Source organism: Strongylocentrotus purpuratus, unplaced genomic scaffold (assembly GCF_000002235.5).
Source record: "Strongylocentrotus purpuratus isolate Spur 01 unplaced genomic scaffold, Spur_5.0 spur5_scaffold_3, whole genome shotgun sequence".
NCBI lineage: Eukaryota > Metazoa > Echinodermata > Echinoidea > Camarodonta > Strongylocentrotidae > Strongylocentrotus > Strongylocentrotus purpuratus.
This window is the reverse complement of record NW_022145609.1, coordinates 35564137-35708315: the sequence shown is the minus strand read 5'-3', so window position 1 is coordinate 35708315 and position 144179 is coordinate 35564137. Positions and strand designations below refer to the sequence as shown.

The 144179-nt window shown below is 38.2% G+C and overlaps 7 protein-coding genes, 1 long non-coding RNA gene and 1 other non-coding gene across 13 annotated transcripts; 3 read left to right on the top strand and 6 right to left on the bottom strand.

The window, feature by feature from the left end:
• Positions 1–96: 96 nt before the first annotated feature.
• LOC100891543 (alpha-N-acetylglucosaminidase) lies at positions 97–24888 on the bottom strand. Its single transcript, XM_030996956.1, has 6 exons — positions 24849–24888; positions 7838–7930; positions 6674–6837; positions 2271–2458; positions 1657–1875; positions 97–277 (listed from the first exon to the last, which is right to left on the bottom strand). Exons 2-6 carry the CDS (start codon positions 7908–7910, stop codon positions 112–114), a joined length of 810 nt encoding a protein of 269 aa, XP_030852816.1. The 5' UTR covers positions 7911–7930; positions 24849–24888; the 3' UTR covers positions 97–111.
• LOC105444570 lies at positions 15296–16596 on the top strand. Its single transcript, XR_973133.2, has 3 exons — positions 15296–15734; positions 16035–16328; positions 16455–16596. It is a non-coding gene; the product is annotated as an uncharacterized LOC105444570 (long non-coding RNA).
• Positions 24889–27418: 2530 nt separating the features above from the next.
• Positions 27419–38580, top strand: LOC100892648 (cancer-related regulator of actin dynamics homolog). The gene is made up of 2 exons (XM_003723950.3): positions 27419–27693; positions 35468–38580. Exon 2 carries the CDS (start codon positions 35512–35514, stop codon positions 36709–36711), a length of 1200 nt encoding a protein of 399 aa, XP_003723998.2. The 5' UTR covers positions 27419–27693; positions 35468–35511; the 3' UTR covers positions 36712–38580.
• A 6102-nt stretch (positions 38581–44682) lies between these two features.
• On the bottom strand, positions 44683–80772 carry LOC592512 (ubiquitin-protein ligase E3C). 4 transcript variants are annotated; one of them, XM_030995943.1, is made up of 22 exons: positions 80385–80772; positions 70655–70757; positions 69859–69912; positions 68729–68938; positions 67378–67490; positions 66704–66855; positions 65962–66112; positions 65219–65457; positions 64408–64556; positions 63531–63712; positions 62386–62472; positions 61432–61586; positions 60610–60833; positions 60033–60137; positions 59368–59541; positions 58552–58693; positions 57794–58038; positions 56890–57011; positions 55975–56065; positions 55524–55622; positions 49116–49403; positions 44683–48477 (listed from the first exon to the last, which is right to left on the bottom strand). In XM_030995943.1, the coding sequence occupies exons 2-22, from the start codon at positions 70718–70720 to the stop codon at positions 48307–48309; spliced, it is 3219 nt and encodes a 1072-aa protein (XP_030851803.1). In that variant the 5' UTR covers positions 70721–70757; positions 80385–80772; the 3' UTR covers positions 44683–48306. The 4 variants fall into 4 exon arrangements, with proteins under 4 accessions (XP_030851803.1, XP_030851804.1, XP_030851805.1 ...); XM_030995944.1 differs by having other exon boundaries at positions 80570–80772; XM_030995945.1 differs by having other exon boundaries at positions 80578–80772.
• Positions 54719–54791, bottom strand: TRNAV-CAC. The gene has a single exon. It is a non-coding gene; the product is annotated as a tRNA-Val (tRNA).
• Positions 80773–82349: 1577 nt separating the features above from the next.
• On the bottom strand, positions 82350–87942 carry LOC592477 (protein Asterix). The gene is made up of 4 exons (XM_791997.4): positions 87800–87942; positions 84667–84766; positions 83635–83732; positions 82350–83063 (listed from the first exon to the last, which is right to left on the bottom strand). Exons 1-4 carry the CDS (start codon positions 87862–87864, stop codon positions 82994–82996), a joined length of 333 nt encoding a protein of 110 aa, XP_797090.2. The 5' UTR covers positions 87865–87942; the 3' UTR covers positions 82350–82993.
• A 10245-nt stretch (positions 87943–98187) lies between these two features.
• On the bottom strand, positions 98188–105520 carry LOC592966 (NADH dehydrogenase [ubiquinone] 1 alpha subcomplex assembly factor 2). Its single transcript, XM_030996018.1, has 5 exons — positions 105295–105520; positions 103651–103737; positions 100536–100651; positions 99803–99863; positions 98188–98726 (listed from the first exon to the last, which is right to left on the bottom strand). The coding sequence occupies exons 1-5, from the start codon at positions 105407–105409 to the stop codon at positions 98623–98625; spliced, it is 483 nt and encodes a 160-aa protein (XP_030851878.1). The 5' UTR covers positions 105410–105520; the 3' UTR covers positions 98188–98622.
• A 348-nt stretch (positions 105521–105868) lies between these two features.
• On the top strand, positions 105869–119250 carry LOC577431 (DNA excision repair protein ERCC-8). The gene is made up of 9 exons (XM_030996017.1): positions 105869–106200; positions 109153–109254; positions 111272–111477; positions 113868–114003; positions 114422–114522; positions 115076–115200; positions 115826–116023; positions 117718–117810; positions 118201–119250. The coding sequence occupies exons 1-9, from the start codon at positions 106028–106030 to the stop codon at positions 118285–118287; spliced, it is 1221 nt and encodes a 406-aa protein (XP_030851877.1). The 5' UTR covers positions 105869–106027; the 3' UTR covers positions 118288–119250.
• A 10769-nt stretch (positions 119251–130019) lies between these two features.
• LOC115928608 lies at positions 130020–132163 on the bottom strand. Of its 2 annotated transcripts, XM_030996032.1 has the most exons (3): positions 132087–132163; positions 131943–131996; positions 130020–130767 (listed from the first exon to the last, which is right to left on the bottom strand). In XM_030996032.1, exons 1-3 carry the CDS (start codon positions 132141–132143, stop codon positions 130513–130515), a joined length of 366 nt encoding a protein of 121 aa, XP_030851892.1. In that variant the 5' UTR covers positions 132144–132163; the 3' UTR covers positions 130020–130512. The 2 variants fall into 2 exon arrangements, with proteins under 2 accessions (XP_030851892.1, XP_030851893.1); XM_030996033.1 differs by lacking the exon at positions 131943–131996.
• Between the last annotated feature and the right edge of the window lie 12016 nt (positions 132164–144179).

The window sequence follows — 144179 nt, the reverse complement described above, 5'->3', positions numbered from 1 at the left end:
TATTTCTGACTGAATTACTTAACAGCATAAGGCTGAATATCTATTTAATGACCCAGTGCTTACGTCACATAGAATGATAAGCAGGGGGAAAAAGGAAAGACAAGATTGAACTCACTTGCAGAAGGACTTTGGCACATGTCCTGCAAAGGCTGGTAATACAGGTATCATTCCCAACTCTCTCATCCTCTTCAAGATCTTATGTTGGAGAGCCAGCTGATTGGTGTGCCATGATTGGGGTATGGGTCCACCCCACCCATCAATGTTACCCATACGGGCCCTGATTTGAAAAAACAAAAAATGAACATTAACCTAGGGGAGAATGAGCAACTTTGGATTAAAACTATGATTGCATGTTAAAGCCCCACCGCACTAGTTTGGCCAGAAGGGATTAGACTTCCCAGCATTGTCACTGACAGGTGGTTATCTCATCAAATAAGCTCTCAACTATAACATAAGAAAAGGAGGATCATGGGATTTGATCTGTCTCAAAAATCTGTCTGATTTGTCTCAAAAAGGTTAATAACCATTTTTTTTGCAAGGGACTACAAGACAGAAGGCAGTAGTCAAAACTCAATGCAATCGCAATGGAGAAAACTAGATGACGTATCCATGTTTTCACAATCTTTCACTTTTTTTGTGGGATAATTTATTACAGTGGTCAAAACAATGTATGGGTCAGCCACAAACTGTATATCAGATGTATCTAATCTAAACTAACAAAAATAGCACAAAGGTGTGTTCTTTTTGCCTGCAAACTAGGCAGGTAAAAGAATAAACTAGCTTTTTGTTATTCCCCTTTGGCAAACATACAACTGAATTTAAAATTTCTCACCCTATAAATGCATTTCACATTAAATTTTCCTTGACTTGACCAGCTTATTTTTTATGGCCAAGATAATTTTGATAAACCCACGAGGGGTCAATGTCATCTACAGTGCTAAAATGTCTAAGCTGTCTAAATACCGCGCAAGGATTGCTTGAGCAGGTCCTCCTGTTCCATGCCCATTTCAGATAGACTTTCTGCCAGATTGATTACAGTCTTTTATCAGGAGGTCTTGAGGTCAAGATCAAGTCTGACTCATCAAAAACCCACAAGAACTAGGCTGGCCTACATGTAACTACACTATTAAAGATTCAAGATAACTTATTGTCTGATTTAATATAGAAATTAGTCCTCCACTAGTGGAGGACTAATTTCAGTACTAGTGAGTGACATACATATACAAGCAACATAAACAATATATACATTCGGGGATGAACAGAAAATACAACAATAATAATATTAACAATAATAGCAATAACAAAACTGGCATTAAAAATTGAATCTCGACAATTACAACAATGCACTGAATGCATGAAATATATATGTGCTCTGAACATTCACCCCTTCCCTCCCAGGAATGGAGCATGATGAAAAAAACAGAGACGAGAACAAATGAGAGAGAAAGAGAGAGAGAGAGAGAGAGAGAGAGAGAGGAGAGAGAGAGAGAGAGAGAGAGAGAGACTTGTCGCATGGAGTAGAAAAGTAAGAGGAAATGTGAGGGAGAGAATGAAGGTGACAGAAAACGTAGAGCTCTGGGAGGTAAGAGATGAGGTAGAGTACACGCTATCAAGAACAGTGACTCGAGTCCATTACTCTTGAAAAAACAAACATACCATGCCAGGAAGGCTGGTCCACCAAAGTGTTTGTCCAGATCCTTCTGTTCCAGGCCCATCTTGAGGTAGACCTTCTGCCAGATAGCCTCCTGACCATTGAAAGCCAGTGGAAGGTTGATACCACTCAGGGCCATCCAGTCAATGTGCCTCTCCCAACGCTCCCAGTCCCACCAAGCAAACGTGTAGCTCACAGTGCACACATTCTGGTAGTAACGGAATCTACAGTATGCAATATAAATATATAAAAGGGTATAGATCTATGATGAATTTAAGTTGATGACTTGGGTTTAGGGTCAGGGTTAGGGTTAAGTGAACATATTTCTATATCTTTTTTTTGTCCTTTCTTTTCGCACTTGCACGGATCAAAATCAAAGTTTGAAGGTGAGATTAATCTATATCAAGAATTCATTTCTACAAGTCATTTTTTCCTCTTTCCTATAGGAACATAAAGCGAAAGAATACCGTACTCAAACTGATTACTAATACATCAGGCAAGTGAGCAAGTTGACTGGAATAATGCACTAAGATAAGACTTGGTTGCTTCATTAGAGTTGATAATATACTCTACTTCTCAGTATCCCAGCTCAATAACAAAACCAAAGTCTCATATTCACCTGTTTGGACTGGTAACCCTTAACAGGGGTTGTATCACAGGCCACTGCCCATCTGGAGGCAGGTAAAGTTGGTCACCATCCCATGATATGTGACAGTTGCAGTAATGGACCAGGTAATGTTGGACACCCCATACTGTAGCTACTCCGGTAGTACCGGTTACCTGAACAGTGGTCCCATCTGCTGAAATCTGTTAAGATTAAAGGTAATACAATGTTTTGGTATGGTGTCATGAATTTGGTTCAAATGAACATATGGGAAGCATATGCGATCCTACAATATTTCGCTGTCAAAATCGAGTCTAAAGTGATGAAATTGTAAATAATAAACTCTTTAGATTGTATAGCTCCCTCACAAGACTGATATTACTTTAGCTTTAAAAGTATGATCGACCAATTTGCTATTCCCGTTTGGAAATTATATATCGGACCTGCATATACTGAGATTTTCATGGTCGCAGCTATCATGAAATTGGCCTTAGGTGCTATTTGAAATATTTGAAATTTACCGGGAGCATCGCTAAATTTTTCAATTTCAATTTCTCGAAAGCAAAAGTGATTAAGGGGCTAAATTTCTAACTTGCATATAATACATCCACAGGGGCATCCAAATATATCAACATTTTAAAGAATAACTATCCATCCAATTTTCAAAATTTCCCAAAACTTTGCATTACCTTTAAAATCAAAGCTATTGTGATGGCTGCTTGCAAGAAGGCCATCTCTGATACCGACAAAATATATAATGATAATAATAATAAAAACGTTACTTAATAATAATAATATTTAATGTTCATATAGTGCTTAATACAAATGTCTCTAAGCGCTTTACAAATATACTATTACCCCGGTCATAAAGCACTTACCACCCAAGTCTCTAAGCTCTCATGGCCTTCTTCTAAGCAGCAAACAGTGTATTGTTTTTTAACTCATTATCTGCAATGGTTGGTATATCCTGCCAAAGAAAAGTACTATCCCTGGTGCTATTATATGATGTGTTTTGAGTATTTGACAAAGAACGTCTACCGGGTATAATAGAACATTTTTGTAATGTAAACAAACTTAAAACATAAGTGTTTCCAAAGTGCCTCGTTACAAATGATTTCATTCACCTGTTACAAAGAATTGCATTTCAATAATCAGAATGCAAATTGCTAATAATATGTGTTGTTGTTGCTCTTCTTTGGTTTAAGTCTACCTCCTTCACAGTTGAAGATTCTTGCAGACTAATGAGAGTGTGTATGTGCTTACAAGAGCCAGGTGCATGGTGCATAGCTATTAAGATTGTGCAAGTAAGTAAAAAGTTCCAGGGCTTAGTTGCAGCCTCCCGTCAGGCATCGACGGATGTGGCACATACTGTTCCTGATGGCAGGTTGTTCCAACTCCTCACAGTCCTGAGAAAGAAGGACTGCATATGTTGCTCAGTTTTTGAATGGGGGACTTAGTAGCTATGTGCATGGGCAGTCCTGGTGTGTCATGTGACAGGGTTGATGTAGGGTGCTGTGTCAAGTGCTATAAGGTTGTTGTGGAGCTTGTACAGCATCACCAGTCTGTAATTATCTCTGCATTGCTCAAGTGTGGTCCAGTCAAGTTGTTGGAGCATGGAGGTCACGTTAGAGGTGTTGTGGTACCGATTTAGGGTGATTCTAGCGGCCCGTCTTTGTACCATTTCTATTTGATGGATGTGGTTTACAGAGGAGGGATCCCAAACTGTGGCACTGTACTCAATGAGTGGTCTTACTAGAGCTTTGTAGGCAGTACTCTTCAGGTCTGGTGAGTTGATCCAGAGATTTCATCGGAGGAAGGCCAAGGGTGTTGTTTCAGAGGAAGTCTATTAAGGTCCTCCTGTAGTTCAAGAGAGTCTTGTCTGCTCTTGATTGCTAGGTACATGATGGCATCGTCTGCGAAGAGACGTACTGGACAGGTGAGCTTGTCTGGCAGGTCGTTGATGAAGTACAGGAATAGAGAGGGTTCGAGGACAGGTCGTTGATGAAGTACAGGAATAGAGAGGGTTCGAGGACAGAGCCTTGAGGTACTCCTGAGTCGACGTCAACCTCGGGTGATGCATGGCCTTCTAGTACGATTTGCTGGGTTTGATGGTGAAGAAAGTTGGAGATCCACCTGTTGCTTTTGCCTCTAACTCCATAGTAGTCCAGTTTGTGCAGTAGTCTCTGGTGACCGACTTTGTCAAAGGCTTTGCTGAAGTCCATGACTATGACATCGGTTTGCAGTCCTAGCTCCATGTTCTTGTGGAGGTCACTGACGAATCCCAGTAATTGCTGCTCGCAGGATCACTTTGGTCGGAGGGGGTGGAGGATGTCCTTTTCATCGCCATGCCTCATGATGCTACTTGCAAGGATGTGCTCCATCATCTTGCAGTAAGGGAGATTGGGCGATAGCTGCTTGGATCGGTTCTGTCGCCTTTCTAGTAGACAGGCACCATGTTTGCTTTGTGCCAGTCATCTGGTATCTCGCTGGTGTCATACGACAGTCTGTAGATGCTGCATAAGATGGGAGCGATGATTCTGGATAGCTGCTTCAGGATACGTGTAGTGATCCCATCAGGTCCTGGCGCTTTATGTGGTTCGAGTTTCTCAAGCATCCTCTCAATACCCTTCACGGTAATCATTATGTCGGGCTTCGATTAGTGTTCAGAAGTATCTAGAAACAGATGAGGAGGGATTGGAAATTCCTGTGTGAACACCTTCTTCAACTGTCTATTCAGGGCATCAGCTTTCTCAGCAGGGTCACCAATTAGCAGGCCATCAGATTTGAGTTCCGCAATTCCAGCACTGTCTCTTCATGCAGTTGTACTTCCCTGGACCTTCGTCGTCATCATCTTCAACAGAAGTAAAGATGGACTCGACATAGTTCCAGTAAGCTTTCCTGAGTCCAGATTGGAGTGTTCTTTTGAGATTACGGAGCTGCTCTTCCATAGCATATGGAATGAGGCCCTCTCTCTTCCGGAGGAGTTTGCACTTGTTGCTCAGTCTGTCGCTTTTCTTGATGAGTCGTCTGATGCTATTTGCCACCCATGGTAAGTTGGCTTTGTGTGGAGTCAGCTTTTGAGGAATGAAGTCATCGATGCCCTTCTCGATGCCAGTCTTGAAGATGAGCCATAGTTCAATCACAGAGGCATATGGTAGCTTAGCTTCTATCTCATCTCTGACTGCTTCCATGCTCTCCGCAAACTTCTCCCACTGAGCTTTGCTGTAGAGTAATAATTCCCTCTGCATTCTTGTTAGGTAGGGCAAGCCATGTTTGTCTGACCTAGCAACAAATATGGTAAGCAATAAACATTCTTACTAGTGATATACAATTCATTACATCTGAACTAAATACAGGGGTGATAGTAAGCACTAAATTTATTTTTTTTCCTGAACCACCCCACCCCCCCCCCCCTCCCCCCCTTGAGTAAAAAAATAAAAAAAGAGGATTCTGGGGGGGGGAGGCATCTAACAACATTCCCCCTTTTGAGTATGAAAAATGGGAGAAAATTGCAAATAATTGGGATAATAAGGGAAATATCGGGAAACCAATTTAAATCGAGTAATTATCAAGCCTGACTCTCACATCAGTCTTATCCTACCTCTCACATATTCTACAACTGCGACTTTGCTTCCCCATCAAATGGAGGTGGTCTTAGTTTTTACTCTCACATCAGTCTTATCCTATATGTCACATATTCTACAACTGAGACCTTGCTTCCCCATCAAATGGAGGTGGTCTAAGTTTCTACTCTCACATCAGTCTTATCCTATATGTCACATATTCTACAACTGAGACCTTGCTTCCCCATCAAATGGAGGTGGTCTCAGTTTCTACTTTCCAGGGGTGATAGTGAGCACTAATAAAAAAAAGGGGGGGGAAGAAAGTAAAAAGGCAACTCACAACACCACCCCCCCCCCCCTTTGAGTAAGAAAACAGGGGTCAAATCTGGAAGAAAAAAGAAATTGGGGTAAAAAAAAAAATAGAAAAAAGATAAATCAGGAAACAGATTTAAATCGGGTAATTATCAGGTTTGTGAGTAATTTGTAACAAGGCACTTCATTCAAAATACAGGGTCTTTTTCTATGTCTGTTATTCTAAAAAATACAGAGATATCTTATTTGGAGTATTAAAATCAGGAAGTCTTTTTAAACTTGCTTATTCATAATCACATTTGTACCTGTGTTATCAAAAATATATAGCAGCATACCGTATTCAACTTCAAATTCTGCAGGTATAACTTCATATCACGTGATCTGGAAGAGAAAAATAAGGAGAAGCCTTTGATTGCAGTGTGTCCCTGACACTTTGTTTCAGCTTTGAGAGATGGTGCATCACAAATCATTGCTTGACAATATTTCCCAAAACGACAATTAACTATATCATATACCAATTGATCTACACCATCACTCAATTACCTCAAAAGAATCGAGATGATCATCACTACCAATAGCAGGGTTGACAGTGACTGTGAAATGTTGGTATCTTGTGGGGAGAAGTCTCTTGATAAGTTCCTGAGCTGCAGAGGTTTGTGTTGAAGCACTTGCTTGGGGTTTCAGGTGCTTCAGCTCTTCCTCAAACCCTATAAAAGAGAACAATGAAAACATCAGGCATGTCAACTCGAAGTCTTGCCTCAGTGTTGAGAGTTAGAAAAGTGATGAGTCATTGCTCTTCAGGGCAGGTATTCAATCCGATACTTAGCATAAGTAAGAAATTTACCAAGCAAATAGCTAAGCTAAGAAATTTACCTATCTCGTATTCAAATCGTATTTTAGACTTATACTTACGTAAGACAAAATCTAAGTAAAATACTTACTGATAAGCACTGTGACATCACACGGTCACTCAAAAGTAATGCGCAACTAATGCGTTGTAATAAATGCGCACTGATATAATTGTGCGCAGGTTATAATACTGCGTAAGAAAACCATATGCCTGCCAATCAAGGCCTCCAAATAATTGGCTTAAGTCTGGTAGGGAGCTGTCTTAAATTTAGAGTAAAATACTCCAAAAGTTTGAATTGAATACCAAAATTGGCTAAGTATTTTATCTAAGCCAAATACTAAGTAAAAAGCTTAAATTTTGTACTTAAGTATTGAATTGAATACGGGCCCTGGCTCTCAGCAGAAGTATCTTAATCTACAGAGGTTGTACTCAATTTTGATCACTAGGACATTAATTGGAGTATTTGTAGTTTTTAGAGCTCATGGGAAATTATAATGCTAATTATGTGAATAAACTTCTAAAATTAGAGTTTTAGACCACATGCATGTAAGTGCAGAAAAAAAAAAAATTGCACTTTCAAAATGAATGATCATGCATTACACTGTATTTCATAGTGATACATGCAGAGCAATAGGTACACCTGGTAATGTAGTTCGTAAGTTGATCAGATACGGTTGTACTTCCTTTCGTAACTTTCAAAGTCAATCATCTTCATAAATATATTTTGAAACTCACAATTAGCCTGATAATGAACTTGACAAGTCTTGCTCATTATCTGATTGTGACTTAACCTGCATGTGGTGCATATTTACTATTTGCACTTGTAATATTTACATGAATTACTTTTATCATCATACCTGTTGTAGCATCAGCAACATGTCCATGTATAACTGCAGTGATGAAAAAAGTGAAGCACCAATGCTGAAGCATCTTGGAAAGTTCTACAGGTCCTGCAGTTGGCAAAGTCATATAATTATTATCTTTCTTTTCCTCTCTTAAGTTATGGGCAGAATGCAATTTTTTTTACACTAAAGTGCTTAAAAACATAGGATACAGGTAAGTATTATGTGTTATATACCTCACTTAAGAAATCCAGCCATCTGATTGGTCGAAATTGCATTCATAAACTTTAACTATTCCTGTTAAATTCCCAGTAAAATTCCAAACCCATAGTAATAGTTTTTTTAAATAGTTCTAAAATCCCAGTTACCATGGTTACCGGAAAAATGTTCAGTCTTGGTGAAATGGTTTGGGCGATCGATCGAGGATACCATACGTGTGCGAAGAATTGGTCGGTATTTTCATACAAGACAAGACAAAAATGGCTAAAGAAACTCTCCCAAGATTTCAACTTACCGGTATCAAATGCAAGACTCGCTGACAGCAAGAACAACAAAAAGAGTATGTAAAATTATCCATAAACATGTTCGTTTAGTTGCTGAAAATGCTTAGATCTACATGTAGTAGTAGTCAGGGTGTCTGATCGCGCACCCGATGTTGTGTGCTAATTCTTCCCATAGAGATTGCACGCAATGTAGTCTCTATGCAGTCTACGTGCACTGCACGACCATGCAAAAAAAAGTCCAAGTTTTTTTCTTTCAATTCAAGATTCAAACCTTTATCTGTTGTGATCCTCAAGGTGATACTCAATAAGTGAGGTGTCATATGAAAGTGCAGGTTTTTCTCCATATTCCCCACAGGGCCAGCCCACCCCCAAAATTGTAAAAATATCTTGCTTAGACTAGAATCTAGATCTAGTCTATAGACTACTACTCTCAAAGATACACTCATAAAAAACCGTGCAAATAAACTAGAGAAAGGCCAAGGTGGTGTCATAAGTTGACTTTTTTTTTGGCATATAAAAGTATTAATGACTGCTTTATTATTCGAGAAATAGTATAGTATTAATGACTGCTTCGTAACCTTCCCGAGAGCGTATAAAAACAACTATTTCTCGAATATTAAAGCAGTCATTAATACTTTTATATGCCGAAAACAAAAGAGTCAACTAATGACACCATCTTGGCCTTTCTCTAGTTTATCTGCACGGTTGTTTTTTATGAGTGTATCTTTGAGAGTAGACTAGATCTAGATTCTAGTCTAAGCAAGATATTTTTACAATTTTGGGGGTGGGCCGGCCCTGTGGGGAATAGATACTCTTTTCACACTGGTTTTGCTTAACCCCGTACTTTGCTTAGCCCCGTACTATCCTTAACCCCGGACTATTTTTTTGGCTTTTCACACTCGCTGTTTTTAGTCCCATACTAGCGCCTATTCCGGAATAAGAAAATTCCCGCTGTTCTCACTGCATTTCGTTAACCCCGGATATCGTGAATGTTATTATTGGACATACTTCGCATCTGGCCAGCTGCGATACGCTCCATTGCGTAGTACCGGACTATTTTTCGTTTCTGTTCTCATTCATTTGCTTAGCACCGCAATTGCGGGGTTAGCAGGAGTTAGCACCACAATTGCGGAGTTAGCCCTGCTATTTTGCAGGGTTAGTTAACCCCGTACTATAGGTGGGGTTAGCCAACTTTAGCCCACTTTGGTAAAAACCAGTCTGAACAGAAAGTGGAATAGGCTTAACCCCGTACTATAGGTGGGGCTAAGACCCCCCCTTAACCCCACCTATAGTACGGGGTTAAGCAAAATATTGCCAGTGTGAAAACAGTACTAGAGAAGAACCTGCGCTTTCATATGACACCTCACTTATTGAGTATCACCTTCAGGATCACAACAGATAAAGGTTTGAATCTCGAATTGAAAAAAAAACTTGACTTTTTTTACATGGTCGCGCAATGCACGTAGACTGCATAGAGACTGCATTGCGTGTAATCTCTTTAGCACACAACATCGGGTGCGCGATCAGACACCCTGACAACTAGATCTATTTTCGTCTACGTCTATGCTGGTACTCCATTTTCAGCAACTAAACGAACATGTTTATGGATAATTTCACGTACCTTTTTTGTTGTTCTTGCTCTCAGCGAGTCTTGCATTTGATAAGTTGAAATCTTGGGACAGTTTCTTTAGCCATTTTTGTCTTGTTTGGAATTGTCTTGTCTTGTATGAAAAAACCGCCCATTTCTTCGCACACGTACGGAATCCTTGATCGCTCAAACCATTTTTTAACATGTAAACCTATGGGGTAACAATGGAGACTGAACTATTTTCCCGGTAACCATGGTTACTGGGATTTTAGAACTTTTTTTAACCATGGTTACTGGGAATTTTACAGAAATAGTTAAAGTTTATGAATGCAATTTCGACCAATCAGATGGCTGGATTTCTTAAGTGAGGTATATATAATTGTTTTTATACGCTCTCGGGAAGGTTACAATTGGGCTATTGCCCTCGGCACGCCTCGGGTAATAGCACAATTGTAACCTTCCCTTGAGCGTATAAAAACAACTATTTCTCTCAAAGCAGTCATTAATACTATACTATACAAGTGTGACTATTACTATTAGTATTATGAAAGCTAAAAAGAACACATCGTATCAAAATTTCATACAGCGTAGCTCAATTTTCTTTTATCCTATACATGTTTTATACTTTAGATCACGGATGGCCAACCTGCTGCCCGCGAACTCTTCTGGTGCGGCACACGTAGCATTGAAAAAGTAATAGTAAAAATGCCTCATAAATGAAATGCGGCCCGCATAGCAGCGATGAAATAGGGTAAAACATTCACACACAGCTTCAGCTATTTCTATATCCATAATTTGTTTCATCAATCACAACATATTGACTCGTTACTTGTTGATACAAAATCCCTCAAATTCCCTCTCATTACATAACATTAACATCACTCGCCGTGTTAATTTCAGTTTGTAATTTCCGCATGCAGTAACATTTGTAAATATACAAATCGAGGAATATGAAACAATTACGACCCTTTTCTCCCGCCGTTGAATTTTCTCATGAATCTTAATCCTAAACTGCATGAATATTCCCCTTCCCTTTACACAGCGTTCAATGAGATGTACAGTGTACAACTAATAAAGTTAGTATATTCTTTCTGCTGTGTCCTTGATTTTGTTTGAAATAACAACCAACATGGCACCGACTTCGAGACCTGCGAAGAAAAGGAAAGTTTCTGATGAAGGCAGAACCCGCCCCCCCCCCCCCCCACTAAGTGTTATTTAGGGTACGCATTTGATGCATGTTCCCAGCAACCCCCCCCCCCCCCCTTTCAGCAAAAGTCTGGTGTGTAAAGTCAATACAGGTCGACCTTTTTCTTTCGTTACGAGTTGGAGATTTTGGGAACATGCATGGTATTTCTCCGTTCATGGAGTGGGGGGGGGGGGCGGCGGGAGGCAGAAACCAGAGTATCTAATGAAGGTTACATAGCAGAAAAGTGCAAACCCCAGAAATCACACTAAAAATGTAAGCCTGATTTTTTTTTCCACTGATTTTGTAGTTTGCTTGTTTGTTTTGGCAGGTGTGATTACCTACAGCCCGCCAAGTTATGCCAATCGTTAGCTGTGGCCCGCGAGCTTTTAAAGGTTGGCCACCTGTGCTTTAGATGTAAACAAATTGAATGCCCATCTGGCCAACAGCAGCTAAGAAACCCTATGTAATCTTAAAGTGACTCAGTAACATAGTTACATGTTGATGAAAAAAAAAGTAATTTTCGTATGAAATGTTAAAAGTCTGGAATGATATACTGTATATAGAGCCAATTCATTGCTTTGTGACAATTTACATTCACCTAAAATGTAATTAAATTGTGATAATGTAGTTGGGAGAATTACGCAATCGATCAGATCAATTTTTGTCATTAGTAAATAGTAACAGTCTGTTTTAACTCAAACTTTCGGATATCTCTAATTGTACATGTACATGTAGCATTGAAGTCACTACCTTAGCACCATTTTCTATCATCTGAACAATGTTACCAAGTCCCTTTAAAATGTGAATGCCATGATTATTGCATGTTTAGGATCAATTACCAGTATGCCGAAGGGTTAGTTCTGTATACCGTAATTAACGGTGTATTAAGCGCACTTTCTTGCCGCCAAAAAAAATTCAAAGTCGGGGGTGCGTCTTATACACGGTACACCTAAGTATATTAACACTATGCCTAACCTTAAAGCGAATATACTGGAATTTTGTTAAGTTAGCGACCGTATTGATGAATTGCTTAGATCACAGTCGCTAATTCAACACACACGCGCCCGCAACCCACCATCGATGCGGTATGCAATTGTATAGTGCACCAGTTTGCCGTGAATCCCATGAGAAAGTGTATATTAGGTCTTCATTTTAGGAAAAAATACTCCAAGAAAGATAAGAAAATGACTTGAAACTGGTAAGAAATATAACAACTTTTAATTCATGACCATTATTTGAACAATTGATCAAGATTTAGTTGATTTCCGGTATGTTTTTGTAGGGGTATAGAGTAGTGTCTCCGGTGTGAGACCGGTCCGCGGGAACTGCCAATTCTATTTTTATGCAAATACTCACAACTCACAGAATACTACAATACCCTAAATATAGAGTCCATATACATGTACTTAAATAGAAGGCTCAAATAATGTAACTGACCCACAGCGTGGTCAGCATTGTCTTCTTTTCGAAATGCTTCAAGTTCCCAAATGTGCGTTGCTGCATTACCCGGTGGGCGGCATGGCGTTACGTCATAAAGCTAATGTATATGCACAACGTCACAATCAAAGCATGTACTAAATTACTACGGGTAACCCAAATTGTTTATCTGTTGTTAAGGTTGTTAAGACTGGTGCTGTAGATTTCCGACAACGCTGACGGATACTTCGTACTGATAAGTACTTATGCTACGGACGTTTTCAGCAAAGCGGAACTTACCAGGGAATCCACGGTAGGTTTCAATCGCATATTATTGATTTCCATATACTTTTTTCTTCGACCTATACCCCTGGGCGCCCACCGAGGGTATGCCCATAGACGTAATACAAATGGACTATCGACGAAGCAGTTTCTTTGATCCTACGAGTTCCACCGGCAAGGTTTAAATTTCGCACCGATGCAAAAACCCAGCGGTGGTCCCACCGCAACCCGACAGCTGGATGCGATCACTTGCGCAATCTTGCATAATCGCTACAGCAAGCTCACGATTTGGGGTTGTTCGCTGCTCCTTCAAATCGTTGAGAACCTAGTGTTAAATTGTATGAGCGCTCTCCGCCATGCGGTCGTAGCGAACATGTTTTCGTCTTTGTGCCTGACGATATTATTGTTATTGTTTTCAGCGTTGTATTTATACTAACAATTATTATTTATTTCGATGTGTGTATTGTTCCATAATACATATTTTTTTCGTACTCATGAGTCATGTGTTGTTTATAAAGTAATTAGAAGGGCAGGATTATCATTAGATGACATAAATAAGGAAGAACTTTATGATTATGATGGGCAGTCCATATATCGACATAGTCTAGACGACGGAAATGTTGAATATTTTGCAATGGTCAATTCCAAATTTACGGACACAGATATTTATCCTAATTAGATTCTCAAAAAAAAAACGTACACATATATAGGCCTACATCAAGATAAAATAAGATAAAATCTGAGGGAAGAAAAAAAAAAGCAGTCACTCTCGGATTAACAAGTCCAAAATATAACTTGAAAAAAACATGCACCCGCCGATCTCTATCAATGGGACTACGTGTGCAATTTGGATTAGACAAAGGCACGGCAATTTAGTGGTCATGATGCGAAGAAATAACGCATTACCACAGATTTTCTGAGCACTCACGAAAACAACCCCATTCTTCCAATGCCTATAAAAAAAATGCACGCAAACGCAACAAATAACGAATGATTGTATTCGACAAACGAAGGATTTGTGATCACCACAACGTCGTTGGTTTCACAGAGAAATTAACGGAAACAGGAGAAAAAAACACTTTTTAAACTGTATTTTGTAAGCTCTTGTGGTGACTTTCCTTGCTTATATGATGAGTTTGCTACACACCAACACAAATTCGTAAAAAATCGAAGAAATCACTGATTTCAACAGCTTTTTTTACAGATTGGCGAGCATGAACAGGACGTAAACCTCATGTTTACATCCGGGGCACTATTGACGTAGTATTTAGCTGCGCATGGGCAGAAGGCTCTCCTGTCACGATTCATTCATGAAATGAGAAGCGCAAATCGTGGGAAGCATTGGTCAATGCGAAGCGACTTGGCCGATAGAGGTCGGCAAAATCCTGGTGGATCTCATAGGACCAAAGGACCCTTATCGGAGCTTATCGGAGCTTATCAAAACATGCCCGCAGCGTTGCGGTCAGACTTAATAGGTATGTTACAATGTGTGTGCTTTCGCCATGAAGGTTTCTGCCATGGGGCTGTTATGCACTATTGGAGACCAATTTGGATAGCCTAGGTAAATGTGATCTTTTGATGGGCTGATTAGATTTTTGTTTCATGATTTCTATTGGATGAGAAGAATGACATTGTTATCTTTCATTTCATACTAAACTTTTTATGATTTATGTTTTCGGCAGTTTGTTTTGCTGCACTGTTTCACAAGAGCCATGTTTAGGGCCATTCTGTACCCTGATCCCACCTACAGGATTTGAAAAAAAGTATCTAGGATGATTGGTTAACATGTGAATTTGCTTTTGGTGAAATTTCAGCAAAATCCATGAGGAGAACACTCCATTAGAAAATTTGCTCATCAAATTCACACTCTGCCTAGCACCTAATACCTTCCTAATCCCTGACAGAGGCAGCTTTTTTAATCCTCTTAGTGGTGTAGGGCCACTTAAGTTCACTATGGCTTCAGGGCAGGGTTGAGGGGATTAATTTTGTGTTCTTTAGAGCTTTTAATCCTCTTAGTGGTAATTTGACTATAACTGATCTTCATTCCCCTTTGTATGCATGCAGGTATAATTAACTAATCACATACTATCCACTATTTCATTAATATGAATGAAAAGGAATCCCTTCATGCATGCATCCCTGCCAACATTTAAATTCTGGAAATAGGTATAAATTTGGGCGGTGGGGTCCAAGCAGCTGCCTATAGGCCCCCGTCGCCCCATGAAGCTGACACAAACAAGCACTTTGACGGGCCATAAGGGAGATGATCCCCCATTTATTAAAAAAAACACTGTCAATTTTTTTTTTTTAATAATTCCATTTGATTTAGTAATATTTAGTTAAGCTAAATCCCCAGTTTAGGGTAAAAATTTGCACTAGAAGTACCTTAAATAGTTGATTAATAGCAATTAATTTGTGTGAATTACTGACATTCAGGTGCTTGAAAACTAAAATCTGTACTAAATATCTAAAATGGTGCAGTTTCTTTATTTTTCAATCTAGTTTGTAGAGTAGGATATCATTTTGAAGGGCACTTCCAGCTGCTCTACAAGAATCACTCAATGTGTAAGTTGTTTTCAGGTGAAGACCTGAACAATCTTGCATTCCTACCACATACATAGGTCATTGCATGCTGTCATTGTATCACAGTACATTCGTACACCAAAATGCCACGAACACCAGGGATTTGTCAAAAAGAGGAAAGGTTTCAATGGAACCAGGTGGGATGGTGTCAAAAGAGCCAAAGAAGATGATACTACAGTTCCTCTACAAGAGACAGCTTCAGAAAGGAAGCTAAAGCTCAACAATTCCCCTGCAGCCCCAAAACACAGCCCTGTCCCACCCATAAGGAAACGCGTCATGTTTTGGAGGGCTATTACTTGATCAGTGGGCCTCTCCTGACATCTGCCATAAAAGAAGCTCATGTATGCCCAGGAGGTAAGATAATGTTAAAACATGTATTTCATATGATGAGTGTAATGTTTGTTTAGTTTTTGCTTACTTTAAAAGGTTAATAATTATAACCCTGATTAGATATCAAGCTCGAGTGAAGCTCAAATTTAATCTGCCTGAAAGCTAATCGGGATCGTGCTATACAATAATTTAAACATTTCTTTTAAAGATCTATATATAATCACAAAAATAAATATGATATATAGTGTATATCTATTTGCACATATTGAGGGAAATGTAACTGCATCATTAACATGTTTCTATATTATATGATTGCACTTGCAGGACACCTAATTCCACTGGAGGATGCATCAAAACGGAATGGCTTACGATCATTCCTCATCCTACAGTGTTCTGTCTGTAAGGCAGAGCACTCATTCCTGACCTCTGAAAATATCTTCAAGGGAAAAAGGCCAGGGACCTGTTCCGATATTAACAGAAGGGCAGTAATGGCAGCATCAGAGGTTGGACTGGGCAGAGTGGGACTTGCTGATTTCACCAGTATACTTGGACTTTATGCCACCAGTTCAGCAGAGCTACCAGCGCCAGTTGAAAAACATAGCAAAGGCTACAAAAACGGTAAGATACATCATTCAAGTATTTGTCAAAAAGAAAATATCAGAATGAAGCTATCATTTTAGGGTATCTCCTGCTTTTGCATAAACATGTCACTAATAAGCCGTTTTATTTTTATTTTATTGACAGGCTGCCGAAGACCAAATGAAGGAGGCCGCACAGCGCCTGAGGGACAAGGCTAGGGAGAAGGACCCCTCCATCGGATCTGACGATATTGTTGATGTGGCAGTGTCATTCGATGGTACATGGCATAGGCGTGGGCACTCGTCGAATCATGGGGTGGGGGTGGTGATTTCAGTAGATACGGGGGAGGTTTTAGATCAGGAGGTTTTGTCAAAAATATGTGGGGAATGTAATGCTAAGAAGGGATGGGATAAGGAGGGGGAGAGGTATAAGAAGTGGGAGGCTGGGCATTCATGTGGTGGGGGTCACAAGGGTAGTAGTAGGGGGATGGAAGCAATAGCAGCTCAAACTATGTGGCATAGGGCAGTAACTCAATATAAGATGTAAATTCATGGTTAGTGATGGGGATAGCAGTTCTTTTAAGAAGATAGAAGAGATCTATGGGGAAGGGCATAAGGTATATAAGATGGAGTGTGTAGGGCATGTAGGGAAAAGGATGTATAAAGCTGTGGACAACTTTTGCAAGGATCATTCTGTTCAAAAATTAAGTGATGGTAAGAGGGTAGGGTATGGGAAGGGTAGGCTAAGGGGAACATCAGACACGCAATCGATAGGGAGATTATCTAGGTTATATAGGGGCGCGATACATAGGAATGCTAATAGGGACGTGTTAGATAATGTAGAAGATAAGGCTAAAGCTGTAGAAAAAATGCGCAGGGCGGTATTGGCTGTTCTTTATCACTCTGTAATGCTGAGTGATAATGACGTGCGTCACCAGTACTGTCCCGACAATGGCTGGTGTGAGTACAAAAAACAAAGGCAAACTGGATTACAACGAGAATCACTTAGATCCTGTGTTTCTCAAGTATCTGTTGCCTATATTCACGCGACTCAGTGCTCCAGATCTCCTTGAGAGATGCCTCCCAGGTATCACCCAGAAACCAGAATGAGAGCTTCAATGCTCTCATCTGGAAAAGGTGCCCTAAACACCTGTGGAGAGGTTCACGTGTTGTTCGAACTGCAGTCCACCTTGCAGCTCTTTCGTTCAACTGTGGCGCAGAGAATGGTCGCTACAGAACTTTCAAACACCTAAATCTCAGAGCTCATGCCATTCAAGCAGCGCGTAGAAGGGATTTCATTAGACCAAGTAATGCTAAATATAAAGCTAGTAAAGTAGTGTAGAAACTTAGGGAACTACGTAGGAGAGCTAAGAAAACTAGGGAAGAAGAAGAAGAAGAGAGGGATGGGGGGGGGGGGTCATATTCGATGGGTGCCCACTAATGTTATAGAGACGAGATCATTTTCAATATAACTACATTATATTGTGCGTCAATTGACCCATTTTGAAATTGGTCTTGGCGCTATAGCATTATGCATGTATATATTTGAATATTTTATCATGTTTGTAAATATCTACTCAATTCAATTTTCCTGCTGTATATACTCGTTCATAGTTTTATCCAATTTTCCTGATGTACTGTATATATTTGTTCATAGTTTTATCCAATTTTCCTGCTGTATATACTTGTTCACTCGTTTTACTTTGACAAGTACCCCTTCCCCTCCTGATAAGTGCTCTTTTCATCTCTTATAAATGCTCCTTTTATTTTGACACGTCCCCCTTTTCCTTCCCAACAAATGCTCTTTTTTTCCTTATAAGTGTCCCTTGTCCTTCTCATAATTACCCCTTTTCGTCCTTGATAAGTGCCCCGTTTATTTTAATATGTGCCTCTTTTTCAGACCAGTATTGGAAACGCCCCAATTTCAAAAAATGAAATGGAAGCTCTTATAACCAATCATGTGAAAGAATATTTTTTGAATATTACATGATGATAAAAAAATTTGACGGGAAACCGCCTACTAATTGATATATTTGGTAAATTAGGGTATCTCTCGCCTGTTGAGAGATATGAAATGCACGTGTCGCGCACGTGTGTGTAGTCCCAAATACATCTTTCTGTGTACAGTGCTTCTAACTTTATGAAGACTTGGCCAAATTTCTTATCATTCTGATGATTCCAGAACCTTGCAGTACATCAATGCTAGATGATCAACCTTTCCTGAGCGATTTCACAACGTTTCTTTCACAATGCAATCGCATGACCATAACTGGTCTTTAGCTTTAATAAGAGCCACTTCCCCTTCTCATTACCCTTTTATCAATGATATGTGCCCAATTTCTTTTCTAATAAAGACCCTATCCCTTTTTCATAAATAATTTTAAAATTGAATGTCCTTGTTGTAATTTAAAGGTTTTTTGGAGATGAGTTTCACTATATTTTTGTCTGCCCCTTTTTCAGGAAACTGATAGGCAGTTATACTTAGATCGACAGTTTGTAACCCTAGCACATTTCACATGGAAAATTGTTTAATAGATCTAGTGTTAAACAATTAAGAAAACTTGTAAAATTCATAACAGTAATAATACAATTCTTTTCGTTGGATCTCAAGGCTGAAAGGCATGGTCTTATTTTGTTAATAAGAGTGTAGTTACTCGTAGTGGTAGACAAACCAAACCACGTGATATTTTAGACTTATAGACGTATAGTGTATGCAGTCTTTAGCTCGTGTTTATTGTGTTTTAGAAATATCCAAATGGTATATATCATGTCTATGTATTTTATTATCATATCTTACTTTGTTTTATATATCTTTCTGTATTGAGAGACGGTACCTTTGCACAAGGCACAAAATAATGTCAATAATTTTGTTAAACCCGAGTGGCCAGTGTTTACTGACGCTATAGGATGTTGTTGTGACTGGCGAACCGACGAAACACTCTATTATTGTTTGTAGAGGCAGTACCTTTGCACACGGCACAAAATGATGTCAAAAATTTTGTTAAACCCGAGTGGAGGGCCAGGGATTTGACCGCTAGCTGTGCTAGCGAACGAAACACGCTGTTGTTGATGTTGTTGTTTGTAGATACGGTACGTTCGCAGACGGGCCAAAATGATGTCAATTACTTTGTTAAACCCGAGTGGAGGCCTAGGGGGATTACTCACGCTAAAGGATGTTTTTGTTGTTGTTGTTGTTGTTACTGGCAAACGAGCCTATTGACGAAACCCCGTAACTCATCAGAAAGTTTTTTAGTCCGATGGTATAGCGACGAATTAAGAAAAAACATTATATTTTCCAGTAAATCTACATGTATTACAATACAACCCGATACAGCTGTTACAATACATACTCAAACCTGTGTACTGAGTAGTGACCACATAGTACAGTGGCCAGGGGCGTCAATCCCATGGGGGGGGGGGGACGCGTCCCCCCCCCCCCCCCCACGATTTTTCAGGTGGTGAAATGTCCCCCCTAAGATTTGGGGATAAAAAAAAAAAATCTCTCTCTTTCTCTCTTTCTCTCTGTGTTGACAACGAATCGTCTTCTTTCTCTGATAATCAAATGAAACGTCACATGGTTCCGCGCTTCGCACGGGAGGGGAAACTTTATTCAAACAAGGATTTGTAGTCGAGAATGGTACTACGAAACGTCTTCTTTATCTAAAAAATTCATGAAACAGGGATTTAGAGTCGAAAACGGTACAACGAATCGCCTTCGTTCTCTAATAATAGGCCAGTTTCGTAATGTATTCAGAGACTTTTAAATCGCATTACGTAATCGGAGGGTCGGAGAAACAAAGAACTCGCGGTGCGTAGCAGCCTACACTTTGCGTGTATACAATACATGACCGCATGTGTTCGCTAGGTGTGATTGTATCGTTTGTTTTCGCTATTTTGAGAGAGAGAGAGAGAGAGAGAGAAGAAAAAGGAGGCAGTTTCAAACTTGAATAATTGATATTTTTGAGATGTGATTTTGTTCTTCATACATTTGATCTCGTTTAAAATCGCTGAGTCTTAGGCAGGAATAATAGGAAAGCATTGCTGTTACAGAACTAGCGATTCACATCTTGCAAGTTGCAGCCAAACCTGTTCGGCCAAGGCCCCGGTACAGGCAGCGCATGATACCCCCTCAAAGAAAAGAAGAAAAAACAAGGTCGATGATACATGCGACATAAGCTTGAATGCCAGTGATGAAACAGAAAGCGAATTAAGCACCAAAATATTAGTTAGCTAGCCGATATCGGTAATTTCCATTCAATTTTGCATTTACCTTAGCTTGAAACTGAGTACAAATTTGGACGTAGAAATAAAAGAAGTGATGAACTATTTTACTCTCGTTCGCACACACAGTCACTTATATTTGCATAAGAACGTGCGTGCGAGCGTACCACGTGTTCGTGTTCGTGTAGGCGCGATTCACATTTTCACAATGAAATCAAATTTACGGATTAAAAAATGTTTGTGAACGCCTCGATACGAACTATTTCAAGGCGGACGAGAAACGGCTAACCAGAAGCAAGCACAGTGACCGCAGAATCAATATTATTAACAAAAGTAACGAGAAATAATAAGATAATGATAATAAAGGTAACTAATAATGATTACACTATAAGGTCTTTGTATTAATAAAATAATATTTATAAAATAATGTCGTCCGATGACAGCTAGAATAAGAATGATGAATAATGATAAACAAATAATTTTGAACGGAAAAACTGAAGAAAAGTACTGAACAAGGAAAAAGAATGTGTGAACTATGTGAAGCAAAGATTGATGAATAATAGAGCAATGGAAAAATAATAATAAAAGTAATAATAAAAAAACACTTATGATGGCAAGGAAGAAGAATCAGGATGATAAAGAATTTTATTGTTTAAAATAAGATTAGGAATTAAGTTTGATTATCATATTAAAAATAGATGTTAATAGTATTATAATTATGCTGGACCTTCGTTATTCAAGAAGCAATTATTATTATTAAAAAAAACATTTAAAAATAAATTTGTTATAACATTTTCTATTAGACTTTTTGTTTGTTTAATATTTATGTATTTTTTCTTTTTGTTTCAAGTTGGTAATTGACCTGTACCAAAAACACAAGAGAAACTATATATCATGAGCTGCTGAGAGCTAGCTATATAGAAGGGGGGGGGGGGTTTGTATTCGAGCTTTGGCTGATCGAAGTCTGTGTGGAAAGTACAACTTGGCATTTTGTAATAATGAATAATTCATTTGCTGTGAATATTTAATACAGCGATATCATTATGTGGCAAAGAAAGAAAAAGAAACATGAATCAGAAAAATATATTGCCGGTGTTTCAAAACACTTAGATTTTGTCTTGTTAGTACAGATCGATAATCCAAGCAGAGGGGGTGCTGACGGGAGGGGGGGGGGGGCACAGTGCCCCCCTCCCACTTTTTCTGAGAGTGAAAAATGTGCCCCTTATCACTCTTGAAAATGCCCCCTTTCGCTTCCAATAGCGCCCCTTTCTCTATCAATAGTGCCCCTTTTTCTCTATCATAAATAAGTGCCCTCTATCACTTCCGAAAACGCCCAATTTATCTTTCGATAGTGCCCCTTCTCTTCCAATAGTGCCCCTTTCTCTTCCAATAGTGGCTCCTTTCACTTCCAAAAGCAGCCCATTTCTCTTTCAATACTGCCCCTTTTTCTTCAAATAGTACCCCCTTTTCTCTTCCATAAATAAGTGCCCCCTAGCTATCACTTCCAAAAAGCGCAGAATTTATCTTCCAATAGTTCACCTTTCTCTTCCAATAGTGCCCCTTTCTCTTCTAATAGTGCTCTTTCTCTTCTAACAGTGACCGAGCCCCTTTCTCTTCCAATAGTGCCCATTTCTCTTTTAATAGTGCCCCCTTTCTCTTCTAATGTTGCCCAGTTCTCTTCTTATAGTGCCTTCTTTCTCTTCTAATAGTGCCCCCTTTCTCTAATAGTGCCCCTTACTCTTCTAATAGTGCCACCTTTCTCTTCTAATAGTGCCCCTTTCTCTTCCAATTAATAGTGCCCCTTTCTCTTCTAATAATGCCCCTTTCTCTTCCAATTATTATTCATGTAGAGGACACACAAATAGGACAAAAAAAATGGTTCCATTATTGTGATATAATTTTTTTTCTTTTTGTGTTTTATTCTAACTTTAAAAGCAACATACATACAAAAACATCTTGCAATGTTTACCATGTTTATCAAGCCGATTATCCATTAAAAACAATCAATAATAGCTTTTATCACATTGACCATTTGTGTAAGTACATCACATGCACTCCTCGACAGCAACATGTTCACACACGATCAGGTAGCGAGAGCGAGGAAGAAAATTTAACAAACGCCAGCCGAGCGGGCTGCTCTTGGCAGACAGTACGGTGAGTACTGGCTAACCATGCATGGACCATAGGGTCCATGGGATGGGCTAACGAACGTGTACTGTAGAGGCAGTACCTTTGCACACGGCACAAAATGATGTCAAAAAATTTGTTAAACCCGAGTGGAGGGCCAGGGATTTGACCACTAGCTGTGCTAGCGAACGAAACACGCTGTTGTTAATGTTGTTGTTTGTAGATACGGTACGTTCGCAGACTGGCCAAAATGATGTCAATTACTTTGTTAAACCCGAGTGGAGGCCTAGGGGATTAGTCACCGTCACTAAAGGATGTTGTTATATAATGTGTGGCAAAGAAAAACAGGTACCGTAACTTAACTGTCCAAAAGACCCAGTCAGTGTTAATTGGCTTTACTGTGTGGTCGGATTAACAGAATCAACGACAATGGAGGGGGTCTAGGCTTGGTCTCTAAGCTGTTATAATCCCCTCAATTTACCTCTTACCAAGAGTGTGAATTTGATGAGCAACACCCTACTAAACTGTATTCTACTAGGGTAGAGCTCTAATGGGCTGTTCTCGTCATGCTATCGATTAGAAATATGTTTTTTTTTATGAGGAATGTGAAAATGTCATGCATAAATGACGGCCGAATTAGCATTTTTTGTGTATTTACATACATTTTGGGGCAATTTTATGTAATGAAATAGAATCTTTCGGTCACATTTGAGATCACAACTTTTGGTTTAAAAACAATGGAAAACAAAGCAATTAAATACATGATTTCTGGGCGTTTAAAATTGGCATAACTTTCTTATTACTGGGGCTATTACGATGAATGAGGCATCAAATAAAAGGTCTTATCAAGCTCTGTCTAATAGCATAAAGCAAGAGCTTGAATTCTGAGATTTAATTTTTTTGTAACGTCCCTAGACTCTAGACTTAAAACATAGATCTAGAGGAAAGTAAGACATAAGAACAGGTGGTAGCTTTACTATCATTACTTTTACTACTCTTGCCGTCGAAAGTCCATTTGTATTACGTCTATGGTATGCCGCTCACCAGAGACTCTACTCTATCTCCACGCCGGAGTTCCGGGTCGAAGTCTGGATAGACTTCTGAACTAGCGACCTACGGCTACAGTCTATTGGGGAAAAGGAGTCAGAGTAGGTCTAGATCTAGACCGAATTTTCCGTCTCTTTCGTTCGTTAGCCTCTTATTGGGGTAGGGTCGGCCGGCTCTCTCTTTAGAGACGGAAGCCGTTTATACACATGTCCTTGCTAACGCCACGGCCAGTCCTGGTCGTAGCGTTTTGCCCCCAAAATCCCCCAAAATGTCATTTTACCTCGAGCATGTTATATTGTAAATTAGGCCTAGGCTATAATAAATCAGTTCCACTTACCAACTTGACTGAAATAATCAGTTTAATAGTCCCTTTTTAGGAAATTATGGGTCAAAATCGAAATCCATTTTGAAAATCTTTTTCAACATGGATTCCGATTTTGACCCATAATTTCCTAAAAAGGGACTATTAAACTGATTATTTCAGTCAAGTTGGTAAGTGGAACTGATTTATTATAGCCTAGATCTAGGCCTAATTTACAATATAACATGCTCGAGGTAAAATGACATTTTGGGGGATTTTGGGGGCAAAACGCTACGACCAGGACTGGCCGTGGAGTTAGCAAGGACATGTGTATAAACGGCTTCCGTCTCTAAAGAGAGCCGACCCTACCCCAATAAGAAGAGGCTAACGAACGAAAGAGACGGAAAATTCGGTCTAGTCTAGATCTAGATCTAGACCCTATGGTAAAACTGGTCACTCAAAGATTTTTACTTTTTTGAGGCACTTCTTGATCATTTTGGAGCACAATTTGTTTAGGGCTTCAATATTATACCATATCACAGACACTGATAACACGGCCGTGTATCAAGTAAAACTAAAGCTTTCGCCTTTTCGGTCAAACAAGGGCTAGAGTCTACACTTTTTAGCTGTCAGCTTCGACCGGGTGCGGTTGGGTCGCAGAGCTGCAGAGGCACGGCATGCGGCAGGCACAATCTGTTCAAAGCCGAGGTGCGACCATCTAAAATTCTTAACCAAGTTCAATTCATCAAAATTAACACACATCAGGTCCTACTAGATCTAGAAATGAACAATCATAATTTCTTTATTAAATGTTTAATGAACTCAATAGCAAAATAGATAATCATAAACATAAGTTTACGGTACCTTGATTTATCTCGTGTTTTAACTCGCATAGCTCCTGGATCAATTGATTGTGTCACATTAAGTGTGCGAGCGCGCGCCCGCTTGTAGCGCGTATACCGTGCACTGAAATCGATGCGCTCATGATGTGCTCAGGTGATGACATCTCGTTGTCGGGATCGGAGTCAGCTTGTCAGATTTAGCAACTTTGCGAAAAAACGTACGATCTAGGCCTGGGTTTCTCAAACTTTTCGTTTAAAGGTCCAAATGGAATTTACTAATTTCTATGAAAAACAGACCCGAACAAACTAGGTGTTCGGGGGGGGGGAGGAGGCGGGGGTGTCGATTTAAAAAAAAGTGGTGTTCAAACCCCCCTCCCCCCCCCCCCCCCCCCGTTGAGCAAAACACAAAAAAATTGCTAACTAGCCCCCCCCCCCTCCCAACTTATTCGCCGCTAAATAAAGTGCTCATTACCCCCCCCCCCCCCCCCCCCCCCCCCCCCCCCCGCGCGCAAAGTCTCACTCTCACCTCTGGCTCAAAGTTGGCATCGCTAAGAAACCCCCTTGGCTTGTACGGGCTTAGAGGGCACTACTTTTTTTCGGGGAGGGGGGCCTCGAAAATGTGAAAAAATCACCCCCCCCCCCCTTGAGCGCCAGGGGGCCCATCTCCCCAAAAAGGTAAAATTAACGTGTTTTTATACCTTTTTTCCCCTCCCCCCCCCCCCCCCCCCCCCCATGGATCCGCCACTGGTATACTGATACAATGCATGAAGAAAAAAAAATTGGTTTGTATCAGTTTAGAAGCTATTTAAACAAAATGTATATCACAGGCTTTTGGTGGTCATTTTTTTTTTTTTTTTTTTTTTTTGGGGGGGGGGGGCCTTTTTCACTTTTTTTTCTCCTGAATATTAGAATTTTATTTTTGTTATTTGGCCTCAAATAGATATCAGAAAACGTTCCTATCATTGTATAAACCATGTCCACCATTATGGACCTGAAGCGGGTATAGGGGTGAGAAGATCACTTTCAATTGCAGAGGTTGGTACGCTCCAACGGGTAATTATGATAAGCGGTTATAAAAGCTCTATCATAGGTTTTCTCGCTCGATTTTGCAATCTGTTTATTCAGTCTAATACCAATACAAAGTTTTGGTATGGGGTCATGAATTTGGTTCAAATGAACATATTTGAAGCATATGCGACCCTACAATATTCAGTGATCGTTGTCGCGGTGGAAATCTATTCTAAAGTTATGAAATTAGAAATAATAAACTCTTTATGTTGTATAGCTCCCTCTCAAGGTCAATATATTAATTAAGCTATAAAACAATGTTTCTTGACTAAAATCGACCGATTAGCTATTCCCGTTTGGAAATCATTTTTCACAACTTTATGACATTTTCATGGTCGCAGCTACCATTATACGGCCGTATGGCGCTATTTGAAATTTATCAGAACTTACCGGGAGCACCGGTAAATTTTTATATTCAAATTTTCTCAAAATCAGAAGTGTTTTAGGGGCTAAATTTTCTAGAGCTTATATAACATCCACAGGGGCATCCAAATATATCAAAATTGAAAAGAATCACCACCATCCAATCATTTCAAAAATTCCCAAAACTTTGTATTACCTTTAAGAGCATTCAAATTCACGATAGTTCTGACGTTTGTTCATACATTCAAATTCATGCAACAAGTTTTTCAAATGAGTCGAGTATATGTAAATAAGGAGCATACGATTTAATGAATATAGGGTAATTTTGACTTTCCCCTCAACGTTTAATAAGCGATACTCAGCTCAGCCAACTGTCAGCTTCATTTTCGGACAGCCGTCACCTCTTTTTAGTTTTTTTTTTATAAAGTTACGTTTTCAGGCATGGATCAAAAGTCAAAAGTTTGAGATTGGGAACAGTGATGTTCAGGCATGCCATGCCCCCTGTTAATGTACCTGCCGCTTATCATAATTAATATGGTTGTACGGTACACGTAGTACACGACAAGACAATCATAACTTTATCCGCCAACTATACGGAGCCTATACGTGTCTCTAATCATAGACGTAATAGTCTTCCTAAACCGTTTTTACTTAAAGCTAATAATGTAGTCAGTATGCTGTACTTGATCTTGGCTAAGTATAAGAGGGTTTCGTGCAATGTGTAGCGGACACGTAGCATCATATGAAAGCGATGATTATTTTAGTCAAGGATGCTTCTAAAAAATGAAAAGCTCATGCAGCCAATATAGCCCCCCCCCCCCCCCCCCCCCCCCCCCCGTTTTGTATTATATTAAAATACAATGAACGGTATTATTTATTTGAACTTAAAAACAATACTAAATAGGCCTACTTGTCTATCAAATGTTTGATTTGAGAAATACCACCTGTCGCAATCGCTATACATACTACAACCAAGCAACCAACCAACCAACCAACCAACCAACCAACCAACCAACCAACCACCCTCTGATTTGCTGGTCAGCTATAGGGACTTCCCCGAAATACCGAAAACAAACTACGTCATTGTTTCCATACGTTTCCACTCCAGTACACGTACGTACACACGCCTCGTTCGTATACTGTATATGCATGGTGCATTGTGCCATGATCTATGATGCGATTAATTAGATGGGATCGGCGCCCGACGCACCATAACAATCGAACATCAATAACCAGGAAACTGTTCTTTTTAATTAAACCTCCTACAAAAACCTCCTATAAAAAGGGGTTTGGTAATCAGAACATTGGCTTTATAATAAGCATTGACATTGGAAGTGTGATTTTTGGACAACAAGCATTAGCTCCTGCTAACCTGCTAACAGAGCTACAGAATCAGAGTTGACGACATGCTTGATTTTGTGTAGTGCTATTATTCGGTGAGTACATGTACATGTAATGTACACCCGGGCCGCGTGTGTATCTATTTTTGTTTACCGCCACACACATGCGAGGACATTTTCTACTCTGACCCTCCTTTCATGTTATAGTGTCTATCGAATAGCCTTGTATATTGGAAACTGTTTAATAAAAACTCCTCCAACCAGACATAATTTCATGTAATCTAAACGGAATTTCTCGTGGTTGGCAGTACAATTAAAAGTCGGTAAGGGTGAAACCTGAAGGCCTAGAGAGTAGAGTAGGGAGGCCAATGCCCAAATCTAACATTTTAATTACTAATTTGTTTATAATAAAACAAACATTAAAAGAAAGGATTTTCTTTCACTAAGACAACTCACCCATCTGCCGACTCCAGAAGTACCATAAAATGGGAGATATCCAGCTATTTTCTAGGCCCTTCCTTCTCCGCCTGGCCGTACGTAAGACTAAGAGCCTTGAAACAATCAATTTCATGTCCCCGAAAATTACGTCGAGAATTAGACAGGCCCTAGGGAATAGGGCGTGTCATTGCCCATCCCATCCGTTGTACATGATCCGGCTAGCCTTGAATCGGTCACACACACCAACACAGTACTACAGGCCAGATACGGTAATTGCATGCAAGCCGCAATCCTGAAATCCTGAAATAGCCATGGCATGGAGGGTCAAAACATAATAGAGAGAAAGCTCGAAAGCCACTCATTGTAAACTAAGAAAGTGATCGAAATAAATAAATAGGCCTACCTTAGTTTTGAGATGTATTCCAATTACTATTTCCTCACGAGTAAATATCAATCTGACACTGCATTATCACAATCGATAAATCCAACTTGCAGCGAACACAATACGGAATCAAACATAGTCAATAGGACTGCACGGATCCAACATACGCAGACATATGATAGACATGTACTGACGGAGATATTTCTCTCTCTCTCTCTCACTTACCATATCATACACTAAAACACACACGTTCAAATCATGGCATTCATTACACTTCTCAATTGGAGTATAGACTGCTCGACACTGGTGTCTAGTGCTGAGAATAAGGTACTGTGTCTGAGACTACGAGAGATATGTCTGGCGCGTGACGTGGACCAGAGCTCATACATATTCATATTATGATGTCGCAATACCTCTATTTTGGGCTTGAACAATGGCATCACTGTTCACATTTTTTCTTCTCAATTTGAGATGGCTGTAGCTATCGGCCTCAAACCAACGCAAGATTGACAGAAACATCGTACTCTATCTACCTTTGAATGTGCAGTTTGTAAAAATCTGTATTTAAAAAGATATAATCTTTTTCTTGATATTTTCTAGTTGTTAAAAGTGACATTTGTGCACAATTAATATCTATCAAAAGTTCTTTGATATTAAATTGATTCCATATTTTTAGGCTCTACCTTCAGTCATTGAGAAGGATTTTAGTGAGCTAACCTCTACGCCCTCTAGGACCCCTCTAGTTTCTCTTGTGCGCGCGTTATTTTCGTCTGCTAGCCCAATTATTGGATTCAAATACGTCAAAATAAACTCACTTGTAACTCACTTGATCCAGGATTATTCAGTCTTTAGACTGTTGTTCCTATCCATGGTTTTGTTTGGTTGGGGTTGTCATCATATTTATCTGGGGCATCTTTCCACCATTTCTCAAGTCCAGATTTAAAATGATTCATAGTGGTACTCTCCACAACATCGCCTGGAAAACCATTCCACACATTGATTATTCTCTGGCTGAATGAGTTTTTCCTTAATGTCTTCCGGCATTTTAGCTTGTAAAGCTTAAGTGAGTGACCACGGGTGCGACTGCACTTTGTTCTGCTGAAGAAATGTTCTTCTTGAAGATTATCGAACTGGTGCATTATTCTGAACACTTGAATCATGTCAGATCGTTTCCGTCTGAACTGTAGAGTGGGGATTTTCAGTGCTTTAAGTCTCTCTGAGTAGTTTAAGTGTCTCACACTTTTGACAAGTTTCGTAGCCCTCCTCTGCACCTTTTCCAACTTATCCTTGTCCTTATTCAAAAGATGGTTCCATACTGTTGAGCAGTACTCTAACTTAGGTCGTACCAGGGTTTTATACAGGAGAACTAATGACTTTTCATCAAGGTGATGAAAGTTTCTCTTGAGGAGCCCAAGGATGGAATTGGCCTTGGCTGTAATTTTTCCGACATGCAGGCTGAATTTCAAGGATGGGTCAAAGGCGACTCCCAGGTCTTTTTCCTCAGTTACGTTGTTTATCATGGAGTTTGTTTTTGTGTCCATAGTGGATAACCTTGCACTTGGTATCGTTGAAAGGAAGCTGCCATCTTTTTGACCAGTCCATCAGAGCATCAATATCATGTTGCAAATTGTTGACATCTGAAGCACCATTTACTGGTCCATATACTTTGGTGTCATCGGCAAACAACGCCACACTAGAGTTTACTGCAAGAGGAAGATCGTTGATGTAGATGAGGAACAAGATCGGGCCAAGCACAGACCCTTGCGGAATGCCACTTGTTACATTTTTCCATGATGAGTAGGCTCCATCTACTCTAACTCTTTGCGTTCTACATGTCAGTAGGGCTTTGATCCACTTGGAGAATTTCCCTTGAATTCCATATGCTTCAATCTTTGCAATCAGCCTCATGTGAGGGACACTGTCAAAAGCTTTTAAAAAATCTAGGTAAATGCAGTCAAATGGTATTGAAAGGTCCTCAAGTTGTGACCATGTCTCTAATACTTCCAATAACTGTGAAGCACATGATCTTCCACTTCTGAATCCATGTTGTCTGGCAGAAAAAAGCTCATTCTTTTCCATGTGCTCTGCTATCTTATCCCTCACTATCTTTTCCATGACTTTGCAAGTTACAGATGTCAAACTCACTGGTCTGTAGTTACCACTGCCATCCTTACGTCCTGTTTTGTGTAATGGGACAACATTGGCTTTTTTCCATGCTGTTGGTACTTGTCCCTCATTCATTGATTTCTTGAAAATCAGATAGAGTGGGATACATATCACATCTGCAGTCTCTCTCAGTACCTTTGAGTGTATCTCATCTGGACCAGGGGATTGTCAGGCTTCAGTGTCTTGAGGTGTTTCAGGATGGTGTCCTCAGATAATTCTAGCTCTTCCAGGCTCTCTGCCACCTCTAATGGCACTGGCTTCGGGATCTGGTTTGTATCTTCTGTTGTGAATACACTAATGAAGAAGTCATTTAGTGTTTCTGCTTGATCCTCTGGATTATAAGCAAGTGATCCATCTTGTTTAAGTAGAGGAGGAATTCGTGAGTGATTTGCTGTTCCTTTCTTCACATACATGTAACTCCAAAAACTTTTAGGATTTTCCTTGATTTCTCTTGCAATCTGCCTTTCAAAATCTTGTTTTGACCTTTTCACCTCCTCTGTGGCTGCATTTCGAGCCTTTTTGTACATACTCCAGTTGTCGGCAGTACTGTTCTTTTGGTATTTGTTCCAGGCTTTATGCTTATCCTTTAGGTGTTTTCTTGTGGTTAGAGTCATCCATGATGGTTGAGCACTTTGTCCTATTTTGGCTTTAGGAATATGCTTTTCTACACTCTGTTTAACAGTGCATTCGAACAGTTTCCATGACTCCTCAATGTTCTAATTTGTAAGCTCTGCTTCCTAATTGACTTTCTTTATGTCTTCTTTAATGGCACCATAATCTCCTTTGTAGTATTTGTATATAGTTCTGTTCTTCTTAGCCACTTCTCCTAGGTTTACATGGAAGCAAAGTACTCCATGGTCACTCTTTCCTATGGGTGGGTTAACGTTCACGATGTCAATGGTCTCATCATTGTTGGTAAGCACCAGGTCTAGCAGACTTTCCCTCTGTCCTTCTCTAAATCTTGTTGGCTTAATTTGTAACATGCTGGCTCAAATATAGGTCATTAATATTGTCCAGTATATAAGAAGCTGGGTGGTCTTCTGAGCAATTTGCGACGTTTCTAGCCCAATCAATGTCTCTAAGATTCAGATCTCCAATTATCATCAGATCACTATTTCTATCGCTTGCCTCTGTCATCAAGGAGCATAAATTTCTAGAGTTCGTGTCAGAAGAACTTGGGCTCCTGTAGACATTTCCGATTAAGAGTTTTCTGCCATCATCAACTTGGATCTCACACCATACAGACTCTTCAAATTTGGTCATCAAGTATATTTATCTTGACGAGGACATTTTGGTTGACACGTATGTTGCAACTCCTCTCCTTGCAGCTGGGGAAATGAACATATCATATCCATTGAGCTTTAGTTCAATTTCAGCATTTACATGATCTTTGGAATGTTTGGGGAGAATCTCTTGAACACAGATGACACCAGGTTTCTCCAATCTTACTCTGGCCTCAAACTCTTCCATTTTGTTGGTAAGTGTGTCCACATTAGTGCATAAGACTTTAATCTTTCCAGCTTTTATTGGTCGTTCTATCATTCCCCGTTATATCAGAATTATCATTCCCTGTTATATCAGAATTATCATTTGCATCATTCCCAACATCAAAAGAGTTGCTCTCTGTTTCAGTACTAACATCACTACACTTTCCTTCTGAATTTTCCACAACTTCAGTAGAGTTACTTTTTGCAACATGTGTAAATACTGTACAATTGCTGGTGGCATGTGCAGGTGTCTCTGTGCTTGTTGGTGCAATAAAAGGTGCTACATGAAGTGCTTGTATGGGTGCAGAGTAAAAATGTCTCATTCCTTTTCCATGTACTTCTATGGGTTTGCAGTACGTACCTTGGGCCTGAGTGTGGGAAATCTCCTGGCCCTGCACTGTCCCTCTCTCTGTCTTGCCTTGTTTCTGAATGTACATTCCAATGTTTACAACTTTCCCTCCTCTCCTGATCCATTTTGCTTCTGTATCTCCAGCACTGACAGACTGTTCCTTTTTTGCCTGCAATTCCTTCCTAAGTCTGATGTCTTCCGTTCTTTCTCTAGGAGTCATATCATTCCTGATTGTAATGTGTTTGGTTTCATCATTCTCTCTAAGCTTCTTTGCTGACTTCAGAATATTGTCTCTTTGATGTTGATCGTTTACTGATACTCTCATGGGGCGTGGATTTTGTTGTTCATTCTTCAGTTTTCTCTGGCCCAAACGTCTACAATCAGTGATTTCGATGGTTGTGCTTGTAATCTCTCCAAAGATTTTACTGACGTTGGCAATATCAGTTTCCTTCCTTTTTATGGGATCTGGGTCTTCACTTTCTCCAATACTGAAGATGATTAAGTTCTGCCTGTTTCTATCTTCCATTTCATTGATATACATAGCTGCTACCTCTTCAGTTCCTTCAGCTCTATTGGATTTCAGTTCCTCAACTTCTGAAGAGAGCTTCTCTAATTCCTTTGTCAGTTCACTTGTATTGCTTCTGAAATGAAATATTCTATGTTATTTCTTATCCCTTCGACTTCTACTTTTTCCGCTTTTTTGGACATGGCCATTTCCAGCTGTTGCATTCTACCAGACAGTTTTTCAAAAAAGGCTTCGCACCTCTCCTCAATGTCAAAGTCATCTCTGACTGCGTGGAGTGCTGGTGCTTTGCAGCTCGGGTAGTACCAGTGGAAAGCAGAGTCTGATAGAAGATTACACTGATCTGCACTCATTCTAAGACATTTGATACAGTATGGTTCCTCACATCTCCCGCATACAACAAACTTGTCATCTCGGTCACCAAATTCCTCATCGCACATCTTACATACCCAGTATCCCTCTCCTTCATTGTTCCTATCAACATCCACTGCTTGTGATAGGCTGGGCGCTACAGTAGTCTTGTTTTTAGCACCTCTCGTCTGTATTGTCCTTGCCATGGGATGGCTATCATTTTTGTCTATACTCCTACATGTATGTGGATGTAGACTCTCAATGGCTTGTTGTCTATTCTTTTTGCCTTTTGGACGACAGCTACATGTAGCTCCTTTTCCTTCGAAAAGATTCTTTCCGTTGCTATTCATGATTCAGCAGGAAAATTATTATATCCAAAATAATGGTTCAGCCAGCTGTCTATGCAATTATAATCCTTGTGCATCAAGCCAATTGTAAATGCCTTCAAAATTCAAAATCAAATCGAATAAAGTTTGAGAGTAAGACTGAGACTACACTGTGTCTGATTTCATACTCACAATCACGGCCAAGAAGTACAGAATTCACAACAAATTTTCCAACCAAAAAGGGTGAGGAAAAAATCAGAATGCAAGATCGTCAACAAATGGTGAAAGACCGTTACAGATCCGTTTTTATAGGTATGTTGTGGAGTGTACAATTGTATTTTTATGCCTCCGCCACCGAAGGTGGTGCCAGAGGCATCATGTTTTCGGGTTGTCCGTCCGTACGTCCGTCCCGTTTGACCGTTATCACAATATCTCAAGAACCATTTAAGATTTAAACTTAAGACTCGGGAATAGTATTTATCACCATAGGAAGACGATCTGATTAGATTTTGGAGTACGTAGGTCAAAGGTCACAGGTCACAGAGGTCAACTTATGAAATTCCTTGTATTGAGTTTGTTAGCGCGATATCTCAAGAACCATTTGAGATTTAAACTTCAAACTTAAGGATAGTATGTATCACCATAGGAAGACGATCTGATTAGATTTTGGAGCACGTATGTCAAAGGTCAAGGGTCACAGAGGTCAACTTATGAAATTCCATACATTGAGATTGTTATCATGATATCTCAAGAACCACTGGAGATTTAAACTTCAAACTTAGTGATAGTGTGTATCACTATAGGAAGACGATCTGATTAGATTTTAGAGCACGTAGGTCAAAGGTCAAGGGTCACAGAGGTCAACTTATGAAATTCCATACATTGAGATTGTTATCATAGTATCTCAAGAACCACTGGAGATTTAAACTTCAAACTTAATGATAGTGTGTATCACCATAGGAAGACAATCTGATTAGATTTTGGAGCACGTAGGTCAAAGGTCAAGGGTCACAGAGGTCAACTTATGAAATTCCATACATTGAGATTGTTATCGCGATATCTCAAGAACCACTGGAGAATTTTCACTTCAAACTTAATGATAGTATGTATCACCATATCATAATATCTCAAGAACCACTGGAGATTTAAACTTCAAACTTAATGATAGTGTGTATCACCATAGGAAGACAATCTGATTAGATTTTGGAGCACGTAGGTCAAAGGTCAAGGGTCACAGAGGTCAACTTATGAAATTCCATACATTGAGATTGTTATCATGATACTGTATCTCAAGAACCACTGGAGATTTAAACTCCAAACTTGTTTAAATTGCTCTATGGCGGAGGCATCATTTTCAACTGCGCGCAGTCAAAATTCCATCTAGTTGTTATATATATTATTCCATAGCGGGGTCTAGATATTTTTTTTCTTTATTTTTTTCTTCTGGTAATTTTCTGACTTGGACGACGAGCGCACAAATCATAGGCGTAGAAGCCTTACGCCTGGGCATTGGCCTCCCTACCTAGAGGTCTATATCATTATTATTTACATGTATATGCCCTAAGGGCAGACCTTACTTCCTAGGCCTATGGCCAATTCGAGTTCAGCCTTCAGGACGTGGCAAAATCTGTTTGAACACCTTGTGCTCTGAAATGTTTGGGAGATTAGAATAGAAAATTTTGTATGTGAAATTATGAATGGAGTGACTGAGGTGTCAGTTGTTCAGCTAGAGCACATTTGATAAGCAAATTTTGAGCTTTAATACATGTGTGTACTACTCGGTATATTAGCAATGGCCAATGGCATGCAATGTTGATATGAGAAATCCTTTTTGTTTCTTTGATACAGATCTGGATCATCATCGTCATTAATAACCTTGATTTCAACTAAAGATGGCAGCTAGTGGGGAATCTGCAAGGGAACCAGAAGAAGGAACGTGGGAGGAGCCCCCTTCAAGTCCTAAGTCACTCACCAGCCAGGAGCCGTCTTTGCCACTCCCACTCAAAATGCCAGGATTCCCAAACTCCAATGCACCTTATACTAGAGGAACCTCAGATGAGGGGTTTCCATTGAGTCCTGAGACTCTTGAAAGTCCCACCACCCCAAGAACAGATCTTCTTGCAGATATTCAGAAACTAGAGGAGAGGCTGAAAAAAATGTTTGAGCTGCTTGCGAGCTTGGCTCAACTAAGAGAAGGTACAAAGACGGAGCAGCAGTATTTGAGTGGAAGGTTTGAGGAACTGAAATGGGTTCACATTGATTCAAAGCAGAAGTATCTGGAGCTGAAGCACATGGTGGATCGAATGGAGGATAGACTGAAGATGGAGGATGAGAAGCAGAATGGAATTAAAGACAAAGTAGCAGAAGAAGTTGAAGTGAGGGTTAAGGAGGAGATGGATAAAAGGAAGAGTGAGTACCTGGCTGAAATAGAAGAAAAGATGAAGGCAATGATGATCAAGGAACAGTCAAAAAGAGAAGAAAGAGAGATGGAACTGCGTGTACGTCAGCAGCGTTCAACTGAAGAGATGACAGAGAGAAGAGTCGCTGAGGTGAGAGAAGCGATGCTTGAAGCTCACAAGCAACGTGATGAGGTCAAGAGAAGATTTCAAGTGACGGTGGTGAAACTGCAAAAAGAGCAGAAGAAGAATGCCAAACTCTTACAGAAGATCCAGGAGCTGGAGATGCGCTGCCAGCATCTGGAGGAGGAAAATACTCGTCTACGACTGACCGACATTGTCAACCAGACAAATTTCACCTACGAGGGTCAAATGCTGGAGTGCTTCTCCTGCAGGAAAGAGTATTCCACCCATGATAATCATGCTGAGGGCTGCAAGTTTCACCCAATTCCTTGCATGCCATATGAAACGTGGCGTAACTGCATCCCCACGGAGGAGCTGCCGTCTGATTTTACGGTCAGCCGATCAAGCCGTTTCCACTTCTGGGCTTGCTGCAATGTCCTGGCAAGTCGGAGGCCTGAGGGATGCTGCCATGGGCGCCACCATCAGCAATGGGAGATGGACATCATGATGAGACAGGTCCTGGTCGAGGGATCAGAGCATTCTGCTTTTACAGAGCCTCTCAAAGTTCAGTAAAAATACTTTAAATCTCCAAATCTGAATGTATTCATATTTTATTACACCACTGTACAGTGTAGTACTTAAAATGAATGAAAGGTGACATTTGATTCATATTTAAAGTCACATCTTAAGAACTTTGAAGTATCTTTTTCAATTAGATTATCATCCAATGTTTGTTATCTACATGTACATGTATTCACAACACTTACTTTCTTGAGGTACTAGTAAATATTTAATGATACATGTACTCATCAAGTATTAATTGAAAGGCTACATGACGATTTATCATCAAAATAGTAGAATTACATTTATTGTTTTGACGATTATTTGTACTGAACAGGGAGTTCAATGAATGAGTGAACCGGTTTGAGACAGCTTGATGTATTCCGGATTAGAGAATAAGGCATTAATCTGTAAAAAGATGGTTTATTTGAACAAACTCATTGCAGTCTGCCTTGAACTATACTCGTTTACAAATTGAAAGCAGTACCATGGGTAAATCAAGTTGCCCTTTGTTTTTAAAAGTGTGGATAAAACTATTTCTTTTTTTAATTTGTCATAACTTTAGTTTTCTGTGTTTATACATTTCACTATGCAAGTGCAGTTACGTGCATTATTCTTTTACTCTACATCTTGCCCACAGTGAAAAGAATACAGATGAGCAATAAGTGATTCTAAAAGCACTGGAAACTGAATAAGTGTTTAGGTTTTATAAAAAGAAAAAAAAAGAAAAAAAGTACAAAACTTAAAATGAACTCAAAATGTAATAAGAGCAAATTCCTGAATATCTCTTGTAAACGAACCCATTCTTTTTCGCTTGCTTGAATTCCAATTGTTTTGGAAAAATTATCTAAGTCCGGTATATGGTTCTTGTAAGCCCCATAAAACTTGAAATTGGATGAAGGTTAGATTAGGAGTGTATATACATGTAATTATACATGAAAATTCTTTTTATGAGTGTTGTAATGTTGAACAAGAAAATTTGTATTGCTCATATTCACACTATTGTTATACAGAACTGTATTCATACATATTGTAGTTATCCATTAAAGACATACAGTGTATGTTAAGAAATACATTTACACATACAGAGTACATGTACAATGTAGATGTACTTATATTTTCCTGATTTGAGATCAAACACTTTATAATATTGCATGTTGTGATAAAAATTACTCTGTTGATTATAAATCTATCTTGAAATAAGAAAGAAAGGGATTTTTTTGGTGTAAATTCAGAATATGTAGAATCAATAGCCTTGTAGACAGAAACCAATGCCTGTAGATATATACAGTACTGTCTTTTCTCTTTTATATATATTTGAAATATACAATGCAAATTGTGTGATTTTGCAATCTAGAAATTTGGATTACTGAGATGTGGTAGAATGGTTGTTGCAGTGTCTAGATGCATTTTTATCTCTTTTGTATACTTAAACCAAGTGCTGTCTTTCATTTCCAGTACTCCTAGAATTATCAGATTTTATTTTTCATTGGCAGATTTTTTAGGTGATATTTTGATTCACATGTTTAATACCATTCCTCCTTTTGTATGCCTGTAGATGTAGTAGGATTATAGGATACATGGTACAACAATGTTTACTTTACTTACTTACTTACTTTACTTTAATCCATCGATGTTGGTAGGACAGAGCCTGTTCATCAATCGATTGAATTCCTTTGCATCAATACTTCTGTTTGTTGTGGTTTCATGTCGAGGTGTGTGTGTGGAGGGTGGAATAGTTCTGCATTCTTCTATTAACTTTCAAAGTCATATACTGAAGGTGATTTCTTCCAATAGTTATCGAGTTTGTTTTTGAAGGCATTTACAGATGGGGCATTAACCACTTCTTCAGATAGGCTATTCCATGTGTCCACTACTCTATTCGAGAAAAAGAATTTCCTGATGTCGAGATGTGCAAATGTCTTCTCTAATAATAATAATAATAATAATAATAATAGCCTAATAGTCCACTCCAAATTTTATTAAACCGAAACGGAAATTCTTTTTGCCCAATTGATCGTGAGCCCGGCAGCCACTGAGCAGCACCAGGTCGATGCTGCTCGATCTATCCCTTATTGTTGAACGCCAAACAAGGTAGCAACAACTCCCATCTTTTAACGTCTTTTGGTATGACGCGGCCGGGGTTCGAACCCACGACCTCCCGGTTGTTTGGCGGACGCTCTACTGACTGAGCCAACACTCCGGTGTACTCTAGTTTCAGAGAATGGCCTCGTGTTCTGTTTTCCTTGCATAAATGTTTAATATAGCATGTGTACATGGAGATTAGCATGAAGACTGTATTATAGTATATGTAGCCGTGTCATCTGATATTCCGTGAAATAATTAATGGACCATTTGATGTTGTAGTTTTGAAGTCTTGCTTAGAAGATTTGGTAGAACTATATATTCCAAAAGTGATAATTATTAACCCAGATGTACACAACATACATTGTGTAGTAAAGTACCATGTCTTTCACTGTGTGACATGTTTAAACAAATCTTTGTACAAACCTGCAGTTAGACTTAGACTCACAGGCTGAGAATGTCTTGAATAAATAAATAAAGATTAGGGTACATAAATAAGTACTTGCTCTGTAGATGAATGAATGAATGGATAAACAAGTTTGTTTGCCTGCCAAGTAAGTAGGCTGGTATTGAATGATACATTGTAAGAAACCGTAAAATAGCAACTATGTTGTCTACTTTTAAAAATGTTCATTCTCAATTTTTCAAAAAAACTAACAAGGCCCTAGATTTCTAATGCAGCTTTCTTTTCTGCGCAGATAATGCAATTATTGTGATAAATTACTGGTGTTTCATTTTAGTGTTTTTATTTGAATAACTTGCTATATACAGTACATGTAGGTAGTAGGCCAGTATTTATACAGAATAATGTAATCAGTACACTTGTTATAAATTCATTGCCAGTACCATACTTTTGTCAGAGATGCCAACTGTTCCATTTTTGCCGTATTTGTTCTGTTTTTTTGCTATGAATACGGCAGTACGTTTTTTGTATGTTTTGTTACATTTTTTTATTTTTTTTTATTTTTCTGCGCACATTGTGAACAACCCACGTGTGCTGTATGCACGTCGTGCTCCGATCCGGGTACGTATACGTGGTACTGCCGGTTTTTTAAGCTGCTAGATTGGGGCGATATGTTAAGGTGAGGGATTTTTTCAAAAATACTGTTTTTTGTTGATGAAGGTTGGCATCTCTGGATTGTGTAGAAGAAAATTGGGTAGGGTCAGTAAATGTACTGTGTATGTCAGTTAATATTTATCTTCAAATACTTGCCATGTGATGCCAAACAAAGTTAAAATTTAATGTAATCCCTACTTATTTGTCTTCTTTCATATTTTCTTTTTTTAGTTGCTGCAAATACGGTTGTGGTACTTATCACTGCGCACTTATTGTATCCCCCGGCAGTATGCCGGTGGGGTACTTTGGATTCAGCAGCGTTACGCCGCCGCCGCCGCCGCCGCGTCATATTCTTGTGTGCGCTCTCACTGCCACATTTCTTGATGGATTTCTTTCAAATTTTGTATGGAGGTGTATCCTGGTATAATCTACATACCTATAACTTTTGGTGATGCTGCCCCCAGTGTTCCGTCTTCTATAGGGTACAAGGCCATATTTCTGTGGATGGTTTGTGTGCGCTCTATAGGCCACATTTTTAAAGGGATTTTGTTCAAATTTTGAACGAAGGTGTATCTTGGTATAATCTACAAGTCTATAGATTTTAGTGACGCTGCCTCCAATGTTCTGTCTTTTATAGGGTCAAAGGTCATATTTTGATAGATGTCTTGTGTGCACTCTAGTGTGCGCTCTAACTGCCACATTTCTTGACTGATTTCTTTCAAATCTTGTATGGAGGTGTATCCTGGTATAATCTACATACCTATAACTTTTGGTGATGCTGCCCCCAGTGTTCCGTCTTCTAGGGTACAAGGCCATATTTTTGTGGATGGTTTGTGTGCACTCTATAGGCCACATTTTTAAAGGGATTTTGTTCAAATTTTGAACGAAGGTGTATCTTGGTATAATCTACAAGCCTATAGATTTTAGTGATGCTGCCTCCAATGTTCCATCTTTTATAGGGTCAAAGGTCATATTTTGATAGATGTCTTGTGTGCACTCTAGTGTGCGCTCTAACTGCCACATTTCTTGACGGATATCTTTCAAATTTTGTATGGAGGTGTATCCTGGTATAATCTACATACCTATAACTTTTGGTGATGCTGCCCCCAGTGTTCCGCCTTCTATAGGGTACAAGGCCATATTTTTGTTTGTGTGCGCTCTATAGGCCACATTTCTAAAGGGATTTTGTTCAAATTTTGAACAAAGGTGTTTCTCGGTATAATCTACAAGCCTATAGATTTTAGTGATGCTGCTTATATTAAGGTTCATTATAGTTTACTCTAGACCTCCACAAATTTGGTGCTGCTACCCCCCAGTATTCCATCTCTTATAGGGTCAAAGGTCATATTTAAAGGAATATCTTGTGTCGCTATGCAAATCACATTTCTTTCAAATTTTCTATAAATATGCATCATAATCTGATCTACACACCTATTGTTTTGGTGATGCTGCTCCTAGTCTTGACAATAGTCTGAGCCACTTGCGGCAATCTCTACATCATCCTTTTGTTTCACAAAGAGGAGAGGGAATCTTTGTCCCTCCTTCCACATAAGGATAACACAAAATCGCTGCCACTGCCGGGGGATACATTCGCATTGCGCGGCAATACAGATTGCGATATTTCTAGTTTCTTTAGAAATACTACGTGCCACGGATGAATCCTTGGTTAACTAATCACATTTCTATTTGCTAGCTAGTGCATTATCTTTCATGCAGGCATAACAGATTTTGTTTCGCACTAGCAATTTGTTTACTGGAAAATACTGTAAACTGTAATATATTTGTCATTATTTCTTACAAATTATGCATGAACACGTTCTGAACACAATTATTGCACTTTGTGCCTGCCCTTCCCAGTGTATGATATCACATAAGGGATTAATCTCAAAAGTATTATTATTCATTAAATGAACAAAGCCTATGGCGATCCATATTTCAGTCAATTACTGGTTAGTGCTCTGTACTGAGAAGTTGGCTTATCGGTCATCCTCTATTTTTTTAACAGAATTAATCATTTTACAATTGCTGTGAATTTTGGGAAGATAATAAACCTTCTTTTACACCCAAAGAAAAGTTGTATGCAAGCTTATTTGTAAGCCTAACCAAAAAGTTTTTTGTTGTCAAAATTATGTTGTGAATTATTGCAATCTACTTTTTATGCATCCGCTCAGGCGCGTACGCAGGGGGGGGGTTTGGGGGGTTAAACCCCCCCCTTTGGAAATTTTTTGTGTGTAAACCCCCCTAAAAAAAACCTAAAACCCCCCCCCCCCCCCCCCCTTTTGGATTTTTTTTTTTTTTTTTTTTTTTTTTTTTAATTATTAAAAAAAAAAAAAAAAAAAAAAAAAATTATTCCCATGGCCGACCTAAAAAAAGGTGACCTTACCCCCCCCCCCAACGGAGCAAAATGTCAAATTTCCAAATTTCGAGACCAAAAAAAAAAAAAAAAGTGTCCTCTTACCCCCCCCCCCCCCCCCCCCCCCCCCCCCCCCCCCCCCCCCCCCCCCCCCCCCGCTTATTCAGCGGTCGGCTGAGTCGTTGCGATTTTTTTGGGACCAAAAAAAAAAAAAAATGTGTCCTCTTACCCCCCCCCCCCCCCCCCGCTTATTCAGCGGCTGGCTGAGTCGTTGCGAAATTTTCGGACCGATTTATAAATGTTAAAACCCCCCCCTTGAAAAAATCCTGCGTACGCGCCTGCATCCGCTACAAAGTAGCCGGAGGCATTAGGTTTTCTGGTTGTCCGTCCGTCCGTCCGTACGTCCATGCGTCCCGTTCTCGTGATCGCGTTATCTCAAGAACCGATTGATGGATTACCACCAAACTTGAACCATGCATGTATCTTACAGAGCCAATGAATTGACTAGATTTTGGGGTCACAAGGTCAAAGTTCAAAGGTCACAGGGCTCATTATGTATGCAAAATAGCTCGTTATCGCGTTATCTCTAGAACCGATCAGATGGATTCCTGCCAAACTTGGGTCATGTATGTATCTTGCAGAGCCAATGAACTGATTAGATTTTGGGGTCATGAGGTCAAAGTTCAAAGGTCACAGGGCTCATTATGTATGCACAAATAGCTTGTGATTACATTATTATGAGAACCAAAAGACAGATTACTATCAAACTCAAGACATGTACATATATGTATCTTGCAGAGCCAACGAACTGATTAGATTTTAGGGTCATCAGGTCAAAGGTCATGGGGATCAATAAGGATGCCTATAAATAGCTTGTGAATGCATTAATAAAGACGACAGATGGATTACAATCAAACTTGAATTTTAAAAGTTGCTTCCGTTTTGGTTTGTAATATTGCTCTATGGCGGAGGCATTATTTTCGACTGCGCGCAGTCGAGTTCCATCTAGTTTCATTTAGATTTATTTTTCTTTTTTATTATTTCAAGTTATATAATGAAGGTAATTGCACATGGAGGATAAGGGGTATGGTGTTTGAAATAATAAGGGTGGTTATAATGATATGTGACGTCACTGATGACTATAAGGACATTGATAACAGTGGTGTTGAAGATGAGGATGATTATCATCATCCTCGTCATGACCTTGCTTGAATGAGGATGTTTTTGTTTAAAGAGAAGGTTGAGTTCTCGGAAGAGGTGAAAAATAATTTGTGAGCATTATCATATTACGTGCAAGTGTGGAAGAATATCAGATACAAAGTGTTCCCTGAAAAGCATGGCTCTTCAAATGTCTTAATATTCTAAATGTGGCATGCAACATCATACAGATCAGGACGGATTTTGATGCCACATCTTTCTGTGTACAGTGCTTGTAACTTTACCAAGACTGGGCCAAATTCCTTATCTTTTTGATGATTCCAGAACCTTGCAGTATACACCAATACTTATCAACCTTTTCTGATCAATTACACAACGTTTCTTTCACAATGCAATCGCATTACCAGAACTCAACTTTATCTTTAAGATGATGCATATGGTGTTAAATAATGATGAAGTTGGTCATGGTTGTAGTGATTGTTTATTGTGGTGGTGGTGGTGGTGGTGGTGGTGGTGGTGGTGGTGGTGGTGGTGGTGGTGGTGGTGGTGATGGGGTGACTCGACATTGATGTTGCTCCTGTGACAATTGCCCCTGGCTTTATTCTGTCAAAGGTATAGGGTAGGTGTATTCGGATTGCAATAAGGTTGAGGGTTTGGTTGAGGGTTAGGTCCTGGGATGAAGTTAAGAATATAAGAAACTGACGTGAAGCAATTGTCGCAGGAGCAAGTGTCGTACAACTGCTGCTGATGGTAATGATTACATGTATTTTGATGATGAAACTTAAAACCAAGACATAAAAAGTATAACGACGTTGAAGTTCAAGAGAGTGAGAACAAGGATAATAATGTGACATTGCTAATCATAGAAAACCAGTTAAAATGAAGAAAAAACAAAGATGATAGCACATGTACTTGGCACAGGTTATGTTTATACTTTCATATTCACTTCGTGCATTAGCCCTATACAAAGTGATTGCAAACATTGACAACATGCACCCCCCCCCCCCCTAAAATTTTTCTTTTTTTTTTAAATTCCAAGATCGGTTGAACTTTTTTTAGACCCCTCCCCAGGACGTCGATCAATTACATGTATATGCCCTCCCCCCTCCCCAAACATCAAACTCTGGCTGGGGCCCTGCCTACGCCACAAAAGGGGTTCTTCTCTGCGCTGCTGTGGCCATCACAAGTTTATGACACCCTTCTCTGTCTGCTGTTGCTCTCATTGCCTCTGACAGCTTTTTCCCTGTCCATATGTGGATATCTTTGAACAGAAGGGGTTACACGCTCTTATCCAATCAAAGGTAGAAAATAAAGAATTGCATGCACATAATGCCGATTAAATAACCATGTTTGTATTTAATACAGTATACAATACAAATATAACAAACATCATTCCATTGTGCATCCATGTTTCATAAATAAGAAGAAAATAATATGTACCAGTAAATAGAATTACAGTGTAGGAAATACACACATAAGTACTGAAAAGAAATAGAAGGAAAAAAACTGATTAACTTCCAAAAAATTATTAACCACAAATTAAGGTTATCTTCACATTAGTGATACACACTAAAACATACTAAATAACAACTACGTATTGATGGAGTGCCTTTAGCACGTTGCTCAGTGGATAGGAGCGCTATTAAAATTCCCAATCCTAAATATTAATACATCACACGTTTCATGTACTTTACATTAACTTGTATCATAATTCACTAAAAAGAATGATTGGGTTTAGTTTGTATAAAGTTTTAGAAGTCCCCTTTTGAAAAATTATCCCAGATATAAAAGATGTATTTATAACAAAGGCTCCATACAGAAATTATTTACTCATAAGTACAAGGAGAATGAGAATTACTAAACAAGAATTAACATACTGTGATAAATAAATATGTCATGAAAAAATTCAATAATTTGGATCATCTTCTGTTTTAAACTTGATACTTGCAATACAAATATTGTAATAGTTGACAAGATCTATTTGTCCAATTAATAATTTCAACTAATTACAATTTTCATTGAGGTATTGGCATCAAATTTAACAATCAATATACCATTTATTTTTACTACTACATGGCCATGTGTTTAATCAAATGAAGACACTGCCATTGGCTTTCACAAGGCTTGTTTAAAATGCAACATATCAGAAGTGTGCATACATGTAGTAGGCAGTACTAGACACTGATTACACTAAATAACTTTATGTAGTTCATCATAATTTGGAGGGTATCTTTTCAGTTTGGTCATGTGAATATTCAGGCTCAGAGTATTGCTCCATGAATGAAATTTTGGCTACAGATGGTTGGTTATTGACAATAAACCTTGCCAGTAGAGGCCAGGTACTGCTAGCTTGTATTCAGACATTGGCAGAAAAGAGGAAAAATGAGGAAGAAAACAAAAACATTGAGTGATATAATGCAAGTAATTCAGTCTTTTGATCGATAATGGGCATCCTTGGGCTAAATGCGCCTTGCCTGGATTGAATCGAGTGTTGGCCAAAGCACACCATGCATAGAATATACGGTAGGTCATAACCTTGATTTGGGGAACTTTAAGAATTCTTCACAAGAGGGAAAATAAGAGGAACACATTACAATGAAAAGACAGGGGCGATAGTGAGCACTAAAAAAAAAAAAGGTTTTTGGTTTTCCCCTCAACCACGCCCCCCTTGAGTAAAAAAAGAGAAGAGGATTCGCAGGGAAAAAATGGCATCTAACAACATTCCCCCCTTCCGAGTAAGAAAATTGGGGGAAAAATAGGGCAAAATAGGGAAGATTAGAGAAAATAACTGGGAAATCGGTAAAATCAGGATAAAAGAGGGAAGAAAAAAAAAAATCGGGAAACCGATTTAAATCGGGTTTTCATCAGGCCTAAAAAAACAAAAGCAAAAACCAAAATTTGAATAAGGGAATTGAGTGTTAGCCAAAGCACAACATGATCAGAATATATGGTAGGTCATAACCTCGATTTGGGGAACTTTAAAAATTCTTCACAAGAGGGAAAATAAGAGGAACACATTACAATGAAAACAACAACAGCAAAAACCAAAATTTGAATAAGGGAATTGAGTGTTGGCCAAAGCACAACATGATCAGAATATATGGTAGGTCATAACCTCGATTTGGGGAACTTTAAGAATTCTTCACAAGAGGGTAAATAAGAGGAACACATTACAATGAAAACAACAACAGCAAAAACCAAAATTTGAATAAGGGACACCCTTGGGCTAAGAGCATATTTGCCAAAGCACATCATGCTCAAAATATAGGGCATAGCTAAGATTTGGGGAATTTCAGGAATTCTTCGCAAGAGAACAAAATTACCCCGGTACATATTAATTGAAACCACAAAGAAGAAAAAAAAAATTGAATGATAATGGGCACCCTTGGGCTAAGAGCATATTGGGCAAAACATGTCATGCTCAAAATAAAGTTTATACTCAAAGTCTACATTTGGGGGACTTTCAGAAATCTGATACCAATCAACTCTAAAGGCTCTTGTGAAGTAAACTTCCTTACATTTTTATGACATTTCTTCTTTTAGAAGGTAACTAAACATCCGAATACAAATTCATAAATTTTTATTGATATATTACTACTATCAAACACAATGAAAAAAATGTGCAAGAGAACTACATACTGTAGAGTCACATGAGAGATATACATATCATTAAATATAAATTTAAAAGAAATGAAAATGCTAAATTTTCTTCAGGAAGCAGGAAATTAAAATTTATTTTAGCACAATACTTTACACATTACCTCCTTCTTTTAATTCAGTATCATATTTCATTCGAATCGGGAGACATATTGGATATTTTCTCTCTACTTCATCATAGGTACTATAAATATCTCTTGTGCTATGAGATCCTGTAAAGATTCAATATTCAATATTCAAGTTCCTATTGTCCGTATATCATAATACAGAAATTTGTTTCCCATTGGTGTTACATACAATAATTATAAACAAAAAGGCATAAACATGATAGCTGAGAGCCAGAAGGGTGTTTAGTTAATGCTGAACAAAAATGAGTCGACACCCTTTCAGCCCCTAGCTCTTGCCACGCCTAGATTTCATAGCATTGAGCACATTTTCTGTTGCACTTTCTCTTTTATACATTGTATATACATATTTGGTATAAATGCCATAGAAGTATTTACAGTTTTCCTTGCTATCCTCATACCTCACTTTGATCACACAGAGAAGACTTCCTCATCCTGCATGCTCCTTTGAAAGATGTTCATGCCTTGGTATATAGTCGTTTGTGAATTAGGCAACTTGGCGAACACTGAGCAAACAGGTATTACGCACCCGTGCGGACGTACGCACAAAGGGACACTAGTACGCAAGGAGCGTAATACCCATTGGCTCAGTTTGCTGCCCTCTATATACCCACGCATGAGCAACTTGAAAATATCTAGTATCTCTCTGTAGAAACTATTTTCCATGAACGTTCATTCAGAGTCTACTCATCTCCCCTAAATGCCACTCTTTTTTTTCTTCTGAGGGCATACAGCATCATTCTTCTCTATGTATCTTCTCCATCATATAGATATTTGGCCAAGCGCGACCTTGCTTTGGTTGAATAAAGCAGCTCTCATACCCCTGTATGCTCTTCTGTACTTATCTGTCTGCTATTTCCCTGAATAACAGTCCTCTTTGCACTCAACTCAGCTCAAATCCAGCTCCCGATTCAATGGCATAGAGCAGTTTGTCTCTCAGAGTCTCCTCATCGCTGAACTCTGGTAGTTTGAGGAGGTTCAAACACATCTGTCTGCTATTTGCCATGAACGTAAGGTCTGTTACGCTCTCACCTCAGCTTGAGGTCAGCTCCTGATTCAATGGCATAGCACAATTTCTCTCTCAGGATCTGCTCATCAACGAACTCCAGTCGCTTATAGAGGTATAAATACACATGTCTGGTATTTGTCACAAATATACATCCTTTTTGCACTCAGCTCAGCTCAAAGCCAGCTCCTGATTCAATGGCATAGAGTAGTTTTTCTCTCAGGGTTTCCTCATCGCTGAACTCTGGTAACTTGAGGAGGTTCATACAGGTGCTGGCTGTGGGTAGCCTGTCAAGCTCACTACCACCATGGTGAATGCAGAACGCTGGGTAGAGTTCCTACAGGAGGATGGAAACCAAAATAAAGAGAGAGAATAACTGGAATAATGTACGTGTACATCTTTCTCCAATTACAAACACAATAAACAGCTACTTTTAGGCTCTTAAGAAAAAAACTGCATTTACAAAGGAACATCGATCTAGTTGACTATTTTGAGGTACAAGGGCTTATTCTTTTTCAAAGAATATTCATGGTATTATAAATTAAACAAATTATCCACTACTCTCTAACAACCAAACCTACTGTTTAAGACAGCCCAGAGAAACAATAAATGGCTACTATAAGAAAGGTTTAGTAATGCGAAAATTATCCAACGACGATGGAAAACGCCATAAAAACCAACAACAGACAGGGGGGCATTTCTGAGCAGAAGTCAAGAATAATGTTCATAAGGGGGGGGGGTAAAATAGTAGTAGTATATCAGATTATGTACAGATTATTTATTTGTTTCGTTCTCTGTAAGCAATGTGAATGAAACTACTGCAAACCCTGCATGTGAAGAACACTCCAAGGAATGAAGAAAGGTGCTTTTTTTATAGCTCCCTCTAACACATATTTCAACAAGACACATTGCTCAAGGGAAAGATAAAGTGTGGTCTATAAAGGCAGGTGGTCTTTCTATACAGGTTTTACCAACCTTGAAGCCTAGAAGAGGAGGTCTGGAGCAGCTGGTCACAAACTTGAGCAGATGCCTCCGTTGAGCATTCGTCAGCCTCTCCACCACTCGCCAGAAGTTGCCGATGACGGGACTGTCATCCTTGTAACCCCCAGAGTAGTTGGTGTGCTGGCGGAGGTCCTCGACATCGATTGGCATGGAGGCACCGGAGATGAGCACCTGGAGCTCCTGGTGATTGAACATGCGGAGCCACTCGAGATCAATGACGTCGGAGAGGCCCTGTCGGAAGGCCAGGATATGAGGCCGGATCTAATAAGGAACAAGTTGGGATGTTGGCGGGAGAAAGAGATTGCATAATAAAAATGGAACAGTAATAAGGAAAACAATGAATAAATTGAAATGATTCGCATCTTCCCTGGTATGTTCATACAGCTCCTGCCTTATTCATTTATCAACTTGTACCGAACTAAAATCATGTTTCAAATCAGATTTTATAACAGCCGACTCTTATTCATGTTTTTTTGTGTAATTCATCACAATAACAATAAATATACAGTAGGTTTGCAGGTGCACCATGTGAGAGAGAGAGAGAGAGAGAGAGAGTGTTGAGGAGTCCTGAAAAAGGACTCTGACTCGGTAATCTTTCTTGGGGGAGTGTAGTCCTAAAAGGGACTGTTTGTTATCTTGCTTAGCATATAATAATAATAATAATAATAATAACTAGACTTTAATTCGTCACTTTGACGAATTAGGTGATACGTATGCTCATGATTTACATAATGAAGAATGCATTTTCACGATGTCATATTGTTATATAAAATTCTTCTCCAATTATGATCTATCCATATGTCAAGTTTCTACTGTTTAGCCTTGATCATTATGGATGTATGGAAGATATATTGAGACAATTTGACCATTGACACTAATAAACATAATGAGGCCTACACATACACATTACATATTCCGTGGTAAGAATGAAGAAAGCGAGGGAAAATGAAGGCAATGACAAACGAGTGAGAGAGAGAATATGGCCGGATTCAAATTAAGTGTTCTTTAAATTATTAGACCCAGTACTGAGGATCTTTTTATCTGCCATGTTTTTGTTAATTGATGGCTTTTGAAGCTACATAGAAATGCCGTCTTTTGTCACCAAATATTGTTCAAATAGCATTGTAGAGACGATGAACAACTACTAACGCAAAGTCGTAAGCCATGAGAATGTCAATTTCTATCTCGTTCTGCTAAATAACCCGAACAATAGAATCAACCAAGTGGAATCAACTGTTAAACGAATTTATCATGAGTTCTGAAACTTCAATTTGGTACTGCACATCATAATAGTATTAAAGAGCAGCAATGGCGAACAATTGTCGCTAAAATTCAGAAATTGTTGCTTAGATTGCTTAAATTACCATGAGACATCAAGCTTCATAGAACTATGATCGACAAACATGATATTGTTTTGAAAACACTATGAAAAAATTGGAGGTAGAATGAATAAGAGATAATGTGGTCATGTAAAAAAGTGCATTATGTCCATGTTAATCCCCTAGTTCCAAAATTATGATTGTATTCTGTATTTATTTCTCCTATATAATTTATTTCAATTTAAAATAGAAATTCTAATGTTCCTTCTTTTGGCTTGATATTTCAGCAACGAATTGACATTTTTGGTAGACATCTTGGATGTATCATAGCAATAAATTCTTGGCACATGACGTATGGTGTATACGATAATAATGATAAGAAGAAGAAGCATACAAATAACTATAAGAATAATAACAATAACACATACTAACTATAATAATGATTATAATTACGATATTTACTATAATAATAAATATAACAATGAAAATAATAATGATTATTATGATACTGCTGATATTACTACAACTACAACTACAACTACTAAGAAGAAGTAAATGAAGAAAAAGGGGTAGGAGAAGAATCATTTCAGCGATATTAGGAGTATATTCTCAATGATTGAAGCATACACGTGCATACACATTACATATTCCGTGGTAAGAATGAAGAAAGCGAGGGAAATTGAAGGAAATGACAAACGAGAGCGACAGAGAGAGAGAGAGAGAGACAGAATATGGCAGGGTTCAAATTAAGTTTCCTTTAAATCAGACCCAGTACTGAGAATCTTTTCATGTGCCATGTTTTCGTTATTTGACGGCTTTTAACGCTACATAGAAATGCCGTCTTTTGTCACCAAATATTGTTCAAATAGCATTGTAGAGATGATGAACACTAATGCAAAGTCGTAAGCCATGAGAATGTCAATTTCTATCTCGTTCTGCTAAATAACCCGAACAATAGAATCAACCAAGTGGAATCAACTGTTAAACGAATTTATCATGAGTTCTGAAATTTCAATTTGTTACTGCACGTCATAATAGTATTAAAGAGCAGCAAAGGCGAACGATTGTCGCTAAAATTCAGAAATTGTTGCTTAGATTGCTTAAATTACCATGAGACATCAAGCTTCATAGAACTATGATCAACAAACATGATATTGTTTTGAAAACAGTCTGAAAAATTGAAGGTAGAATGAATAAGAGATAATGTGGTCATGTAAACAAGTGCATTATGTCCATGTTAATCCCCTAGTTCCAAAATCATGATTGTATTCTCTATTTATTTCAATTTAAAATAGAAATTCTAATGTTCCTTCTTTTGGCTTGATATTTCAGCAACGAATTGACATTTTTGGTAGACATCTTGGATGTATCATAGCAATAAATTCTTGGCACATGACGTATGGTGTATACGATAATAATGATAAGAAGAAGAAGCATACAAATAACTATAAGAATAATAAAAATAACACATACTTACTTTAATAATGATTATAATTACGATATTTACTATACTAATAATAAATACAACAATTATAATAATAATGATTATTATGATACTGCTGCTATTACTACTACTACAACTACAACTACTAAGAAGAAGTAAATGAAGAAAAAGGGGTAGGAGAAGAATCATTTCAGCGATATTAGTGATTATGTTCTCAATGATTGAGGCATACACATGCATACACATTACATGTTCCGTGGTAAGAATGAAGAAAGCGAGGGAAAATAAAGGCAATGACAAACGAGAGCGACAAAGAGAGACAGAATATGGCTGGGTTCAAATTAAGTTTTCTTTAAATCAGACCCAGTACTGAGGATCTTTTTATCTGCCATGTTTTCGTTATTTGACGGCTTTTGACGCTACATAGAAATGCCGTCTTTTGTCACCAAATATTGTTCAAATAGCATTGTAGAGACGATGAACACTAATGCAAAGTCGTAAGCCATGAGAATGTCAATTTCTATCTCGTTCTGCTAAATAACTTGAACAATAGAATCAACCAAGTGGAATCAACTGTTAAACGAATTTATCATGAGTTCTGAAATTTCAATTTGTTACTGCACGTCATAATAGTACTAAAGTAGATGTTCATTGATTTTAAAAACTAACTTTATTTTCATTATTGCAAAGTTGAAGCTTTGATTCGACAAGGTTATCAAAATTCAATGCTTGGACACATTCGAAGTAATGATTAGTATGAATTACAAAACGCTTAAATACAGCCCGGCATAGCACCTGAAGAGCTCTCCGAACGCTGCTGAGATGTGTGAGATCACAGTATGGACATGATTTGCACAAGCAGACGATGTCCCATGACATCTCACACATTTTCAGTGCCTGTGTTTTCATCTTCTCTTGCCTCATTCTAAACCCCGCGCATGGTTTATTTTGATGACAAATGCAGCGATACAAAAATAAAGGAATCTGTCACTTGTAAGCAAAATAAGACGCCATTGTAGATTCAGCTGCACACTACGCGGTATGTTCGGCGTTTCAAGAGGGAAAAAATGCCGTCCTTAATATCATTCCGGGGTTTTTCAGTTTGAAAGTCTGGTTTCTTTGATTGTTAATTAACCCCTATCCTGTGTATTTACAAGCAAAAGATTTTAGTTATCAGAATCGGGTCATATCCCTTTTGAATGATTTGACATGCTATTACATTTATATACACTAAACTCATTATAATTTGTAAAAAAAAATAGCTTTGCAATTATGTTCATTCTTTATGGGATGTCGTCTGCTTGGGCAGTATTGGCCCATATAGTGACGTCATTGGTGCCAGTTAAAAATGTCAGAGGAAAAAATGTCAGAGGTAAACAAGTCAGAGGAAAAAATGTCAGAGGAAAAAATGTCAGAGGAAAAAATGTCAGAGGTAAAAATGTCAGAGGTAAAAATGTCAGAGGAAAAAATGTCAGAGGAAAAAATGTCAGAGGTGAAAAAATGTCAGAGGTAAAAATGTCAGTGGAAAAAATGTCAGAGGTAAAAATGTCAGAGGTAAAAATGTCAGAGGTAAAAATGTCAGAGGTAAAAATGTCAGAGGTAACAAGGGAAACGCTCTCGGCAGTCTCGCCTGCATAACGTAATTCAATATGATAAACAAAAATGTCAATGACATAGCGCTCATCCGCATCTCGCAACAACAAATATCGTAAATTTTATGTGGTACACTTTTGAACTGGTCAAACAATAAAAATTTGATGCCCTGGAAGGGACATAATTTCATTTCATTTGCATAAAGTACCATAAATAATCAATATAGAGCAACATCTCACAATTCTGTGTTGAAGTTTAGTGTTCCAAATTTAGCTCTATCAGATAAGGCAAACCAAATCAAAATCGGTCAAGAAATGAGGGAAAAGAAGCAATTTTTGTTATTTTTGGAATAAATTTGCATAAATTACCATAATCAATTAAAGGAGAGCAATTTCCAAATTTTGTGTAGAAGATTAGTGTACCAAAGTTAGCTCTACGATATAAAGCAAACCAAATCAAAATCGGTCGAGAAATAAAGGAGAAGAAGCCTTTTTTGTGATTTCAAATGAATTTGCCTAAATTAGCATAGATAATGAATTTCACGATTCTGTGTAGAAATTTTAAATCCCCCTCCTAGCCCTATCATATGAAACAATCAGAATCAAAATCGGTTGAAAAATAACGAAGAAGAAGCATTTTGAAAATCCTGATGTTGATGCCACAACAAAGTCTAAGTTTGTTGATCTTAAATGACCTTTGACCTTAACTTAGTGACCTGAAATTCTACTCACATGATTGGGGAGACTTGATAACCCTATAGTCCAAGTTTCATTGACTAAGAACTTATACTTTCAAAATTATATCAAAAATTCAAAAACTTAACCTTAGCTTAAGTGTTTGATGATGATGCTACAACATAGTCCAAGTCTGTTGACCTGAAATGACCTTTGACCTTGACTTTGTGATCTGAAATTCTACTCACATGATTGGGGATACTTGATTACCCTACAGTCCAAGTTTCATTGACTAAGAACTTATACTTTCAAAATTATATTAACAATTCAAAAGCTTGATGATGATGTTAATCATAATAATAATAATAATAATAATAGCCTAATAGTCCACTCCAAATTTTATTAAACCGAAAAAGAAATTCTTTTTGCCCAATTGATCGTGAGCCCGGCAGCCACTGAGCAGCACCAGATTGACGTTGCTCTACCCCTTATTGTTGAACGCCAAACAAGGTAGCAACAACTCCTATCTTTTAACATCTTTTGGTATGACGCGGCTGGGGTTCGAACCCAGGACCTCCTGGTTGTGAGGCGGACGCTCTACCGACTGAGCCAACACTCCAGTTCTAAGGAGAACTATAGCGCTTGAAAAGGATGAGTGGCTCAACGTTTCGAACAGGTTGACTACCTGTCGTCAGGAGTTAACTTAATAAAGTTAATTTAAATATTGATATCCCACACTTTTGATGTATTTCTTAAAACCTGCCAAGTCAGAATGCACTTTTTATAGGATGAGCTCTAAGAATGTTTACTCCAGATAACTATGGGCGCGTTCATGCTTGATTTTGAAGGCAGAATGAGCGATTTGTGACGCTCATCGTAAACGCTCATCGTAATCGCAGTTCCACGGTGCACTGTTCATGCTCACTTCTCCAGGCAATTCTCCTTGGGTGGCCTTCAGCTGGATTCGCAAACCTGTGTGCGCATGCTACGTAGACCCACTAGAGGTCAGTGCGTTGACCCCATTTAAACACGTTTACAAATTGTAAACGCATCTTTTTGTGAGTTTACGATCGGCGATCGTGATCGCCGTTTTTCGGTGATTCTACAAAAGTGAGCATGAACGCAATCGTGTTTCAAACTAAACGCGTAACAGATGCCTGATTCTGGCCGTCAAAATCAAGCATGAACGCGCCCTATAACAGGCTGAAATTAACATGCTTTAAATTCAAATCAATTCAATCCAAAGAAACTTCAATTTTCTTGCAGGAAATGTTATATAGAAAGAAAACTTGTAATAGTACAAAACATTTCTCATTCTGCATGATATACTGAAAAGTAGTCGGACACATACCTGTTTGTTGAGCCTGAAGTCAGCCATGAGATGGATGTATTCTATCCTGTTAGATGCTGTGACTGGAATGTCAGAACCACCAGGCTTCAGATCATGAACCTACAGAAAGAGGGCGAGACAGAGAAAGAGTGAGAGTGAGACAGAGAGAGACATCAATCTACATTTGCCACTCTCCACCCAGGTGTTAAATGGATACCGGCAGGAAGGAATTCCTTGAATGCTCGAATGGTTGCCTAGTAGAGCCAGGGAAACATTGGAGCACCTTCAGCACCTTACATGGTGGATGTGTGTCCTATATAAATATCAAAAATTATTATCATTATTCTAAAACTTATCGAATTGCTGAATCCTACACTACAAACAGTGCCTAACGTAACACCCAACTACAGCCCCACATCTAAATCTAAACCTTATCGTTGATGAATTAAACAATTTCTGTAAATATCAGTACCTGTGCTTCTCCAAAGTCATTGTCCATGACTGTGAATGTCAATCCAAGGTCACAGATATCTCCCCGGTAGTCCTTCAGAAATAGTAGATTCCTGGGGGGCAAGAAGAGATAAACAATGGGGGAATATAAAACACTGTTCCATTATCTGGTTGTTCTCAAAGGAACCCATTATATGATACTCTGACAACTCTCTCAAAAACCCTCAGAAGAGAGGAGTCAAGTATGCAGACATATAGTGAAACCAGCTTTAGCAACCAAAGAAGGACAAACTTAGAAAAACAAATCTTCTGATGTGTTACTCATTGAAACCTGTCTCAAAATAACATGAACATAAAGACCATCTGCTTGTTGGAACTTTAAAACAGGTTTATGTCAATCTTGTATTGGAAGTCTGGAAACCTGAAATGGAGAAACATAATTTTTCCATATGAATCAACACTTTACCATTGATAAATGCAAATAGCCATTAAGAGTTGATACATGCAGTTAATAAGAATTGAATATATATATATATATATATATATATATATATATTAGAAATTTTTTATATGCAATGGTTTAAGGTCCATACATCACAACATCTAGTTTGACTCAACTCCCAGGAGGTGTTTCACAAAGAGTAAGATCGACTTTAAGTTGGACTTAACTATGGCAGGCCACTCATGCTACTGGTTGCTCTCACCATTATGATCTTTAGATAATATTTATTCCTTCAATAATGAACTATCAAAAACTGTAAATTCTGTAGATTTGTGACCATGATTTGTAGTCCCTTGAGAGACCAATGCCAGTAAATGGTGAGAGAAAAAATAGTGGCATGAACGGCCTGCCATAGTTAAGTCCAAGTTAAAATCAATCTTAGTCTTTCTGAAACATTCCCCTGATCAGTCTTGCATTACAATAGTGTTAACTTACTTGTACATAAGAGGATCTAGGGAAGCTAAATGATGGATGTCTACATTGGTATGTCTGCTCAGTATCTTGGAGAGAAAGAAACTTGCAAAGGGGATCTCTACCAACAGGTTCTCATACAAAATCTGTAGGGAGAAACAAAAATAGTAAATAAGTAGAGGTGTTGTGGTCGAGTGGATATGTCACTGGACTGTGGATCACAAGGTCCACAGTTCGAGTCCCACGGAGAACTAATGTCCTTTGGCAAGACATTAAATCTAACAGCTGCCTGAGCTAGGGTAATAATTTCCAAAGCTTTAAGGAAGCGCATAGAGACGTGCTTTTGTAATGTATTATAAATGCGCTATACAAAAACTGAATATTATTATTAATATTATTATTATGACTTGCCAACATTGTCTTATACATAAATTTTGATAAATCAGACAGTACATATAAATCGTTATGCTCATAACCATCTACTAGTATTCATTTTCTTTTCATATTCTTTTCATCTTGCATGATTAAACCAAAATTGTATTTCAGCCAAAATTTCTCACTTATTGCAATACATTTATATGAATTACAATACATGAAACCTCTAATCTTTGACCCATTCACCCTCCTAACTACTTGCCTCATGCTTGCATATTTATAAAGACATAAGTACATTTGCAATACAGCAGCTTCACTGATGAACTGGTATCTTGAAATCAAAGAATCTTTATGAATACAATGACACAGAAGTCATCTCCCATAAGAACAGATGGATGGAAACCGAATGACAAAATGCCTCTGACACCACAGCATACCAATAGGAGATCAAGCTGGGCAACATGGTTGTTAGACCGAGGAAATTGGTCATTTCAACCTAGCCCGATATATTCTACAAAACCAAACTGCAACCTTTCAAGTTTGAGATACATACCTTTCCTAGTATCCTGCCAATAAAGTAATAATGCTTGGTGAAGTCTTCCATCAGCATGGCCGACTGTGGGTTAGGGTAGAGCAGTTCATCGGTTGTCGTCCTGAAGAAGCCTCTGTTGGGATCAAAGGCTGACATCAGGAGCTGAGAAAGGAACTCTCGGGTAACGCCTCCACCATCAATCCCAGCCTCGTCTAGGCCCTGGGCGTTCTTCAGGGTCACCCGAAGCTTTTTACGCAAATCAGGTTCTGAATGGAAAGAATAAACAATGTGAATCCATGTGTATATTCCACAATATACATGTAAACGAAGCAGTGTCTTTTACAAGGCCTGGACAACCATAATATGCTAACCAAGGGAAAGCAAATCATAAGTATAAATTTCCAGATTAGGAACAAACAGAATAGTAAGGATACTCTTTTCAGTTTATGCACTCAGGTAAAATAAGGTTAAAATCTTAAACCATCCAAAAACAATTAATGGGTTTCATATCTGGGTCACAGATACATATCTCCCCCCCCCCCCCCCCCCCTCCGCCACACACCCAGTGAAAACATAATCTTTTAAATCAATTACTCATCTCTGAGACTCAGAGACAGTTTAATTTTCATTTACATAGTGTAATTTACAATTTGTCTTTCAAATGCGTTTTGACCGGAGTATTCTCATGCTCAGCTTAGTATTCAGTTGGTCAACAAAATATTTCATCTTCATTGAAGTTTCTCCAAAAAGGACATAAATCGAGGAAACAAAGGACTCACCATTCTCTGGTCTCAGTCTGTCATAAGCATCTTCATAGATGTAGTTTCTCCTGATGATGATGTCAATGGATTTACCCGGTAAGAAGCCAGCAAACTCCCCCTGTGAGTCGTGCTTATCAGCCAATACCCAGTCTCGAAATACCTACAACAAAGAGACATTTAATGTAGCAGTGTAAACATGGCATATTCAGAAAAAAACAAACCTTTACCAGAGAACCATCTTTAAACCAAACAGGCCCCTGCATCATGTATCATACCTGTAACATTGAATATTTGGGATGATGCAGGACTGCAGATGACATATTTCTCTGTCTTCCATATGAGGCAGCAAATAAACATAATACACTAACGAGCATAAAGAAAATTACTATATTTCTACAGAAATCATGTCCCCCCCCCCCCCCCCCCCCCCCAATGTAACCTGACATTCAAAACTATACATAACAAATATCCGGTGCATGACTGCTTCATACTTAATTTGCTATAGCTGGAATTCATCAAATAAAAGGTAGCACCCTATTACGAAAAACTCTGCAATGCAATGTAATCATCACATGAAGAGCTATGATTGATACAAATAGATTGCAACCACATAGAAATTAACCACAACTCCCTAACAATAAAAAGCAACTGTGACTTTGCGATTGATTGGAGGATTTGTTTATCACCTGCATCTTTCTGGTAACCTATCACTCAGCTCTTGTCAGGAATCAGGAGATAATCTTATGAGTGGGGGAGAGTGCAAGGAAAATGTCATAAAATGACCCCCTAAAGAAAGTTGAGCTTCCAAGAATGAACAAAGTGTGTGACCAATACCTGGACTCTCTCTTCAAAGGGGATCACAAAGGGCATCTCAGCCAGGATGACCAGACGTCTAGCCATGTGGGTGGATGGAGGCGGACCTTCCTCATCCTCTAGGTTTGGTTGAGCCAAGAACTGCAGTCTCCTCGGCCGGTACATTCTACCTCCATGACCTCTCACACCTCGCGACTATCAAAAGTAAAGAAAAATACAGGTAAATCATAATACTGTTCATTACGTTCCATATTTTAATGGTTAACTGAACTATGAACTTAATTCTTACAATTTTGGTGGTAAATAAACTTCATCAAACTTCAGAAACGAGTATACTTCCTACAACTGGTATATTACAGGGTACATTAAATGCTGCACTAAATTTGATTATGATATACAACATCTTTAATGCCAAACTACCTAATGCATGGGTTATGGCCATGAGTAATGCAAGGATTCTAGGATTAGGCAGTTAACCATACAGATTTCTCCCTATTGGTTAATGATGAAAATAATAATAATAAATAAAATCAGAATATTCCTTTCTAGCTCATACACATAAGGCATTAAGGACTTTTCGATTTTGCAAGTCGACGTAGTGGACTGCTACGTTTGACGTCACACGTAGCAGTCCACTATGTCGACGAGCAAATCGAAAAGTCCCTATTGAATCATGAGTAAAATACCCTTTCAGCAAAGACGTGGACATTTGGAGCCAGCCAATGGTTGTGTGGACAGAATGGCCGCCTGATATCACGAGAATGGAGCTGCTTGATCAGTTGAGTTGTAACCTGATGCAGAAAAAGAAAGACATCAAAAAAACAAATGAGTAGATATATCGTAAATAGTAACAGAAGACATATCCTAGTTTAGATCAAACATATTGCGATGACAATCAAGTGCACTAACCATTGGCATAAAAAACAATATTCTGATCTCAATACCGGTAAAACCAATTTCTGAGGCACATTTCGACCAGTGTCAAAAGCACCATGTTTGTGGCACCCGCAGAGAATTTCATAACGATTGAAACTGGACTGTCTACAGAGGATAATTTTACACATATAATATACCTCAGAACCCTTATTACTGAGGCCTATGTAAATTTTAATGTCAGAAACTGCAATATTAGAGGTGATTATGAGCTAGATGTGTATCCATAAGTATTATGTAGTTAATGAAGTCTATTATTTGAATAAAAGTTGATGGAAACAAAAAGAAATCTCAAAATCATTATCTTGAAATAGATGTGGAGGTAGGTACCTTGAAGACATGAAGCCATGTTGCCATGACCTTCTCTGCTTTCTTAGGGTCAACCCTCTGTCTGACCCCTACGCTGGCCATAGCTAGGGAGTAGTCCGATGTGACCGATGGGGTAGTCTCAGGGTAAGCTAGCTCCACCATTCCCAAGCAGGTGTTGCGTAAAGCCCAGCTCATGTGCACCAGCTCCTCACGGGTGAATGGCATTAGGCTGTTCCGGTTTGAATCTGCGATTTGAAATGCGATTGAATGGAAATGATGAATGATAAAGTGCAGTATATGTTTCTGGGACAGCTATGGAGTCAGGAAGATGACTGCATGATGATACTGAACTACATTTTCAAGAATTTAACTAAACAAGGAAGAAACAATATACCAATTAATGACAATCTTTTATTCATGTCTAGATTTAATTTTCAAAAATCCAATATTACTGCGTTGATTATCAACTACAATTAAACATATTTTTCTGACAGATGGATTAAGAAAACATAAATATACTTGATCACTAAGTAAATGAATCAAGTATAGGAACATTCCTAGTTTATAAGATGCATTTCAAAAAGATTCCAGGGCCCTCATCAAGAGCATTAATAACACAATGAGGTTTCTCTGGGTTAGTAGTTATCACCATTATTTCACTACACCAATCTTTATTTAAAGGGTTCATCTTAACAAATTTTCTTGCATTATCGTGAGCCATAAATTAATAACAAGTGCGTCAATCAAATGTGGCTCTTTCTGGGTACCGGTAACTAAACTGTGGACAGTCCATAAATATTAACAATATATTGATAAAATGGTTGACATGGATTGAATTTGTACCTGCATCATCACCATAGAACTCTGAGTCATGGAGAGACATGAGAAGATGACCAAAGAGAGAGCAGAAGACAGAGAGAAGAGGGATGATACGATTGATGTCGGTTGATGGAAGATCTATTCCTCTTGCTATCGTCTGCAGCAAGGGGATGCGGGCCCTGTGATAAAAGAGAAAATGAGAAGGAGATGTTAGATTCCTTTCATCTGTTGATAACCAGTAAAGGGTCAATCAGGTATATGTACAGTTAAGAACTAAATTATTCATGCCCTAACCAAGTTTTGTCATTTTTTAAATATGTGAAAATTGACTTGTCCTGATTCATTTTTCTTGAGAATGTGACATAATTATTAAAACTTACATCTAAAAGTATTCAACAAAGTCCACCTTTCATTCTTGAATTACAAAAAACATCCTATTTACAAGGGGTATGAATAATTTAGTTGTTAACTTTATATCATCAATGTTGAAAGCTTTTTTTAACACTTGTATTCACAACTAAGAGGTACTAAGAATAGTGCTTCAGGGTTTACTGGAAACCGCCATTACATTCCTTAATTTGTTCCTCTTATGAGCATTTTGCTATACTTGGGTCCATAGTAACGGTTGTAGCTAAAATGTCACCTCTATCAAATGGGATCAGCAATGAATGGAAATTTTTAGTGCCCCCCCCCCCCCAAAAAAAAAAAAAAAAAAAAAAAAAATAGATACAAATTAAATAGATACAAATTAAATAAGGAAAATCCACCCGAAAACAAGTTTTCACTCAATCCAAACCATTATAGATAGGCATGTACTATAAATGAAAATAACCAAGGTCATCAATAACAAAACATGTGCTGGAATAAATCATAAAGTATGTATAGAAATAAGTCTAGAAGTGGTTATTATCGATACAATGAGTATAACAAATTTCGGTCTTACGTGTATTACTCAACAAAAAAGTGAAATGTACTCACCCTGTTACTGATACTGATGAAACACTCTTCAATGTAATCCAGAGATGCCTCAAGAATGACTTGTTAATTGCAAGAGAGTACAGTAATCTAAGAATTAAACAAGAAAAAGATTAAATGACTTACACAGAAAGAAACATATAAGAGGCAACAGTAAATGCCACCTTGCAAAGAAAGAAAACAACAAATAACTATTCAAAGGGGGGAAATAGCTTAAAGGTAAAGACCAGTTATGGTCATGCGATTGCATTGTGAAAGAAACGTTGTGGAATCGATCAGAAAAGGTTGATCATCGAGCATCTAGCATCTGCAAGGTTCTGGAATCATCAAAATGATAAGAAATTTGGCCCATTCTTCGTAAAGTTACAAGCACTATACATAGAAAGATGTATATGGGACTACCCTATATCTCTCACAGACCATGAGAGAAACAAATTTACCAAATATATGAATTAGTAGGCGGTTTCCCGGCAAATTTTTTATCATCATGTATTAGTCAAAACATATTCTTTCACATGATTGGTAATGAGAGCTTCCATTTCATTTTTTGAAATTGGGGCGTTTCCAATACTGGTCTTTACCTTTAATTATTTAAGTTTCCAATTCTTAAAGGGATCCGGTAACTTTGTATCAGATTCTGAAACAAAATCCTGGATTAGCTCATGCTGCAATGATAATTATAAACCTTTAGGTCAGTCTGGAACCCCATGTCTTTTACAAGCCGATCGTCTGTCTGATCATCAAGATATCTATGATTGGAAATCGAAACCAAATTTTGTGTTTGCCCAACAGTTTTCACAACACTACAGTCTATTGGGAAAAACGAGTATGGTAAAACCGGTCACTCAAAGGTGTTCACAGACACTGATAACACGTAGGGCCATGCATCTCAGATTTAACATTGTTAAACGATGACTGTAAGTATGGCAGATGAGTCTTTTTGTTATCCTTATCAAATTGTGGAACACTGAGTTCAACAAAAGTATGATCTAAGACCCAAGCTGTAAAGCACATAGCAAGCTTCATGTCAAAAAACTGAAGTATAAACAAAATACAATCAAATTCACAATAAACATCACAAATTAATTGTAATACTACTACTACTACTACTATTATGTAGCACTATGTAGTGTATTGCATGCTGTTACCTAGTCCTGGGTACATGAAGCTTGTGATCCACCATCAGTGAATGACATAAGGTACACAGCGCCGTCAAGGCTGCCACATTGCCATGCGTTGTTGTAGCGATGAGACATTGGACGTGAGCAGGAGAGTTGACCTGTCTTACGCACTGCTCACGTATCTCTGAGATAGTGGAAGCGCTACCAAACTGTAATGACAGAGACAAGAGTGGAATTTCAGCGTTATTTTTCATTGGGATCTTAATGCCTTATGTAAAATGGCTGCCAAATTCCACTCAACAATTCAAATAATGTATAATGTACAGTGTACAGGTGTGTGGAGTGAACTTTGAACTCCTAGTCTATGTCAATTCAATATAAGAAATATGTAAATGTCTTGTGAAGTTTCGTCCATTGAAAGATATTCGAAACCAGAAATGAAATTTGTCACTTGAAAGAGAATATATTCTTGGTGAAACAGACAAGACCAAATCCACAAATACAAGACAATGAAACTTGTGTTTTCACTTCTATCCATTGGACGAGGCTATGAGTACGAGTTAACATGTCTTGCCCGAGGAGCATAATCATTTGATATTATACAACTCACTCCTAGGTCCTAATCATATAAATGGTCAAACACAGTCATGTGTAATTCATTCACCGAGACAATCACTTTTTTTCATGAAAGAGAGTGCAATAGCTTACACTACTATCGCAAGTTTCAAGTGTGCGACGAGCAACAGCGCATGCAGCAGTTAATTTGCTGGGATTTGGTGGAAATACCATCAATGGGTTGTCAAGTCTTGCACAGCAAACCTGTGGTCCCATCAAGAAATACCACCTAGTCTCGCGTAGAGTCTTCAGAATACACATCTCAAAATAAGAGTTTCATGACACTCACCTCTCCGATATCTCTCTCTACATCTTCCTCCATGTCGGAATCTTCATCAGCGGCAAGCATATGATAGAGTCTCTCAGCGCTAGGCAACGTGGGTAAGAGGATCTTAAGAAGAAGTAGGTATCGGATCACAAGGTCTGAAGGAAATTGATCTGCAAGAGGGAAAATATAAAGACATTTTTTTAAACTTATGCAAGTCTTGCTTTTTTTTTAAGGTTATAGGGGACTAAAGACAGTGGCAGGCCCTCATTTCATTCCATTTTCTGGCACAGAGCAGTTCCCACAATGCATCAACTATGATTACATCCTACACATCTCTATAGCTCAATATATTAATTAAATTTCGAAATCCCAACTACTCTTGCATTGAAACACACATGATAATGGGAATTTTTAATCTTGAATAAATGCTGGCTAGGGTGAGATGTTGATTAGGCAGTTGAAGTTCATGGGTCACATTACACATAAAGAAGGCCTAGAGAATCTTGCTTTGACAGGGAAAATTGTGGGAAGAAGGAGTAGGGGAAGAAGGAGGACACTTTGGATGGACAGTCTGCAGAAATTGTTGGAAGAGAGAGGAGTGAAAGAACTGGGAGTGGTACTAATACAGAAGGCTAGGAACCGAGGGTTGGAACAGTATGATCGCCAAAGTCAAACGATATGGCACTTAGAGAGAGAGAGAAAGAGGGTGATTGAAGATATTTCAAGGGTTATCACTAAGACTGTAATTGCTTTGGATGTACACAAGCATGAAACACAGATAATTATGTTTAACTAGTAGAAGCATATAACAACTCGTTTCTTCGACACTCACCAACATAAGGCCCCACTATGGTCATAACAGCATACAGTAACCATGGCGATGGCTCCACCCCTAACTGCATATTCTGTTCATCTGTGCCATCAGTCAATGATGGTAGGAGGGCTGCAAGGAGCTGTTCCGGCGGTATACCACCCTCCCTCTGGGCCAGTGCAGGTATAAGGAACTCACTGATTTGATCCGTAGACTGCCGGCACAGCAGTTCTTGGCACAGAGAACACAAGGCTATATTTCTACATAAAGAAATGAAAATGGTTTAAAATTTGAAGTTTGAATTTAAATGGACCATCCTACTATCATCCAGAGTAAAATAAGACAGCTACATTGAAAAAGACAGAGCTCAACATTAAAATTCTGCACGATAGTTTTATTTTTAAAATTTAATTCCGAAAGTATTTGATACTAAACTTCTTGCAGTTGCCAAGTGTTACAAATATATATGTACACAAATTATGAAATGTTGCAAGTCCATCTCTTGCATCTTTCATGCTATTGTTTTGTTTTGTGGAGCTCCAAGCAAAAGAGAAGGGGGAGGGCAAAACAAGTTGATAATGGAAACAGCATGTCATGGAAACAGTAATACAATGCAGTTACATTGACAAGAACAAGGGATAATGACACTCAAGTATTGTATGATCTCTCTGTACTTTACTAGCATTCAACATAAGTAGAAAGAATGCAGCTGTATAGTATTTCATCAAGCACTGAACCTCAATTTCACTCTCCTGGAAACTGACCTTTGAACTTTGAAGGCTGGGTGTTGACCTGTGACTTTGAGAGGTCTCAAGGTGAGGTCAAGGCTGGTTTGAGCTAAAGGTGGAGGATGTGACACATCAATTCCAGGGGGGAGTCTCTCATTGATAAAACCCCTGAGATTCTTGTAATAACCTGTTCAGGGAAAACCATACGAATGAATGCGATCTGCATGTTATCCATTCATCAATTCTAATCTAAATGCATTCATTTTCATTGTGTTGAACTGCTCCGTGAAGCAAGATAAACATAACTTTAACATTAGAGGGATACCATATAAACTAAGAAGATTACTCTATTCACAAATCTAATTCGTATAAACTAACACTACAATATGCAAACAATATTAGTGCTGAATGCTGCCATCTCTACCTACTTTGGGGTATTTTCCATGAATAATAACAAATACTACTTGCAAACTAACGAATGATAATCAACTAAATTGCTGACAAAAGTAAAAAATATGTACAGGAAGTTGTTGCTTGTAACAAATCGTTGTATTTATGCAATCAGCGAAATTGTTAATAAGCAAATATTTTCTTCAGCTATACTGCTAAATGATTAGTTGTCATAGAGGCAATACATAAGATGTCCATAAAACAAAGAAGACAAATTCAAAATATGAATTTACCTACATGTATCCTAAATTATGAAGATTCAAATAACAGACATTTTAGTACAATTTCCTTGGATGATATGATTAGCTTTAATATCGAAATGCATTACCATTTTGCACTAGGTACATTTGAAGGGCAGCTATGGTTTTTATTGCATCATCCAGGGTGATTCCATTTTGAGTGTAGGTAGTAACATCTGTGTAGACCTCCAGCATACGGAGGGGCATTGCAACTGGGGTAGAAGAGGGTGCTTCCAGGAGACTGTAAAGACAAAGGTTATGTGAAATACACATATTATTACAGCTTGAATATGATTTTTTTTTTTTTCTCAATTTACCTTCCTAGCCCAGACAGAACGGCAAAATGTTGAAATAAATCGCAACAATAATAAGGGAGTTGAGTGTTTGAAATATGAGATCACTAAATCTATGCAAGACAAAGTGAATTTTGGATAGAAAGAAGAACTATTTGGAAAACATTGCAAATTTACATTTTCTAATAGACATGCCCTACAGTATTAACTAGTTAGGGCCTAAGCCCCTTGTCATGCATGTTAAAATGAAACGGATAAATAGAACAAATAGAAAGTGAAGAAAATAGGTGATAAAGGGGCATAAAGTCACTTTTATGATGGCTTTGTTTACATCATAAAGGAAGGATTATACATTACAAGTGGCTATTATGGCAGCTACTATAGATATCTGTTCTCTTGTCACTTGAAAATGGTCTTAAATAGAATTTCATACATGTATATGTCATATTTATTAAAATATATTATTATACCTGCAGCAGAGCCTGAGAATGTGCATCGTCTGATAGAGCCAGGTCTGATGCTGTTGCTTCAACAGGCCAATACTCTTCTCTCTCTGCTTTAACATTGTTTGACACAACCACGTCTGAAATCAAGAAAATATCACGAAAAATACAAGAATAAAAATAAAATGTCTTGTGTTCCCAGACTAGCCTCATCAGTATCAATTCTGTTCTCCTTGAGGCCCTGCAATCAACCTTAGGTGTCTTTGACATTCAATATAATATGGGAAATAATTCAAACCAAAACTATTCAATACTTTTCAACTTTCACTTGGACATGTTTCCTTCAAAAATGCAACTGACCAGCCAAGTGGAGGGAACAGAAATATTAATTGATATAATAACAATTAGCTTAATTATATCTATCTACAAGTAAACCAACTTTATCATATACTGTACTTAACATTCCAATATCAGCATTTTTATCGATTGCACTATAATTCAGGAAGCAGAATTTATCTGCTGAAAAGATTTAGAATATATGTTTGTTATGTTTGAGCATATGGGAATATGGGAAATAATTCAAACTAAAACTATTCAATACTTTTCAACTTTCACTTGGACATGTTTCCTTCAAAAATGCAACTGACCAGCCAAGTGGAGGGAACAGAAATATTAATTGATATAATAACAATTAGCTTAATTATATCTATCTACAAGTAAACCAACTTTATCATATACTGTACTTAACATTCCAATATCAGCATTTTTATCGATTGCACTATAATTCAGGAAGCAGAATTTATCTGCTGAAAAGATTTAGAATATATGTTTGTTATGTTTGAGCATACAGTGTTGTGAACTGGAGTGGAATCTTTCTATCCTCCTTCCCTCTCTGTCTTTATATTAACAAAATCTAGCTCTTTTCTTTTTATTCATCTCTGCCCGTCCCTCTTTTCTTTCTCTGCCTTTATCCCTCTATTTCTGTATGTCTTGTTCTATCTCTCTTTTTGTCTCTATTCATTTCTGTGCATTTCAAACTCTCTAACTCTCTATCTTTTTTTAACAGTACATGAATAATAATAATAATAATAATAGTGGGTTCTTGTGTAGCGCTCATGTCTGTCAGACTTGACACTCCTAGCGCTAAAAAATTATTACCTCAGGTTAAGGATGGCTGCCATTATGTAACTCTAACATTTTAAGAAACTAATTCATGCCAGGTACCCATGTACCCCACCTGGGTCAAGTGTGGCAAATGTAGACTAATGTCTTGCCAAAAGACACGAGTGCTGCGGTGGGACTCGAACCACAAACCATGTGATCCACAGTCCAGTTATGTATCCACTACACCACGACACCTCCAATATTAATATCTTACCAATCTCTGGACATCCTGTTTCTCACTATAAAATCGAAGGAGAAGCCTAAGAAGCGCATCAAGGGTCTGAGAGTCAACTTGCTGCTGATGAACGCTTTTCATCAGCTCCTCCCACTTCCCTCTGTAGAAACGCATCAGCTTCCGCCTGCAGATGGCGCCCCGCACAAAGGACTGCATTTTAACGGCACTTCTCAGACGATTCCGCTCAGCCTGTCAAAGAAGGAGAAGAGAGAGAAGGAAAGTAGAAGGGTTTCAAAACGTTGAGAGCATTAAAATAATTTAAGCATGCCAAGTAATGATGAAGGATGTTGTAGTTGAGTGCCGAGAATGATTTTGCCATAATTATACTGAATATACTGTATGTACAAATAGTTTCATTCAAATGCAAACACAAGGGGCAGTGACTGAGAACAATATCTTTGTATGTTGTTCGTCTTGCCAAATGCAATAACTAGATCTTAATAGCTTCCCCTATAAAAAGCCCTTTATTGTAATACACATACCGTAATTCATGTTGTATTAATCACACTTTTTTGCCACCAAAAAAAAATTCAAAGTCGGGGGTGCGTCTTATACACGGTACACCAAAAACAAAACAATTTTTTTATATTTTTTTTTTAAGCTTTGATTTATGCCCCTCCATCTGGCGCTATGCCTGGCAATGTCTCCCAGCTCAGTAATCGGTGTGTTGACTCACCACTCGGAAACTAGAACAACACTCAAATTTGTCTGTCATCTTGGTTTGAAAGTAATCTTTCTGATAGATCTCAATATGTAGTTTATAATAATTCCTCCAATTTTTCTTCTATTACACGGCGTACCACAAGGTTCTATCCTAGGTCCTCTACTGTTTTTTAATTTACATTAATGATCTTACACATTCAGCTGCACCTCGCAGTTAAATGAAAGGCCTTCCCACGTGGGTTTTTTAACACGGACCTGGCTTGCTGTCGACAGAGTTTTTTTAGGGCGAAAAAGAGGGGTGCGGTTAATACACGAGGGCGGTTTATACAACGTTAATTATGGTACATTATAATCGAAACTGACATAACGAGGTTCTTCAATACAGGCATAAAGGCAAGTGGGTAGAAGTAAACTGAGATAGTATGATGGAAGTTCAGATGGCTCACCTCTCTCTTCTGTCTTTCCTCTTGGTTTCTCTGGAGCAGTGATGCTGTCATTTCCTGAAAAAAAAAAAATTATACATTCCGTAACACGCCTCCAAATAACCTTTTACACAGGAGGTCCAGACTGACACTTACATGTACATTAATCTGTATGCATGGGTCCCCCCCCCCCATCATGATCCTTTTATAAATTTTGTTATTTTCGGTTCTTAGTAAAAAAAAAAATTAGGGGCCAATGTACACACATATACTGGGCACCCACCACCTGTTCGAGTAGAGCCCGGCATTACATAATATTACAAAATGTTGACGAAAAATCAAAGCACAATGTCTACTTCTTTATACTAAAGATGCAATAAACCTACAATAAGATCATTCTTAAATAAGTAAGATGAGGCTACAAAAGTTTCATGCTGTGGATAGTTGTTTGTATATATTTTACAGCCCCACTGCACTACTTATAGCTACTTGCGCCCTCTATACAGCTAATAATGCCTTAGCGGTACCCGTTGATCCCCATGATGCCCTTTTTCTTATGTTAATTGTCAGTTGATTTGATGAGATAACCACCTGCCAGTGATCTTGCAGGGAAGTCTAATCCCTCAATGCCAAACTAGTGCAGAGGGCTTTAAAATAAATGTTCCTACATGTAGCTCATGTGCTGTTCTGAAATAAAATAGTTGAAACACTTTTAATCAGATCTACATGTACATCCAAGTGATGTAAATGACATTGTCTGTCTATAATGCTTGCCTACAACTACGAGACATAATAGCTTTCTTACATGTACAGTACTGACCTTTTTGCTGGCACCTCGCATGGAAACTACTGGCTTCCTGCGAAATTCCCCTTCAAAGCTGAACATGGTATTACTGCGCTCCAAACAGCACTAACAAGAAAACCTGAAAAATACAATAAGACGGCAAAATGTAAACAATGATTTAAAGAGAATTTCTAATCACTTTGTTAGTATGCAGAGTCTATTTCCATTCAGACATAGCAAGAGAAGTGTCTAAAATTATACAGTTGTTGCAAAATGTAACCATTGTATGGCCAAGGGTCCATAACCTACCGGTATGCAAGTTGTATAGCTGTACACCTTGCAAATGTGAATATGAATAATGCAGTGCATAAAATGTGCTAAAGTTCAGTCCAAGTGAGAAATTATGACAATATTGACAACAATTATGCAAGTTTTGCACCTTTTTTTCTCCCATTGTTCTGAAAATTGAAAATAAACATGAATCTGGAAATATTCCTTATTTTTAGAAGATGTCTGACATTTTATGATAAGTATGATACCACCTGATTGTACAATATTTTTCTTTGCAACTGATGCAATTACAAGTAGATCTACCGCAGAGCTGCCAACCTTGTGCGACCAAAAAAGGAATCATGATGGCAAAAAAAAGGAATTTCAAGCAAAAAAAAGGAATTCATAAAAACAAAACTTATAACCACGCGCGACACACTTCAAAAGGCAGAAATGTTCATTCATCATGCTGTTTTTTCCATACAAGCAGGAATTTTTTTTGGTGGTTATTTTGGTATTAACGGCATTTTATTTATATAAATTTTATAAAATTACTTTCCTATTGAATTTGTGATCGAATCACCATTTTAGGGCAGTTGTTTGACGTACGGTACATTTTTGTATGTAAAAAAAAAAAAAAATTAAATTTAAAAAAATTTAAAAAATTAAAAAAATTAATAAAAAACGTATTTTATGAAGAAAAAATGTAATACCGTAATTGGGAGGAAAAAACGGAGTAATTCCGGCAAAAACGGAATGGTTGGCAGCTCTGCTACCGGTATTGAGAAATCATGGATCAAGTAGAGCATAATATTATAACTCTCAGACTCTAAGGTCTATAGTATATGTAGTCCAACGTTTTTCAACCCCATAGTGCCAAAATGAACATCGATTTCATGAAAACAAAATATTAGAAACTGCTATTGTATTTTCATGAAGGAATTAAATTTAAAGACAGTCACATTTCTCTTCCCTTGCTCTCTCGCAACATTAAGAAACGGTATGATTTCAAGCAGTGCAGTGTGTGAATACCTACACAATCAATTACTCACCGCAATGCGGAATATCTCTGATAGCCAGGTGCCCAAATTTATCTTATATTTTGTATATCGAAATTACCACACTTTTTCACTTCACTCGCTCAGGACATTTAGAAAAGGGACAATTCTGGACAAAAAGATCCCTAAATATCCTTATATTGTGCATCAAGGTGAGCAATTTTATGACTTTGATACTCATGTATTGGGCAGCAGGGTGCCAGCATACAATTACTGGGTAATATAATATCTTATCTAGTGTGTTTCGTATACAAAATAACATTTTTACCATACTAAAATGTCATTGTATTTAGGTAACTCGCTGCACTCTCCTGCTCGCATATTTTATAAAAAACGTACAGCAGTGGCGGATCCAGGGGGGGGCCCGGGGGGCCCGGGCCCCCCCCCTTGAGAAAAAAATCATGTAAAATCACGTGATTTTTACCTTTTTTGGAGGTTGGGCCCCCCCCTGGCGCTCAAGGGGGGGTGCAAATTGAATTTTTTTTTGAGGATCAAAAAAAAAAAATGTGCTCACTACCCCCCCCCCCCCCCCCCCCCCCCCCCCCCCCCCCCCCCACTGAGCGACTTTTCGACCGGCGCGATTTTCAAATTTTCGGGAGCAAAAAAAAAAAAAAAAAAAAAAATTGTGCTCTGTACCCCCCCCCCCCCCCCCCCCCCCCCCCCCCCCCCCCCCCCCCACTGAGCGACTTTTCGGCCGGCGCGATTTTCATATTTTCGGGAGCAAAAAAAAAAAAAAGTTGGGCCCCCTCCCCTAAGAAATCCTGGATCCGCGCCTGACGTACAGTACATGGCACATGACATGTACAGAGACAGAGTAATGGAAAATAAGTTTTCTGTTATGAATTTGGGATTAGGCCTTTAGGGTGACGCATAGATGTGATTGGAAGACGTGGAAGTCCCTCAATAGGCTTCGCACAGGTGTGGGGCGATGTAAATACAACATGAATAAATGGGGATATACTGACGACACAGACACCAACTGCGAGTGTGGAACATCCGTGCAATCCATGTCACACCTATTAAGATGTCCACTCCTAATCGACCAATGCTGCCTGGAAGACCTGGTGGCAGCAAATGAGAAGGCTCTCCAGTGTGCCAAGGCCTGGCAGAGCATTTGAGGACACGAAAGAAGAATACAAAGTGTATATATCCTTTTCTTGAACATGATATTTTTTATTTTTGGTGCTTGATAAATCTTTATAAATATTTATCACAACTATGAAATTTTAGATGGTTACCATTTCGTGTTTGTTTTTTGTTTTTTCTTCTTTTTACTTTTTTTCAGTTATGAGTTATGAGTTTTTGATCGATCGGGTGGGTGGTACATGGCTCTGTATAAGCTTGGCTTGTTAGAACTCTTGTGAGTAATGTGCCGCGGGATTCCATATCCTTAAACTGCTGGCGAACAGAGCAACAAGACCAAGCTCTGTAATTATTAGGATCTCTGTCCAGTAGTGCCGTGTTTGTGCCATCTAACTGGATCGACCAAATCAATTGATTCATAATATATGTATATGCAATATTTTTTCCCGTAACGTGAGAGTAATTTTAATAGTTTCATACTATTAATTAAATGTATTGTTAACTGTAACTGTATAATTGTTTTAAATGGGGGCACGCTACAAGAGTCCTACAGTATCTCGCACCCCGGGGCAACGTGTCTGACACGGCCGGCTGTAGCAACTACTCCGAAGATCAAGATTACAGTAATCTTGATCTAAGGAGACACGAACGGGTGACGCAAAAAATTTCATTTCTCAAAAGGGTGCTGTGCTGTGACCCAGCTAGAGGCCAGACCTTGTGTGTCCAGATAGGTTGTATAGATCTGGACAATTGATAATTGATTTGAAGTTTTGAAGAAGTGTATGTGCAGTACTTTGTAAATCTTTAAAGACTTAATAGGATTAAGAGGATTAATTACAAAGCATAAACGGTTACTGGTATACTTATAATATGATGGTTAAATTGATGCATATATTTTGTTACACTCAAAGGCAAAAGTGGGGTCTATATTTTTGTTAAGCATCGGGACAGTCACACTTGTACACAAAGGACACAATCCCCCCCCCCCCATTGATTCATTAATTGGATAATAAAATGTGATTATATTTCTGTCTCGTCGATAACTGACTCGGAGTCAGTAGACAGTACTCTTGACATGTATGGCGATGTGACCAAAGTTCGCTATCTCACAAATTGGTAAGATTTCAAAAATCTGATATCATCGATGGAAAGAGGAACATAAAATTACCAATAAAAAGAATTTTCTCTGGAATTAGTGAGAAATTATGAAAATATTGACAAAAAACTGCAAAATTTGCAGTAATTTGCATCTGTTCCAAAAAATTAGTAACTTACCGGTAAGGCGGCTTAGTAAGGTACTAAGGGTCTGGAATCTTCATTTTGAGAGCAGATATCCTAAAAATTGTAAGTACTGTAGTAGGCCATAAATATAATATGTAAAGCAGAGCAGAGCAGCCAGAGCTAGCAGACGACAGGTGCCGCCTTCACCACTAGAGGGCGGCATTGCACTCTGGAACACAGCTGAGCTAACTGCACACAGATCCTCTCGTGCCGACAAGTATATACGTGTGCGGCGGGAGAATTCTACCTCTTCAGCACTGACAGTAACCAAGTATCAAGCACCTATCCGGACCTGGAGGACGAATTACCCTCAAGGCCAAGTTAGGTGAGTGAGTTATGGTTGCTTCTAACAAGTAGGCGTACAGCCTACTTTATTGGCGTCACGGACAACTAGGACCTCGGGATGCACCGTTTTGGGGAGATTTTGTCTCTTGTTCTGTTGTGTGTTTTCTCTAACGGAACGGGGACCCCTTGCCTAGTCTGGCCGCGCCGGCGGGAAAAGCGCGGGGGAAACCTAGCTGCGCATTGCAGGGGAAACCTAGTTTCCGGGCGATGGTAGTGGGGTGGACCGCGCGTAGTTCCGGCTGGCACTCGTTGTAACCGTGGTCGGTATTGTGCCCAGTCGGGGAGGGATGCCGAGAAGGGCTGATGGATTCGGCGAAGTTCGGTGCTCTCCTCCCCGGTCGGGTGGGTTTCGTACTGTATGTACATCTAGTAGGGATACTAGTGTTGTAGGTAATATTGTTTCATGTATCCATGTACACAAATGCATTTTGGGAATTCCCGAATGCGAGCCGAAGCTGACGTCATATTCAGCGATGTTTGTCCTCTTCGTGAATGATATGAATTGTGATGGACGAATGGTGTGAGTGCCCTCCCCCCCTTCCTGGGAAGAACCCGAGAAGGGCTGATGGATTCAGTGAAGTTCGGGGCCTTCTCCTGGGAGATGGGATAATGGGGGATTTGGGGTATGTGCTGGGTATTTGAATTATTTGTATATTATTGTTAATATTGATGGTGTGATTGTGAGTGACCCCCCCCCCCCCCCCCCCTTCGGAGGGAATCGAGACGGGCCGAGGGATTCGGCGAAGTTCGGTGCCTTTTTCCATGAGAGGGGGAATGTGGGGGTGTGTGAGCATTTAGACAGCCATGCCAGTGCTATAATTGTATTTTTTGTTGTTTGATTGTTCGTTTTTGCAAGTTGGGGCTTTTATCCCACTTGCGATTTGAATATGGCGTCGCTTTGGAATTGATTACTCCGCGGTGATTTGGGGATTTCCCATTCACCAGCACAGCTCGAGGCCGCGTGAGCCCGGGGTTATATTTTTGCTTGGTGCGCCGTGGAGGGTTATTGCGGAGACAGGAATTCCTTTTTCTGCATTGCCTCGCCTTCGAAAGTTGTGCACGAGTTTAGAACGTCCAGTGAAATAACGATTTTGGGTGTTTGCAGGGATCGACAGTGGATTACAGTGCCCTTTTTCCGTGGAAAATAAGGTAAGTGCCACTGGGTGGTGTTGTTTGAGGCACCATTTTATATTCCTTTGTTTCAAATTCACCTCATACCTTGTGCAATTTTTCGGAGTTGTGAGGTGATAGTGACTGTGAGTTTTGCGTGTTAGTGGGCCTGGCGTGTAGCTCACCTGCCTGCTCCTGCCGGCAGGGGGCTATTGGCTAAAAGATAAATAAAATAAAATAAGCCAACAACGCAGGTCAGACTGAGAGTGGGAGTGTGTTCCCCTTTAGTCGTTTACAATTACCAAAGATCTTGGTCGATTAGACCTGGATCTGGTTTAAGTGTATTTAAATCTGTCTTTTTAGGCGGAGTCCTGGTAAGGGGGCGTGTTTCCCTTCATATTCATTTTCAAGGGAGAGTGGGTGGATTTGTGAATAAATAATTCTCATAATCTCTCCCTATTTCACAATACGGGGGTGAATCCGTATTTTCCAATTTCCGATACGTATTGTTGAAATAGTCTTGGAGCACCGGGCAGTGCCGGTTTTTAAGAATAAATCCATGCCTATTTCCGAGGAAACGGAGTCCTTTGTAATAGAGGTTCAGGGGCTTATACAGACCCTCCTTCTCGTGATCGAGGCATACAAGCAAGGGGTACTTACCCAAGTGGAACTAGTAGGCCTACTGGTAGAAATTATCTACCAGTCGGGTGAACTCAGTTGAAGCCGGAGTTTCGGCTTTTGGTTGTGGAGGCCCGCACCAAGTTTTTAATACTGCTTCAGTATGGCCAAGGTTCCATTGAACCATTGTTCATTTGAGGATTTGCTCGCCATTCCCGGAGCGACGCCGGGGCATATAGGCTATTTGTGGGCACTCCGGGGGCAGTGTGGCGAAGTCACTCAAGAGTTGTTTGAGGCGTCTTCTCATTACGAGGAGGTCAAGGACCTCCAAGGGAGTCTGGACTTCCGCCCAAGGGAGGCCGTGGGGGATTTCCCCATACGGCCGGGCGGTTTTCGGCCGTTGTCCGAGACGGGGGATGTTGGCAGTACGCCGGCAGAAACCCCGGGGGAAATCGGGGATGAGGAGCGTGGGGCACCGGTGTATCCCCACGACCGATACCCTCCCCCGCATGGAGCAGAGGAGGCGCGCCCTCGCCCAGCAGCTCGGACCGAGAATAAGGGTGGCGATGCTCAGTTGTGGGGGGAAGGGGATAGCACCCAACCCCGAGAGTTTGGGAACCGCCACAATTCGGGGTGGAGCAATGCCCCGCGTAGCGCCTACCAGGATTTACCGAGTGGGCCTGCTCCCGAGGAACGTGGTTTCTATCGGAGCGGGGGCGGGAAACACTACCGCAGGCCTCACGTGGAGCCACAGCGGAACAGGGAAGAGGTCATTAGCCGACCGCCTGTATACACTCAGGCATGGGAGCGGGGCAAGGGTTCATACCAGCCGATGCCCAAGTCTGTGGTATTTGACGGGCGGGGGAATTGGCGGGCGTTTTTCCGCAAATTCAGCGCATTTGCGGATGCCCGCGAATGGGACCACCCGCAGCGTCTAAACCAACTATGCTGGTGTTTGGATGGGTCGGCAAGCGACTTCTTTGACATGACGCAAGAGCGAGACCCGGGGGTAGGGTATTTCGGGATGGTGCGCCATCTAGAGGGCAGATTCGGGTATCGGGAACCTCCCGAAGCCGTCCTGCTCGAGTTTAACACCGCTAAGCAGGGGGCCGATGAACCCTTCTTGGAATGGGTGGACCGGCTTCACCGGCTGGCATCTCGGGCGTTTCCCGAGGTACCTGAGGCATATGTACAGCGGCAGACGGTGCTGCGAATGTGCCAGGGGTGTGTGGACAAGGATGCTGGTTACCAGGCATTAAACCAGCGCCCCTCTACCGTGGAGGAGGCAGTGGAGGCCATCCGCTGGCTCCAACACGCCCACGGGGCTATGTACGGCCGTGGGTCTCGGGCCAACGCGGAAATGCGGAAATCGGATAAAGGCACTAGGGGGCCTGAAATTCGAGAGGTGGAGATCACCCCGCAAACCACGGATGCCCGACTATCCGGACTAGAGCTTCGGATATCTGAACTAGAAGGCCATGTGTCCGGGTTGGTGAGGAGCCTGGGGAAACTCATGGCAGCTCAAGGTGGAACGCAGGCATCTATGAAGACCACTCCGTCGGGGAAGAGGAACCTATTCCTTGAAACCCCCGAGGACAATTTTGGCGGCTCGGACGATTAAGTTGTTGTTCAACCCGCCATGTAATAGCGCCTGATAAGATATGGATGGGAGAGAACATCCCTATCATTACGAGGGAAGGGGTTAGGACTCGCCACTTGGAATTTTAGAATTTAGAATTTTGGAATTCAATATGCCCTCAATTCCGAGCGGGAGGCTCGGGATTATCTCTGCGAGGAATTGGAAATCTCCCGAGGCATTTTCCGGGTGTTCGCTTAACACGCCGCCCCTCATGCCCCAGTGGCGCGTGTTCCAGTTCTTCGTAGGGAGATTGATCCATCGGACCAATGGGCGGGGTTTTACCGCCTAGGCCGGTTTAATCGGGTCGTGGAAATACCACGAATGACTGCGGGAAGAGCTCCCCAGTAGGAGTCAGGCCCGGGTGGTCCCGAGGCCTGCCTCAAGGCAGCCTTAGACATTGGGTCGGGCGCGGAAGGAGTATCCGCATTTTTAGTTCGGGCGTTCCTCCCGGTTTCGGGGTATTTCTCCCCGACCAGCGAGTCGCTTTTAGGGCGGTCCCTACGAACAGACTCCTGGTGTGCATGGAGACAGATTCTCCACACTTTTATCCTTGGTGAGGTAACCGAGGTGATGGCCTCCATTTTTATCAGAGCAAGTAGGTAAACTGCGTGCTCGGCGGGGTATTCAAGGGGCGATGGAAATTTCCCCTGCTTTCAGAGTTGGGTGTCGGATGGCTGACCCCTGCTACCCCGCGCGGGGTGTTAACTTACACCCTGCATTGGGCGTCACTGTAGCTGTCAGTGGCACCCTCTAGGGAACGGATCCCTGGATGCCGCGCGCAGCGTCATTGAACCCAGGGCGGACCTGGAAGTTTTATATCGGTTATCCTGGGTGAACGGCCATTGGAGTCAGGGGGCATAAATTACATTGATTTAAGGCCCCGGTACCTTGCCGGCTTGCAATGCGCCTGGGAGTTTTCCTTTTGGCATTTATTATTTTGGTTGGGTTGCCTTGTCCATTTTTATATTAAAAAGGGATAAGGCGACTGGCTACATAATTTTTTCACTTTTTCTGTTAATTGTTATGGTTAGGGTGTTTTGGGTTTTTCCCCGTTTTTGATGTTTTACCGAGTTTTTGTTTACGGTAGTTTGGCCTGTGTTTTTTAAATAAACATTTAGGCCTTGGTCGCAGCCTGTGACGCAAGTGGAATTAGGGGTTAATTAGGGATTAATTGGGTTGGGCTCTCCCTGGGACTACTTTTTGGAAATGGGACTTATTTTTTAAAACGGGGGGGAATGTAGTAGGCCATAAATATAATATGTAAAGCAGAGCAGAGCAGCCAGAGCTAGCAGACGACAGGTGCCGCCCTCACCACTAGAGGGCGGCATTGCACTCTGGAACACAGCTGAGCTAGCTGCACACAGATCCTCTCGTGCCGACAAGTATATACGTGTGCGGCGGGAGAATTCTACCTCTTCAGCACTGACAGTAACCAAGTATCAAGCACCTATCCGGACCTGGAGGACGAATTACCCTCAAGGCCAAGTTAGGTGAGTGAGTTATGGTTGCTTCTAACAAGTAGGCGTACAGCCTACTTTAGTACGAAGTGGTATCGACTGATTGTATGGTTTCTTGCCTTGCAAATTATGAATTAATCATATTTTTGATGGATCGCATCAACTGTACATCCCTGTGCGCGATATAAGGTCTTTGTTTTTATGACTTTTTTAGTTGCCGCACACACGCCGATAGGACATCAAATTTTTAGATTGCGATATATCTCCGGAATCTTTTGACGATAAATTTTCTAGTTGAATCAATTTGTAGTAAAAAACTTTTGTCATCCATTTGGTAATAGACTAATTGAAATAAATAATTTTTTGTAGAATATGAGAAATCATCATAGATCGAATATCAAAATATTTTGGCTCAGTCAGTAGAGCGTCCGCCTCACAACTGGGAGGTCGTGGGTTCGAAACCCGGCCGCGTCATACCAAAAGACGTTAAAAGATGGGAGTTGTTGCTACATGTACCTTGTTTGGCGTTCAACAATAAGGGATAGAGCAACGTCGATCTGGCGCTGCTCAGTGGCTGCCGGGCTCACGATCAATTGGGCAAAAAGAATTTCCGTTTTGGTTTAATAAAATTTGGAGTGGACTAAAGTATTAGGCTATTATGAATAGGGTCTAGACTATTATTATTAAAATCTCTGCGAACTTTGGTCATCCCTTCATAATTAATATAATTAATTTAGGGTTTGAAGTACTTTGGACGTTTGAAGGGGAAGAATTGAGAAAGAAACAAGGCTGACACACAGATACACACACATTCATGCTGACAAACATTCAAACATCACAATCATGCATTATTTGTGTTCCCTTCTTGCCTAATCTTGGGCTTGCATGTCTTGCAAGCATCTTACCTGCACTGCATGCACTGCAACTTGCAAGGTACGGTACTGTGGCTGACTGGTTGTGCGATGCCAGTCTGTATCAAAACTATCAAATTATCATGTCAACCGGCAAAAATACGGTAAATCACCGAATACAATATATTAACGAACCTGAGTAGGCCTACAGCTAGACTTTTACTGTGTAAATGGCTCACCGGCTCACCAATTCTTGGTTCTTTAATTTATTCCTGATTCTGCTCTTTAAAAAATGCTAAATCGGTCCTTTTCTCGAACACTCTGCGCGATGATTCGGGGATTTCATTGATCGCAGAGCTCTCCAGCTGAACTTTATAAATAACATGACCAAGATTGATGAAAGCCCACTTCCGCTTCCGGGTCGCTGAAAATTTTAGTTACCGTATACCTGTACTGGATCTGCGCCTGCTACATTAATTTCAGATTCTATTTTTTTCTTCATTTGAATATAATGAATATTTAATCATTTCAGTATTACTCCTCCAATCTTTGTGAAACAAACCATATCATGCCTCATTACCTTTTCTTTCTCTCCACTTCGGAGGCCTTTCTTTCTCTCCCTATATCAAATGCCTTTTCTTTCACATCTCTCTCTCTCTCTCTCTCTCTCTCTCTGTAAATCTTTTTTTTTTTATCTTTACTTTATTTCCATCTTCTGTTTTTCTGCCAATTCACTTTTCTATACTTCTGTTTAGGCCTTGTTTATCAAAGACTTGATAATATCACCTAATTAATTCATTTTCCTTCTTTCATAATCTCTGATTATGATTTCTTAATTCCAGTTAAACCTACAACATATGATAAAAGTTTTTCTCTTACTAAATATCAACAATTTCAAATGGGATCTGACATATGTCATGATTCAACTATATGCAGTGTCTCAGCATGCTGCTTTTCACTCCTGCATAATCATCTTCTATATGAATCCATCAAATACATGACAAAATTACTGACAATATATACATCACCTAGCTTCAACCCTATCCTTTATAGAAGTCTATTCACATGCATCTAGCCTAATCTAATGATGCAAAACAAAATGTTTTAATTCCAAGTAACAACACTGAACAAAATAAAGGACAAAATGTAAATTCTTTTTCTTTTATTGCGGTCATCGATTACTATAAATTATATGATGTCTTAGCTCAGTCATCATTCCCCATCCATGACTATACCTCACTCCTGAAGGTCAATGTTACTTTTATAATCAGCGTCTAGTCGAGTTGTAAAAGCACTCTTTTTAAGCATATACACGTGTTCCCCCTTCCCTCCTTGACTATGTAAAGAAACTAACAAAGCCAACACTTGTATAAAAGGTCAATAAGCAACTTTAATTTTATTCCTGTATTCAATTCCAAATATGCAATAAAGCACACTTACTTAAAGCAAGTATTTCTAAATCTTAATCTTAATAATAAGTTGGATGTGTTTGCAATTCTAAAATTATTATAAATGCTAATTCATTGCCGCACAGTCTGTTACAACTAACATGTATGACATAGAAACATACACTCAAACTAACAAAAGAGTTCACATTAAAGATGAAGTTGAGTTCTGGTCATGCGATTGCATTGTGAAAGAAACGGTGTGGAATCAACCAGAAAAGGTTGATCATCTAGCATATAAGAATTTGTATTTATTGCAAGGTTCTGGAATCATCAAAAAGGTAAGAATTTTGGCCAAGTCTTGGTAAAGTTACAAACACTGTACACAGAAAGATGTATATGGGACTACACAAACACGTGGCGTAAAAATCCTACCCCCGAGTTTTACGATATTACATGACATATTTAGAATATAAAGGCAATTGAAGAGCCATGCTTTTCAGGGAACATTTCTTATCTGATGTTCTTCCACACTTGCATAATATGAATGATAACGCTCACAAATTATTTTTCACCTCTTCCCAGAACTCAACCTTCTCTTTAACAATAATAAACATACATTTAATGTCTAAGGTGAAATTATCAAAATTAAGAAGATTGTTTATTTTTTATATTTTTTAAGGCAACCATATTTCCTGACAAACCCAACCGAGAAACAAGACAGTACCTGCATTCTAGTACCGGTAATAATAATGATAATAATTACAATGATAATAATGGGATTTATATTTACGTAGCACCTTTTCAATAGGACACAAGGCGCTACAATAGACCCTCTCCATTTTAATTCCAAGTTATTCTAGATGTTATCACACATGTATCGGAAATTAAATATCTTTTTATGACAAATTAATTAATATAAAACTGGCTAATGAGACTAGGTACTACTGTGTGTATAATGACATGTGTTCTTGATGATGGCATTGAATAGTACATCAGACAATTACACATGTTTCACATAACAATACCCATCCATATCAATTGCCCTGTGTCTCAAACAATTCTAATTTTATATACAGGAATGTCAATAAATCAAAATCATTATAAAATCACATGAATTAATTAACAGACATCAGAATCACTGTACAGTGTATGTAGTTTTTGCATGATGTGTGACAATATCTGAGATATGATGCAAAAAGTTTAAGTGAACCCCTCCATTGTAAATATACAAATTAGATAAACATAAACATGAAAGTAATGTTAGGATAGGAAGTGTCATTGCCATGGTAACGTCATTGGTGCTGGATTCTGCAAGTACGACATCACAACAGCTGATATTGATAACCTGCATGGAAGAAAGAGAGAGAAAAGACAAACTGATAAACGCACAGGTAAGATGCTCATTTATTTTTATCTGGAGCAAGAAAGATTCAATCAAACCTACGGAAAACAAAAAAGTGGCTATCATAGATACACTGTAGGTGGACTTTCTAGATAGGTTCTCCAATACATTTTTCCTCTTAGAGGGAGACAATATAGGTGACCGACAGGTGGTCTTTATAGAAAGGTGACCACGAAGACAAGTTTGACTATAAATCCTTCGCTTCTGTCATGATCCTAAGGAAGCAGGAGTGGTTCTAGAAGATATTCTTTGGATGTGAGAGGCTTTGGTTTTTGCATTCATTTTCTATTTGTGCCTTTAACAAAATTTACAAAATTAATGGGGGGGGGGGGAATGAAGAAATATTGTGAGGGTGGGTTTGAGCCACCCAAGCTTCCTATCCCCCCCCCCCCCCCCACCCCCCAACTACAATTTAATTAAAATTCAAAATATTGAGGGGAAAACAAAGAACTGAGCAAAAATATACAAGCTCTCAAACTGAAGGAATTAGATGATTTCTCAAATGATTTCTTACATAAAACTGCTAAACATTTGTTTTCCATCCTCGTTGACTCTTGAGTTAGAGAAGCTGATGAAAGAACAGAAGACAGCCATCCAGGCACACCATTTCATCTACCATAAAAAAAAAAAACAAGATAGAAAACAAAGAGTAGTGATTTTCAAATGTTTTTTTTTTTGTTTCTTAAGATATATTACAAATTGAATTTATTAGAATGTAGACAATAACTTTTTTAAACTTAATGGAAAATAGAAACATTACACAAGACATTTTTTCCTTGATATATCTTTATAAATAAAACCAAATATAAATAAATTGTTCTTGGTAAATTAATTATAACATGAATAACTAATATAAATATTTATAAGTATCCTGCTAGTAGTAATAGTGATTCAATGACTCTTTATCATAATGTCAAGTCCATTGTACATTAATTTCACCTTCAATACAAGTATGATGAAACTCCAAACATAAAAAACAGTATCATTTCACTAAAATTCACTTTTATTATTTTTAATTAATGATGTATGCAATTTTAAATGACAGGCTACCAGTACCAATTTGATACAAAATACAATAATGTACTAAAATCGTTGATATACATTCAGCTAATTGGACCAAATATCTAGGACTTGCCCATCTACAGTCTCTTCTAATTCAATCTCATATTACTGGTAATAATCTACATACATGTATGTTCCTTAGAAGTAATAACTCGCTTGTTGGTCATTTATAAACAAAAAATGGAGAATGCACACCTTTTACACAGTGATAATTACTAGATTAACAGGATGAAAAGTAGCATATCATTTACCAGCACAATTTCTGGAAAAGTTCATCTCCTTTGGTGACAAATTAAGCTAAGTCAGAAATGTTGGCATTAAATCATTTAATTTTGACTATGGATAATAGCTTGCAGTAGCAGAGCAATAGAGGGCAGTGGTAGAGCAGTAGAGGGCAGCAAATTATAAGCTGCCATACCTGTATTGGTTACAGAGTACAAGGTTTGATTATAAGGTTGTTTATTGGACGAGTGAGAGTACAAACCTTCATCATGAGTCCAAACATACTGAACACCATGCCTAACAGATTCATGTAGTCTGCTGTGGGGTCATCAGATGCACTATTCTCATCAGGTGGAGTATATCTGTACATTTGGGGATGAAGAAAACACTTAAAGGTTATCAAGTGCTGGAGCAGGTAAAGGATGCAGCCATTAAAGGGATCGTTTAACAACATTAAATCTGAGATGCACGGCCCTTCATGTTATCAGTGTCTGTGATATGGTGCATTATTGAAGCCCTAAAAAAATTGCGCTTCAAAATGATCTAGAAGTGCCTCAAAAAAGTAAAAACCTTTGAGTGACCGGTTTTACCATACTTGTTTTCCCCAATAGACTGTAGCTTTATGAAAACCGTTTGGCAAACGCAAAATTTGATTTCAATTTTCAATAATAAATATCTTGATTATCAGACAGGCGATTGGCTTGTAAAAGTCATGGGCTTCGTGACTGACCTAAAGGTTTATAATTATCATTGCAGCATGAGCTAAATCAAGAATTTTTTTTAAGGATCTAAGACAAAGTCACTGGATCCCTTTAAGAATGAACCTAGAATGGTTTTGCTAACTCTGTAAAGTCCTAGTGATAGAAAAGTACATGTATAACAATTGTCTAGACAATGTTCTGAAGTTTCACAAAAATATGAAATGAGAACAATTGTATACATGTATTGTGAGCTTTTTAGAACCGTCAAAACTCTGTCTTGGCGAACATCACAGTTCCAACAATATTTAAAAACTCACCTCTTCTGTAATAACATAATTGTAAAGCGCATTTGAACATGTATGTGGAAAATGTGCTATATAAATAAATTACCATTATTGTACCACATAAACATGAAAATAATTGAAGTAACATAGTTGTGACCAAAGTGTCTATGTCCAAAAGGTGTTTTTCTAGTTCTGAGCAATTTAAGAGCAATTATATTCTCAAATAGTTATGAATACTGTTGTGAGTGTTGTTCCTCACAGCTTTAATAGAATGAGATATGTATTACTCTCAATTTATTTTAAATCTATCAGTTCTTATTCTACTTAAGCTGCCATTTTGCAGTAAAAGACAATTAGTCTATGATAAATGATTCAAAATTTTGATAAGTCCATGAACTAATAGCGGTAGTCAAACTCTTAGGCCCTCTTTATAACCTTTATAGAGGGGCAATACAAGGGAAAATCATTTGTCTTATTGTTACAGCTAGTAAACAATTTACCCCTAAATTCTTTGAGTTAACAGTTAAGAAAATGGAGAAAAAATAATAATAACAATAATAAAAGAATCATCTGCAGAGAACGCGAACAAAGGTTAGACTTGGGTTCCATGAACACCAAGGCTAAACACCAATCTTATCAGGGTTTTTTTTTTTTTTTGTTACTTGTTACCAGTTATGGTCATGCGATCGCATTGTGAAAGAAACGTAGTGGAATCGATCAGAAAAGGCTGATCATCTAAGTAATGGTGTGTACTGCAAGGTTCTGGAATCATCAATATGATAAGAAATTTGGCCCAGTCTTGATAAAGTTACAAGCACAGTACACATAAAGATGTATATGGGACTACGCGACATGTGTGCGACACGTGCGTTATATCTATCAGGTCCAAATATAATAATTTACCAAATATCTCAATTAGTAGGCGGTTTCTAGGCAAAATTTGTATGATCACGTATTAGTCAAAACATATTCTTTCACATGATTGGAAATAAGAGCTTCCATTTCATTTTTTGAGAGGGGGGCATTTCCAAAACTGGTCTTTATCTTTAATGTCAGTTGGGAAAAAAATGTTTTTCAAAACGTTCAAGGTTGGCACGATTTAAATTGCATTTATTGAAAATCGATATTTAAGTCACCTCGATTTTTGTTTGTAAATCAGTGTTTAAAATCACCTACATAGCTTGTGTGTAAAAGAAATTTTGTTTCAAATATCTTAAGTGACTATCTTTTCTTTTCTCTTTTGTTCATAGTTTTTGTTCTAGATCATCTTTCCAACCCTGAAATAATTTATTCTTCATATCATTCATTAGGTGAATTACTCATTTTAAAATAAAATTAATGATCTTTCCATATCCACAGCTGGCGGCATATACAAATACAACTCATTGTGGAAATTATTTATCTGATTTGATATATGAGCAAAAAAATCAAGACAATTTTGAATCATGATATAAAATTGCTGGCTTGTTGCTTTTATCAATGTAGTAAGATTCACCCCCCCCCCCCCTCCAAAAAATTAAAAAAGTAATAATGAAATTTTTAAAAATCCCAAAGCCAAGGCTAAACTGCTCACATCATTGTACTTTGTATTCTTATAGTAATAGTAATATTCACAGCTTGTTATTCGTCTTTTCACACTTCATTACGACGACAAGTCCAAATTTCTATGGATTTGGAGTCGCGATTGGACCACGTAGAACTTTAGCTTACATTTAACGCCTGCGCATTACGTTCATCTGATCTTAGCCTCATTTTCCTAAATTGGCGCCTACAAGGGCTCTTCTTATTGGCTATCACTGGCTGCTATTTGCTCAATGTTATAAGATATTGACATGTCACGTCAGTGTGTTATGTAATATTACGTATTGGCATTTCCATTGTACTTAGACTAAGTTGCTCTTATTTAAAGTTATGTAGGCCCTCTTTCACTTAAATTTTGAAGCCACTCAAGCGGATCGGCCAATAGGAGCGCATTCTCTAAATGTATAGCGCTCAATGCATAAACTAAAGTTCTAACAGTTACATGCGGACTTGGCTCTGTCGTCACTCTCTCATCACACAACCACACACATCTATTTTCAACACCCTTGCTTATTTTTTTCATGAAATAGGAAGCCGGGTTTAGCCCAAAAGGCTAGGTGATGATATAAAATATGATTTTGATGTCAATATCATATTTTATATCATCACCTACCACAGGCCCCAGCTACGGTACCCCTTACTCCTTAGGCTTAGCATGGGCTTGGCCTTGCCCTAAATACTGGCAAACACTACGAAAAAACGAATGCGTGGGAAAACGAATGACTGTTCGATCCAATTCCAAGACCAAGGCAAGTGTAAAAACTAAAATGGAAGTTACGCCACGCTCCGTGCATGCACACTAAAACATAAAGTATCAATTCAAACTCACTTTTTAATTTTATTAGGCCTTTTTACGTCAGTAGAACTGTTCGTAGTAGTGGTATTCGACGACATAGTGGCAAATGATGAATCTCTAACTTGTCCTCGCTCAATAAAGCTGGGTTACGACTGCAACAAAGACTAATCATACCTGGAAGAAAAAATACTCGACCAAGATACATTGTATTTCATGTCTCATCGATTTTCGACCCGATTCCCAGTAACTCGATCATACTTACATTTATCAAGTTGCCCAACAAATAGTTCTTAGATCTTTGGTCCCTTATCTAATTGCCAGGGGGTGAAGAAAATTAAGGGGTACAAATTATTAAAAAATCGATTTAAAAAAAGAAAGAAGCTAAAATAACCAAATAAAAAAAAAACGATTAAAAAAAATAAGCTAAAATAACAAAATAACTTCTGAGACTATTGACTTTGTACAAGTATGTGTGACATATTGTTAGTTGACTGAAGGGGAGGGGGGGGGGGGGGGTAAATGACAAAAAATTACCGTTTTTGCGGGGGGCCGAGTTGGCCCCGGGTCCGAGTTAGCCCGTACATGTCGGATTATTTCTCAAGCCCATTATTTTAAGAATGAAAACGAAGCGTCAAACGCTTTTGTATATTGATATATATTTCAATTTCAATTCAATTTCAATTTCAATTTATTTTCCATCTTTAAAAAAGAACAAATATAACATAGTATTGACACATTGTATTAAAATAACAATATAAACATAAACATGGAGGGATACCCTTAATAAGCAGGTTGCTTGTAAGCAGGGCCCCGGTATACAATATAAGATTTATAACTTTGTTACAGAAATATCTAAACATTTGCGAAAATGATAAAACAGAAAATTAAATATAAATTAGGAAATTGTGATCATCTTAACAGCTACTATAAATAGACAGATACAGGTACACGTCCACACAGAGACCCTAGCATACACACACTAGCATACACACACAATAAGATAGATGAGATATAGTGAAATATCACAGGGAAGGAATACATAGGGAGAAGGAAAAAGAGAAAGAGAAAGAGAGAGGGGGGAGTCAGTATTGCAGAAGAAAAAAATTAGAATGAGTAGGCATGGTGAAAAGCAAAGAGAAAGAGTAAATTGTAGGAGTGGAGAGAGCTCATGAAATAGGAGAAGAAAATTAGAATTAATTAATACATTTTATATAAGCACGTATTAATATTGGTGAGATACAGTCTTTTTATAGAAAATTTGAATTTTGACAGAGTAGAGCTTTGTTGAATACTGTGATCAAGGCTGTTCCACAATTTAATATATTTTACACGGAAGGAGTTTAAGGCTATGGAAGTGGAAATCTTAGGTTGATGAAATAATTTACATTGACGAGTGTTGTAATTATGTACAGACGAATTAAGGGTGAACATATTTTCAAATATTTTTGGTAAAAATCCAGACTGGTATTTATACACAAAAATAAGAGAGTTCATAGAAATTAATTCAGAGATTGGTAAAATATTCATTTTCTTAAATAATGGCATACTCGGACAGTAATACGGGGATGATGTAATAAGTCTAATTGCTTTTTTCTGAAGTATTATTAATCTAGAAAGATGGCTTTTGAAAGTATGACCCCATACTAAAATACAGTATGTTAGGTGAGGCAAGATTAAACTATAATATAAAGTGACAAGTATGTTTTGTGGTAATATAAATTTGAGCCTTGATATGATTCCTATACATCTTGATACTTTAGTACAGATACTACTAATATGCGGTTTCCATGAGAGAAATTCGTTGACTGTAATACTGTACCTAAAAATTGAACATTATCCACACGTGATATATCATGACCACCGCAATAGTAATATTATTAAGATCATTCGGGACCCTCCTGTTCCTCGTTCTGAAAATCATAAACTTTGTTTTGTCAAAATTCAATGAGAGTTTGTTGCAACAGAACCAATCATATAAATTATTAACTTCTTTATTAGTAATGGACATTAAATTATAGATATTCTTGTGAGAAGTTAAGATGCATGTGTCATCAGCAAATAATGAATAGCGAAATAATTTGGAAGATTGTGTTATATCATTTATATAAACAAGGAACAGGAGGGGCCCGAGTACAGAGCCTTGCGGAATTCCATATTTAGTAAGTTTACGTTGAGATTGGACACCATTGACCACAACATACTGATACCTATTATTCAAATAATTTTTAAACCAATCTAAAGCTAGCCCTCTAACACCATATGCATTTAGTTTACGAATGAGTATGTTGTGGTCAATGGTGTCAAAGGCTTTTGACAGATCCATAAATAATCCAATACAGTAACTGCCTTCGTCAATTTGTTGTGATATAAAATTTGCAATATTTAATACACCCATAGAAGTTGAAAAATTTTCACGGCGAAACCAAATTGTTCAGGTATGAGGATGTCATTAATTTGAAGGTGGGAATACAATCTTTTATGAACAACTTTTTCTAGAATTTTGGAAAAAAAATGGATATGAATATTCCATTGATTTTCTTCTTATTCTACACGGGGTCTCTTTATCCGATAATTACGTAAATCAAAAAAAATATTGTATGCTATTTTGTCAACCAGAGTAGAGGCAATTTTCAACTAAATCAAAATTGTTTTACCTATTTATTTCAAAATTTGGGTGTATTCATTTGTTTGCCGGTTGTACTTTGCATGCCAATGCCATTGGCCCATGGTGCAAGCGGGTTTGGCTTTAATATAAAATGCAGTTAACTACCAGAATTTTTTTCAAGCTTATACAAAAAAGTTTTAAATTTCTAATATGTTAAGTTAGTATAAAAAACATCATATCAGACTACAAATTATCGCTTATTGTATTTGAATTGATGGTCGTCATCGTACATCCATGGAGTTGGCGCACTGGGTGTTATAACGTCGTCCCCTAGTTAGTTTGAATAAAAAGTCTCAGATTGCTCAATGGCGCTATATGGGAAACGGACCGTTTAAGTGTCTTTACTAAAGTAGGCCCATATGTCAAATTACTTTTCACCTTTTCATTTTTGACCACAGATCCCTAAGATTTCTCTTTTAAATTACAAACTTTGTTTAGATAAGATAAGATATTTATAAGATAAGATATTTATTCGTCTTTCTTTCAAATAGCACACAGAGCATAAAATTAGATCATTACACATTTACAATGTAAAATAACAAATTATGGCAATGATAAAAACAAAGTTAACTAAAAGAAAGACGAGGAGACCCTGGTAAAAGCAGAGCTTGTAAGTTTTAGGGTCCCCTCTGAGCCAGATAAAAATGATGAGTAGATATTTGTGACTACCTAAGAATACACAAGGGAAAAGTTAGTATAACAAACAAGAAGTGTACAAACACAACAACAACAATAACAACAACAAAAAAGAGAGACGAGACTAGACAAGACGGGAGAAAAGAGAAAATATGAGAAATAATAGAAGACTACAGCATGATCGACAATAGACACAGCATACAACGGGCACAAGACAACAAGGGGAGGGAATAGGAGGTCGACAATATGAACACATTCAGTTAGACACATATTAATATCAAGAAGAAATTTTACATTTAAAGTCAAACATAATAGATCTTGGCACCATAATAACTATAAAAATGAACTACTCTATGAGTCACAGTATGTATCGAGAAGATAAACCTTAAGTGTACACTTAAATGAAGAGAGACTAACAGATTGCTTAACGCTAGAGCCTAGAGAGCTCCAAAACCTAGGTCCAGTAAACACCAAAGTATTAAAAGTAAACTTTGTCCTTACTTGGGGTAAGTGAAACGCAGAGGCATTTCGTGTAGCATGGTCATGCAATTGACTAATTTTCTTTTAAATGCTGACAAGAGCCTGTGGAAGGGCACCAGAATCGAAGTCGTACATTAGAGAACCCAGATGAAGGTGATAGATATCTTGCACCTTTAAAATTCTATGCGTATATATAAAAAAGTGGATTAGTGTGCGTACGAAAACTAATGGGGGGTGCAGCAGGTCTTCATACTAAATGTGGGGTCGGGTCATCCGAAATACAAGTTCGACCCTACCGTATCGAAATCGTATTTTTTTAAAACGAGATGTCTAGCGCTTGGCTAAGGCCTTCTGTCATTAATTTTTGTCTATTAATTAATTTTGATAAACAAATAAAAGAAATATGAAATCAAAATAAAAAATGATCAAGCATATATATTATTTTATTTGTAGAAAACTATACAAATATTTTTTATATATTACTGATGAATAAATAACCTAAATCAATTTATTAAAAGTGAATGAATCAAATTGGCAATTTTATTTTTAACTGCATCCCGAAACTGTTCATCGGATATAATCTGTAATTTTGCTGATAATTTTGCTGCCAGTTAAGAACTAGAGGCCTTGTAAGTCATAAAAAACTTAATTTTTAACTTTAGTCGTAAAAATATCTCTTTGGTATTCGTTGAGACGTAGGCATATAGTTACCCAATTTTTGTTGAGCAAGAAATGAAGAATTACATTGCCCCATTTATTGATAATTATGTTGTACTGCCTCAGTCCAGGTAGATCTCCGTCATGGCAACAAATGGGGCGCTACTGCGCTAGTCTACTGTACTTTCATATCCATTTTTTTTACCCGGCGTGGAGATAGCCTACTAAAACATACCAAAAAATCAACTTTATCAATTGTTCAAATAATGGTCATGATATAATTTAAAGTCATTATAGGGTCTATTTCTTGCCCCTTTCGTTAAATTTGTGTCAATTTTTGGATCTTTTTTGTAGTATTTTTCCTAAAAACGAAGACATATTATGATAGACCTATTCACTTTCTCACAGGTTTCACAGCAAACCGCTGCACAATTACAACAATTGCATACCTTACCGACGAAGGGATACCGGCTCCTTTACTCTATTTCTTGCCCCTTTCGTTAAATTTGTGTCAATTTTTGGATCTTTTTTGTAGTATTTTTCCTAAAAACGAAGACATATTATGATATTCACTTTCTCACAGGTTTCACAGCAAACCGCTGCACAATTACAACAATTGCATACCTTACCGACGAAGGGATGCGGGCGCGCGAGCGTGGGTAAATTCGATTACAGTCCATAACTTCACGCACGCACGCGCGCCCGCACCTCTTCGTCGGTACGGTATGCAATTGTATTGTAATTGTGCAGCGGTTGGAAAGATTTCCTTTTGCGACAGCCACCTAAAATTTAACCCTAAACCTATTTTATCATGTTTTTAAATTGTAGACCCTAGACAATATTTGTGAGAACTGAGAAAGTGAACAATTTTGAGAGGGAGAAAAAAGTGAATAGGGCCAGGGGGGGGGGGGGGGTCTACGTGAGAAAATGAATAGGGTCTATGTGAGAAAGTGAACAATTTTGAGAGGGAAAAAAAATATTTGTAAATGTAGTTTATCTAGTCTACAAAAATTTGCATGGCAAAACAATTTAAGAAGGCCGAGGGATGAAAAATATTTGTAAATAACTAAATATACATGTAGTTTATCTAGTCTACATTATTTAGAATGACAAGATTTAAAAATAGGAAGTAAAGAAAAGGAAGAGTTGTTTCTTTTATTGGCTTTCTATAAAAAAAATGGGATATTAAAAATATATAACCCACAATTTGCAGAGAGGATTGGGTTGTTCTCACTAACACGTACATGTACATGTACACTAATGCTGTAATTATTTCACATTTTATCCATAGTATAAAGAAGTAGGCCTAAAAATGTAGACTACTTGATCTGTCAAGAAAAATTAAAATCATTTCATTTCTAAATGAAAAAGTATAATCAAATTACATGTAATGATATACAGATAAAGAGGTTGTAGAAATATCAAGTCAAGTGGGTGAAGTGGAAGTGAATGTGGGTGGTGTTATTGAGGAAGTAAACCGTTTAAATTGTTTTTATTGACTTAATCCATGTAGGGAGAAGGACAAACATAAGACATATCGTACTGTACATGTATCCATTGTGGTAATATTCCTTCAATATTTCTTCTACTTTGCTTAAGTACACACCACCATAGGGTGTAATTTCTACCTTTTTTTGTACTGATGTAGGTGCTGTACAGTTATATACATGGTACATGTACATGTAAATATCTTCTACATATTGTGTCGACATAATTACTGTATGTATCTCTTTTATCCTATTGTACAATAACTTCTTTATTTTTAAGTTACAAGCCTAACATTCCAACTCACCTGTCCGTTTATTATGTATTTCTGTCTCAGTAACAATAAAAAGCAAAGAAGGTGTCAATAGTCAATACTGAGACAAAAATTTGCATTTTGTGGAGCTTTAATCTCTGAACTCTTTATTTACCATGAATCCAAACACTGGTCTGCCACATTTTTACATGTACACTGTACATTTGAAAAAAAGTTGACTACTGCTGCAGTCCCCTGTTTGTTTCATTAGTAGACCAAAGAGAGTAAAGAGTTCCATTACTGTACTCATACATATTTACAAATTTCATTTAATTTAAGATTATTCTTTATTCATCTCCTTACAGAGAAAGCAATGGCAGGCGAGGAGGACACCCACTTTCCGTTAGGTGAAGATGACAACTCGTGGAAGTACTGGATTGAGAAGAACATTATTCTGTGGGCTGCCAAGGACCCCTGGGGCTTCATCTCCACCATCTTCATGTTCCTCACCCCTCTCTTCATCCTCAGCGGTATCCTCTCCTACATCCTATACAAAGACATTGAGAAGAAGGAGAAGGAGAAGAAGCGAAAAGCCAAGCGGGACACCAACATTGCCAAGGCACGCGGGAGAAGTAATCGCTCAAAGAAGTCAGATTGATGACGATGAGGATTATCTTTGATTAGGACTTTCTCCTTGACTTGCTACAAGATCAACCTGATTTGACTCTTCAATTGTATGGATTAGAAAGGACAGTATTTAATTTACTCAAGATTTGAATGACTTTGAAAAAAAAATTGTATTTTGCCAGTCACAACCCATGTGAGAATAGAGAAAGAGAACAGTGGTCTGTTTTATAAGTATGTGGAAGCTATCAGAACATCAAGGATATTGCATCTTAGAAACCTGTGTCGCAGTTCTGTTTGATTTTCTGCCCTTACAACGATGTCAAGGAAACGGACCACAACAGCTCATGGTTCTATTTCAACCATAAATTGGTAGCATGCCAGCAGCCCTACATCATGTGACCATATTTTGTAGCAAGTATTGCTATGGTAGAAAGCTATGGTAAGACAATATTGAAGGTGAAATTTAAAAGAACAATACCAAGGAAATATAGTTTTTGATGTGATAGATTGAACTTTGGGTATGGGTACTGAGTAGTATGTTTTTTAAAGTTTTTTTGTATAGATTGTCTGTGTAGCCATTTGCGTAATTTTTACAGCTAATGTATTTTTTGGTTCATTTCAATCAGAAGTACATATATGGCAAGATAAATTTTAAATCCCCCCACAAGTGTGCTCTAAAGCCTAGAAATACAGGTAAGAATTTCAGTCTAGAAATCAATGTAGAACTACCTGTACCTCTCCCTCCCTCCCCCCCAGGATTTTACTTGTATTGACTAATTTGAGCTTTTAGAACATTCAATTCATTATCTATGACAAGCCTTTTTAAGATACTATGGTCCTGTCCAGGATAAGATTGTTGACTACAATCAGGAAATTGCACCAAGATGTATTCAAATCAAGAAAGTGTATCAATGATACACTTATCATCAGACACATTAGGTACAGTACATCAATTGTTGTCATTGCATAGCAGGCCAGCCAGACTTCAACCAGGTTGAGATTGAATACTAGGCATATTGTTAATCATTTTGATTTTTGATCAACAGAGTGCTGTAATGTAGATTCCGAGTATATCTTCAATGTGCAATATGACTTATTCTGTGTACCTGAATGACATTGTTGATCAGTACAGCTTTATGTACTTGTTTTACAACAAAAAACCTGTTTGTATAAAATAGAAAAGTAGACAAGAACTACCTATGATTTATATGCACCAGTCATTGTGAATGACTTCAATTCAAAACAAATTCATTACCAATTGATTGTGTCCGTTTTATATTGCAAGTGAATTTATCATCATTTACAACAAAAAAATGTTCATACTATGGTGTAATACTTTGGAAGCTGTAAGCCAATCATTTGTAGTTCTACATGTACTAATGCATTGTATTGACTAAATTGAGAAGCGGAAGAGCTGTGAGACATTTATCTATGACTTGTCTAGTCTATAGCTTGCCTTTTGCAGTTGATTTCAACTTGTATGCCATAACTTGGTGTGAACTCTGAAATATTTGTGGTCTTTAGAGCTGGTTGATCCTGTTACATTTAAAGAAGGAATGTAAGCAAGAGATAACAAGCCTAATCATTTAAATATTATTTATGTAATTGCTTACAAAATAATGCAGACGTTACTGTAGCTACAAATAAATTTAGGCCTACTCATAGGTGTATGATAATACATGTATACTAGTATATGCTGCTTGAATGACAGTCTATGTATGCCCCATACATTTGTATACATGTATACAAATCATTGGCGTGTAGATTTTGGAGGATAAAACGTATCTTATTTGACTTGCCAAATCATGTGCAAATGGCAAATATGTTGTAAGCTATCTATTATTTCCATATACATGTATGCTTTTAACAAGCAAGATGTTTGACTACATAATAAACATCATAAAACATGCATTCATGTTGTCATTTTTCATTTCCATATCCCAATTCACTGTCAGAGTTATTTTTCACAGAGAATCAGTCTTTGCCTCATTTTCTTGTATCATGGTATTTGTTTTGTTTGTAAGAGCTTTCTTTCTAAACATAGAATGTTTAGAATTCAGTTTTGTCCCAAAGTTTAACAGAAATGTATGTACTCATACATGAAAATAAACATAATACTTTGATTAAAACAGATCAATACCTTAAATAGTAAGATCTAGCTCCCTGCAATAAATGATAAGAATATAAAAGTATTCTTTATAGAGCACTTGGACCTTGGAACATTTGAATTTTTATATACACATTTCTCAAAACATCACAAAATTGAATACTGGACATCCACTTGTATTTATTTAGGCTGTAACTGAGATAAACCAGGAAAGGCAGTCTCATCATTTGAGATAGATAAGCAAAAGTATTGGTTACGAGATGCTACATCCTGGTTAAAAGTGTCAAGAATTGTACATGTATGCTATACGTAAGTTAACTTTCAGTCATGGACAGTGATAATTACTATATTAGCCTAGCTTTGTTGTTTTCTAGTTCCCATCTACATGTATTTTGTTACTTGTTCTTGTGTACTGTTAAGACTATTCATCATACAGAGATTGTTCATTTTCCTTTCATTGGTAGCAGATGTACCTGAAATGCCCTAGATGTGTACTAGATTTACAAATTCAATATAGCAATGCAGAATATATTCCATTCAATTTGACCTTTGTAATTGTAGATGTGCATGTAAAAGGTAGATGAATTTTTTTGTGTCATCCTTTGAAAATTGTGTCACTGAAAGTTTTGTACCTGTACATTGTGAATGTATAAATTCATGGTGTTTATTAAATTGTAATTAATTATTACAGCAATAAAGATGAAATCTGACTAACCAAGTCGTTCTTGCTTTCTTATCTAAATTATCTAAAGTGAACCTGTCATTAAGAATCTGTTCACTGTACAAATAAAGACTTCTCACACTTCCTCCTAGTATTACATTATTTTACGTTCAAAGACTTGTTGAGATTAGAAATCTTTTAAAGGTCGTAATTGTTTTTTTAATATTTTTATTTCATCCATTGAAATAGCCCATTGTATTTTTTTGAAAGAATGCCACAATCAGTTTCCGTACAATAGGAATGAAAACACATGTACAAGTAGTTTAATTGTGCATGGATCTCATTGAAAATACACGATGTATATTTAAATGAATGAACAAATGTATAAAAGGATTTAAATGCAAGATTACTATTTTCTACTCTGTTAAGGACAACATTTCCCAATATTTCCATATATGCCTTACTTTTCTTGGATGGTTGGCAAATGAACAAAACAAAATGACAGTAACTATCTACAAATTGTATTTCAGTGTTTGTTTTCCTCTGAAGTCATGCCGTCTATAACTTTGGATGGATTTTTGCATTTTCTCTCAAATGACTAAATCTGTATTTTTGCTCTCTCTCTCTCTCCCTCCCCTCCATTTCTACTCCCCTTCTCTCTCTCTCTCTCTCTCCCCCCTCTCTCTCTCTCTCTCTCTCTCTTTCCCCCTCTCTCTCTTCCCCTCTATCCCCCTCTCTTGATCACTGTCTTTAAATCTCCTTTCTTGCCCACTCTCTCAATGTCTGACCCACCATTACACACCTCACTATCTGGAGCTGTATTTAAAAGCAAAGTAATTGAAAATACACATTTTATTTACATGTAATTTAATTTCTAACCTTATATTGATACATATTGATACATACTTCATGCAAGCATGAATGAAGAATAAATATCACCCTGAATGATACATCTTACCAAAAGTAAAAACAAACCATTACTTTTTAGCGCTTCTATTCGTATATTAAAGTCACCATGATCATGGAACATGCATATTAATCAGATGTAGAATGGCTACATGTATGTCTGTCAGCTTTTCCAGCTAGAGCACTATATGAATATCCAGATGCAGAAAAGCTAAGTCCTCCACTTCCTTGTGTTCCAACCGATGCCTTGCAAGCAATGCACAGTATTCCTGCAGTCAAGTCCAAATTTGATTCTATCCTTTAAATTATCTTTCCAAGGTTCATGACCAATCCTGGACATCTGTTCATGGGTGGAATCCATGGTATGACAGAATCTTGATCAAGTTTTGGATGGTTTCCATGCCGCAGGTTCAAAGTCCTTTCCAGTACTGACTGCTTCAGATCCAGAATCAATCTTTTCATAGATGGGTGCTGAAGCATGACCTGATTTTAATTAAATATGTAGAAAACCATTGATAAATACACAGTATTTCATTTTTACACATGGAAATAGAGCACTTATACATTTATATAGAAGATCTAAGCAATTTTTTATGCAAGAAAAACAAATTATATACAATTTAAATTTCATTCAAGAAAAATAAACTGAGAGGATACCATGAATTATTTTCTGCAATATGAATTTTGAACGTTACCTAATTTACAAGAAACAATACGTTGGCTATAACCCTTGCTTAAATTAAAATAAAGTCTTTGCCTGTCCTCCCCCCCCCCCCCAAAAAGGGTATTGATTTAGCCAAGGTTAATACATACAGTTGTAAAGATGTACGTTATCTACAATAGAGTACCGAAGCTGTGACGTCATAAAAATCTATTTTTAGAATTTCTCAATTTGTTCTTCATTTTCCGAACGAACATCAAAAATAACGTCCAAATGTCGAAAACAAATTGAATATGTTAAATATTGGCTGAGATATGACCTTCTGAATAAAGATACTCCCCATAGGAACTCAGTGTTATATGCTCTGGCTCCTAATGGTTAGGAGCCAGAGCATATAACACTGAGTTCCCATAGGACATATATTCATTCGGATGGTCATAACTCAGCCAATATTTAACATATTCAATTGGTTTTCTACATTTGGACATTATTTTTGGTGTTCTTTCGGTATATGAAGAAAAAAATTGAGAAATTCTAAAAATAGATTTTTGATGACGTCACACTTCACCACTCTATAAGACAAGACAAGTGCATCAAATTTCTCAATTCTATTTTTTTGCAATTAGATGAAATCAGTGGTGCAGTGACCAGTGATTGTAGTGCCAGGGGAGGGGGGGGGGGTGGAACGGAGGCACCTATCTCACTAGGTGGACGAAGCAATGCCATTGAAGTGAGGGTGAGGAATGTCATATCTTCTTTTCAGGTCACATTTTAACCTAAACTGCTTCCTTTTCTTTTCTCTCTTGCACAACCCCACTCGCTCCTGCTCATGTAATTGTACAGAGGTAACCCACTGGAGAAAAATTTTTACACGATAAAGAAGAACATTAATACTCACCCTTAGCAGTTACTTGTACAGGCCTGGCCACCAACCCTTCTTCATACTCTCTTTCTTGTCTCTTTAGAAAAAGAAGGGTAAAGAATAAAAGTGAAACAATAATAATTAAACATAATATACAAGATCTTTAAAACAAACAACGGAATCTTGAAGTGTCATGATGAATGCATTCAGATACCAACTGATAAGTCCATCAATTACCAATTATTCATAATTTACAATCTCTTCTTGACATGCCCTAACAGTTTACCCTGACAATGATTTGCGCCAATTACTTTAACTTCAAACAGAACACTAATCCTTGTCATGATTTCAGGAAACTTATTGTTGTTGTTTTTTCTGATTTGTATCAATTACACAAGTTATAGATGAGGAAGAGATGTATCCTTTAATTCCTTATAACCCCTTGAGAGTGGTGTCTGAGCCCCCCCCCCCCCCCCCCCCCCCTCCAGGAACGGAGGGACCTGTTCATGTTCCCAAAATGTCCCCAAAAAGGGGTACTTTTCATGCAGCAAAGTCTGGCTTGTAACACACACAAAATTGGCCCGTATTGACTTTACACACCGGACTTAGGGGGGTGTTTTCAAAAGAAGGGAAAATGCATACGCGTTCCCTAAATAACACTGAGTGGGGGGGGGGGGCGGTTGTCTGAGTCTCTGAGATGTCTTGATGTGGTTATACCCCCCTTGAGTTGATGACGTTTGCCCACTTTCAATCAGACAATTAATCATACCTCTTTATCCTTGAGCTCTACTTCTGCTGCCCTGGCCTTAACGATCTGAGTCTGATTTTCTCTCCTGTCAATCTCTTCTTCCGTCGGAGGTAGCTCCCTTCTGCCTCTCACCCAAGCTGTAAATTAGCAACAAAATTGTTCACAGCTATGATTATATTTAATATAAAAAACACTTTATTTAGTTCAGAATTGTGCTTAATTTGTTAAATTTTATGTCATTGTCACTTTGTAGGCATTTTCTTAAAGGTAATACAAAGTTTTGGTATGATTCAAATGATTGGAAGCATATGTGATCCTACAATATTCAGTGACCGTTGTTGCAGTTGAAATCAAGTCTAAGGTGATGAAAATGTAAATAATAAATTCTTTATGTTGTATAGCTCCCTCTCGAAACTGATATTACTTTAGCCCTAAAACAATATTTCTTGATCGATCAATTTTCTATTCCTGTTTGGAAGTTATATATCAGAACTGCATATTCTGAGATTTTCATGGTTGCAGCTACTATGGAATGGCCTTAGGCACTATTTGAAATATGTGAAATTTACCAGGAGCACTGGTAAACTTTTTTTATTATTCAATTTCTCGAAAGCAGAACTGTTTTAGGGTCTAAATCTCCCAGTGCTTATAATACATCCACAGGGGCATCCAAATTACTGGTACTATAATCCATCCAAATTTCAAAATTTCCCTAAACTTTGCATTACATTTAAATTCTGTAAAAATGTATGTTTAAAAAATTGTAGAGAAATGTATAGAATGTTTCTTTCATGGGATCATAAAGCTGATCTAGAAGAGGGCTTGAAAATTTAAGCCCCATCCCCCCCCCCAAAAAAAAAATATATATATATATATAAATCTTGATGACTGGATTAAAAGATATAAAGGTTATATCCATGACCATTGATTGCAATGGGAGTAGCAAGGATCATCAAATAAAATAAAAGAGTGATAATGTAGGAGAAAGATACATTTAAGTACATCATTTTTGTACTTTTTATTAATAAGAAAATAATAATAATATTAATAATAGTGGGTTCTTATTATATTATGATATTATTGTTATAATTATTATTATTATTATTATTATTATTATTATTATTATTATTATTATATTTGTTGTAAGGGCCTCTGAATCAAGTCATCCAGCAATATAAAATAAAATAGCTTCTTCTTCTCCATCTCCCTTTTCTTCTTCTAACAGTACAGTTAGTATTTAACTTCACAACGTTAGAGTAGTTTTATAGTCTTATACTAGAGTGTTTCAATCCCCATCATGTAAAAATTTAAAGGGGAAGACGTGCACCTTGCTTTTATTATTTTGATAGAAGCAGAACGATGAGAGGAACAGGTTTGAGCAAATTCTTATAAAAATAACCTGTATAAATTTTTGAAGTTGTGATCAATTAAACTCAAATTGACAACTCCCCTCCCATTTGCTCTGTTCTAAAAAAAAATGTATTTTCCCTCACAAGAAATTTTAATCATATGTACTTTTTTTTTTTTTAAACATCACTTTATTGTTCAAACTTGCACAACAAAGGAGAACAATAGCCCAGGACAATTCCATTTTACTGGAAAATGCAGGGCCACATACATGTAGATATACAGTGAATAATGTTATATAACATCAACAAAAATTAACTAATTTTACAACATAGTGAAAGCTGAGGAGTGATGGATATTCCTAGCTATAAATAAGAGGAGCTAAATATTGAAATTTCATTTGATATATCAACTTAATAAATACGAAGCATACATAATGAGTATTATAAGAGTTTGATTTGAGTTAATGTTTAATACAAAGAGGATTCTATCAGTGCCAGGCAATGAAAAGAGACGAGCAGTAGAAAGAAAATATAAGACTGGTTACAAGGTGTATTAACCAATTTGTGTGTGTGAGTAATTACATACTTGAAATGCGAAGGGGAATTTTGGTTTCCCATTTATTGGCATTCTTTGAGTAGTAGATGACAAACGAAGAAACAATAGATAGTTTGGATAGAATCTGTCGAACTTGTTTCACATTGACAGGTTTTCCAATTTCTTTCAACAGCTGCTTTAGCCTCGTCACATTGTCCGGTGAAATATGACCTCTAGAGCCGATTTCCAAAGGAAGATACACCACAGAATATCCATTAGCCTGTATATCGGCAACTAACGGGGCATATTTGTTCGATTTATATTCATGTGCCTTAACTACATTCATTTCAAAGGGAACTGACAATTCAACTATGAGGATTTTCTTTAAGTTCTTCCAAAAAACACAAATGTCTGGGATGAGGTTGGTTTGGGTACACTCTAGTGGAATTGTGGAGATGCCTTCTTTTGTCCACCGCTCTACTTTCAGGTCTGTGTACATAATAGTGTCGCTAAGAGAGGCGATGCCTTCTTGAATAATTTCGGCAAGATACAAAAGTATGTTGTCATGGCGCCAAGTATAGCGTCCCTCGTCAAGTGACACAGGGCATGCGTTTAATACATGGTGTACTGTTTCTCTATTTTCACATTTTTTACAGTTTGCTGATGCCCTTTTACCCCATCTAGTAAGGTTTGCATTCGTATTAAGTGTATCTGAAAGCGAATTCATGAGAAATTTTGCAACTTTGTTGGGTAGGTTGTATATCAGGCTTTTCCATTCTACTGATTTTGATTCCAAGTTTGCAAGTTCAAAAAACTTGCCTTGGACTGAAAGTGACTGGATATGACTCAGCCAGTCCTGTGACCTTTTTTGTACTAGAGAGTCTTTAACCTGTTTCTTCAATTTTGGAAGAGTGGCATTAGGGTGCATGGGTACATGCACCCTAAATATAATAATAAGTTTCTATACGACCCTTGTATGGAAAAAATTTTATTCCGTCATCAATATAACAAAGAAAATGAAAGGTTAAGAAATCTATGTACAGAGCAAATAGGAGAGGACCTCGCAAGATACATCACAGTATTGCCAATTTGTGTTTGATTGACTGCAAAAATTCATTACTTTCTTATTTTTAATCAGAATTTGCTCAAACTTTCACTGGCCTATATTCCTCACATTTTTCTGTTTCTCTTAAAACCAACTTGTTGTCAGGGCGAGCTTCCCCTCCAATAGTACTAGTACATTATAACTCACCTTCCCACTCAAGTGGTATCATGCCTGCTTCGTACTCATGGTGGCTAACGACTGCTTCCACACTCCTCTTAAGCTTGATGTCTCTACCTAAAATGAAATATAAATGTGGAAATGAAAAGCATCAAGTGTCAAATAGATACATTTCTCAAAATGATGATAACCGTATAAGAGACATACGGTAGTCTAGACATGCATGTGCGATGTGTATAGAGACAATTAATGATTGGAAATTGTGCAACAAATTGCACTTACCCACTTAAACGACCGATTTACATAGCACATTAATACCATTTAACAATGAATTGCTTACCGGTACGAGTGCATTACTTGCATGATTAGTGGTGAATATGAACTCCTACATGTCATGCAAGTACATTGTATATCAACTGGGATAATGACGCAGTGAATGGCAGTAACTTGAGAGGAAGTCACACATTCCTAACCTGTGTCAGAGACTTATTTCTGTATCAGCACATTCACTGCAACACTAGATACAGAGATGGACAGGACCCGAGTACTCTTGACCTGATTTTTACCAGAGACGAAGACACAATAGACAACATTGACATCCACCCTTGGGTAAGAGTGATCATATACATGTAGTATTCCAATTTAGACTTGAAGTAAATGCAATTTCTTCAGAAAAAGAGAACAGCAAAAAGAGGAGTTACTACAATGGAGACTATGATAAAATGAGGAGAAGACTAGAAATGATTGACTGAGAATCCGATCTAAATAACCTTTCTAGTTTAGAAACATGGAATCATTTTGAAGAGACAATGCTTTGTTGTATAGATGACCTAGTACCAATCAGAAGAGTATCTAAAAAGAAAAGACCAGAATGGATGGATGACCAGCAGCGCTAAAGAGGGGGTACAAGACAAACATAAGGCATGGAGCAAATACAGCAAGAGAAAGACTGATAAAAATTGGATTTCATATCTTGACAAAAGAAATGCCGCAACATTCACGACATGGAATGCCATTAGTGACTTTGAGAGTAAAATTGCTGATGAGGTTAAAACCAATGCCAACTCTTTCTGAAAATATGTAAAGAGTAAAACCAAGACTCGAACAGGAATTCCTGACCTGCAGATGGAAGACGGTACCTGGGTGAGGAATGATCCAGGGAAAGCAAATACCCTCAATTCCTTTTTTGGAAGTATTTTTGCAGAAGAGGACTTGGTGAATGCTCCAGACATGGATCCTTACCAAGTAGAATCATCATTAAACGATGTCAAGTTTGAAGAGGAAGTAATTGTGGTCATTTTATCGTGGAAAGAGGCTACTGAGCTGTGGTCCCCATCTTTAAGAAGGGAAAAAAAGAGCCTACAACATGTAGGCCTACCAGAAACCTCGGACTACTATAACCATCATAGGCATCAATAATCTGTAAAACAATGGAGAAGATTATTCAAAGCAAGATGATCCAACACCTAGAACTCATTCAACTATTCACTGATAATGATGACAAATTGACAAGATTTTGTTATCGTGTTCTCCTAATGCTTTATCTCATCAGGGAGGTGTTTTACATTCTAGTGGGTAAGTGCGCCCAAAAATGCTTAACTCACGAGGATATGATTATGAGGGAGGTAAACATGGTTGGTAAAGACATTGTTCTAATTATTTTTTTTAACTCACCTTTTGAATTTGTGTGTCCCGGTTTTTCATAATATTTATTGCCCATTTTATCACTACCCACTAACACTTTACTAATCTGTTTAGAAGATCTGAATAATCCACGGAGGAAACTCATCTTTGAAAATTGAAATGAACGCCTTCTCTTGCATGCACACACAAAATGAAATACTGAAACCCTCTAGCTCTCGATATCGCGTAACGATTGCGTAATCAGTTCGGTACCTGAAGTTAGCCCTAATAATAATCATCGAGACAATATAGACACCTTGCCAATTTGACGAAGTCTATAAATTAATCAGTAAATGGTCTGCAACTGTAAGTGAGACTTGTTGCCTTGATTCGTTCAAGTCACATTACACAGGCCCGTAACTATTAATCGCTATTATGTTTAAAAAAATGCAGAAAAAACAAAAACAAATAAGGAGTGTGTTTATTTTGCATTCGAAATACATGTACAAATACGTGTACGGGAACCTTAAAGATAGACTGTATGTCAATAACGCAAATTGGCAACATTCTTAATATATTCGTAATTGTAGCACTAACTTCACGACTGACTGCCTTTGAAAAGGCCTTAGCTGGAATTATGTCCAGGAGAGACGTTTTAGCGTATCGTACAGTTAATCTTGTTATCACTGTTTAAAAAAATGCAGACCATCACTATTCTTGACTCAGTTATACTTTGAAGTGATCTCTAAAAGTCTAAGGAGGTTTTTCTCGGTTGAACGCGAAGATGTTGAATGTTCTTGCCGAGAGGAGTTGGGGAAATGTGCGGCCCAGTCAAGTGCATCGCGCCGAAGCTACCCGCAGGACTTTCCGGCTGCAGCTGAGCAAGCACCGCGACGTTCAACGCATTCATTCCAGCGGGATCAACTCGCTGGACATTGATCCCATCGATTACAAATTGTGAGTAGAAAAGCAGACGTGGATCCAGCGGGGGGGGGGGCGGGCCTTGCCCCCCCCCCCCCCCGCAAGAGAGAGAGAGAGAGAGAGAGAGAGAGAGAGAGAGAAAAGAAAAAGAAGGGAAAGGGAAAGAGTGCTTTGCCTCCCAGCTGTTACCCCCCCCCCCATAAAAAATAAGAGAGAAAGAAGGAAAGGGAATGAAAAGAGGAGATAAAGAGAAGGAATAAAGAGGAATAAGAAAAGAAAAGAAGAGGGATATCAGTTGCAATTTTCGCGCCAACAAGTTGTAGTTCGGGAGGGCCAAAAGGGCACCCTGCCCCCCAAAAAAGGTGGGGGAGGGGAGCAGAGCCACCAGAAGTCAAAGGGTTTTTGTCACCATTACGTACCAATATTTGGCTCCCACCCCTAAGAAATCCTGGATTCCTTAGGGGAAAAGTACACTTCTCCAAGTTATAAGAAGTCAGGGGGCCGTTTCTCGAAACCGTCATAACTACAAGATCAACGACATCTCGCCACTGTCACGCAACTTGTCAGCTAAGTGTTTCACGAAGCCGTCTTTGCCAAGATGAGCGACAACTTCCGCGACAAGCGAGTTGTCACTGCTCCGAACCTGTCATATCTTTTTAATTTCTGTAAAGCGCCATCACAAGTCAGTTTGTTGCCACTCCATGGGCCGCGAAATGGACGATTAGTTTCACTATCATTTTGAGAAAAATATAGACGAGTTCGGTACGTAATTCTCTGGGATGCGAAATGCAAATGTACAAAAGTGAGAATACAAATTATACAGAAACTTTAAAAAGCTGAATATAAACATTAAATCACAAATCACTAAACTATAACATATAAATAAGAGAGGTAAGAATGTTACACACCGTTTTCCATAGTCGATCCATAGTCTTTTCTTAGGATACCGTCATACCTTTGGGGCCGTTGTGCACTATTATTCCCTCTCTAATTACTTCTTCCAAATTATATTTTCAATATCAAATCAATTATATAACGAGTATTTATGAGACTCTAGAATAAAAACTGGCTGGAAAAAGACATTTTGCCTAAAATTCCTCGTCACAATAAACAAAAAAGTACGTATTGATAAACTATCACATTACGGTATCCTTCAACTAACTTTTCATTCGACTGTCAAAAAAAAAACACTCACCGGTTTTTCTTCAATTTAAGAATCTTTACAGAAATATACAAATCGTTTGATGATGTAAATATGATAATGACACTATTTATTATTTATTTTAGGAGAATTTATATGTATATATTTCTTTTTGAACAATTTTAGTCCCAAAACTTGCTTTGGGTTATTCTTGATAAATCAAATGGATCGTGACAAAGACTATCTTCTTGAGCTGCTAGTATCGCGATATATCGATATCATGTCTGTCATGGCTTTGTGAAACGGTTTATCCGCTTCATGACATCTCCGTAGGTCGGCGACAAAGATATGACTGTCATGGAGTTGGTTTCGAGAAACGGCCCCCAGGTCATTATCCAGATTCTACCCAAAGTAGAAAAAAAGCCTGGAAAGATAGTAGTTGCTCACTATTCCTAGCGCCAGTGTACTTTCGTATCCATTTTTTTAGCATTTTCATATCCATTCTTGGCACGAAGAACTTTGAGTGAATAGGAACCAGCGATAGCCAATAAGAAGTGCCCTTAGTAAAATGAGTCTGGGATTTGCTGAGATTTTATGAACGTTCTGTCTAGTGCTGTAGCCGAACAGCCGAACCGAACATGGCACTTCCGAACCAAACCGAACCAAACCGAATGCAAAAGCCTGGTTCGGAGATTCGGCTGAAAATTTTTAATTTTTTCGCAAGCTAATAAACTTGTCATTTTGTACCTAATTTTCATGTCATAATTGGTCATTTTATATTTACTTTTTTCCCATGTCATAATTGGTCATTTTATATTTACTTTTTTCCCATTTTCCGTCTTTGTGATTTATGCCTATCCAGTGGTGGGCACGACTTCACTGGCGCCATTTAAATCCCAAATCCTGACCACGGTACGTCGCGATCGCAAGCTATAAACAAGAATACATGTGCGTGATCAAACCCATTTAACAAAAATAAATCAATATTTGAATTGTAACAATATCGGACAAATTTTACAATATTAATAATGAAATAAATATATATTATAGTATGGTACATGTATTTATTTATTCAGGAAAAATAGGTATTTTATATTTTTCCTATTGAAAATAAAAACTTATAAAAAACAGTTATTGACAAGCCTGAATTGCTATTCAAGATGGCAGCTTTCATGACGCTAACATTAGACAACAACCGTCTCGGAAAATCTTGAAAAAATATCATTTATTGACAAATTGAAAACATGATTCTTTTAAAATTGAAAATAAAATACAATTCAAGACGGAAATACGAATGTAAGTAGTACTTTTCTTCACAAATTATTACGTTTAGAAATTCGTGCTGGTCGGAAGCACGATTTTTCAGCAGGAGTGGGCAGAAGTCCTTCGTGCTGGTCAGGCCTGGCCGGCCGGCCCACCCAGTGCCGACCGCCGTGGCTATAACGCTGCTTGCTATTATATTACCGAACCCCGAACCGAACCAAGTTCGGGTGAAAAATTGCCGAACTCTGCCGAACCGAACACGAACATAGCGTCTGACTTACAGCACTAGTTCTGTCAACTTCTGTGCATGCGCTAAATATAAGCTTAAGTTCTGTGTGCCCTAAACCTAAACCTAAACCTAAACCTAAACCTAACCCAAACCCAAAAGTTTTGTAACTATTCTCTTTCCAGACTTTTTTTCTACTTTGGGCAGAAACCGGAGAATTACCAAAATTAATTATTTAGTTAATATTGAATAGTTTCTTGATAATTGCATATACCCCAGATGTCTGACATCTATTTGAAGATGTATGAAAAGTTCTTTGAAATAAAGACTTGATGAAACAACAACCTCTCATTTGCAGTATGCTATCAGGAGGGGCTGATGGAGTCATTGCAATCTACGACCTGGAATGCATTCCAGAGGTCAAAGAGTTCACTTGTGAGACAGTGTGTACTATTGGCAGGTGAGACATTTGTATCTTTTATTGTTCTCATTAGTGTATGCATTAATGTATTGTACACCTGTAGCTCGTTTAGTACCGTAAACCAGAAACTTTCACAGACGTGAAATGTTTCAAGTTACTTAAAGTTTCAGGTCTGCTTTTGCAGAAAATTCTAGAAGTGTAACTGTTTCAGATTTATTGAAAGATTAAAATATATCAACATCAATAAATAATGACATTTAGTAACAGTTATCAAGAAGAAAAGTGGTAAATGTACATGTAAGTACAATGTACAGTATTTTAGTGATCACTTTTATGTGTGTTTCTATCTTTTGCATGATGTTATACATCCAAATGATTAAATCATTCATTTTCGTATTCTGATTGGGTTTGTTTAAATTTAATTTTCTTTTGATAAACTACAGTACATACTTTCCACATATACACTGGATGTAGCCAGGGCTCGAACTGTCAAGGTAGAAATGTAGGCTGCCTATGTCCACAGTTATTATTTATCACGTACCGGTACATCCTTTGACGGAATTTGCTACCCACTAAGGCTGTGCACAACAGTATAATGAGGTACCCGAGTACACTCCCAGGCTTACAAGCAAATACTTGAATATTCGGAAGCCATGTTTTTTTATAATTTTTTTGAATTTTTGTCTCGCCTGTGTAGCAAAAAGCGAGACATAGGCGCCGCTTTTACAGCGACGGCGGCGATGGCGACGGCGGCGTCAACATAAAAAACTTAACCTACATGTAAGGTTAAGTTTTTGAATTTGTGATATAACTTTTAAAGTATAAGTTCTTAGTTAATGAAACTTTGACTATATAGTAATCAAGTATCCCCAATCATGTGAGTAGAATTTCAGATCACAAAGTCAAGGTCAAAGGTTATTTCAGGTCAACAAACTTAGACTTTGTTGTGGCATCAACATCAAGATTTTCAAAATGCTTCTTCGTTATTTTTCAACCGATTTTGATTCTGATTGTTTCATATGATAGGGCTAGGAGGGGGATTTAAAATTACTACACAGAATCGTGAAATTCATTATCTATGCTAATTTATGCAAATTTATTCGAAATTAAAAAAAAGGCTTTTTCTCCTTCATTTCTCAACCGGTTTTGATTTGGTTTGCTTTATATCGTAGAGCTAACTTTGGTACACTAAACTTCTACACAGAATTTTGAAATTGTTCTCCATTAATTAATTATGGTAATTTATGCAAATTTATTCCAAAAATAACAAAAATTGCTTCTTTTTCCCTCATTTCTTGACTGATTTTGATTTGGTTTGCCTTATCTGGTAGAGCTAAATTTGGAACACTAAACTTCTTTACAGAATTGTGAGATTTTGCTCCATTGATTATTTATGGTACTTCATGCAAATGAAATGAAATTATGTCCCTTCCAGGGCATCAAATTTTTATTTTTTGACCAGTTCAAAAGTTTACCACATAAAATTTACGATATTTGTTGTTGCGAGATGCGTATGAGCGCTACGTCATAGACGTTCTGGTTTATCATATTGAATTGCGTTATGCAGGCGAGACCGCCGAGAGCGTTTCCCTTGTTTTGAATTTTTTTTTTTTTAATTTAATTTTTTTTTTTTTGCCACCACCATACCACTGGAGCAGTATCCCAAGTCCATCTCAGAAAACGCATGCAATTTTACTTCGAGTTGCAGTTGAAGGCGTTGATTTAATAATAATAATAACAGTAAACAATGCTATTTTAAAAACCAAAGATGGCACAATAATCCATTGATCCATGAGTAGTGAGTTTGACAGTGCTTGAGTTGGGAAACATTTTTACCGACGGTACCATGCCAGCGGCTGCCACTCTGCCTGGCACGAGTAAGCGTCGGCCTGGGTTTTTTTTTTTTTTTTTTTGCGGCCGAATATTCGAGTACGAGAAATCGTACTCGAGTAGTTGTCAAACGTGCGGGTACTTGAGCATTCGACTACTCGTCGCAGCCCTATTACCCACCATCTTTTCAGCATGCTTATTTTCTTGTCCTATTTCTTTGTGATAGGTCCAATCGGCATGTTCACAAGCACAGTGTGGAGACAGTCCAGTGGTATCCAAGGGATACAGGAATGTTTACATCCAGCTCCATGGATACGACTCTTAAGGTCTGGGACACCAATGCCCTGAAGCCTGCAGAGCGCTTCGTCCTAGGGAAGGGCATCTACAGCCACCATATGTCTCCTGTGGCTAACAAACATTGTCTTATAGCTGGTTAGTCTCTTGCTCTATCAAGGTTCATACATAATAGAATAAAATAAAGTATAAGCTAAATTTCCCAAACAATGCAGTACTGCACTTAGAAACATTAGTATTAAACGCTGTATTTGATGTTTGTTTACTTGTTTTACTTTCACTTTCGTATATTAACTGTGTTTCTGTACTTTTAATGCAAGTGTGGAAATAATTTGTTATTCACTACATGTTAGGACGCTTTTGTGCTGATGCGATACCTCCCAAATAATTGTTGATCTTGGTGTATCTGGAGAGTTTTTATTCACTTAGAGTTAGTGTCATGTGGTTTGCTAGTGGTTGTCACCCTACTAGACAAGTTTGACATCGATCCATCATTCTACTTTTGAGTAAAATGAGTATGATTTCTGATCGTGTTTGGACTGTCTTGTTGCTGTATTTGATACACTAGTCTTGTTCAGAGTCAGAGAAAAGTTACCCTAGGGTAAAGGTCTTGTTAAGAGCTAGTCAAAGTAAATATGGCGGGGTATATGGCTGGCCAAGCGAGCCACTATCCATCCAACTATATGACTAGGTATACGTCTATCCAGCCGGCCAATCAGAATTCTTCCTTTTCCGCCTTTTCTCTCCTCTCTTTCTCTTCCCCTTTCTTCCTTTCCCCCTCCTTTTTCTCCTCTTCTCTTTTCTCTCCTCTCTCTTTTATTCTTCTTTCTCTCTTCGCTTTTCTTTCTTTGCCCCTCCTTTTTCTTTCGCCCTCCTTTTCCTTTCTCCCTCCTTTTTCTCCTTCTCGCCCTTTTTCCTTTCCCCCTTGCCCCTTTTTTTTTACCAGGGGGGGGGGGCACAAGCCCCCTGTGCCCCCCATGAATCCGCCACTGGTATAGTTGTAAAGATGTACAGTTTCCTGCGTTCTGATTGGCCGGCTGGATAGTCGTATAGTTGTACGGATAGTGGCATGCTTGGCCTGCCATATACCCTGCCCTTTTTACCTCGACTAGCTCTGAACATGACCTTTACCCGTCTGAATGTAGCTACTGTAGTACAGGGCACATACAGTAGCTGATAGTACAATTATTGTTAACCCCACACCAACAATAGATGGGCTTCTGACTGGAATGTGGATGAATGGAGTTAGCATGGATGACCGCACCCCATCTTTTTTAGTGAACTGTGAAGTCAAGTTCTCATGTCAATGGATCTAGAATGTGTTAAGGCAAGCCTTGATTTCTCTTCACCATAGCTATGTGTCTTTCCTCTGATACTTATGCTCACATCAAGGAGTCGGGTATCGATCACGTGAGAGGAGGAAGAGCTCGGTGGATGTCATATTCATAGGAGGACTGGCAATGTACAGATGCAGAAGTATCCATAGAAAAAGTATGTATTCACTCAGGAGATTGAGAATGACACTGGTGGACCGTGGCTCTGATTCTGGTATGATTCTTGTACTTTTGAGTTCCTGTAGAAAACAAATTTCGAAGCGGGTTGCAACGTTGTTAATTTGGTACCAATTCAGAGAGAGAGGTATGAAAAGCTCAATGTTCACCTTTGGAACTGCAACTCGCTTGGAAACAAAACGTATCTTTTGACTGATTACATCTTGGAGAGCAATGTTGATATTATGTTTTTGACTGAGACGTGGTTGAAGAGGGAGGATCCAGTGGTGATTGGTGAAGGTACGCCGTCAGGATATACATTCATTATGTACCACGAGGGAGGGAGGATGCCCATGGGGGTATTGCTGTGATCTATAGAACTGGGCTGAACCTGTCTATCATCAATGTGGAATCTACACATGATTCTTATGAACGAGTCTGTGTTACTGATCCTGCAAGAATGGTGTGCTATGTTGTGATCTATGAGCCGCCACCTTCTACGCGGAACGGCCTTAAAACTAGTGACTTTCTTGCAGATTTTGATGAACTGATCAGAGAACTCACAACTCGTTTATTCAAAGTCCTACTACTTGGAGACTTAAAATTTATGTAGACACTCCCAACAAGTCTGAAGCAGCTCAGCTTCTCTCTTCTCTTGAGGATGTAGGTCTCCAACAGCACATCCAGGGTCCTACTCACAGATATGGTCACATGCTGGATCTGATTATTTCTAAGGACAATGATGATTCTTTTGTAACATCGTGTCAGGTTCATGAGAAGTCATATTCTGATTACCATTTTCTTAGCTGTGTATTAGATGTGGGAAAGTCCAAGTTAAAGAATCTTACCTCGGTATCTCGTGATGGACAGTGGTCCTCTTAACACAGCAACCGGCCAGATGACGTGATACACACTGTACAATGTACTTTGGCTCAAAGATGATTTATTTATTTATTTATTTATTTTTTTTAGGTACACACCAGGAAATAATTCTTTTAAACCCTGAAGATTTTTAATGTTGACTTTGTCTTGTTGTAGTTGGAACGATAGATCCCCATGCTACCCTATGTGATCTTAAGTCCGGCTCCTCAACCCACATCCTCAAGGGGCACAAGGCTTCAGTGGTCTGTGTGCAGTGGTCTTCTAAAGATGAGTTCTTATTGGCAACTGGGAGGTGAGTCTGCACTACCATTCAAACTATCAGGCATTGATCCTTCGAATTTAGTGTGGAAATTGCCATGAGAAATTTATCTATAACAACTGACCAAATAGCATGAAATTGGCAATGTAAATATGACTGTTTTTGATGAACTGTGTTCTACAATACTACAGTGTATCAAAGAAAACCATAATAAGTAATAATAAAAACATTACTTATAAAGCGCTTACCACTAAAATCTCTATGCACTTTCTCTAAATACTTAAACTGTGTCAAGGTTACTTGTGGACTGCCACAAATTTAGAAGGCTGGCATGATATCATTTTTGTTGCATTTAAGAAAAATATTAATGTTATAAGGTTTCTTAGCCCTGTATGCAGGTATCAAAATTACCATCACTTTTTAAACACTATGTCCATCTTAATTTCACCAGCCGGGACAACAAGATACTGATGTGGGACATCCGCCAAGCCAAGGGAAGTCTGATGTCCCTGGATCAGCACAATGGTGAAGTGGTCAAAGGCTCTTCTGCAGGTAATTTATTTGGATTGGAATCCCCAAGTTCTGAATTTCATACTAGATGAGTGTTCGAAATATACCTGTTTCCACATTTTCTTCCCTCTAGAGTTGAATTTTCTTCTCCAATTTCCACCGAGTGCTACATGTGTCAAAAGTAATACTTTGAAGAACCATGTATAATTGAAGTGTGTTTTTACCACGTCACTGAAGCCTTGCCATTTTGTATGATGGGGGTCGGGTGCCTGGACTCGTAGCAAACATAAAGACTTCTCTTTTGCCTTCTGATTTTACCGAAAATATTTATCAAACAGAACTAACCATTCATGAATATTTGTCCTTTATAATATTGTCCAACATTCATTTTAGAAGATTTATGAAATATTGCTTGTGAACTTCTTCAAATTGCTGTTTTAAATCAACTGTCTAGATACACAATCAGTTCGGACATGCGAGGTCTTGGTATACTAATAATTGGTACCAGGTCTACTGTCTAATCCTATTAGAGGCTAACACATGTATGCATTCAGCTTTCCTTTGAATCAGTTGTTGTATTGCTTGACCTCTACAGTGAGTACAGCTCATAGTGGTCATGTTAATGGACTGTGCTTCACCGAGAATGGTCTTCATCTGGTCAGCTGTGGGACAGATAACAGGGTCAGGCTCTGGGACACACTCAATGGCAAAAACACACTGGTTAGTTCATAATAGATCTCATGCAAAGTGTATGGTTTGATGTTTTTTTATCAAGGGCCAGTATTGTGCAATGTCCTGCATGAACCTTGGCAAAATAGAAACGGATGATTCTGTGCAATGTATTGTATTGTATTGGATTGGTTTATGGAGATAAAACAAATCATTGAACATGCAGCTAACAGCTGAATTTGGTCAAATTACAGAGTAATAAGTACATGGCTTAAAAATACATTGATGACACATAAAAAAGATATTGAAAACTGAACAAGTATTGTTTACATGTATATTTACATGCAATTTACAATGTTCATTGTTGATTTATAAAATTGTCATTTGTTTTGAGTAAGACAGAAAGTTGAAAGTGATAATTTACAAGTTTATTGCAACAATGACGTAGTATATGTATACTAGAGCTACCCTGAGCGTGGAAACAAACCTGTATGATTGACTCTTTGTCGACATATTGTCTCCCATTGTTTTATCTACAAGCTCGTCGACAGAATGCCTGTTGACAATAGCACTAGAGTACAGATTACTTTACCATGTTTTGGGGACAGATTTTTTTGGGTTGATCATGCTTCTCATTTTCCAACCATTGTGTGTGTGTTTATGCTCCAACCTCCAGATCAACTATGGTAAGGTGTCCAATAACATGCGTAAGTGCATTGAGATCTGCACATCATCGGGTGTTCAGCCTGACGTGGCTTTCATCCCCAGTGGGAGTGACATTGATATGTTTGATGTGTTCAGCGGAGAGACAGACAGTACCATGAAGGGCCACTACAACAATGTTAACTGCTGTGTCTTCCATCCTCTATACCAGGTTTGTTGTTATGTGCTGTTGATAAGTCTCAATCCCTCTTGACCCCAAGACAACTTTTCTCCGTGTTGTTGTTGCTGTTTGGTATTATCAGCGTTTCATTATTTTTGGGAATAATTACGCCTTTCATTTAAATTTCTTTTTTTTTACACTATTTGTAAATTCGCTCTCTTTAAAAATCATAGTTTTTTGATAATATAATCTCAGATCCACTGGTCCATGAAATCCCCTTATGTATCTTCCTGTAATTGTTTGACACATGCTCTAGTGATAATTGCTTTGCAGTCACTATAATCAAATTCTTAAATTCAACCATATAAACAAACACTAAATTAAACCCTAACCATAACCCTTGACTAAATCTAAAACCCTTACCTGAACATCATATCTTTGACAATATAAGGCCTGGGGGGTGTTTCATAAAGCTGTTTGTAAAGTTACGCATGACTTTACGAACGACTTGTATATGTGCCAGATAGGATGCCCAAAGATTTGTCTGATATTTCCAATAACCTCAATCAAATTATGGCAAAAAATAAACTTTGCATTAAAAATGTTTGTTATAATAAGAATGTTAATCTACATCTGCACAGTTTAACTTTAGTTGGGGGGTGTTTCATAAAGCTGTTTGTAAAGTTACGCATGACTTTACGAACGACTTGTACATGAAAAACCATATGGGATGCTCAATCATTATTAACTAAAGTTGAACTGTGCAGATGCAGATTAACTTTCTTATTATAAAAAACGTTTTTAATGCAAAGTATATTTTTTGCCATAATTTATGCCTGGATTACATTTGCCCTGGGCGCCGTACGATAAATTAGTCTATGATTTTTCGTTGACATCGTAGGAGGCTACGGGCTACGATGTTTGTGTTTACATTATCTACGAGCATCGTGCCATTTATTGTATTGGCCCTCGGGGCAGGCCGGGGCAAATCCGTACAGAGGCTGCTCAGAGATTGTATGGAAATCGTGCAACTTCCGTGCAAAGGTTGCACGTAATAGGCGTGGTGGCCGTTCAGCAATCTTGCGATTGCTGTGCAATGGCCATGCGAATTCCCCACGAGTCTACAATCTCTGTACAATTTTTTTTGCCCCCATGTTCACCGAAAAATTGTACGTTTGCTGCACAATCAGTGCGAGGCCTCTGGGCGATGCCCGTGCGGGGATTGTGCAATGCCATCTACGACGTGTATACGGGCTACGGGCTTACGGTTTTTCAAATTTGTTAAACTTCTCGCGAAACAAAATCGTAAAGGCTGCGGAGCCCGTGAATCCGTTTGAAAATCTCACGGCCGCCTCCTGCCTCCGCACAGAGGCTGCACGGAAAAGGTGATACGGACAGGATACGGGCTCTGTAGACTAATCGCAGGCCAAATGTAATCCAGGCATTAATTGAGGTTATTGTCAACAAAAAAAGTGGTCATTAAACTATATTATTGATAATGATGAATGATGGTGATAATTGTGATGATGTATAATCCTTTTGTATTTAATGTATTTCATATTGTTCCATATGATTCATGTGTACGATTATTTTTGCAAGCTCAATTTCCCCCACTTTAAAATTTAGCTTTAGCTTTGTTTGCTTGACCTCATTTCGTTTTAATATGATGAAAGGTCAAATTTTTCAACTATCAATACCCTTGTATGTGACTGAATATCTTTTGAATCTTCTCTCTAATTGAATAGGAAGTATACAGTGGAGGAAACGACAGTAACATCCTGATCTGGGAGCCTGATATGGGTCACATTCACTTTGAAGAACCACCACCAAAGAAACTAGTAAGACCTTAATCTTTATGCGATATCCATTTTTTTGTGTAGTTAAGAGTTTGTTTTCATAACTTCAAATAAGGTAGACCATATGATACACCTTCTGCAATCTGCATGTACTTTTTTTTTTAAATTTCAAATTACAGATCGATAGATTGATATTTCAATAAATCCAAAGAGAGTGGACTGCAAGTTCGATTTTGAAAGTCTAACATGAAGGGTAATAAATACTCCTCAAACACGTCTTTAAAAAAAAGTTAAACAAACAAACAAAACACGTTCATAAAACCATATGCAAGCAGTTAATAAGCTAGAGCAATCAACTAGCAAAGTGGGGTTTGAAGATGCAATTTAAGCAGTGGGATGGAAACATTCATGATATATTTGTTACATTTTCAGGCCGGTGCATCTAAGGTGAAGAAGTTCAATGGAAACGAGATTAATGCCACGGCAGACACATGGAGTAGCAGTGATGAAGGAGACTGAAGGTTGACATTGGTTGGTGTAAGAAGAACAACTGCAGTCCAGCTGCAGATGAGGGTCAGATATGAAGAAGGGCTGGATCTTTCTGAAGATGGTAACCTTCATACATTGTAGATGATGATCTGTAAGGGAAATCTTGATTGAAGATGAGTAATGCTGTACACATGCTATACAACTCCTGTTCATCTTCTGTGTATCATCAGTGTGCAGGCTTGGCATCATCTGCAGCTTCTGTGCAGCATTTGTGCCGCTAGTGTGCACCTCCTGTGCAAAGGCTGTGAATTTCATATGCAGCTGTGAAGCTTCAATGGTTCTCTTGTGCCATCACTATGTAGCTGTTGTAGGTGTGGTGTATCAACATGCGAAAGAGTCGAAGAATGTTCCAGCAAAGCATAGTAAGAAAGTGACTACCACCACAGTGTCCGCTCGATGATGTGAGAACTCACAAGCAGGTTTAGTAACCATGATGATATAGATAGAGATGGAGATAGAATTCGATGTGATTGTTATGAATAAAGCATTAGACCTAATATCAGTTAAATTTCTGCCTTGAACCGAAAGCATGGCAGTCTATCTCATGTATACATATATGTGTGTGTTCTATTTAGCATTTTGAGCCAAACTTGAAAGTGGTTGAATTGTGCCTAAATCCATTAGAAAATGCCTGAAAACTATAGTGGAGAGTCACAGGTGTACCATAAAAATCATGACTGTTGCTTAACCTTGTACTCCGTGGGTAGCACTCTGCTAAGTAGTGTATCAGAATGTCCATGTTATTTTCAATTTCTCACCTTTACAATCGATTCTCACAAAAATATATTCTACAGCGTGGTATCGGAGAAGCTGGCTCCTTAATCACTTAATTAGATAACTTTTAAAACAGTTGAAGAAAGAGTAATTTTTGGTTGATTTGTTTATTGAATTTGAATTTGAATTTGAATTCATTTGCAACAACAATCATATATGCTGCTTGTAAGTGTCGGCTTGCATGGTGATGTAGATATACAGTAGGCTTGCGGGTGCACCATGTGACAGAGAGGGAGGATTGAGGAGTCATAAAAAGGACTCTCGGTAATCTTTCTTGAGGGGTTGTAGTGCTGAAAAGGACTGTTTGGTATAGTCTTGAAAAAGGCTGTTGGTTATCTTTCTTAGCTTATGGTTCTAAGGAGAACTATAGTGCTTGAAGAGGATGAGTGGCGGGAGTGGCTCGACGTTTCGAACAGGTTGACTCCTGACGACTGGTAACCTTTAAGTTTACCAATCTTACTCTGATCAAACACAGGCTTGTGTTTTTCTAGGATCAATTGCAAGACATCTTGCATATTGTGAAGACTAGAGACTGGGCTTGAGAGATTGTTGTCATTTTGTGACTCACAAACTTCTTCAGAAGTGCTGGGCATTCATCTATCCAATCTCTTCCTAACAAGGTAGCACCCCTATTAACTACCAGGGTAGTTAGCCTCTTTGGGTTTCCCTGAGGTCCAAACCTCACCTCTACAGTGGCTTCCCCTACAATCCCAACACTATTCTCAGTGTAGGAGTTTAGTTTGATACTGGATTCTCTCAATGTATCATTGTGGCTTACAGACTTAAAGGCCCGAATTCACAAAGGAGGTTTGTCGACAAACCTTGGTTTTCGTACGTCATATGACGCGTTTTACGCGTTTTCTACAAACCTGGTTTGTAAAGAACAAAAGGAGGTTTGTCAAAACAAAAGGAGGTTTGAGCTCAAACCTTGGTCTGAGCTCAAACCTTGCTTTGTGAATTCGGGCCAAACTGTTCTTTGGACATAATAGTCCTTGGACTTCCTGTGTCCAATTCCATTATCATTTTCTTGCCGTTAACAAAAACTGTCACTGAATATGGTTCATGAGAGAGCTTATTTACACTGATCAAGTGGCTTAAAGTATCTGCCTCATCATCATCTTCAAGATGATGTGTAGCTCTATTAGTATGTGTATACTGATTTGGTTGCTTTTTTCTTTTGTTGAATGCTTGTACTTTGTCACATTGGCTCTTAGTGTGCCCTTTTTGCTTGCATTTGTAACAATCTTCAGAAATGTATGGGCATGATGTGTACGTGTGATTATTGGCTCCATACCTGTCCTTATGTACTTTATGTATTTCTTGTACATTTGATGTCAAGTCCGGCATCTTTGCCATTGATTTGAGTTTTTCAACATCTTGATTGGCCATTTCCATTGCCCTAGCTATCTGAAATGCCTTATCAAAGGTTAATGAAACCTTGCTTAACAACTTGCGCTGGATAGCAACATTATTGCACCCAACTACTAATCTATCGCGAAGCATATTGTCTAATTCCTTGAATTTGCACCCTTCACTTAGTTCTTGCAAGTTTGCTACAAATTGTGGGATTGTTTGATTGTTTTGCTTACAATTGTAAAAGCTGTATTTCTGAACAATTTCGGTAGGTTTAGGTTCATAGTGATCTGCAACCGATTGTAAACGCCGACGTCTCATTTTAAAGGGGAGAAATGTTATATATGTGTCTGGAACAAAGACTACGAAAGTATGAGATTGTCATTTGTATGTATTGTGCAGAGAGCAGCATTGTATGCGCGCGACACACTTCATCATGGCCTCCTGACTGCCAACTTCATGACACGACTCACCATGAAATAGTTAAAAGACTTGTATAGTGTTTCCTCATTTGTGTACTGGTTTTATTACCAACATACATAACAAGATAAAAAGAAGGTCTTAAATACTGTGTCATTTCTTTTCCTGGTCAAGGTGGTTGTTGCTGTTGCAGCAGTGAATGCATCCTGGGCAGAAGTTTGCTTTCCCTGGATGCCTGTGTATAGTGTTTCTGCGACGTTAAATACTAAAACTGACAGCTGCAATCCATAGAAGGTCTGGAGTTTCTCCATTTGGGCTTTAAGTCCACCAGCTCTATCCCCATACACCGTATGGTCTGTATCCTGTCCTTGCAGTCCCCGCAAGGAATTCTTCAAAACTTGCCCGTGTTGTTGTTTCGCTCGAAATTGTGTGGTGTACAAGTCCCACCTCGCCAGATACGGCGAATGTAATGTTTACATTATGTCCTCGCTGTCCATGCACGACCCTGCGAACTGGCTCTCCACGACGAGGCCTTCCAAACGAACGTCTTGTCCAAATATTATATCCCGTTTCGTCTATGAACACGAGATGGGCTTCCACACCCTCCGCCATAAACCATTCGGCGTACTCGAAGCGCAGATCAATGGTTCTTGGGGCATTACGGCCTTCAGGTACGTCCTCTGTCAGCTTCAATGATATGAACATTCCGTCAAGTGCTCTTGATATGGTAGCGATAGATACAGCTGGCTTTTGAGGTGGCTTTTCTTGGACGAGTGGCTGTTGCCTGACTTCTACCTACATTGGCATTATGGTCGAGTACCCTTAGCTGCGCTCTAGCAAGCATTGCTGGGTAAAAGAAATGCTGCCTCTTAGCGCAATACTTTAAGTACAGCCCATGATAGGATTCCAGCATCCCTGTGTGGCACACCTTTGTCAACTGTTTCATATCCTTAACCAACTTCTTGTCAAATACAACTTGCTGTATGGCCTCATGCGATGTGGATCCAGGCGCAAGCCATTTCCTCTGCTGTGCTTCATCGGTGGTCAATGGGGAGTGGGCACACTGGTGAAATTTGTCGGCGGAACTCCATGAGTGGACATCCACTAAGTGATGGGTCATTGATTGCACCATTTCAACCAGCCTTGTCTAATCCTCTCGGCAGTGCTGGGCTGACCACCAAATGTGGTTTGAAATGTGGTGTATCCATGGAAACAGTTCTTGGCAATCCTTTGTCTTGGCTTTCTTTGTAAGTCGCTTTACCACTGATTTGGAAAAATGCCACACATCGAATTGGTGGTTGCTACTGGGATAGTCTTCTCTAAGCATCTTTCTGATCGCAGTGTGATGATCTGTTTGATTAAGGTACAATTTACACTTTTCTTATAATCTTTCACTCATCAGCCTTGCACTCTTGCTCATCTTTTTTACCTTAGCCTTTCACAATTCAGCATTTTACTCCTCAGCACCAGCATACATGTAAAACAGTGTTTTTAGGGGAGGGGGGGGGGGTCGATTACCCTTTCTTCTTTCATTTTCGGCCTATTGATGCTCATCAGGTAATAATTTGCCACGCTCAGAAACTTTTGTATCAAGTGCTATATAAATGTTGCACATTATTATTATCACTCCTCTTTTTCTCGCTTCTTCTTCAGCCTTCCAAGCACCTCTTTCATTCTTCATCCTTTTATTTATCTACCTTTCTCTACTGAGCCCTCCACTTCTCAGTTTTTATCTCATCAACTTTCACTCTCAGACATTCACTCCTCAGGCTTCCAATTCCCAGACAATCACTCCTTAGTCTTCATTTCTCAGACTTTCACCACTCGCTCTCACTTCTTGGCCGTTCATCCATCAGCTTCTACTCTGTGGCAAAAGCAAGATCAAATGGTCTTTTCAAGATAACAATAATTCAGAATATACCTATATCAAAGTTTTATTTGCATTGTTGATCATTATATACAAATATACATAAAGTTTGACAAATGTTAATCATGGGAAAATTACTTATTTGCATGACAAATACTAAATCATGTGTACAGTGTGCCCTGATGATTTCATATTCACATACTGTATCAAATTACCCTTTTCCCACTTGAATCTTACACTGAAGTTTTTCACCAATCATAGTGTATAACACTCGGATCACTTCATCCAGAGCCCATTTTCTTTTGTGTAACATCTACATGTAATATGCATGATATAATGATAACAAATAATGACAATAGGCATGCCTGTCCTCCAGCTGGAAAATACAACTGTTGGTACTCTTCAAAAAGCATGTACAGCTCGGTTGATCCCCAGAGTACCGGATCTCTGGTGTCTGTACCAGAGATCATGGTGCACTGTAGTATCTCTTGGTACAGTACTCCCTGCCTAAATTCTTGAGAAAATTCTCAGTGGCATTCTCCTGGTAGCTGAGCTTGTCAGCTACCGTTTGGTGAAAACCTTTTGTTGTCCTGTTCTGCTTCATCCTCTTGTATACGTCATGGCAGCTGAGATACTCCTGCGTAACGGCAAGTATTCCTTCCAGAGTCCATGCTTTCCTTTTGTTTGCCAAAGTTCTATGATGGGAAAAAATATTCATAAATTAAAGCATGGGTGTTGGATTGTCTTGTGTGGACTGGGTAAGTGGGAAGTCTCTCTTCAAATATCCTGGCTGATTGCAGGTCCAGCAGTTTCTGGGGTTTCCATCACCAAACCTAGGTGTAGGCTGTTCAGACGTTGAAAGCAGGGCTAACAGGGATTCAACCTGCTTTTGCTGGGTGGCAATCTGCTCTGCCTGCTGGCGTATGGAATCCTGCATCCCACTGTCTGCACTTACTCTCTGACAGGGGCGGATCCAGCCGGCGGCAGGGGAGGGGGCCCAAATCGTGAGAAAATATTTAGCGGGGAAACAGCCAGCCGCTGAATAAACGGAGGGGGGGCCCTCAAAAATTTGAGAAATCGCACCCCCCCCCCCTCCCTTGAGTGCCAGGGGAGAGGGCCCAAAAAAAGGTAAAATTAACATGTTTTAAAACTTTTTTTTCCCGAGCTCCGCCACTGTCATGTAGTACCTTGGCCTTCTCACAATGTCCCATAAGTGCCAGGACACGGTGCCTTATGTCAAAAAAGGACATCTGAGGGCCTTCATTGTCCATCCGGCAGAGCTTCAGCTGAGCCTCCCTGCTGGGCTTAAAGGTGGGATCTAGATCAGTGATCCTATCTCTTCAGCTGAGCCTCCCTGCTGGGCTTCAAGGTGGGATCTACATCGGTGATCCTATCAAAGATTTGAACTTACTCCAGGGAGCATGTGGTTAGATCTTCTCCTTCCCTTTGGCTGTAGCCATAGAAGCGTTGCTGGAGTTGAGGTAGGGTGTTTCCATCTCCTTGGAGAGTGTTTTTAGGATTTCCTTGGAGTCATGTCGGACTCCCTGCCCTCTTCCAAGTATCTCTCTCCTGTCTCTCCTGATTATTGAGCCTCGCTGTAAACTGTCTCGCTTACCACCTGGCTCACGGTGCCAGGCCGGTCTAGTGTGACGACTGTGTCAATGATGTGGGTGCAGTCCGTGTTGGGTTTCCGGCAGATGTTGTTCCAGGTGTTGTACCTGACGTTGTTCCAGGGTTGTACCTGGCGTTGTTCCAGGTGTTGTTCTTAGTGCTGTTTCAAGGGGTATGTGGGTTGTCTCTTTTGAAGTGTCCTGCAGTTCCTGTGGTTCCCATCACCAAACCTTCTAGGTCTAGGCTGTCCAGACCTTGAAAGAAGGGCCAACAGGGATTCAACAAAGTATTTTATCACAGTCAAAATAGGTCATAAAAACACCCCAATGTGTACCTTCAACACATACATGCATACATACACAGACAAATATACCAACACACCCACACACCAACACTTGTATATCCCTAACACTTGTATATCCCCACCATACTTCAAAAATCCACTAATCAACAGTGACTGGCTCATGACAAAATATTAGTATTATGATTATTATTATTTTGCAAGAACTAAATACATAATGAAATCATGAACTACATTCCTTCATTTACATAAAAGACTATTACATATTACATTACAATTCAAGTATTTGGTTATTTCATAGAGCCCATTGTCGTCATTTAATCCGGTAAGTGTGTTTTTTTTTTTATCTTGATAAGTTTTGTTGGTCAGAAAACACAATGATTTACAAAATATGCGTTTCATCGTTTTGCACAAAAATAATGAATAATCATATTGTTTCACACTTACAATCTTGTGGTTTCACATTTCAGTGTAACATTAAAAAACATAGCATGATACTTCTGTATACCCCGGCAGCACAGAGGATACGACCACCAGACCGACACTAAATGGAAAGAGAGAGGCCAAGAAGTAAAGAACATTTATAGCCCCTCTCTCCCCCGCCGGTCCGTAGTTGGCCCGGCTGCACCACCGGGGCATAAAGCATGATATAATCTGACCTTTTCTATTATATAATAGAGCATAGTACATCAAATACACCACAACATGAATAAAACAAAAAAATGTAACAAAATCAAATAAATCTATCCCCTGAAACGTTTTGCACATAATATATAACATTATCATTATGCAACACGGAAATACTTGTTGATGTTTTGCCACTTTGCCATATGCTTCTCAAATTTGTTTTTCTTTTTTGCAAAAGCTTCTTCAGTGGATTTATACGACAAAATATAATTATTAAATTGTTATTCTCTACTCTTTAAATCTTCAATTACATCTACCCTGACTACAATATCTCTGCTATTCCAAGCTGGAAAAATTGTTTGATATTTACAAGGGAACAAACATAACAATTGATACAAATACCTACAAAGAAACAAAAAAATAAGCACAACAACTGTTTGTTGCATGTTGTAGTAAAAATACATTAAATCAGCCATGGCCGCCCCGAAAGGAGCCCCTGCTAGAAAATCACCATTTAGTGGTATAAAATTTTCTTGTTTGTAGCATTTTTCTAGGCGTCTGCACTAGTAGAAAAAACATGTCACTTAAATCATCTTCCGTATAGTCATATCTTCATATTCTGTCACCTTCTTTCAAGTTGCTCATTATGCAGTAGCGTGGAAGGTTGTTCATCGAAAAATCAGTAGGAAAAAAAACTCAAATTCCACTCGAAAAAAAGGTCATCTTAATCATAATCTCTTTCATATTGATAACATACATGTAGTCGGCCGTTTGAACCGATGAGCCAGATGACAGATAAACTTTGTCGATTATCTCGATTCTCTCACAATCATATCAATCTTTGTATACTTGCCACACTCTGGATTCCCTTTCCTTCCAGTAGAGCAGGACATTAACACCTTCTACTACGATCTTGGTTAATAATTTCTTGTGTCGTCTCAAGTTAAACACGGTTTTCGCTAGTATGTTACGTTGCTCCTTTAGGGCGGGGGGGGGGGGTAGATCTGTACGTACCGTGATTCTCGATCTCTCTTGCCCCTCGACTCTCGGTGTGCGTTTGGACTCGAAGGCGGACAGGATTCTATTCCGTTCATTCATGTACACCGTCTTTGTGATAATGGGCTAGGGTACACCTTCTGTCTGCTTTTTCTATGGCAGGCGATAGGCGTTTACGAAAGCTACAGCGTCCGCCTCATTCCTCGTTAATCCAATGTAGACAAGGGTTTCCCTCAAAACTTCAAAGATATTTTCATCCTTCTTTTGTTTCACCCCATAAAACAAGAGGTGTTAATGGAATGAATGCATTTGCATGTGCTTGCGCAATACATCCATTCATTCATGAACTCCACCTTGTCGAAGTAGCTACCACCACTATGCCGGCTTGTTACTATGGTTAACTGCTTTTTCTGCTTCATGTGCCATTCAGTCCAGTTAAATTGGACCTCTCAATGTGATGGTCCTTCGTCACTGGCGCCATCAACACAGATACATTCAATAGGCTGGTTGAAGCCATCAACAAGGATACATTCAATAGGCTGGTTGAAACCATCAACACGGATACATTCAATAGGCTGGTTGAGGCCATCAACACGGATACATTCAATAGGCTGGTTGAAGCCATCAACACAGGATACATTCAATAGGCTGGTTGAAGCAATCAACACGGATACATTCAATACGCTGGTTGAAGCCATCAACACAGATACACTCAATAGGCTGGTTGAAGCCATCAACACGGATACACTCAATAGGCTGGTTGAAGCCATCAACACAGGATACATTCAATAGGCTGGTTGAAGCCATCAACACGGATACATTCAATAGGCTGGTTGAAGCCATCTACACGGATACATTCAATAGGCTGGTTGAAGCCATCAACACAAATACATTCAATAGGCTGGTTGAAGCCATCAACACGGATACATTCAATAGGCTGGTTGAAGCTATCAACAAGGATACATTCAATAGGCTGTTTGAAGTCAAATATCCCACATGTGGTCAGCATTTGCATATCAGCAGCATGTTGGGCTGGATTCTTTGGATACAGAAAGTGGGGTTTTATTACTGCTATACAGGAAGGTGTTTCTAGTGAGTGAATGCCCACGGCAAGTCACAGCCATCTCTTTAGCTAAACCTGGCTAAATCCCGGCCCAACTCCCAGTCCCGAAATCCCGGCTTTTTGTCATGTGTGAACTCCCTCAACAAGTCCTAGCATATGCCAGGTACACCCGGGCGGAAAAAAGGGGTCAACTCCCTGACCACAAGGCAGCAGAGTCCAGGCCATCCCTGGGTACCCAGGGGCCGGGATATCAATCGACAAGTGCATTACAGACTCATGGTCAAACCACCTAATGGCTATCACTCATGCCCTGTCTTCGCAACGGTAGTCTGTACTTCCCCTGCCATCTTTCTTTAGTGCCATGTCCTCAGCCATTCTACTGTTCTTCAGGCGGTTGCTGTGAACAGTCCCAATGTAGTCGTGCCCGTTGTCACGGAATTTTTCAACGAGAGGTGTTGAGCTGAAGAAATTATCAGCAAAGATCTTGTGCAAGTGTGGCTAGGTACCCTTTCATTCCTTTTAGCTCACTACATAGAACTAAGTACATGTCTATCTTTTCATGTCTCTATTGTTTGGTCGATCGAGACGAGTTCTGCCCGAAGACGAAATCTACTTGTACCTGATGGTCGGAATTTCTCTAAGAAATGTGTTTTCAGTCACTCATAGTCATATTCTTCGATGCGTCCGAGTTCAACTTCCTCCCTGGGCCTGGATGGGAGCTCTTTCAACCACCTCGCTGCCCGACTTTGCAGCATAGTCTTGAATGCATTAAGCTTTAGGGCCGGAATCCATTCCATGAATGTTGAGTAGCGTTCAAATGCGTCTACCCACAAGTCAGGGTGTCCTGTCCCATCATACAATGGGGTCTCAGCAATTGATTTGCCATGTTATTGTTATAATTTGATCAATGATCCACCTTGATAATGTCACAACGAAATATGTTCACACCGAGTCGTGATTTGTGAATATACCCGCACTGTTCATACAATTGCAATTCATATCAGTCCAACGTCACATTGCAGTCAGTGACTGATCAATATGCTGTATAATACTCCATAGACTTTCGTGTGTAAGCTCAGTCAATACTACACGGATCTTCCAATGTTCGGTCAGGTTTCATTCTAACAAGTCAATTTGTCATCAGCACCGGGTTCTTCACCATTTGTGGCGAGGTACCCTGTCATTCTTCTTAGCTCACAACATAGACCTTAGCACAAAATGTCACTATTCAGAAACTTTATGGTAGTTGGTACGTCAAGCCATGCCACGGATAGAAAAACAGCACTCTCTCTTCTTGGCCATGGCTGGCTCACTTTATTTTCTGATTATATACTGTATATCGTAACACAAGCAATTTTCTGGTAGAGTTGAGGTCATTTTCAGCACAACATCTCCAGAAAGTCCATATGGTGACCTTACGTTGTTTGTAGTACCTGTTCTACCTTGGTACACATCAAAGTCATGAAGAAACCTTGATGAGCCAACTCTTCCCCAAAGCTTGAATCCCTACTTGTGGGGCTTCTCTGGCATGTACTGCCTCACAACTAACCTTCCCTTGAATGGTACCATGGTACTACTTGCTGTTCTTCGTTCTCAATGAGCAGATATTTGAACTTGCCGTTTGAAGTATTCCACATGAGCATTTGTTGCTCTTAGCTCTAATGTTCACCTGCATGGCAATACATTATTCAAGAAATTCCAAATACAAGTTCTTTTCACAATCAACATCTTATTGCAATAATACCTTCCAATTTTGAGCTTGATTGCTTCTAAATTTTTGTAGAGGGTCATTACAAAGGACTTCTATAGCAAATGTGTGGTTACCATGGCAATGTATTTTTAATAAATTATTTATCCATCACATAGCTGCATGTATAGATCATACATACTAAATTTGACCATGATTCTTTAAGTACTTTAGAAGTTATTCAATCAGATAACTTTTGGTAAAAATGTTTCCACGGCAAGGCATTGCATTATGCAGCATACATACCAAGGCAATAGCTAAAGCTAAATATGGGTGTGTCCCAATTGCTTCAAAGATCCAATTTTGGTCACCATAGAACAAACAGTTGCAAAGTTATTGCTAAAAGAGATTCTTGCAGGTAAACTTGATTGCTTCAAAATTGTTGGAAGAGGGTCATTGAAAAGGACTTTTCTAGTAATTGAGTGGCTACCATGACAATGTATTTTTAATAGAATGAAGTATTTATCCATCACATAGCAGCACCTATACATCATACACAGTAAATTTGACCATGATTCTTTAAAGGGGAATTAACCTCAGACATTAATCTGCTGTCAGTAAATGAAGAAAAATATAATGATCAAACAGTGAAAATTTGAGGAAAATCAGATGACCTGTTCAAAAGTTATTAAGTTTCAAATTTTGATTTACACCATTGATGGGCTCCTTGAATTGGCAACCTACAGGCACAAAATGGCTGCCAACATGAAGAACTCTCCATTCATTTTGTACACAGAATTTCACATTTGTTCCTTTTCAAGAAAAGTGGACAAGGAATCAACATAATTCTTCCCAAAATGCCTGCAGAATTGATATGTCCATTTTATACTCAAACGAAAAAGGAAAATTTTGTCTACTTTTCTTCAAAACGAAGAATTTGTGAAATTCTATGTACAAAGTGAATGCAGAGGTTTCCATGTTGGCAGCCATTTTATGCCTGAAGGTTGCCAATTAAAGAAGCCCATCAGAAGTGTAAATCGAAATTTTGAAAACTTATAAAGTTTGAATGGATCATCCAATTCTACTCAACAGTCACAGTCACAGTCTGATCATTTCATTTTTCTTTCTCTACTGACAACAAATTAATATCTGGGCTTAATTCCCCTGAAAGTACTTTATAAGTTATTAAATAAAATAAGTTTTGTTTAAATTTTCTTTACCATGGCATTGTATTATGCAACAAAAAACAAACAAACAAGGCAATAGCCATAGATAAACATGGACATGTCCAAATTGCATTAATGATCCAATTTTGGTCACCTCAGAATGAACAGTTGCAAAGCTAATGCTAAAATGAGTATCTTGCAGAAAACTTGAATGTTGATCCCATCATAAGACCTGGGACAACACCATCGCATACGTATAATGGTTAGATGGTCATATGTGTCAAATTCGATCTTTAGTATACCAAGTTTTTCAATACAGACGGTTTAGAATTATTTCTTTTCCTTTATCTTATTCTTTATCTTGTCAATAACGTCTTTTGGTGTTCTTAGCGTCAAGATTTTTGAAAGTTCAGGGTTCTCGTCCATGGTCTCTTTGGCTTGCAAGAGGGTTGGAACCTTTTTTTCCTCAAGAAAGGTCTGGAAGAGCTCACTGATTGCCTCTACCTCACTTGAAGTGAACTTCATTCTTTTCCGTGCCCTTCCCAGCAATTCTCTTTCCGTAGTTGTGCAGCTTGAATGGGTGAACTGAAATAAACAAGTATAAAAAGAGATTTAGGAAAAATTCCATCACCAGTATCAACAATAACATCCAAGTCAAATCAATGTAAATTAAATTTGGGCTCTGATTTTTTTCAATGATCACGTTAACATCTTTAAAGTTCCAACTCGAAAGATTTTGCCTATACTGATCATGCTGTTAACCCATTCAAGACAGGAATAATTTTAGATCATATTCAACCACTATTTCTTCCTAAAATTGGCAACATTAGATTTTTAAATCCAATTATTACAATATATCGGTCAAATTGAATCTCGATTGTTGAAAAATGTGTTTAAAAGTCAGAAGTTGCCAATTGATGTAGAAAAATAGTGACTTCTAACTGATTATTGTGTTGCCAATTTTAGTGATTATTCTATTTTTAAAAATTCTCTACATCGAACGACTAATGGTTACACAATAACATTGGTCAGATTTTGTGTAGATTTTTGTTCTACTTCTGCTCATGGATGTCTGTATTTTTTAGAGCCTTGAATCATAAAGTTATTGAACCAAAGCACAAAATGTGTTCATTCATCCTGAATGGGTTAAAGAACAAGAAATAAAGTGTGCGTTACATCTCCATTTAGTAGCCTGCTGACATTTCGGGTGAAATACATATTCGAGTTTATACACATGGTAGTTTTGCATGATATTTCAGTCATATTGCTTTCAATGACCTTTGATATTTAGCATAATGAACCAAAAATGTTAACAGATCACTGTGCTTCCCATTTGCATTTGATCTTAATCGGACAATAATTTGCCATTTCGTTATTGCAAGTAGGAACTAATTCATGTGTTAAATAATCTCTATGGCCTTTGTCCAAATCACCCTCAAAATTTACTCACAACATTGTGTATCCTATACGCATACAGAACCAAAATTTAAAGTTGCTATGTCAAACCATTGAGTTATCACCGATATCCAATGATCTCTGTGACCTTTGAACTTTGACCTCATGACCCCAATTTTCATGAATCACAGTGATTTCTATATGCATACCTGAACAAAGTTTCAAGTCTTAAAGTTATTGCGAGAATGACAAAAAAAAACAAAAAAAAAACGAACAGAAGTAGGAATGGGCAGACATATGTTTGTACGTACAGACGGATCCTAAGACGGATCAAGGAAACATGCCTTAGGATTCATTAAACCTACCAGTGTATCTGTCCCTTCTAATGCCGAACTTGAACAGCTAGAGGCTATTGATTTCTGAAAGATGAGAGAATATACAATGTTAAAACAAAGAGTCATTTACAGTATAACCATTAAAGTAATAGAAACATTTGGGTGTTCATGTACCTTGACATTCTCTGGCTGTCCATCACTTGTAGGTGGAGGTGGAGTAGCAGGTGTCATCTTCTGAAATAGGAATTATAAAGGACAAAAACAATTTTCAGTACCAATCTCTTAGATTGTAATGTAACAAACAACAAAAATAATGATTTCACTATATTACATTCTTTGATTCATTTTGATTGAAGTAAAATAATGGTTATGGTACCACTATGAGTGGAGGCATGAAACTAAATAACTTCCTGAAAAACTATCTGGGTTGTACATTTTAATTTTACAAATTGACCCTCCAAACACAATGTGTGTGTTGTGAAGTATATAAATCTTTTCAGAACCCAGGACAAACACGGCTCTTAAAGACTCGTCTGACTAGGTTCAACGGCACTGTACACTATTGTTTTCTTTTTTCAAGATTAACACATAAGTTGGTCATGTACCTTGACATTCTCTGGCTGTCCATCACTTGTAGGTGGAGGTGGAGTAGCAGGTGTCATCTTCTGAAATAGGAATTATAAAGGACAAAAACAATAGATTGTAATGTAAGAAACAACAAAAATAATGATTTCATTATTACATTCTTTTATTCATTTTGATTGAAGTAAAATAATGGTTAAACGTGTAGATTAGTTTTGGGAGAGGTGGCGCTTCAGATATTTGCCCACTGTTCGTAGCAAAAATACGGGTCGCTCAGCGCCCAAACCTACGGTGCAAGAACCTCACTCAGTTCCGTAGCGGTGACGGTTGGTCGGCATTTGGTTGTGACATTCAGACCAAAAACTGCCACAATTAGTGCAAGTATTATCACCCCATTTCGTACATATTTATTTGTATGCATGTAAAGCAATTTGTGACTACTTCAGCTCATTTCACATAATTTTCTTCACCCTGACCATTACTGATCTATACCTTTAAGGTACCACTTTTGAAAGGCGGAGGCAAGAAAATAAGTAATTTCATAAGTAGCTACCTGGGTTGTGCATTTTAATGTAACAAATTCACCTTATTAATATAACGTAGAAATAACAATACCCCCCTCCCCATTGAATGGAAAATTCACAGGAGGAATAATAATCACCTAGGTTAAACACTTTTGGAAAACTACATGGGGTATGGACTATGTTGCGTGTTAACTAGTAATCCCACATAATTCCCTTTTTTTATTAAACTACTAAAAAGCAGTATCCCTCCAGACAAGAAAACACTTAATAAATGATCACATCCAGACAAATTGATTATGGTTAAAAACTGGTTCTATATTCTATAATTTCACATAAGATACAATGATTACAGAATTATCAGACACCTCTTCTGTCTATCTCAACAGTGACAGACAATTAAACTATCACTAGGCCCTTGGTAGTTACTATTAATAATCAAACATAGATAACTTCCAACAGCACATTAATGTAAAGGAGACTCAACTTAGTCACTATGGTATTAATGATTACCGCTGAATACAAGTCTCGAAATATCAGGAGTCTAGCTGTTCAGTACAACTTAAAACAGTACTAAAACAAGTCAGTTAAATATCATTCCCACTGCATGAATAATAACAGTCAAGAAAATACTACTCAAATCTAAGCTAGACAGCGTTTAGATTTACTTACATAGGCACGAAATATTGTGGTTCAAGAAACCGCTAAACAAATCTCTACTTGTGTATGTGTACGGAATGCACAACACGAGAATACAACAATATATCGGTGGATCTAGACTATAGCAGATCTAGATCAGTAGACCAGGCATAGGCCTAGAACTAGACCTAGTGCAATTATAAACATGTAAAATATGTGTTAGTAAGCGTACGCACTCAACAACAGGCACTCAGTCAGTCAAAATAAGGCCTCACAATGATAAACAATGCAAAGCATAAATCACAATATAATTAACGTTACGTGAGTCATTGGAGTTGAATTCAAAGTAGATCTTCTTCAAGTTCTAGGTAGATGTAGAAACTAGCTAGATCTAGTCGAAAACAGTGGTCGACGAGCTGGTTGTCGATCGCGTAGGATATGCAGACGATGATCGACGCTAGGTGAATACCACGATGATGAAGACGATGTTGAATACAACGATGATGACAATGATGAAGACGACGCTGGTGAAGACAGCGATGATGAAGTCGACGATGAAGACGACGCTGGTGAAGACAGCGATGATGAAGACAACGGTGATGAAGACAACGATGATGAATCAGTTAACAGATGAATACAATGATGATGCAGTCAATGTCAATAGATCAACTTCAGTGACTTGCGATGCAGGTCGAAGAATCAAATGTCGAGACAATATATATGAAGTCGATGATAAAAGGTTGTCAAACAATAATGCAGGTGAGAAAAACGTTAGATCATATTAAATGTTCTATTCTCACTGCTGGTGAATTAAAGTGTCGTCAATGTTGAACATCGAGAGAGTCAAAATATATCTTGCAAAACGTACAAGATGTAAATAGGTGAGCACGTCCACCGGGAATGGTCCGGGGACGTAGCAGTTCAATCCTCGTTGGATACAATTTTCTAGGTACAATCATCAACACAATAACAGCATGTGTGTATACCAATATTAAAACAGCTCACTGATTCCCGCACAGGAAAATCAGAAGAGCGCCAATCAACTACAGCGCGATTGGTTCAAAACAAGCGCACATGTATGTTAATAAGGCACGTGATCTAAATACTTATGAATAAATACGCGTACATCTATGTTAATTGGTCATGTGATCAAAATACTAATGAATAAACATCGTTATATAATAAATCGAGTTAAAACCAGTTCTGAGGACATGGCGTAATACCAAATCCTCGAACTCTCAATGACTTCTAAAGCGGCCATTTTGGATTAAAAACACAATATGTATACCAGTGAATTATAAATGAATGCACTGTAACATTTGTCGCTACATTAACCCCCCTACTAGACCCGAGCTTGCGTAAGCTCCGAGGGGCGAAAATACACAATTAAAAATATAAAGGAAACATCGTTATATAATAAATCGAGTTAAAACCAGTTCTGAGGACATGGCGTAATACCAAATCCTCGAACTCTCAATGACTTCTAAAGCGGCCATTTTGGATTAAAAACACAATATGTATACCAGTGAATTATAAATGAATGCACTGTAACATTTGTCGCTACACACTCTTGGGAATAATTGGGAAAGATCAAAAGGACTCCACCCTACAATTTCATTAAATATATTAATTCAATTAAACAAATTCATTCATACTTGACGGATAAGCATTATTAATAGTTATGATATTATTCTTAGTATTAGTAGTCGTCAATGTGGCATAGAAGCGTCTTAGCTATTATAAATAACTTGTTCCTATTTAATTAATTGTAATTTTCATAGTTATAAGTATTATATGAAGAGTATTGTGATAAAGATATGAAAAACCTTTGTACATACCCTCAGTGTCTTGGAAATTGCTTGGGTAAATAGGGCCTTTTTTCTATCCTGAACGGACATAGCCTGATAGTTGCGCTGTGCAGTCGGTAAACTGTGATGCATTGCGCATGCTGTGTCGACTTGTCGTTCTGGATGTTTCTCTGCCATCTGCGATTAAAAAATACCATGGTTTGGTGTTAAATAGCATTTTAGATAACAAATCTTAAAATTACAAACAATGTTCTGAATTTCCTTTAAATCCTCAAATTGCACAGCAATCATGATTATGAATGTATATATTTTACGAGGTATCCAATTTAACATGTCATTGGTGGATTTTGAACAGCTGATCATCTCACTAAAAATGCAAAAGTCATAAGCCCTGATTGATCTGAAGCAATTTGAATCTTAGATCCAAGTATTGTGCCTTTCCACATTAGAATGTAAACTTTGTAGGGAGAAAATATCGTATAGTGAATTCAACGATTAAAAAGACTATGTATATTTACGGTCGATGAGGCCCATTGTCTGATGGCTGTGTTGGTAAGTGATTTTGACAGCCCGATTTTATGGCAAATGGAACCCATGTAGTAGGTGTTGGTGGAAGTTGACATGTAGGGTGTTTGTGAGGTGAAAAACACCGTTTTAATCGTTGAAGAATACCCTGGCATCCTCGGCCTTACGGCACGCAGATACGCCAACAGTCGATTGTATTCCCTCTCCGGCAGGCTGACCCTGGCTGAGCCTTGTGTAAGGGCTGTTTTATGTTCCAGAACCTGTGGATGAATAAAAAGATGGAAGGAAATGCTACCATTGAAAGCCTGAAAAGTATTATGAGCTAATACCAGGAGAAGAAGCGTTCTCTTTAATGATATTACACTTTAACAGGAAACCCTGAACACTGACTGTTGTCTGGTCATCCAATAAAAGACACAAATGTAAATGCTTTACCACAGCTATAAAACTTGGATAAACGAAAACTGCAGTTAGTGCAAAACAATCTATTGTGGGTGATTCTTACAAGATTTTTGTGATCTGTGAACCTCTGAACCCAAAATCTAATTAGTTGATCCTTACATGCTCATACAGTGGTTCTGAAGTTATCGCGGTAACAAGTTTTGGATGGGCGCACATACAGAAAACCTGAAAACATAATGCCTCCAGCACCACCTGATGGTAATAAAAATGTAATTAATATTACATTTATATTACATTACATTATATATATATATATATATGTTATATTACGTTATATATTCTTTTATATTATATTATATTACATTACATGGACACTGTATAATAAAATAATGTACAATGTTGTATACCTGTTCATTGCTGGAATGGTACATTTTTTTTATTGATTACCTTACCTTTATCACATAGTTGCCTGTTGTAGGCTCTTTACGAGCCGAGAGCACCCAGTCCACCATCATATTGATGTGTTCCCCCGCTCGAGAGGCGTTATGAAGGGCTATCACCATCAAGAAGTAGCCGCGCATTGTGGCTGAATCACCCACTCTGAGTTGACCCAAACCAAGGAATAGTGGGTGTAGTTTATCTGTGTAGTACTCCTCCAACTTCTCGTGAATTTCCTGACAGTCCTCATCTGTCAGTCGCGATACTATGAATAAAGAAACACAAAAAAATTTCCATTATTTTAAATTCCCATCCCTGATTAACACCTTACTCATTAGTTATCATCAACTGAATATTTGTTTCAAATTTATATTAGACGTGTCTATGTAAAGAAGTTACAAAGCTGTTCAAGTTATTATAGTATTAAGAATTCTATTTCACTATTTCAATTGTACTTCGTTATCTTTATGATGTAATCGCAGACTCAATAATCATGTACAGCCCAATTGATGTAAATTTCTCTTTATAAGTGAACATGCCTTCCTATACTTAATTCTCTCCTCCCTTCCTTTCACTATTTTTTCCTTCCTATCAAAGTTCTGTTATATACAATTTAATTTTCATAATAATATCTATAATGTTCTTTCGGTAACTGTGTCAATTTATTATGGGCGTTCCCAACTCAAGCTACGCTTTCCGGGTTTTCGCCTCCTTCCGTATCTGAACTATTTACTGTATACTCTATGTTGAAAAAAAAAAAAAATTGTTACATATATCATGTATATATACATTGTGTTTTATATTGTGATGTTGAGAAGGAAATAAATGTTAATAAATACAAATACAAATACAAAACCCTTTTTTTTACCTTTGTTCTGTATTGTTTTTACAAGGAAAATGAATGCTGAAGCATAATTTTCCATAAATTAGTTAGTTTAAGCCCCCAAAATATAATTTATTTACATCTTTATGGATTCCAACAGAAATCACGATGTATATTGGCTGTACACAAAATATCAAGTTTTTGAGCCCCCTTTGGTCTGACAAAATTTGGTATAGCGACATAACTGTATGTCTGATTATTGCGAAAATAGAAAAAAATTACGAAAAGCATGACAGTAAAAAGTTAGCAAGTCAGGCAGAGAAAAAATTTTGCATGGTGGAACGAATGCGAATCGGGGTAACTTACGGTAACCCATCTCCTTTTTAGCAATTGCAGCTTTTTTTTTATCCTTTTGCAAGCTAGCGGCTAATTGTCTCCAGTCTTGGGCGCGTCTTCTGAGGGTAGACAATCCTGTAAATGAGGTGAAAACATCCATCTTGTGTGATTGGGCCAAATAATCAAAATATAGTGCTACTGAGTGGCAATAGGAATCCAATGTCCCGGGTTTTTGTGTGTCTCTTTTGACTTCCTTGTTAAGCCATTCCTCAGCAACTTGTAGGTCTATGAGACAGTCCAGACCACCAATGCTTGCTACAACGGTGACAAGCTGGCGCGAGTGTTGTTTTGCCACATGGGGTGCTTTGTGTTTCCCAAGCCTCGACATGAGGTTCATGCAGAACTTGTCGGCCAAATATTCTGTGGAAAGAAAGGAGTAAGAAGACGTGCATATTTTTTGAAGTACACATCTCTGTCTTATGAAGGGCAGATGGATGTATATGTATATATATATATATATATATGTATATGTAGGAGAGAAGAATAGTAGCTAATTAATTCCATTCTATTATCTATTTCCCTTATGTAATCTATTCAATATCTTTTAGACCCAGTATGAAAGTCTGTAGAGAAGAGACTATAATAGGTCACTCGACCACTGGTCAATAGGTCAACTCCCTGCCCCCAATATAATAAATCTGTCCACCCTCCTAAGTATGTTTGATACGTCAGACATCCTAATGGTCTGAGACCTTCAAAATTCCTAGATTTCGGCCAATGTTGATAAACAATTCTGACGTCAGTGCTTGCATCACCCCATTCATGAGTTGGGTAACACCATATTTGGTCAATATCAGTAGTAAACAACTCAGTATTTAGAGAAAGTGGTTACTCCTACAGTTTATTAATTATTTTGTATTCTGCCCAGATTCGAAGTAAACAGGTGTAACAGTGTAGGTCATTTCCAAATTCTACCAAGGTTCAGAACATATTTTCCCTGAATTTATAGCCAAGCTTTGGTCAGTGGACTTTGGGAAGTGACTTGTGACCAATGAAAGTTTAGTTTACATTTGATCCCTCCCCTTTTTAATTGTAATAACCAATCAGAAGAAATGAAATAAGGTTTAAAAGTAGAGGTCCGAGATAGTTTTAGTCAGAGAGAGCCAGAGAGCCAGAGCGAGAGAGGAAGTAGATAGCTGAAGTCCCTTGTACGTCCCTTCAAGTCCCATCCCATCCTTTACCCAAGCTAACTATTAACTCCAGCCGTCATCAACACAACTAAAGTATCAACAGACTTTGAAAGAATAATCTTCAGTGTTCCAGTGAGAAATACGTCTGTAATTGTCCAGCTTCGAGTTAATTAAGTCTAATTCTTCAAGAGAACTCTTACGACAAGTCAAGCAACTGTTATAAATCCTGCTGAGGAGAAAGCTTGGTGAACATTAGCAATTCGGTACCATTAACCTTTTGCTAAATCGAGTTTCTTCCTGCGTTCCTGAAATTATTCCAGTCATTTTACAAGTGTTCCTGTCGCCACGATTACTGTGCCCGTCTTCGTGAGTTCCCGTAATTGTTCTTGATCCCGATCCCGCTTCGTAAATCAACAGGCGTCCTGTCCCCGCATCTCTTCAAGTTCGTGAGTAGCTGTAAACATTTCGCGTTCAAAATAAACTCCCGCGTGCATGTAAGTGATCACGATTACTAATACTTCCCAATCATCCCACCTTTAATATTCCCTCACCCTGTAGTGTAAGTAAGGACAGAGCGTAATTAAGTTTGATTTAATTTTAAGCCAAAGCTACATTGTTTAGGTAACTATTATTGATTTAGATTGTTTGTTTGATTATTATAATTATTCACTTTGCCGAACGAATTTTTTGGACCTTATTTGTAAATAAATGTCTATAATTAATTTGACACTTTAATTCAATCTTGTGTCCCAGCGCTTTTGTTATTTATTCTTATGATTTATAAATTACTTAATTGACTTGATTCTATTTCAATTGGTGTGTTTTTGACTAAGCCCCTCACCCAAGTTAGAACACCCGCTAACAGACCATAAAACTAGTTCTTTATTGGGATCCCGAATTCACGCTTACGCTGTGAAGGACAGGAGTACTAGGAGGTGTGCCTTAGATATATATATATATATATATATATATCTATATTCAGTACATACTAATGTCAACAAAATTGTTCATACCCCATATCATGAGTAAGTAAATACTCGCACCTGCAACAACCTAATTGACTTTTCTAATAGACAGAACATTAAGTATCAACTGAATTAAGTGAATAAATACCCTACAATTTGGTAAATATTAGAAGTCCTTATGCATAAGGAATTTTTGTCTATCTAGCAAAAAATCTTCATTACTTATGATTCCAATTAAATCATCCCCTAACTTTTTTTACCTGCCTAAGAATTATACCTATACCTGCCTAAGAATTATAATTAGATAATTTAAAATAATAAAATATATAAAGTATTCTTACTAAGTCTCTCCTCTACATGGCCTTCTGGCTTATAGTCAGGATCACTTTCATGAGATAAAGGGGATGAGTCTTCCTCTTCTGCTTCCTCCTCCTCCTCCTCATCCTCTTCACTAGATTCTGAAATTGTGAAAGTGCTCCATGGTAAAAATTCATAAATTAAAAATGGAGAAATTTGGAAGGGTTTGAATACTAGTACACTGTATTAGTTCAAAACGAGTCCCTATTGAGAAATAAACCAAATGTGCCACCTGTGCCCTGAAAACGAAGGCAACATAAAAGTTTTAATGATTACCAAGCCAATCATCGTATCACGGTAACCATGATATAAAAATAGTTAAGATTATCCGTGATGTACAGGCTGGAATTTATAACCAACCTTGCTTCAAAGTAGGGTATGGAAATGTATTATGGGAAAAAGAAGAGGCATATGGATGTTGGTGTGGGTGGAGTCATTGTTTCCATGCAACCACATGCAAAAGGAACTGCAGCCATTTATTTGTAAGTGCATGAATTTATCCAAACTAGGTACAGATAAACCTTGGGCAATACCTTTGTTGTCCGTGGGTTGTGGCGGCAGATAAATGACGGGAGCCGTGCAGGATGAAACCTTTGGCGGGCGGGACAGCGGGACGATCTCGGCTGAGTGTGGAGAAGGCAGGGTGAAGCAACGGGCTGAAGACGGGCGGGATGGGGCAAAGAGGTTGAGTGGAGGCGGCGACGTAGGAACATGGAAACAGAATGCAACGAGATTCAGTTAGCAAATGGATCTTGTTAATATCATTAAGTATTAATATTATTTTTTTAAGTAAAGTGAAATATCAGCTAAAACCTGTTGTGTAACTGGAAATCCTTCTGGTTCCTGTTGTGTAACTGGAAATCCTTCTGGTTCCTTGTGTAACTGGAAATCCTTCTGGTTCCAGTTGTGTAACTGGAAATATCCTTCTGGTTCCAGTTGTGTAACTGGAAATAGCTGTGAGTGTACTCTTAACTGACTCTTAACTGGATCCTGTTGCATTGTCTAACTGGAATTAATGATCTTTACCACTTATGCAACTGGTTGGAACTGGGAATATTTGTTTTCCAGTTCATACCCGTTAAAACCAGTAATATCCAGCAAAACCTGTTAAAACCAGTTGACACTTCTAACTGGTTTTAACGGGATTGTCAACCTGGGGTTGTAAATGTGACAAATGAAGTCTTTGGCTATTGGCATATACTTTAATATGTCAATTAAACCGTATTTGAATTTGAATTGAATTGAATGTTAATCAACAAATTTTTTTTTCTCTGCCAAAATTCTAACAGAAAAGTGAAATCAATGTATATAGTAATTAAAACATTGTAATCTGAATAAAGGTAGTTTTACTTAATTTGTACCTTCTTGTTCTGATTCTGACTCAAGATGTTCCTCCTGTTCTTCCTTCTCCTGTTCTTCTTCCTCCATCTCCTCTTCTTCGCTTGATTCTGCAATTGCAATAGTGCTCCGTGGTAAAGATTCATAAGTTAATGGGGAATTAACCCCAGACAATAATGTGCTGTCACTGAATGAAGTAGTACTAGATGGATTCTGGCTGTGCGCTGTCAAAATTTATGCTTCTGCCATTTGAATTTGAATTCAATTGAATTTAAATAAAATAAATTCTCACAGAAACGTGAAATCAATGTATACAGAACTTAAAACATTGTGATCTGAAGAAAGTTAGTTTTACTTGACCCTTTCAGGACGAATGAACACATTTTGTGTTTTTGTTCAATTACTTTTGATTCAGGGCTCTAAAAAAAGACATGCATGAGCAGAAGAGAAAAAATTCTACATGAAATCCGACCAATGTTAACTATTAGTCATTCGACGTAGAGAATTTTCAAAATAATCACTAGAATTGTCATAAATCCTCACATTGGCATCACTATAATCAGTTACAAGTCACTATTTTTTTATGTAAATTGGCAACTTCTTGCTTTTAAACAAATTTTGAATGAAATATTGTAATTATTAAATTTAAAAATTTAATGTTGCCAATTTTAGGAAGAAATAGAGATTGAATATGCTCTAAAATTATTCCTGTCCTGAATGGGTTAATATGTACCTTTTTCTTCTTCCGATTCCGACTCAAGGTGTTCCTCCTGTTCTTCCTTCTCCTGTTCTTCTTCCTCCATCTCCTCTTCTTCGCTTGATTCTGCAATTGCAATAGTGCTCCGTGGTAAAGATTCATAAGTTAATGGGGAATTAACCCCAGACATTAATGTGCTGTCAGTGAATGAAGAACTAGATGGAATGAAATTCATGCCTCCGCGATCATGTCATCAGAAACATATTGCCCACTTACATCACACGATCAGAAAAATATTCAATGCTAAACTGAAACAAACTATTTTGGGGTGGTTTTTACAATTTTGGGGGGCCCTTGACCTTTGACCCCTGAACCAAAAATTTAATCAAATCATTCACCTGAGCTAAGTTTGGTAAAAATATATTCAAGACTTCTTAAGTTATTGTGGTAACAATCTTTTGGGGGGGATGTTTCCAAAGTTTTTAGGCCCCGTGACCTTTGATTTCTTGACCCCAAAATCTAATCAAGTTATAAAGTTATCCTCTCATGCTTATACATACCTGAGCCAAGTTTGGTAAAAATCAACAAGAAATTTTGGGTGTAATTTTGCAAGTCTTTAGACCCTGTGACCTTTGACCTTCAACAATTTGACCCCCAAATCTAATCAAGTTATCTTCTCATGCTTACTTGAACCAAGTTTGGTAAAAATCTGTTCAATTGTTCTGAAGTTATCGCGGAAACGACTTTCGGACGGACGCATGGACGGACGGACAACTCGAAAAACATAATGCCTCCGGCAACACCTCACGGTGGTGGAGGCATAAAAATAAATGATCAAACTGTGGAAATTTTGGCAAAATCGGATAATCCGTTCAAAAGTTATGAAATTTCAAAGTTTTGATTTATACCTCTCACGGGCCCCTTGAATTGGCAACCTACAGGCACAAAATAGCTGCCAACATAGAGAACTCTCCATTCACTTAGTACAGAAATTAAATTTTGTTCTTTTTCGAGAAAAGTGGACAAGGAATCAACAATCAATGGGGGGGGGGGGGGGTTGATTATAACATTTTTGTAGTCATATATATGTAAACCTATATATTCAACAGCCGTTTTAGGACTAAGTAGTAAAAATTTCATATTATTATTTTTTCAATGCAAGCAGTCAATGGAAAAAGAAATTGCTATATACTTTTCATGTTACACTCACGAATATTAGGGTCTGGATTCTCGTCTGTTTCATTTGGTTCGTTGTTAACAGCTGGTCCCGCCACTGCTTCCTCATCTTCTGAATCTCCTGTATGCATTAATTATACAATAGAGAGAAGAGAGAGAGAGGGGTGGGGGGAAGGTAATTTATCGTTACACAAATTGCAGTATTACCATAGCACAATTAAACCACTTTTATTTTGCATTAAAAAAATTAAATGGTATATTTAATGGTTAGTTTAAACATCGCACAGACATACATGAGTGAAAGGAAGTTTTAGGTAGACTGATTCCTAAGAGAATGTACCAAAATAATCCTTCTCATAAAGTTACATGTATTTATTTGTCTCTTGATACATGTGATGATACATGTATTAAATGTATGAGATTAGAATAATGATAACAAATTTGCTAATTTTCTTTGTTTTAAAGAAACT

Bases quoted from the DNA above. Each gene is read 5' to 3' on its own strand.
- LOC100891543 (XM_030996956.1), bottom strand. From the start codon at position 7,910: ATGCTTCAGCATTGGTGCTTCACTTTTTTCATCACTGCAGTTATACAT. The intron at 2,459-6,673 runs GTAATTGAGTGA...TAATCTTAACAG, and splicing joins ATCATCTCGATTCTTTTGAG to ATTTCAGCAGATGGGACCAC. The intron at 1,876-2,270 runs GTGAATATGAGA...TGCATACTGTAG, and splicing joins AGGGTTACCAGTCCAAACAG to ATTCCGTTACTACCAGAATG.
- LOC100892648 (XM_003723950.3), top strand. From the start codon at position 35,512: ATGGCAGCTAGTGGGGAATCTGCAAGGGAACCAGAAGAAGGAACGTGG.
- LOC592512 (XM_030995943.1), bottom strand. From the start codon at position 70,720: ATGTTCAGCTTTGAAGGGGAATTTCGCAGGAAGCCAGTAGTTTCCATG. The intron at 69,913-70,654 runs GTCAGTACTGTA...TTTTTTTTTCAG, and splicing joins TGCGAGGTGCCAGCAAAAAG to GAAATGACAGCATCACTGCT. The intron at 56,066-56,889 runs GTAAGTTAACAC...CTTGCCCCCCAG, and splicing joins CTAGATCCTCTTATGTACAA to GAATCTACTATTTCTGAAGG.
- LOC592477 (XM_791997.4), bottom strand. From the start codon at position 87,864: ATGTCGTCGAATACCACTACTACGAACAGTTCTACTGACGTAAAAAGG. The intron at 84,767-87,799 runs GTGAGTTTGAAT...CCAAATGTACAG, and splicing joins AGGCCTAATAAAATTAAAAA to ATATACTCCACCTGATGAGA. The intron at 83,733-84,666 runs GTTTGTACTCTC...TTTTTATGGTAG, and splicing joins TGTTTGGACTCATGATGAAG to ATGAAATGGTGTGCCTGGAT.
- LOC592966 (XM_030996018.1), bottom strand. From the start codon at position 105,409: ATGAGTTTCCTCCGTGGATTATTCAGATCTTCTAAACAGATTAGTAAA. The intron at 103,738-105,294 runs GTGAGTTAAAAA...ATTTCATTTTAG, and splicing joins GGGACACACAAATTCAAAAG to GTAGAGACATCAAGCTTAAG. The intron at 100,652-103,650 runs GTGAGTTATAAT...GCTAATTTACAG, and splicing joins GATACCACTTGAGTGGGAAG to CTTGGGTGAGAGGCAGAAGG.
- LOC577431 (XM_030996017.1), top strand. From the start codon at position 106,028: ATGTTGAATGTTCTTGCCGAGAGGAGTTGGGGAAATGTGCGGCCCAGT. The intron at 114,523-115,075 runs GTAATTTATTTG...TGACCTCTACAG, and splicing joins GGTCAAAGGCTCTTCTGCAG to TGAGTACAGCTCATAGTGGT. The intron at 115,201-115,825 runs GTTAGTTCATAA...TCCAACCTCCAG, and splicing joins TCAATGGCAAAAACACACTG to ATCAACTATGGTAAGGTGTC.
- LOC115928608 (XM_030996032.1), bottom strand. From the start codon at position 132,143: ATGACACCTGCTACTCCACCTCCACCTACAAGTGATGGACAGCCAGAG. The intron at 131,997-132,086 runs GTACATGAACAC...CTCATCTTTCAG, and splicing joins GACAGCCAGAGAATGTCAAG to AAATCAATAGCCTCTAGCTG. The intron at 130,768-131,942 runs GTAGGTTTAATG...TGTTTATTTCAG, and splicing joins TAGAAGGGACAGATACACTG to TTCACCCATTCAAGCTGCAC.